The sequence below is a fragment of the Vipera ursinii genome (genome assembly GCF_947247035.1).
Source record: "Vipera ursinii genome assembly, chromosome: 2".
Classification (NCBI taxonomy): domain Eukaryota; kingdom Metazoa; phylum Chordata; class Lepidosauria; order Squamata; family Viperidae; genus Vipera; species Vipera ursinii.
Genome location: NC_139513.1, coordinates 233,497,718 through 233,641,896, shown reverse-complemented (window position 1 = coordinate 233,641,896; position 144,179 = coordinate 233,497,718). Strand labels below are relative to the sequence as shown.

General features: G+C 40.1%; 1 protein-coding gene across 2 annotated transcripts; it reads right to left on the bottom strand.

The window, feature by feature from the left end:
* Nucleotides 1–29,245: 29,245 nt before the first annotated feature.
* On the bottom strand, nt 29,246–98,240 carry ERCC6L2 (ERCC excision repair 6 like 2). 2 transcript variants are annotated; one of them, XM_083352883.1, is made up of 20 exons: nt 97,941–98,240; nt 96,310–96,377; nt 94,290–94,714; nt 92,518–92,637; nt 86,694–86,887; nt 85,499–85,660; nt 83,377–83,584; nt 76,764–76,904; nt 71,896–72,009; nt 70,145–70,264; nt 67,179–67,250; nt 65,850–65,995; nt 63,006–63,101; nt 62,811–62,910; nt 58,481–58,633; nt 57,441–57,512; nt 52,321–53,488; nt 50,342–50,496; nt 34,344–34,531; nt 29,246–31,875 (listed from the first exon to the last, which is right to left on the bottom strand). In XM_083352883.1, exons 3-20 carry the CDS (start codon nt 94,641–94,643, stop codon nt 30,945–30,947), a joined length of 4,494 nt encoding a protein of 1,497 aa, XP_083209009.1. In that variant the 5' UTR covers nt 94,644–94,714; nt 96,310–96,377; nt 97,941–98,240; the 3' UTR covers nt 29,246–30,944. The 2 variants fall into 2 exon arrangements, with proteins under 2 accessions (XP_083209009.1, XP_083209008.1); XM_083352882.1 differs by lacking the exons at nt 96,310–96,377; nt 97,941–98,240 and adding an exon at nt 96,091–96,211.
* Nucleotides 98,241–144,179: the final 45,939 nt, after the last annotated feature.

The following is a 144,179-nucleotide window of genomic DNA, read 5'->3' as shown; positions in this document are numbered from 1 at the left end:
ACAACCGAGATTATACCTTTTACTCCAAGTGGCAGATCTTATCGAATATGGAATGTATTGCAACCTTCCATCTAAAATGATGAAAAATCTGCTTCTGTAAATACTTTCCTATTAGTAGTAGCTTCTAGCCTGAAATCCTGAAAGTAGTTGTGGCTGCTTTAATGAGTCACAGAGAGTTGTTACATTAAAGTTTTTGTACATCCAGAAGTGCTCTTCCAAGATAGAATCTAGAGCACTGAACATCCCTGTTTTCTATAGGTGACAATCTAAGATCAGTCAAGCAGATTCAGTGAAGCTCTTCTTATTAAAGGGCCTATACTGACTAGATGCCCTGCTTTAATTGGTTTGAACATCAACAGATTGTATACGCTGGCAAATAATTTCTTTCACTTTGCAAAATCACACTGGTTTCCTGTGTAGGTTTCCCAGATATACTGAAAGTTGTTCCAATGTAGTGAAGGATTTAAGCCCCAGTAGAAAAAGCAATAATTTGAATGCAAATCTGAAAGTGTTAGCTCATCACCTCATCTTAGTTTATGATATCTTGGTTACATTTGGCACATTTTGAGGTCTACAACTGGCACGCATTATGGCAGAAATAGTATACTTTAAAATACCTAACTGAAAGGCACATAAAGCAACTGGTTCAAATGTCTTGCCTGAAATAGGTTTAGAGCCAAAGGCATACATTGGCCTCTGGTTTAATAAAATAATTTAAGGGTGGCTGATATACAACCTTAGACAGTCTTGGCTTTGTATCTTCAATGTGCTTCCAGAACTTTGTAGCAGAAAGAAGTAATCCTATGCATTCGATGAGATAAATTAATTGATCTATTAAATTCTCATTCTCACTTTTTAATTTACAGCTTCATATAGATGCCTTCCAGATGTGTTGGATTGCAACTCCAACTCACAGTTGTGTTTGCTGGGGTTAGTGAGTGTGGTCAGCCAATATATTTAAAGGGCACCAGGAGGAGGAGGGCTGGCATGAAATTATGAAAATGGTTTCTGTGTCCCTGTGTGAACTCAGAAAAACGAACAAAGTGTGGACACAGCACGTTAGGACAAACAGTATGGCTCTGAAGAAAGTTTTTGCCTTGTTCCAGAAAAGAGAGAAATCCTTCTGTTTTTATTTTCCTACCACTGATATCAATGAGAACATGTCAAAAATTATTTATCCTCACTTGCACGCAATGTTCTGTCTTTGACTCTCACAATGTCTCTGATCACATCTTACTTGGTCTTTTGCTCTGTATCAGCCCCATCACTTTTCCCAAGTTTGCATGCTGCTCTGTGTCAGGTCTTTACCTTCTTTAATGATGCTTCTTTAATCCTGTATCTTTGCTGCCTTCATTCTGACTAAGTGGGGGAATTCTGCTTTATTTGCCATAAGTACAATAGCTCATCAGGAATTATTATATTTAAACCTTAAGGTAATTCTCTCTCACATAGACAAAATGTCTGTCCTGATTTGCTTATCCACAAAATGACTGCCATGGCATGCATGCACAGTTAGAAATCACTCATTTACCAGAAGACAAACTACCAACCCATCTTACTTAAAAAAAACAAAAACTTTTTACCGTCATTGGATGCACATTGCATGAAGAGGACCATGTTAGTTTAGGGTAGCCAAAATCTGATAGCACTTTTTTAAGAATAACCAAGATTTGTTACCTTAAAATAAAAATGAATTAGTATAGTTTTAAAAACTTCTATCAGGATCATTCTGATTTACATCATTTGGTACAATAAGCCATAAACTTCAAACCAATTATTTGCAGCTAATTGCTGTCTTTATAGAGCATATTGTGTCATACCAGAAATGCTGAAGGACACAATTCTATGCCAACTGTTATTTAAGCATGAGCAACTATATAACCAAAAGAGCACCATCTATGTCCAGGAAGGAAATATCAGATGTTCATGGTAAAACCAACACTTGCAAATGTAGTAAGATTTCAGGGATCTCAAGGGGAGTAAAATCGAGCACAGTTCAATGAAAAGGGAAAATGCAAGGAAGCATTTCGGTCAAGGGTCTGGCTGAAAGCATCTTGCACACAATCTCATCCTATTACATGTAAGGGCAGTTCTTGCTAAATGTAACAGCTGTAGTTGAGGAAGGTATAAAGCAAACCTTCCTTGAAAATAATTTCAGCCTCCTTAAGAACATACACCCCCAAACAAGACTTGATCCTGATTGGCTAGAGTGCAAATTGAATATAGGGAGTAGTTTTTCAGCAAAAAAAAGTGTACCAGTTGTTCAGAAAGCCTGGAGGACCTTCTCAGCCCCATTCCAGGCCAGCTCAGTCCTGTTTCAGGAAAACCACAGCATGTCATGGACCTCAGCTTTCTGGCAGGAAGGAGGGTGAAGGAAAGGGAGACGATCAGAGGTAGCTGAACACCCCTCCATTCATAGCATATGTTTCATTCCTTGGCAGCTGTGTAAATGATAACACTCACTAATCATTCCACCATTTATTAAACCTTGCAATGAGAACAAAACAGCCACGGAACAGACCAAGAATCTCTTTCAATGAGTGCATTAAACATACAGCAATCAGGCTGAGTATGTAATGCTGAGAGACACCACATCTGGCGCATGACATTTTATACACATTGTCATAATAACACAAGTCTAAGTTCTCTGAAATAAAAACAAGGTAGCCTAACCTTTCCACACTCTTAAGGCCATTAAGAATCAAGGCAGGGGGAAAAAAATGCCGGTGCAGAAAAGCAGGAGGCCAAGGGCATGATGTTTTAAGAGATTAATTAATTAGGGGAGAAAACATCAGAAGCAAAGGCACACATATGAAGATTATTATTATTATTGGAAAGATGGTTTTGCTGAAGAATTTTTCTAAATGGAAACTGCTTCAAGTTCAAGCCATATTTAAAAATACAACCATATGGGATAGTTAAGAGCAGCAGCTGTGCTGAAATACTTTCCAAAGGAAAAACGTTCACGCTCTGCCCATTCTGTATCACACAACATTGTCGCTCACAAAGTTGTTTGCAAGAAGGATGTTTTTTTGCCACTTTAGCTGTGAAATTCTGTTTGGCTACAAGCAAATGCTAAAGACAGTCCATACAACAAATGTTTTTTGATCTCTTGGTTTCCAAACTGAAAAGAAAAAAAATAAAACATTTAAAATTCTTTTTGCTTTTTTTTAAATCAAGAGTTTTAAAAAAAAGCTGTTAAAAGGAAAATGCCCGAGAACAGACATGAGAATGATATTAACTACTACAAAAACATAACACTGAGAGCCATATTGAAATATACCCTTTAAAAGTTGGTATAAATTACAAGAGCCATAAATTAATGTAATACTTTACAAAGAATTACAGTATAAATAAAAGAATGACAGGAACAAAGAAAGAAAAGAATCAGTTCTGCAGAGGCACGCTGGAATAACTGTATTAACAGTGAGAAAGGGAATGGTAGTGTTGAAAATGACATGTAAAATAATCTGGAAAAAGAAGTAGAAAAATAAAGACATGTATTGCTTTGATTAATATGGATTGCAATCCAGTCCAGATAAATCTGTTTCAACACAGAAAAACAAGTTTGTGCGTCATACTGTCCCAAATGATATAGAGCTTGTCTCTTTATTGATATCACTGGTTTCATGCCTTTAAGTCTAATATCCCTTTGCATTTTTGTTATCATTCCTAGACCCATGCTATATGAGCATTTTATGTCTCTACTAAGATGTTTAACTCGTGCAATACACTTCCCATAACATACTTCCCAACCCACTCCCTTAGCATTATTTCTTCGTATAAAATCTATTTTCCACAAGCTCTTTTTCCCATGCTTTTTCAGCGAATGTGACTTCCCAGCAATGCACTGTGTGTAGGCACACTGATCCATTGGTTCCTGTTAACACTGTAGCTCTTACCAATGATTACACTTCAAAGTCTTGTGTGATCACAAGACAGCAAAATCTCATCAATTTTGGTAATTTCACGAACTTGCATAGAATGACTCGGTTTTCATCATAGTTCACATGAGATTAGGGATTTACAATATTTTATTGAGATTTCTAAGATTTTAATCTTAGGTTGTGAGGTATTTCATGGCAATGCCTACAGGTTCAGTGAGATTTTACAAGAAATGCAATCTTCTAAGTTTTCTCTAATGTTTAAATTATGAATGTTATTAACGTCAATTTTGGTGACTGTCAATATGTTTCTCTAGGTGTGTTCAGGTACAAGATTTGTGTCATCAAAAAACTGCTCAAAAGATAAATAACTCCAGGATTGGAAAATCTTCTCTACTCCTTTCTCTGAATCCTGAATAGGACCCTCTCTGGGTTTTCCAAATTGCAACCTTCAGCTGTTTGTCCCTCATGGGTGAACCAAGTGGAAATGAATCCAGTTCTCCACTATGGCCACATTGATGACTAGGTGTTCTATTCAGACCTAGATTAGTATGAGCCTCAACTAGTGAATTCCCTTCTTTCTTCTCCTCCCCTCCCATGCCAGAACAACAAGTGCCAATTCCTTTCCCTTTTGTGAGGATTTTTTTTCCTGAAGTTTGGTGAGGTGGGAAAAGGGCTGAGGGGAATTTTACATTGCTTCCTGTCACTTCACTAGAAAGGAAAAGCTTGACAGAATTCTTGTCAATTTCACCCAGTTAAAAACAAACAAACAAACAAAACAATTTTACACTGGTAGTCTCTGTTCAATGATGCTACTTGGGCCTGGAAACTCCACTGGTAAGCAACATGATCATGTGACTGAACCACTTCTTCTGATGGGCAACAAGAAAACTCAGATGGAGACCATTTCCCAGAAGGAGTGTCCTCCATTCTTGCCAGCCCCAAACGATGGGTAGCCCATCCACAAACTGAGGCAAGCTGGAAGTGTGAATCGGCTTTCTATTTCAGTTCTGCAAACTACATCACAGTGCAATTCCTGGGTGAGTATTATATTTTAGAAAACCTTCATTTTAGAACCTTTATAGCTCATTTCACAAATGGGTTTACTCAAATGCGTATAGCTGACTGGTTCATATTTTGCTACCTGTGTGAAAAGAATGAAAACCAATTTTTCAAGTGCATAAAGACAGAACGAGACAGGCAGGTATCACAAGAGGAAACTAAAATGGACCAGAAGCAGCACAGATTCAGAGGAACATTAGCAGTTGGCAAAGCAGGGTGACATAAAGTGGTAGAGAAGATAACAAATGTTATTGCTAATTCGTTCTGATATAGCCATTGCCCCATCCCCAAAGGCTTATGATGGATAATGGCAATTTCCTCCTTCAACGCCATGAAACGAAAGACAGAAACTTGCTCCATGTTCTGTTAAGGAGAGTTCACAGTGTGTGAAAAGCTGGCCTCCTAGCCAGCACTGATTTTCTTTCCAGCTGCGTTTGAAGGCTGTGCTTATGTTGGACGTTGCTATTAAATATCTAGTGACAAATCCTGAAGAGTTTCCAGGCTATTAATTATTCTTGGCTTTTTAGAGAAGTTGTGCTTGTTGTCATTCAAAGTTTTCTCTCCTAGCTCCTCCTACAATAAGATAGCCAAATGTTGTTGTTAAGACACACGTGTTCTTAGGAATAATATGTCAGGAAACTTACTTCTGCAACCCATTTTTCCTTACCTTTTCTGACGTTGCCATTCCCCTCTCTTTCCCTCTCTGAGATTTCAAAAACACTTGTCTTCAGGAGGGAAAAATCCAGTAGAACTCCCAGGAGCCAAGAAATAGAATGAGATGGATTATGCACATCACTGTGAAACTAAAAGCTGTAGCTCCAGAAAAAAATGCTATCTTTCTTCAAAGCATTTTCTTTGTGGCAACAATTGAGCTGCATGTTGACCAAATTAGCACACAAGGACCTCTGGAAGTTTCACAGCACACTGAGGATACACTGGTGTGGAGTCAATCCCAGTTTGATGCAGCCAGAAATTAAACAGAATCTTCTAGAGAATTTGTGGTGATTCTATCTGATTTCTAATAAAGCTAAAATTCCAGTGGTGGGATTCAAATACCTAATCAACTGGTTCTCTTATTGGATGCAGGCCTGGGCCTCTGAGATCTAGAAAGACTTCCAGAAGTGGTATCCATGCACTTCCGGTGGTCTGTTCTAGGCCTGGGAGGCCTCCTCCAGGCATCCGAGTCCTACAGTGGATTTCCAGAAGCAGTGTGCATTCAGCTAGTTCTCTGAACTCAGCAAAATTTAGCTACCAATTCTGCCGAACTGGTGCAAACCGGCTGAATCCCACCACTGTAAAATTCCGTTTTTAAAGAGATGTAGAGAGCCTGAAATGTCTTTTTCTTGATGCTTCATGTCTTCTTTCTTAGTAATATATTTATTTTAGTTGGCATATTTCTTTTTCCTACAAATTAAGATTGGGCAATAAAAGGAAGCTAATAATTATTTTTCATTTACTAAGTTTACAACACCACTTGACTGAAATCCATTCGTGATCTGGGCCCATTTGTTTACTGTTCATGGAGACTGAAACTGTATCCTGAAAATTAAAGCTTGATCCAAGTTTGATTTCTGTAAGACTGAACTATTAGATGTACTTTTAAGGAAATAGAGTCTCTTGAAACTCTTGAATTTTCGTTTGACAGGTAAGGATAATGGAGATATGTATTAATGCAGTATAATCTTGACTCCTGTAAACTAGGTGAGCAGATCCTGGCTCAAAGATATGGTGGGGGAGGGGAAACTAAGTAAAAGTTGTTAGTAAAAGAAACCATCCTGTGACAATCACCAAAGGCTTTTAGTAACTCAGACTGGTTGCATTGTGAAATATCTATGCATTTAAAATCAGGTATAATTGGGTGAGGGGAAGAGGAATTGAAGCTAAGAGGTGCTTTCTTCCTATTTCTGAAAAATAGAAGACAGAATGCAGAAGGGTAGTGATGACAGATCATCTCTAAAAGCTTTGCTGTTAAGCACTTACAGAAAGGGTTGGGAGATACTTACATGGAAAACACTTGACATACTGTATATTGGGGAAAGTTATGAAAGACAAGAGGAGCTGAACTAATCCTTTTGTGAACAAAGCAAACGCATGTTAACATATACAGGGTTGAACCTTTTATTTGGGATACGATTTTTTTAAAAAATAAAATAAAATAAAAATAAAGCTCCTCTAAAACCACCACTTCAAAATTTTTAGCCTGAGTGATTTAAATTGTGAAAACTGTACTTGAGGTCCATGGCGAATAATTCAAAAGTCTTTGGCGTAGTTGTTAAATAGCGGGTTCTTTGGCGCAGGAATGAAGACGAGGTAACCGAGTACAGGGAAACTCATATTTTATTTCGTGCAGAAACTGTAGTGTCAAATGGCTGCAATTAGCCGCAATATATAGTCTAGCCCCTAGGCGGCAGCCAATAGGTTTGAAGCAACCATTGCCGCCTAGGGATAGCTAATTATAGCGCTGGAGACTTGTAGTCTGGATTGCTGGAGAGCCGTTAGCTGCTCCAGCAACCCACGTGGTATTACTAATGAGCACAGTACATAACACCCCTCCCCTCTTAGATCAGACAATATTAACACAAATTAGTCTCAATGCAATTATCAAGACTCATTATCAAAATACACTAAAATAAAAGTAATAGGAAAAAAACCAACCCATATAGGTTACAACGTTATTAAACAACGTCTGAATGAATAGGCTTCAAGGATAGCACATTTAGACAGTTATAGCATAGCACTAGTTTCTGTAGTATAGTGGCAAACAGCAATACAACAATATTATAGCTCTTTATTTTACAATGTAATCAGCGAGATATCAAGGAGGCTCGTGTGCCCTAGTGGAACGTCTTGGAGTTCCAATCACTTTGTGATCTAGCAGCTTACCCAGTGGGCTGGGTAGACTTGTGTCCCTTTGTGCTCCTGAGTCAAGGGGATTAGATGCTCTCTGGCTGGCCTCTCCAGGTTGGCCCACCCCAGAGTCAGACTGATCAGCAGAGTAGGTGCAGTGGTTGCTGAAGTTCAGATGGCTTGCTCCTTCAGGGGATCCATGTTGCATTCCAGGACTCCCCACTTCTCCCTGTGGTTCCACCTCAGTTATGACAGAAAAGTCCAGAGAGTCCATGTGAGGGCTGGCTTGGCTGCAAGTTTGAGGACCTTGGGAGGAACTTATGATGCAGTCCTCACTTAGTGGCTGTTCTGGAAACCGTTTTCTGAGCTGATCAATGTGTCATCTGACAACTCACCCTCCCTCCAACCCCACTTCATAAGATAGGGGTCCGGATGCTTGGTTATTTATTTATTTATTTATTTGGATTTATATACCGCCCCTCTTTGAAGGGCGGTGTACAGGGCAATTAAAACACTATAAACAACACATAATGTATAAAAATTAAAATGAAATTAAATCAAATAGCCCTAAACAATAAACACATTCTAAAATTTAATTTTTTTTTTAAGATCTAAAATCCCAGTCCCTCAGTCCAGGCCGGCAAGTTCAAATAGCCAAGTCTTCAGGTCGCGGTGAAACGAGCGAAGGTCGGGAGCCATCCGGAGTTCAACCGGAAGCTGATTCCAGAGGGCAGGCGCGCCCACAGAGAATGCTCTCCCCCTGGGGGCCACCAATCAACATTCCCTGACCGACGGCACCCTGAGGAGGCCCTCTCTGTGGGAGCGCACAGAATGATGGGAAGTTAACGCCGGCAAAAGGTGCTCCTGTAAATAACCTGGACCCATGCCATTTAGGGCTTTATAGGTCATCACCAGCACCTTGAATCTCACCCGGAAGACAACTGGAAGCCAATGCAGCTCGCGGAGCAGAGGTGTTACATGGGAGTATCGGGAGACCCCCATCACAGCTCGCGCAGCCACATTCTGCACCAGTTGGAGCCTCCAAGTGGTATTCAAGGGCAGCCCCATGTAGAGAGCGTTGCAGTAGTCTATCTGAGAGGTCACGAGCGCATGAGTGACTGTGCGTAGGGCATCCCGGTCCAAATAGGGCCGCAACTGGTGCACCAGGCGAACCTGGGCAAAAGCCCCCCTGGTCACAGCTCCTATATGATCTTCAAAATTGAGCTGTGAATCAAGGAGGACACCCAAGTTGCGAGCCCTATCTACGGGGGGTAGCACCTCACCCCCTATAGATAAGATGAAGCCTGTTCCTCCCCATCCAGACCCTCACCATCTCCAGGCAACGGGACATCACGGAGAGGGCATCACTGAGTTGATCTGGGGTGGAAATAAAAAGCTGGGTATCATCAGCGTACTGATGATATCCCACCCCAAAACCACGAATGATCTCAACCAGCGGCTTCATATAGATGTTGAACAGGAGAGGCGAGAGGACTGACCCCCGAGGAACTCCACAAACGAGAGGCCTCGAGGCCGACCTCTGTCCCCCTGCCAACACCGACTGCAAATGACCCAGAAGGTAGGAGGAGAACCACTGTAAGACAGTGCCACCCACTCCCAACCCTGTGAGGCGCCACAGTAAGATACCATGGTAAATGGTATCAAAAGCCGCTGAGAGGTCTAATAGGACTAGGACAGAGGAGCAACCCCTGTCCCGAGCCCGCCAGAGATCATTCACCAGTGCGACCAATGCTGTCTCTGTGCTGTACCCTGGCCTAAAGCCCGATTGGTAGGGGTCCAGATAATCCGCTTCCTCCAGGAACAGAGGAAGCTGATGAGCCACCACACTCTCAACAACCTTCACTAAAAAGCGAAGGTTGGAGACCGGACGATAGTTATTCAAAATGGCCGGGTCCAGGGCAGGCTTCTTGAGGAGGGGCCTCACCACCGCCTCCTTCAAGGCGGTGGGGAAGCTGCCCTCTCTCAAAGAAGCAGTTATTACTGCCTGGAGCCAGCCTTGTGTCCCCTCCCGAGCTGCATAAACCAGCCAGGAGGGGCACGAGTCCAGTAAACAAGTGGTGGAACTCAGCTTCCCCATGATCCTGTCCACTTCTTCCAGAGTCACAGGATCGAATTCTTCCCAAGTAATATTCCCAAGACCACTCGATTCCCCATTGTCAGACTCTGCCCAGTTGGAGTCCAAGCCGGTTCGAATCTGAGTGATTTTATCTGCCAGATATTGACTAAATTCCTCAGCACGACCCTGCAGGGGCTCCTCCCTCACCTCCTGATTCAGGAGGGAGCGAGTCACCCCAAACAGGGTGGCCGGGCGATTATCTGCGGACGCGATGAGGGCAGTGAAGTAATTAGACTTCACTGCCTCCATCGCTGCGAGATAAGACCTTGTGAAGGTTCTTAGTCACAATCGATCAGACTCAGACCGGCTGGACCTCCAACAGCTCTCTAGGCTCCGTCTCCGATGCTTCATCTCCCGGAGCTTCACGGAGAACTATGGTGCCCGCCGGGATCTGCGCCGGGTCAGGGGCCGCATGGGAACAACGCGGTTGAGTGCCAGGAACCCACAAATTCCCTTGACCATAGTTCCTGGCCCAAACCCAATCGCCCATGTGCAGCCCCCTCGGGGGTTTTGGTTGAGAGGCTTCTGTTGCCACTCTATCTGGATGCAACCTGTCCAGTTTAGTGATCAATCGTCTCCCCCAGCATAGTTCTGCAGGACTTTTGCCTGTAGCAGTGCAAGGCGTAGAATGCTGGCAGAGTAGAAAATCTGCCAATCCGTGATGCCAGTCACCTGTGACAATGCACTTGAGTGCCTCCTTCATTGTCCTCACCATGCGTTCAGCTTGTCCATTAGAAGATGGATGAAAGGGTGCAGATGTTGCATGTCTAATTTGATTAGCTGTAAGGAAGGCCTGAAATTCAGCAGCAGTGAATTGGGCCCCATTGTCTGAAACTAAGACACCTGGCAACCCATGTGTGGCAAAGAGTTTTCTCAGCACCTGGATGGTCCTAGCAGTAGTCATGTTAGGAACTGGAATTACTTCCAGCCATTTGGAGTGACTATCCACTACTATAAGGAAGAGCTGTCCCTGAAAGGGCCCTGCGTAGTCTATGTGAATTCTAGACCAGGGAGTGTGCATTTCCTCCCACCTGTGAACTGGAGCCTGTAGCATTTCAGGCCTAGATTGCTGGCATGAATAACAACCATGGACTTGTGCCTCAATGTCCTTATCAAGGCCAGGCCACCAAAGGTAGCTTCTAGCTAAAGCTTTCATTCTGACAATGCCTGGTTGGCCTTTATGTAATGACTGTAAAACCTTGTCTCTTAGGGAAATGGTAATTATGATTCTGTTTCCCCATGAAATGGACCCCTTGTGGACAGATAACTCATGCCTTCTGAAAAAATAGTTTTGAAATTCAGAACCTGGGCTTTTATCCAATCAGCCCGTGTATACCCATAACAATACTAAGTATTTTATCTGTGGCAGTTTCAGCAGCAATGTCCCCCGCATGGAGGGGAAATTCAGGTACGTCTTGTATGGACAGTATTCTAGCAGCTGGAGCCGGATCTGGTTCCATTAGTGGCAGTGGTAGTCTGCTGAGGCCATCAGCATGGCTCATTTCTTTGCCCGGTTTGTGAATCAATTTAAAAGTGTATGCAGATAGAAAAATAGACCATCTCAGCATTCTTGGAGAAAGTATGTGGGGGGTTTGTTTGTCTGTTGTGAAAAGTCCCATGGTCTTCATGGTCTGTAAAGACCATGAAGTCCCTGCCATATAAATAGTCATGGAATTTTTTTATTCCAGCAACGATGTCTAGGGCCTCTTTGTCAATCTGAGCATAGTTGCGCTCAGCAGAGGACAATGTCCTTGAGTAAAATGCTATAGGGACCTGTGTTCCATTTTTTTCTACATGGCTTAAAACTGCCCCCACCCCATATGGAGATGCATCCCATACAAGACATACTGGTTTAGACTCTTTGTAGTGAGTTACAGTGGACTTTTCTGACAATAGTGCTTTTAAGTCCTGGAAACTTTTTTCATGTAAGTTAGTCCATTTCCATGGAGCTTTCTTATCTAGAAGCCTGTGGAGGGGCTCTGCTAGTACGGCCTTATGAGTTAGAAATGTGTGATAGAAGTTTAGGAGGCCGAAGAATGCTTGTAGCTCTCCTTTGGATTTGGGCCTAGGAGCCATTTTAATGGCCTTCACTTTAGAATCAGCAGGGTGAATGCCGTTAGCATCAATTCGGAAACCCAGGAATTCTGTTGAAGGAACCCCAATACTACACTTGCTCTTTTTAAATTTGAGGGCTGCTTTGCGAAGCCTTTGCAAAACAGCCCTGAGCCTACTGGCTAACACTTCTGGGGATTCCCCTGCAATAAGAACATCATCAAAATAAGGGCAGACACCCTGAATACCCTTAAGTGTACGCTCCATGATTCCCTGGAAAATGCCCGGTGCAACACTGACTCCAAACTGTAAGCGTTTAACTTTGAAAGCCTCCCTGTGAGTCACGATCGTCTGAGCCACTGCTGTGGCCTCATCAACCAGCAATTGCTGATAGGCCTGTGCTAAATCAAGTTTAGCAAAAATAGTACCCCCTTGTAAGGAGGCTAAAACGTGGTTGACCACTGGGACCGGGTAAGTGTGTTGCTTGAGGGCTTTATTTAGTGTGCATTTATAGTCAGAGCAAATGCAAATTTCCCCATTGGCTTTAAGCGGAGTGACTATAGGAGTTTCCCACTCCCCACCATCAACAGGCTGTAACACACCCTGTTCTACAAGCTTATCGATTTCTGAATCAATTTTATGTTTTAAGGCAAAGGGGACCCTGTGAGGCTTAACCCTGATTGGAACTACATTGGGATCTAGCTTAAATAAGATAGGCGGACCTGTGTATGTTCCTAGGGCTGAATCAAAAACATCTGCATAGTCCTCACATACTGATGCGAGGTTTGCAGTTTTTGTCCGGTTTATGCCAGTAATCTGAATACCTAAGGCATCAAACCAATCGAGTCCAATGAGACTCGTTCTCTGGCCCCCTACTACAATGACATCCAGTTACCCAAAAAAACCCTTAAATTTTACCGCCAAAGTGGCTTCTCCCTTAACTTTAACTTGAGCATTTTGAAAATCGGTTAGGATTATATCTGAGGGCCTTAGTTTGGCCCAATTGTTACTGCGCCTACACATGAAGTTAAAAGTGTCTTGAGAAATAATTGAGACTGCAGAGTCAGAGTCCAATTCCATCTTACATGGAACTCCTTGTAGCTCTACCAAGAGCCTGAGTTTAGGTTTGAGGGGGCGCCGAGCCCCAGTGCGGCACACACTTCTATGGCTTCTGAAAAACCCCACACTAACTGGACCCTGGGCCCCAGTACCTCTCCTAGTCAGTTCTTCCGACAGGTGTTTGGGTGGCTGGTCTCTCTGGCAGGCTCTGCAAACCACTGCGATGTGGCCTGTCCTTCCGCAAGCTCTGCACATGGCTGATCGGAATCTTCAATCATCGTGAAAATGGTTGCCACCACACCTCTTACATCTAGATAACAGAACTGCCTTGTAATTATTCTCTCGCTTCTGGCGAGAGAATGGGTTGGAAATGTCCTGTTATCTTCTTTTTGAGGTCTGCATAGGAGACCGCTTCTATCGGTGTCGGTTCTCGGCCAAGTCAAAGGTTGCTGGGCCGCACACACAGAGTAACTTTGTGGCCTTCAATCCTTCTTCTGCGATCTGATTTGCCCTGAGGTAGTTCTCTACCTGGGACAAATAGGATGGCCATTCTCCAGGTGCTTCACATCAAATTCTCGAAGTTTTCCAACCTTCAGCATTCTTTCTTTCCTGGTTCCTGCGTTTCCTTCCGAATCCTGCTTCCAGGCTCAGGGAATGAGTCCACTGAGCACGAGGTCGCTAGCGTAGCTTGCTAGCCAACCTTGGGAGAGGGGGGAAATGCCTTTTCCCTCTGGCGTGCGCTGCCTTCCCCTCGTAGACTTCAACCCTTTTTTCAGTGAAGCAGGATCCCATCCTCATCACCAATGTTAAATAGCGGGTTCTTTGGCGCAGGAATGAAGACGAGGTAACTGAGTACAGGGAAACTCATATTTTATTTCGTGCAGAATCTGTACTGTCGAATGGCTGCAACTAGCCGCAATATATAGTCTAGCCCCTAGATGGCAGCCAATAGGTTTGACGCAACCATTGCTGCCTAGGGATAGCCAATTATAGCGCTGGAGCAGTGGCGTAGCGTGAGGGGTGCAGGGGGGGCCGGCCGCACCGGGCGCAACATCTGGGGGGGCACGCTCACACTCGGGAGGGATGGAAGACGCGCCGAAGCGCCCTTTGTGCGTCTGGAGTCCCGCGGGGGGGATCCGGGGCTGAGGCGCACTCGGGGAAGCAGCAACTCACAACCAGCTACTCTTGGGGGACGGAGGCACAAAGCCGGCCAGACAGGGCTCGGAGCCATCCCAGACCACAGCTGCACTTCCACCTTTCCCAGGGCGGCCCCCGCAGACGGAGCGCAGTGCAGGGCACCAGCATGCCCCACTGCCAGAGAAGCGCCCGCCAGTGCGGCCCCGACTCCCTCACCCCGCGGCAGGTGGCGGCGGCGTAGCGGGGCTTGCGAAAAGCGGGGCGGTCGGCAGCTGCTGCTCCCGGCGCCGGGCAAGAGCAAGCAGGGCAAGGTCGCTCCTGCTCAAAAGCCAGAGTTCAGCGGCTGGCGAGGCGCTCGCGCGGGGCTCTCCCGGGGCTGGCGGGCCGAACGGGGACCGGCCTCCCCCTCTCCGCGCTAGAGCGGCCCCCGCGGTGGCGGCCTGGCGCATGTGGCTGAGGGGGCGGCGGTGGCGGGAGGGGGGTCAGAGGAGCGAGCCGAGCTCTCCCGGGGCAGCAGGTGCGGGCTGGTGCGGCTCCAGGCTCAGCCGCAGCTCCGGCCAAGGGCTGCCAAGCTTACGGGGCGTCGTGCCGGCCCCCTCCCTTGCTCCCCGCGCCTGGATGCGCCCCCGGCGGAAGCCCCGGCCAGCCGCGGTGCATGCCTGAGCGAGACGGGCAGCTGCGCTGGTGGGTCCCGCTCTCTTCCAGGCATCAGAGGTAAGAAAGGGATGGCGGCGCCCCCAGCCGCCCCCCCTGCCGGCTCCGAAGCGGAGGCTCCGCTGCGCCGCCTGCCTCCTGGCACGGCCTCAGGTCCCGGCGCTTCTGCCGCACGTGAGGGAGGGGATGCCAGACCTTCCCCCTTTTCCCGGGGGAGGCGTGGGTGGGGGGTGCGGCGGACGCCCAGGATGCGGGGCTCCCTGCGGCAGACTCGAGTGCTAAAATCCACGGGTTAGGGGGCGCAAATTACTTGCCTTGCCCCGGGTGCTGACAACCCACGCTACGCCACTGCGCTGGAGATTTGTAGTCTGAGTTGCTGGAGAGCCGTTAGCTGCTCCAGCAACCCACGTGGTATTACTAATGAGCCCAGTACATAACAGTAGTTTTAAAACAAAACCAGGCTGAAGAGATTTTACAGTTAAAAAGTATAAATGGTCATATTTCCCCAAGTTTTGGCTTTTCATCTCTCCCCACATCCCGCCTTCCCCATTGTTTGGCTTAGTGTCTCTTCCCAAATCTGTCTCATTTTTCATGCATTTTCATGTCCATTGCAAGACTGGAAAGAAAAACAAATCGGGCATGCACTATCACTCCATCTCTTTTGTCGTTTTCTGAATGCAAGAGAAGAAGATCTGGATAACAATAATAAAACTGCTAAAACTGCATCCTCACCCCTTTTTTTATCACAGGCCCAATTGGAGAGGTGTTAAGTTATCCATAGCAGGTGGCATTGAGTTTTCACTTCCATATCATGCTTGCCCCAACATGAGGACACCTGTTTCTGGAAGACTGGAAAACATCTCACCTTCCCCTAGCTTGCTGTGAACATGACTTCTGCTTGTCTGTTTTTACTCCATGCCAAAAGCAGCATTTTCCTAACTTTTGCTAGGTTAAGCAAAGCATTGCTTTACAGCTTGTGTATCTGATTATTACAAAGAATTAACTATAGTATTCTCTATTCCAACCTCCCTGGGACATATTTTGCCCTCTATTGTTCAATTTCCATATTAGCCACATCATACAAGCCCTCATTAGAGCCGCAGACCATCTGCCATTTTTAGCTCACAACCTAATTTCTATCTATGTCTACCTGTCTGTCTTGCATTTCTTTGCCCAGCTGAAATCCTGGAAATGAACTCTGCAAAAACTAAGATGGTTTTATTTCCATCTTTCCAAGGTCAATAAAAAGACAACCCAGATTGTTGGAGGCAATATGCTGATTCTACTGCTTAGATAAAGCTGCAAAGCACTGTAAAGCAGCATATAAGTCTAAGTGCTATTGCTATTCCTCATATTAGGACAACCAACAAGGTCCAAACACAGCAAGTAAAGGCCTTCAAATACTTCGGCATCTCTTTTCAATTTCCTGTCTCCTGGAAACCTGAATGCTTAAGCTCCACACACAAACTTTCTTGAAGTCTATCTGTTTGCATTATTTAGACTTCTCTCTTTTCTCTCTCTATTCAGTCATTTTAACAACATGTAATCATGGTTACAGTTACAGGGGAAATTGTCTGTTTGCATAATTGCTGACAATGTTTTCATTTTACTTTTATAATTCTTAGGGGCTTTAAAATAAAATAGACGAATGGCAGCAGCAGCAGCTCTTTTCTTTTCTTTTTTTTCGTTTTGCCATGTAGAAATCAGACAAATGTTTATATGTGGTTGGAGTTGCTAGCAATTTTATTTCCTTTTCGTTTTATTTCCCTCTTGTGTGGAGTGGTGGGAAGGAGATTAGCAGTAACTCAGAGGGCAGGACATGATTAACAGACGATTATTGTCCTCATCCATTGGTTGACTGAGGAAAGCCTTGATTGGCTAATCATCTCCTCTACATTTTGTGGCCAGTAGAGGTGCAGATAGTCATAGGAGAGCCTGAAACATCTTGTGATGCATGGGATGGTTGGTGTGTGTATGTGTCAAGTAGGTAGGCTCAAGCTTGAGAAATGAATATACTAAATCCACTTCCCTTTTCCCCCTCTTCCCAATAGGTAAACATGCTATCTGGAAAATGTTTATATACCTAGGGCTTAAAGCTCATGGACCATCTTCTCCTTCTAGATGATGATATGATGATGATTAGACAGTAGAGAATAGAATAAAGCTGGAAGGGACTTTGAAGGTCTTCTAGCCCAGCCCCCTGCTTAAGCAGGAGAACCTATACCATCTCATACAGGTGAATGTCTAGTCTCTTCTTAAAAATCTCCAGTGATGGAGCGCCCATAATTTCTGGGGGTAAGCTGTTCCACTGTTTGATTGTCCTCACTGTCAAGAAGTTTCTTCTTAATTCCAGATTGCTTCTCTCTTTGATCATTTTCCAAACATTGTTTCTCATCCTTCCCTCTGGTGTTTTGGTGGACAACCTAGCCCCCTCTGCCATATAGCAGCCCCTCACATACTGAAACACTGCTATTGTGTCTTCTTTTCTTTAGACTGGCCAAACCCAAGCCCCGTAGCCATTCTTCATATGTTTTAGTTTCCAGGTCTTTGATCTGGCTCTTGGGAAGACTTCCAAACTTTGAATTACTATAATAATAACCCAGCAGTTATGTTAAAACTTTGCTTAAAAGTAACTTCATGATTATTTGATATTCTTCAAACCTTGCATGGAATTATCTAATTTGGTTGGTTGGCTTTTAGCACATTGTGTTAACTCGGTCAATTGCGATTTATCTAACAAACTATGGCTTCACAAGGTGCACAAACAAGTCTGTATACTAGGAATTCTTTTTAAAACATGCTGAGAGAAGTTTTCATTTGAGTCTTCAATGTCATAAGGAACACTTTTATCCAATAATGGAACCAATATAGGCACCAATAAAGCAGAATCTTTTGCTATTTAAAGCTGCTTTTAAAAACATGCATAGAACAATATAACATACATACCTTTTATTTCAAATGCCTAGTCTTCCAGAACATAGAGACTACAATGGGAATATACATATACATATTCTGAGTAAACGTATCCAGGATTGTTACATTGTTAACAAATAATCATTTTATTTAGATCTTATGTAAAAGGAGATTTTATTTGCAACCATTAAATGGTAATACTGATACAAATAAAGCAGTATAAATCTTACAATTCATTCTTTTTCACAATCCAAACCAGGTTCAAAACATACCATTTTCATTCCATTTTGTAAAAGGGCTTGATAGCCCTTTTCCCTGAGAAGGACAAATCCAGCCTTCTTAATGTGTTGGGTTGTACTGGGATCACAGCTGCCAAAATCTCCAGCCACCATTTATTTGGGGGAAGGTGCCAAGGTAGGCAAGGCTGAAATCACGAAGTTGAACAAAGCCCTTAGTTATTCATCTCTGAAATGCTTTCTGCTTAATGGCCTGAATCGCAGAATTCAGCAATGGGGATCAATAAAATGAACAGGCAATAATGAAGTAACATTTAATCTATCACATTTTCTACAGAATACTTAATGGAGCCTGAGCAACATTTATTCTGTGAATCCAGCCTATTCAGAGGGTCAAAAATCACCATTAGACTGTTGCACATCTGGTGTGTGTGTGTGTGTGTGTGTGTGTGTAAGTACTACCCTGAAGTACTACAGTTCTTACAGTAGATTCTGACTGTGACTACTCCAGTTTTTTTATCCTCAAAAGCTACTGAATTACAGTTCCCAACTTTCCTCATGAAATAAATGATGAGGGATGTTAGGCCTATAGTTCTACCACATCAGAATAGTCATATATTTCTCAACCTTGTTCAGTTTTGGTCCGTTGGGAAAAACATGACCTGAGCTGATGAGAAAACTTGGAGAATGGAACATGTAGTGCTTCCCAATCAAAACAGTTTGAGGGGGAAAAATTCCTATTGACTTGTAGGTCTCTTCCTGTTTCCTATTGGATTTCCCAGAATTACACTTAAACTCTCCATATGCAATATTTCTTATATAAGGACAAAACAGCCTCTTTTTTTATTCTATTAGCAAGAGTTCTGCTTCAGTCTGTATGCTACATATGCCTCTAGAGGCCAGCAAAGTATTAGAAAACAGCTGCATTGAAAGATGAGGTAGCTACTATGCAAACCCTGAGTTCTCCACTCACTTTATTACATTACAAGCTTCTGCCAGCTATCCAAGATTGGCTTGCCTGTTCTTATTTATTTATTTAAAAGTTTTTATTTTAGCATGGCTTGTACAGCACTTACTGCTGCAGTATGAAACCATCCCATTCCTTGCTAGGACCACAGATGTTAGAAATGAAATGCTCTGTTTGAGCCTCCTTCATCGATTCTTGCAGATGGATCTGTTGGGATCTGTCCAGAATGAACAGAAAGTGGAGTGTTGAAGAAGCAATCTGCAAATCAGAAGTACGGGCATGGCTTTTTCAGTGTGCCTCGAGTGCTTGTGTATCAGGTAAAAATCGTTTGCTCCTCTGCCTCCAACACACATTCTGTCTCTCAATTCTGTTCTTCTCACTGGTGCAGCCAAAGAAAGCGTGCAAGTAGTGAGTTCATGAAGAATTATTTTCATCCCAACTGCAGTTTGGACACAGCCAAAGTTTAAGTGGACAGAATCCTACCAGAATGGAATAAGGGCATCAGCTACCTTCTTTGTTCTCCAGGCTTACTCAGGAGAAGCAAGCGCATCATTGGAAAGTGATGTCCTTGCCTGTTTAGAAACAAGCCTCATTACATAGCTTTTTCCATCCTCCCAGAGGATGAAGCAGTGAAATCCATCAAACAAGGGCATTTAGTATCAATGCAACACAACAAACAGACAAATATTTTAGGTGCAATGCCTGGAAGCCAGAATTTCTCCATTTGCCCCTCCATACTGAAGGCGTGCCTTTTCCTGAAAGCCCATGAGAACAACCTGGAGAAAAAGCAGAGTAGTTATAAAGTACCTTGCCAGAGGCTCACAGATCCTTTGGAAAAGGATGTGGCTGGGAAAACTTGCCAGGCAAATTAACACAGCAGCAGGTTCTGCCAGCTTCTTCATTTTCTGCCCAATATAAAACCATCTACAGAAATATTTTTCCCACTGGAATGCTTGGATAAATTGTTATTCGCCACGTGCTATATTGTACAAATCAAATGCAAGTCCAACATAATTTATCAAATATATTTTCAGCCAAGATGTAGCAGTATTGCAGCCTTCTTAAACCCAATTTAATGACAATTTAAAATCAGATACCATTGCTTGCATTTCCCTACTTTGATCTCCTCCTTTGCTTCTGACCACTGGATAATATCTAAACAAAATATCATCCGGGAAAACACATTTATAATTTGTGGTTTAGGTTGCATGCCAAAGTTAGATTGTAAATCTTTTCTGCTCTCCTCTTAATCATTGTTCAAATAAATAATAAAGCACCAGGCTCCTGGTAAGAGAGAGAATAATTAGCATGAAGCTACAATGGTATGTAGCTAGCTCAGGCTATTGTTTTAACTATGGCTACAAGAGGATCATGATTTCAGCAACAGAAATAAAATGAACTTTCCATTGATAAAATGAGCATGAAAGCGCAAGTCCTTGTAAAAAGGGAACTGGGTTTTGATTACATACTTGTGGCTGCCATCTTAATTTTCTTTTCCCTGAAGTCAACCATGAAAGGTCATATTAGTGGAACATATTTATAGTAAACACAGGAAGCTGGATAAGTAAGTTTTTTGATTTTTTTTAAAAAAAATAGGTCATTGGAACTTTGGGAAAACTTGATGATAGCTCTGCTAAAAGTGAAGCTGACAAATATGGTGGAATGAAGAGCCAGCGAGTTGTCCAGCTCTTTGTAATTTCTCTCCAGACAAGAGCTTGTGAAGATCACTCACAAGTGCTCCAGACAATTGCACCTCACAAGGAGATCGCAAGAGAGTGGCCTCCAGTAGGTTTAAGAGTTTTTTGGGGGGCAAGTGAAAGCCATCTCTGCTCAAACCACAGTTGGCATCTAGATGGACACAGAGTTTGCACGCTTCCTCTTCTAATCACTCTCACAAATTGCTATTTAACTGCTCTTCAGCTATTAGGAATCTCTGAATCAACAAGTTTTATAGCACTGGGTGAATATATCCTTAATGAAAGAACTTTAACTAGAAATGTAAGAACTTAACTTTTTTTAACGAACAGCAAAAGGGTGATTAAAAACATTGATTTTGGAAAGTTACAAATGGACCAAGCATCCAGATGGATTTGAAGTAAGATTTTGAAATTCTTCCAATGGGAAGACATTGTTGTTTTGAGTTCTTAAAACAAACAACAAACATAAAATGGAACTTTGAAGGTTGGACCGTAGAGGGAACTAAAAGGCACTAAAGATCAAAATTACAGGAGAAGAACATTTAAATATAGAATGGTGCAAAATGTTTTAATGCTAGATGAATTGAATGATATTTGTGAACGGTGTATTTAGAAATTAATTCTAAGAGTGTCTGCCTCTATAGATATAGTGTGTTTAAAACGTTATTATGGTAGAGGAATACGTTTTAGCAAGACTGAGATTGATCTCAACCCTCATGCCCTAATTTGACTTGCTACCTTATATGGTGGTTGAAGATGGTGTCTCAACTCTACTAAAGAACCAGCTGGTCATCTGGTCAGTTTCTATACATGTATTATTAAAGAGAACACCATCTTCTTCAGCTGCACAAGTGAATGTCAGGACAGATTGTTATGACCGATAAAAAGAGAACCCCAAAGTTGAATAAAATTGTATGTAATTGTAAGTATAAAGTAAGTAAGCATAATACTCACTTAAGCCCAACGAATTGGGGCTTACAATACTGTCTCAAATTATGTATTTAATTAAATTCATGCCAGAAGAAAGAAAACCGAAATTAGGAAGGGCAAGGTATTAAACAGTCCTTTTTGGCAGATCTTTGCATTCATAATTCAGAGATTAAGAATAGAATTTAATCTGTGCGAAACAGCTCCTACTCAACAGGATTCTGTGGTCATTCACACAATCAGCAGGTCCTTAAGAAAATTTCCTACTGCTAACTTTTTATTCATGTAGTTTGGTGACATTAATAAAGATGTTTCCATTTTTAGTTTTTTTTTCTAAATCAGTATTGTTCATACTGATGTGAACAGTACAGTAGCAGGATTCTGGGAAAATATGGATTTTGGACGACTTCATGCAAAAATTTATTTTTTAACTAATCTCACTGATCCAATTCATTAAAACTACCATTTGGAAACCCAAGAAAAACTTGACTAAAGATTCTCAAGATACTAATCCTTGTATTTTTATCCATGAGAGTGGGGCAATGACCCTTATTTCAATTAACAAGTCTCTCTGATTACCTTTAAGTAACATGAAATGTTCCACTTCCGTTTTAATCTTTTTATCTTGATTTTAGTCTTGAGGAATCAGTGTGATTTTGGGGATCTAGAAGGGTTTTTTTCTACTCTATCATCAGAAGGCATTTTTCAAAGAGGCCACAGTCCTGTGGGTGGGCAGAAAGATGGATGGATAGATAGACAGACAGAAAAGGGAGTTTCCTCTATGGGTTTCCAATAATTGTTATGCGGTTTACATTCCATTCATCTGAAGGACTGGGATATTAATCAGAAACAGTCACTGGCTATTTTAATACCTCTAGTATCCACAAACATGTGTCAGTGCATTTTCTCACATGCCTCAGTACCCATTGCCCCTGGAGGAAAGCTGTGGTCATTTACTGCTGTAAGCTCAGCTCTGCAGGTACTATAATAGGATCCTTTTCCAAGGAAAGGTTTTGCTGATTGCTGGTTTCAGAAGTGGAATTATTTTATAGTAAAGGGGACTGCTTTCTCCCTTTCCAACTGGTATAATTTATGTGCAGGAGAAATTGGTGTGGAGTCCAATCCAACTTTGAAAAACCTCATCTGGATGGAACTATGGCTGTCTGGCACCTGGTAGTTGGACATTAAAGAAGGCAGGCAATGAATAAAACCCCTCTGCTTGGCTGGAGGGCCTATTTTGTGGTCCAAAAAAGTACAAATAATCAAGATAAAAGTGCCTCATGGTCACCCAGATAGCTCATTTGAATGTCCTCCTAGAAAGACTAAGGAATATGGCTTCTGCATTCCATGACTAACTGCACTGAGAATAAGCTTACAAAGAAAATTCAGATCCTAAGCTATAATAATAATAATAATAATAATAATAATAATAATAATAATAATAATAATAATAATAATAATAATAATAATAATAAAGTTGGAAGGGACCTTGGAGGTCATCTAGTCCAACCCCCTGCTCAGGCAGGAAACCTTATACCATTTCAGGCAAATGGCTGTCCAGTCTCCTCTTAAAAACCTCCAGTGTTGGAGCATTCACCACCTCTGGAGGCAGGTTGTTCCACTGGTTAATTGTTCTAACTGTCAGGAAGTTTCTCCTTAGTTCTAGGTTGCTTCTCTCCTTGACTAGTTTCCATCCGTTGCTTCTTGTCCTGCTTTCAGGTGCTTTGGAGAATAGCTTGGTAGCCCCTGAGATATTGGAACACTGCTATCATGTCACCCCTCACTCTTCTCTTCATTATTGATGGATGATAACATGCTGGAGAACATAGTTGAAATCCCAAAAAGAACATTAACTTACAAGGCATCCTTTAGTTAAACATTGTTTGCCAGTTCCATTTTCCATTTGTAAAGAAAGGGAGCAATCAACATAATAATATTTTCAGCCATGGCATTCTTTACAAGAGATCACAATTACAGTTGTCCTGAATGGACAACCCCATAAATTTTGACTAACGGTTCCTTGTCATGTACAACTTATCATGGTACATGATAAGGAGCTTAGGAGGATCCCAGTCAGGTCTTTCTTCACTAAAACAGTCCACTGCCTGGATGCGCCATAAAGCCTGTTGATTCCAGAAACAAAATGATTTCCTTAAGCATCCATGTGATGGCATAGCATTGATGTTAAATGCTTAAAAAATATTTTAAACTAATTTTTAAATTTGTTTGCTTTATTTTTTTTAAAGAAAGGTTGCTAACATGGCGCTATATGAAACAATTTACTCCAAAAGGATTTGGGTACAAGGTCTGCTTAAATACACTATTTGGTGGATGTTAGAATTGGTTTGCATTCAATTTGTTCAGGGAAAATTAAATGCTGAGGATGGTTTAGCATCCTAGTGGAGTCATTGATACATATGGCTCATTCCCAACCAACATTACTTTCTTCCTCTGCTTTCCTTTCCAACCATGATTCATAGTCTCCTGTAGACATCAACTCCATGTAATCTAACATTGAAAGCTCAACTGGCCTCTCTGAATGTTTATTCTTTCCTGGCCATTTTTTGCTTACACGTTTATTATATCTAAGCATTTTGGGAGGAGAGGGGGAACACATCCTGAGTCAAATAACTTAGCTTATTCATTTTTGTGAATAGTAGCAGTCCAACATAGAACCCTTGTCTGTATTTTGGAAGGCATTCAGAGACCCAAGTTTTGCTTGAACTGAGAATGAAACCCGCCCTGTAAAACATGAGAAACTGGCCTCAGACCACACACACACACACACACACACACACACACACACACAGACACACCACAGCAATTGCTGAACTCCGGTTCACTCCCTTCTTCATTCTCTCCACTTCCCCTCCTGCTACCACCCCTCCCTTCTTCTCCTCCAAAACAAGATGATGACTGACATTAAATCCTTTAAGCATCGGACTACAATGAATGGCAAAAGGAGGTTTTCAGAGCTTAGGCGGCTGATTGTTAGCAATGAGCTGATGAAAAAATGGATTACTACAGTATGTGCTTGCCATGGTGAAGAGGAAAGTCACTAAAATCCTTTCCCCACCGCATGCCCTTTTTATTTTCCCAAAAAGAAAGGGCAGCTGATCTGAATATTGTTATCTTTTCAAGTATGCATCCAAGCCTAGGGGAGGGGTTGAAGGGGAGTCCTGGACACTTTTGGTTATTTGTAAAGGCAACCTAGAAGAAATAAAAAATGGCTTCACCTGGTACTCTATGACTTTCTTTTGTAGCTTTGTGCCAGGCAACATGCTCTCTAGTTTTTTCCTTTCAAAGTGATGCTACTCATTTGTCATTTCCAGACAATGCTATTTTTTCCTCCTTGAAAAATTGTTACAATTTTGACAGTACAATAAAGAAGACTTGGAGACACGTCTTGTGCTCCTAATCTGTTGTTTACCTTCATCTCATTGCTTCAAAGGATTGACCAAGGCCTAGGCATTACAGAACTCTACCTCTGATTGGGTTACTTTCCTATAGTTACACTAGTCCCAGCACAATTTTGGATTAAAAATTCTTGCCTTGCTCCAGTATCGATTGCATTAACAAGTTCACACAAGCCAATGGAGCCTTAAATGATCATATGCTGAATAGTCTTAATAGTCACAGTCTAAAACCTGAGTGTTGTGTGTGACTGCATGTGTGTTTGTAACATACCATCATTTATCCTGCCTGAACAGCATCAATGATCTCTGACCCTAACTGCAAAGAAAATTGCTACTGAATGGAGGAAATTGTAAATGTGTGTGGATGGATATACAAGCATCATGTTGGAAGGAAAAGAGCATAAGGGCTACGATTGTTATTTCACTGTGAGTGTGCTTGGAGAAACAGTGCCTAATGCTGCTTACACACTGCCTGTGTTTTGCAAGGTGTAGCGTTTTATGAGCAATTGAAGAGAAGTTGATTTTCAGGAAGGAAAGGAAGCAACTATTTCCTTCCTTAAATGACCATTCAACTTTGGTGAATGAGAATTGTTGTTTCGTCCTTCTAATTAACAGTGTCTATTTTACTTGATTATTTCTATTATTGCCATCATACAATCCCATGCAAGGTCCGATTTCCACTTCTTCTGCAGATTTCAGCAATCTGCAAGATCTCATGCAGAGTTGCCTCTAGGGCTGCCAGTTCCTGAAGCAGTTATTTAATTTGATTATTTCACTGTATTTTAATGTACCTTCTCTCAATTTAATTTAATGCAACTTATTTTCCCAAAGGAAATCTACATACTAGTAAAACTCTCGTTCCCCTAAGCTTTAACTTGGTAAAACGGTGCATTATAGGGCAACAATTTTTGAACCAAGGTACCTTAAAATTAAAATTAATTAAAATTAAAATTATTAAAATTTAAATTAATTAAAATTAAAATTATTAAAATTAAAATAATTAAAATTAAAATTAAAAACCCCTCAGTCCAGGCCAGCAAGATCAAACAACCAAGTTTTAAGGTCCCGGCAAAATGAGCGAAGGTCTGGGGCAGTCCGAAGTTCTACTGGCAGTTCATTCCATAGGGCAGGCGCGCCCACAGAGAATGCCCTCCCCCTTGGAACCATCCGGCGGCATTCCCTAACCGGCGGAACCCTAAGGAGGTCCTCCCTGTGGAAGCGCACAGGATGCTGGGAGGCTGATGCTGGCAGCAGGTGCTCCCTGAGATAATCCAGACCCATGCCATTTAGGGCTTTATAGGTCATCACCAGCACCTTGAATCTCACCCGGAGAATTGGAAGCCAATGCAGCTCACGGAGAAGAGGTGTTACATGAGAGTATCGGGAAACTCCCATTACTACTCGCGCAGCTGCATTTTGCACCAGCTGAAGCCTCCGAGTGGTCCTCAAGGGCAGCCCCATGTAGAGAGCGTTGCAGTAGTCTAACCGGGAGGTAACGAGTGCATGAGTGACTGTGAGTAGGGCATCTCGGTCCAAATAGGGTCGCAACTGGCGCACCAGACATATCTGGGCAAAAGCCCCCCTGATCACAGCTCCTATATGATCTTCCAAACTGAGCCGTGAATCCAGAACGCCCAAGTTATGAGCCCTATCAACGGGGGATAACACCTCATCCCCCATTGTTAATGATGGACAAAAATGATTCACCCAAGATGCCGGTATGTACAGACACTCAGTCTTGGCAGGATTGAGCCAAAGCCTGTTTCTTCCCATCCAAACCTGAACCGCCTCCAGGCAACAGGACATCACGATGAGGGCATCACTGGGTTGGTTTGGGGTGGAAAGAAAAAGCTGGGTATCATCAGCATACTGATGATACCCCACCCCGAAACCATGAATGATCTCACCCAGCGGCTTCATATAGATGTTGAACAGGAGGGGAGAGAACCTACCCCTGAGGAACTGCACAAACGAGAGGCCTCGGGGTGGATCTCTGCCCTCCCATCAACACCGATTGCGAACGGCTCAGGAGGTAGGGGGAGAACCACTGTAAAACAGTGCCCCCCACTCCCAGTCCCGTGTTGTCGCAGCAAGATACCATGGTCGATGGTATCAAAAGCCGCTGAGAGGTCTAAGAGGACTAAGAGGAACAATCCCTGTCCCGGGCCCGCCAGAGATCATTTACCAGCGCAACCAATGTCGTCTCCGTGCTGTACCCGGGCCTGAAGCCCGATTGGCAGGGGGTTTCGTCCAGGAACAGAGGGAGCTGATGTGCTACCACACTCTCAACAACTTTAGCCAAAAAGCGAAGGTTGGAGACCGGACGATAGTTGTTCAAAATCGCTGGATCCAGGGCAGGCTTCTTGAGAAGGGGTCTCACCACTGTCTCCTTCAGGGAGGCGGGGAAAATACCCTCCCTCAAAGAAGCAGATATTACTGCCTGGAACCAGCCTCGTGTCTTCTCCCGAGCTGAATAAACCAGCCAGGAGGGGCACGGGTCCAATAAAGAGGTGGTAGAGCTCAGCCTCCTCATAATCCTGTCCACCTCATCAGGGGTCACAGGATCGAACTCAGTCCAGATAACACTCTCAAGACCGTTCGTTTCCTCCACATCAGACTCTGCCCAGCCAGAGTCCAAACCGGCCCGAATCTGAGCGATTTTGTCCACCAGATGATGACTAAACTCCTCAGCCCGCCCGTGTAAGGGCTCCTCCCTCACCTCCTGGTTAAGGAGGGAGCGAGTCACCTTAAACAGGGCGGCCAGGCAATTTTCTGCAGACACAATGAGGGCAGTGAAGTAATTAGACTTCGCCATCCTCACGAGATAAGACCTTATCGCCACGAGATAAGACCTTATGAAGGATCTTAGTCGCAATCGGTCAGATTCAGACTGGCTGGATCTCCAACAGCTCTCTAGACCCCGTCTCCGACACTTCATCTCCCAGAGCTCCACAGTAAACCATGGGGCCCAACAGGATCTGCGCCGGGACAGGGGTTGCAAGGGTACAACACAGTCGAGCGCCTCAGTAGCAGCCCTTTCCCAGGCATCCACCAAGGTGTCGGCCGGGCTGTGAGGGAGATAGGTATAGACCCAAGCACCGTCTGGAACCATTCTGGGTCCATTAGGCGCCTGGGGCGGAACCACCTGGTCGGTTCCACAGCCCAGCAGTGGGGGGTAGCATACTGGAAGACAAGCCATAGGAGATAATGATTGGACCATGACAGGGGAACAATAGTTGGCAAACCCCCTCCCAGATCATCAAACCACTGCCTAGATAGGAAAACCAGGTCAAGAGTGTGACCCCCTCCATGAGTTGGGCCCTGAATTATCTAGGTCAGGTCCATGGCTGTCATGGAGGCCATGAACTCCCGAGCCAACTCTGACGACCTGCCCAGGGAAGGAAGGTTGAAATCACCCAGAACAATAAGTCTGGGGAACTCAACCACCAAACCTGAGAGGGTGTCGAGAAGCACGGGCAGGGCCGTTGCAACATAGCTGGGCACCAGGTATGTCAGCAACAAGCCCAACTGAACCCCAGGGCCACACCTCAGGAGACTCACACCCGCCAATCTGTACAACAGTGGTCTCCCGGGGACATAAGATCTCCCGTATAACCACCGCCACGCCCCCACCCCTACCCTGAGCCCGCAGACGATGCAGCACACAGAAACCTGGGGGGGGGCAGAGCTCGGTCAGAGGAACACCTCCCTCTGGGCCCAACCAGGTTTCCGTAATGCATGCCAGATCCGCGCGTTCCTCCTCGATCAAATCTTGGACGAGGGGAACTTTATTCACAATGGATCTGGCATTAAAATGTGGGACCCATAACTCCTGTGGTATTGAAATTTGGCAAATTTTATAAAACATTTGTTTAAAATGTTTAAAAACATTTTATTAAACATTATTATAAAATGGTTTATGACATAATGCAAACTATCCATAAAACATTTATTGTGTTGGTTATCTGATCAGGTTATACAGTTCAACATATTTTCAAGACACACATTTCTGAATATAACCCAATTTTGCTAGTGAAGGCAATACATTAAAAGGTCTGTCATTGTTGAAGGCACTGAGGAATCTGGTATGGAAATATCTTAAAGGATGGCCCAGGGGGTCACCGGTTTATCTAGTTTATACTTAAATTGTAAGGGATATTTTTTAAACAGTTTTATCATGTAGATTGAAAGAATACCCCTTTAAGAAGAATCAAACATTTTAGAGACTTCATGGGGACACACAATTACACTTTAAGCTCTAAGCAAGAAACATTTTTATTTTCAAATGGATGGTTTACAATAATATTATCCAACTTGAAGTTTCCTAAACATCTTTTAATAATCTGTCACAACCACATAGGTACCGGCTTTGGTAAAATGCAGTTAGGCAATGTTTACAATAATTTAAAGTATATACAAACAGAACTGTTTACAGGTAAAATAGCCAATATCATGGTGTGATTTTTGCTGAACTGTAAATTCTGTACTGAAATGAAACAATACAATCCACTCAGCAAAAGTTGCTGACAGACTTTCATTTATTTCAGTGAGGCACTGAAGCCTATATTACCACAGATTTCAAATAATAAAAAAATAGATGAATAGTAGAACATTATGAAAGATTTGTCTTTTTTAAGATGAGTAAAATTCTAACATCCAGAATTCTTATGGCCCAAGAAGATATCCCACACATAATTATTAATTTCAGACATTAAAATTCTTCCTTTTTTTAAAAAAGGCTTTTAAATTTGAGTAAAATATAATTCATTTTTTAAAATAAAAACTGAAAATGGGATGTTACCATACACTTCATACATTGGTCATTTTAGTTTTAAGTAGGTAAAAATACTAATTCATACACTGCAGTCCTATATTGCAATGAAGGTCATTGCAGTGGAATTTCTCTGTCTTTTCGTGTTGTAGAGTACAACTACCAGTATTTCTTCTAATTCACTGAGTACTTTCAAAACACTTTTGAGTTGCATCCAAATTTAATAATGCTCAGAGAAAGACCTATAGAAAAATTGGAATTTAAATGTCAAGGTCCCATTATTTTGATGAATCTATCCTAAGCAAGACTTAATTGGTACGTAAGCCCCCCATTTCCAAGTTTTTACTGATTACTTTGCTTTTATTCTCGAATCCAAGCCTATGTTGTTTTTCAATGTGGTCCCAATTGATTTTCAACTGCTTCAGAAATGTAATAGAAACCCCTATGATCCAAACACCACCAGAGCATGAACAATTTTAAAAAGTATAGTTTTTCATTACATGACACTATACTATCTGTTGTGCCCTGACCACTCTAAATACATGATAAAAATATATGTAACTTATTTAAGTAGAAAGGGAGGAATGTGGTCAACCTCACAGCTTGCATGCAAAGGAAATGAGAGCCTGCTTAACCTCAAGATGCTGCTTTTTCCCCACAGGGGAAAATACTTTGCAGACAAGGGGAAATTTCGAAGCAAATTGGTAAAATCTCCGCATCGAATAAACTTTTGAAACTGGATTGCCAATTTGAATTTGAAATAAAATTGATTCCCTTCAGACTGATCAAGTGACTCACTTGCCTTTTGCAAATGTGCAGAAAGGCTGTTCAGCTTTTCAAATGTACTTGTTCCAGTCCCCGTTGAAAAAACAGAAAATAGTGAAAAAAAATACCCTCACTCAATGTTTCTGAATTTTTTTCAGTTCTTTTTAAAGACTTGTCCTTTTCTTTCTTCCAAGTTCCTTAAAACAGGTAGAAAACGGCTCAAAATTAAATAAATATGTATCCTTCTGAAAGGAAGGCATCCTTGATTTTTTTTTTTAAAAAAGCTTGAAATGTGTTAAGCTGTTTAATTTAACTTAAATTAATCAAGTGCATTAAGTCAGTTATGGGAATAAAATGTAACACAAGGGTATCTGTGAACACTTTTTTTTATCTTTCCCCCCTCAATATTTAAATTCCACATTAAATGCCAGAAAAAAAATCATCATCTGTGTCAGGTTTCTTATCTATTTTCCATAAGAAATTGTCATTTTCCTTCCAAAGGGATTTCTCACTCTCTTCTTTCTCTTTGAACAAAGAAGGGAAAGATGCTCTTTCACAGAGTTTCTCTATGGCTGTCACATCTGTGAGTCTCTGGAGACACTCCTCATTCTCTTCATTCAGCATGTCCCAGAAATCTTTTTGTCGAGTTGCTGCTTTTTCGGCAGGCCCATTAAGAGGCCTCCTGGGTATCTCGGCTGGACTATTTTCATTACTTGTGAAGAGGTCATTTAAAATGGAGGTGTCTCCTAGCAAGTCTGCAACAGCTTTTTTCTGGCAGATTTCAGCCTGTCTGCTTTCTGAGTCAGACATAAGAAGCTTTTTGGGCGACAGTGTCCCCTTCAAATTTAGCTGTCCTTTAGAACTGCACGCAGACAGCCTCTCAATTATTCTTGATTTACCGGCTAGTGACTCAGATGCCATAAAGTCTTTGGATGCCTGACTGTTTCTCCCATTAATGCTGTCTTCGAGAATATCAGCTGGCAATTGTTTATCTTCCCCATTTTGACCCCCAGGAGCCTGTACAGAAAGCTTATACTGAAGTTGTTTTTCTTCAGCATCAGATCTACCTGGAACTCCCAGATTTATAGGAAGATCAGGCTTCAATTGCCCATGGTTACAAATGGAGGATTTTTTCCTGAACTTGGTTTTATACTTGCTGCCTTCTCCATTTCCTTCTGGAACAGGATCTGGGACATCAACTTTTAAAACATCTTTTAACTCTGGATATTTTGCACTGTAAAATCCTTTTAACATTTTCTGCCTTTCTTCTGATGTAGTTTGAGTGATGTACTTTGCAAATTCTTCCACAGGAGCTTTATAAAAAAGATCTGCCATCTCCTCAAACTGCTTTCTGCAGCAATTGGTAAAAAGAATAGTTAATTCTCTCAAAGAACAGGAAAGCAAATGCCCATTATCAAGGTTAATCAATGACACTTCTTTCAAAACCAGGTTAAGACTAAGTAGTGGAAATATTGTCACAAAGTAAAAAGGTTGATGACTACATTGAGGTCAGTGAGTTATTTCAGAAGAGAAAAAGGTTGAGCTACAGCTAATAGCATGAACTGAATTCCTTGATTTATCATTCACTATTTTTATCATTCTGCTTGTGAGATTATGCAAGTGAAGGACGTTAATATTAAATAGGGAAGAGAAAGACTTTTCCTAACTGGTTCCCTCTGCTCCCCCCCAAATGTTATTACAGTAAGAATTCAGATATATCATTAAATGTTAAGCTAAGGTTTATCAATGACTATTAAATCATTATTTTTTTTAAAAAAATCATGCTCTGAAATCCAGAAACAGCAAGTGTTGGATTGGAATTTTGTTTAAATAAAAACAAAACATGAAATGGGTTGGGACCCTACATAGACTTTGTAGATTGGGGTTTGGAATCTAAAGCAATATTTGTGCAAACTGTTTAAAACAACCCAAAATGAATTTGGCAAATAGGTAAAAAGCTGTCATCTGCTTCGTTTTTAAGCAAAATGCTAGAACTATACTATGAATCATCCAACAAGGAAAATTTTGTGATGTTGTCAGATCACAGAGGTTTGGTGTTGCATCTGAACTGGTGTGGAATTTTTGAAAATAACTTTCTTATGATGAATGGAAATTTTCAGCCCCTGAAAAATAATGATTTTTTGGATCTGCGATTGTCCAAGAGATGAGGGGGGGGGAGTTTTCTTTCCTATTTCAAAACTTTAAAAAGTTTTCAAACAAGAACTGTGAAGAAATGGAGATTTTTTTAAAGAAAATATAAAAATACGTATTGTATTATTAGAGTCTACGATCTGAATAAAAATACCAAGACCTATTTGTTTAAACTTATTTATCCATCTCTTAATATACAATCTTTCTTCTTACTAAGATACATGAAAAAGCTCCCTAACTTTCTGTAAAGAGAACCTGTGGAACTTTTCCCAAGGAAACGCAAGCCAAATTTTTCAAACACAAACCACAAGATATTTGTTTCACAGAGCTTCTGATTGGTAAAATGTCTTTCTCCCTTCCACCTGCCTTCTATCTTTATTATATTACTATTTATATTGATTGTAACTTTAATAATTCTACTTTCACTAAATTAAGTATAGTGAATTTAGCAGTATTTGTGTCCCATATTTATTTTATAGTAAATAAAGTATGATTTGTGCCCTAATTTGCACAAATCAAATTGCTTTTAAAATATAATTGGTCCAAGAGCATCTCCCTCGGTTTTAAAGACTAGCATCAATCTAGTTTTGTGGATATGGTAAGCTAAAGAAAAGTACAAAGCCTCTAAAGGCCACTCCTTATTTGTATTTCTGAAATGACAAAGGCCCCATGTAGGAGGACATTAACCTAAATCTGCCCTGCCCCATATGAAAATCTCCAGAGACTACATCAAAGAAAATATTCCTAAACTATCATTTTTCTTCTTTTTCTATCCTAACCATTTTGAAGATTTTCACGAATCATTCATCTCATGAAAAGATTAGGCTAATAAAATGCAGTGATTCTGAAATGAAACCTGGCACCCTTGGCCAGTGTAGACTTCCGTTATGTATTCAAGATGGACAGTGATTAATATTTATGTTACTTATAAGTAAGGGTGTAGGTCTATACATATGTTGTATATATTATGTTTTAAACGTGTGTTATGTATGTATACACTTTGAGAGCAAGCAACTAAATTTCATTTTTAATGTGTGCCATTGTGCCCACAGGAAAAAATGACGATAAAGGTTATCCAATCTACTCTAATCTAATCCTAAGACATTTCTTACAAATCTACATGAGGTCAACATAAATGAAACAGGGGTTTCATTTCCTAGCTTTCTCTCACAAGTCACTTTCCAATAGTTAAATCAAATAGAAATACTTATGATTAAGTATCTATACTGTGATTTCTCAGTTAGAACACAAGCTTTTCACTCAACTCAGTCTCTGGATTTTTTTCTGTATACTACCGGTAGAAGACTTTGCAACTATTACCAATGGAGAAGAGATACTAAACAATGCCAAAGCCATACAGTCATATTATTAACAGTGTGTGAGGGAATGAAGGAATTCAGTAAAGACAAAATTTTGTTACATTAAACTATGACAGAACAATTTCAACTGCATTCGCATGTTATGCACGATCACCCAAAATTAATTGATACAAATTACTGGCAAGGCATGTATTAATTTGCAAAGTTGTAATGGTGAATATTTTAAACAGTTTTACAAAATATAATAAGTAATAATTCCAAATAAAACTTGAAAGAATAAACTCTTAAATTTAAACAGGATTCAGCCCGAGGTCACTTAAAACTTTACAATCCAACCTTGGAATCTCACCTGCGGATTTCTCTAGGTGTCTTTCCAACCAGGAAGGTAATTGAGCCTATCCGGTGAACCTTCTTCTGCTTCTGGCGCACAGGATGTGTAATATAAAGGAGAGGAGGCCTGCTGGTTTCACTTGTTAAATGATCCCGCTTCACATTTTTTCTTCTTGATGAAATGTCTTCAGGACTCTGTCTGCTTCTCTAAATCAAATTTAAAATAAAGTATTTTAATAGTTGTTAATTTATTTGGCGTTATTTCTGATATCATGTTTGCTTTTTTCTTACAAATTTTGTATCAAAAGGATTTTGACCTTATTATGATGGGATTCGCCAACAACTGCTTGATGTTTCTATTGGGAAACTGATTTTTAATCAGTGCTAACATGTCACCTAAACTTTAACTACTCTGGGGAAAACATTCGCTTTCAATGATGAGCTCTTAATGGTTACTTTGCAGTGAAACTGAACAGAGCTGTTTCCTGCACTCGTATACAAGGAAAAAGAGAAAGAATCAGGTAGCTTTTGAGAAATCAGTTTATGTGTGCTAGTGTTTATATTTCAACTATATCTTTTTTGGCAAGCTGTAAAGCATATAAACAGTAAATAATAGCCAAAATTGAAGACCACTCGGAGGCTCCAACTGGTACAGAATGCGGCCGTGAGAGTTGTCTTGGGAGTTTCCCGGTACTCCCATGTTACACCTTTGCTCCGTGAGCTGCATTGGTTACCAGTTGTCTTCCGGGTGAGGTTCAAGGTCTTGGTTATGATCTTTAAGTCCTTACATGGCATGGGTCCGGGTTACCTCAGGGACCACCTGCTGCCGGCGTCAACTCCCCTCCGCCCTGTGCGTTCCCACAGAGAGGGCCTCCTCAGGGTGCCTCCGGTAAGGGAATGCCGACTGGTGGCCCCCAGGGGGAGGGCCTTCTCTGTGGGCGCTCCGGCACTATGGAATCAACTGCCGGTGGAGCTCCGGATGACATCAGACCTCCGAACCTTCCGTGGCGGCCTGAAGACCCACTTATTCGAATTAGCTGGTCTGGCCCGATGGGGGAATATGGGCTTTTAAAATTGTTGTTTTTATTATTGTATTATTGTTTTTTATTTGGGCATTGGTTTAATCTTATTTTAACTTTTGTATCGTAATTTATATATGCCCTGTGAACCGCCCTGAGTCCCTAGGGAGAAGGGCGGTATACAAATTAAATAAAACTAAACTAAACTAAACTAAAATAGAATGGAACTTAAAATGTAACATCAATAGTAATATCAAGAATTAAACAAAAGAGTAAAATTAAACTAAAATAAACATAAATGAAGACATGTGAAAATAAAACAGAAATGAATGCCAATTTCAAAATATATTAAGAAAACAAATGAAATTAGAGAACAAACAAAAGTATACAGTATCATCAAGAGGGTAAAAAAATGGTAATGGGCTGGTCACATAGCAAGAACTGATGGCAGGTAGACCAAAGCAGTCATAGAATGGATCCCACTTGATAAAAAGCGCCCATGAAAGAGATGGATCGATGACATCAGCAAGTATTGCGGGCCCGAAAGAAAAAGACAACAAGCTCAGGACCGTATTGGTTGGAAACATGCGGAAGAGGCCTTTCAGCCCGCAGTGGATAGACAACGGCTAGAATAATGATGATGGTGATGACGTCAAGAAAAAGACATCCAATTAATCTGTGATCATTTCAGTTTTTTCATTTCTGTTCCTTTTCCTTCCATTATGCTTTCAATGCTAGTAGCACAGTGTTTTAAGAATTGCGCATCTCCATATAAAGAAAGTCCTTTTTTCATATACCATAACTAAGATTTTAAATGGACCAACAGGGTCTATTTTTGTATCAGCTTTATTACTGATCTCTGAAACAAACAAGAAACTGAAGAAACAAAATTGGCAAATATAAAACAATATATATTCTGAAGAAATATTCTTCCTACTACATTTTGGACCAACTGCAGCTTATAAACAATCCTTACAGTAGTTCAGTTTCATCCCCCACCTCCCAACATCAATTGACTCCTGGCCACTGCCTGGATAAAGCCAGGTAGTTTTCTTGGCAAGATGTCAGAAGTGGTTTGCCATTGCCTGCTTCTTAGGGTTGAGACAGATGAGTAACCCAAAGTCATCTAGTTGAATGTTAGAATGGGACTAAAATTTAGTCTCCCAGTTTCTAGCCGCTCACAACTATTTTCAATTAACACTAACCCAATTTAGACTTCAATCCTTGTCTACAACAGACACAGCTGACTGTAAATGTTAAATAGCATTGGATCTGGTTGTTATTTGATGGGAGACCATCTAGGAAATTGGGGGGTCAATTGACCAGACTTCTAAAGTTGAAAAAAGGATCCTAAAAGAAGGCAGTATTAAATCACCTTTTAATAATAATATAAATCTTTATGGAAATAAAACTATGTGGAAGCAAAGGTTGGGCTTGAATTAAGGGCATCTTTATCCTATTTTCTACAAACTGGGGTTTCTAGTTTAGTCTTAACCTAGTCTTAGTTTAGTAATCTTACTTTGCAGTAGGATTTCTGTCTTTTCTCTAAACTTTCCTCTTTTGTTACTTTTGCTTCTTGTGATATTACAATAGCTATCTCCCAACTCATAATTTAATGGAGTCCACTTTTTCTATCTTTTTTATTATCAAATTATATACAGTATGCCATAAGCAGTTACAGAAAAAAAATAGCATCTGCTATTCTTAGTTAGTTGGTTTTATTTACTTTTATCCCAACTTTATTATTTTTACATATAACATGCCTAAGACTCGTTCTTCCTCCTATTTTCCCCACAACAATAACCCTGTGAGGAGAACTGAGTGTGTTGGCCCAAAGTTACCCAGCTGGCTTTCACGCCTAAGGCAGGACTAGAATTCACAGTCTCCTTGCTTTTCCAGATCTTTTCCATACTAGTTTTTGCAATGCACCCAAGTAATATTCCTCATTTAATTCCATTCCCTCCTGTTTGGTCTAATGTAGAAGCGGAAGAAAAAAGTCCTGTACTGATTCAATCTTGGTGCCACCATTTCAAACCACTGTCATTACTTTATTATTATTGAAGTTACAATCCATCTTATTCCACTTTTTGCCCTGGCTTTTAAGATTAGTTTTTTATATTCTCTTTATCTCCTAGAAGAATAATGAAAGCTGCATATCTAAGATTAAGATGTTGTTGTTGTTAGCTGCGAAGTCGTGTCCGACCCATCACGACCCTATGGACAACGTTCCTCCAGGCCTTCCTGTCCTCTACCATCTTCTGGAGTCCATTTAAGCTCCTGCCTAGCTCACACCTACTGCTTCAGTGACTCCATACAGCCACCTCATTCTCTGTCGTCCCCTTCTTCTCTTGCCCTCAATCTTTCCCAGCATTAGGCTCTTCTCCAGTGAGTCCTTCCTTCTCATTAGGTGGCCAAAGTATTTGAGTTTTAGCTTTAGGATCTGGCCTTCTAAAGAGCAGTCAGAGTTGATCACCTCTAGGACTGACCGGTTTGATCGCCTTGCAGTCCAAGGGATTCGCAGGAGTCTTCTCCAGCACCATAGTTCAAAGGCCTCAATTCTTTGGCGCTCAGCCTTTTTTATGGTCCAACTTTCACTGCCATACATTGCAACTGGGAAGACCATAGCCTTGACTATACGCACTTTTGTTGACAGAGTGATGTCTCTGCTTTTTAGTGTGCTGTCTAGATTTGCCATGGCTTTCCTCCCGAGGAGCAAGCATCTTTTAATTTCTTGGCTGCAGTCCCCATCTGCAGTGATCTTGGAGCCCAGGAAAATAAAATCTGTCACTACCTCCATTTCTTCCCCATCTATTTGCCAGCAATTGAGAGGGCCGGATGCCATGATCTTGGTTTTTTTTAATGTTAAGTTTCAACCAAAGTTTTGCACTCTCCTTCTTCACCCGCAACAAGAGGCTCTTTACTTCCTCTTCACTTTCTGCCATTAGAGTGGTATCATCTGCATATCTTAGGTTGTTGATATTTCTTCCGGCAATCTTAATTCCAACTTTTGATTCATCTAGCCCTGCCTTTCTCATGATGTGCTCTGCATATAAGTTAAATAGGCAGGGCGTCAGTATACACAGCCTTGCCAGACTCCTTTCCCAATTTTGAACCAATTAGTAGTTCCGTGTCCAGTTCTCACTGTTGCTTCTTGGCCCACATATAGGTTTCTCAAGAGACAAATAAGATGGTCTGGTACTCCCATCTCTTTAAGAACCTGCCACAGTTTGTTATGATCCACACAATCAAAGGCTTTAGCATAGTCAATGAAGCAGAAGTAGATGTTTTTCTGGAACTCTCTAGCTTTCTCCATGATCCAGCGTATGTTGGCAATTTGATCTCTAGTTCCTCTGCCTCTTCGAAATCCTGCCTGTACTTCTGGTAGTTCTCGATCCACGTACTGCTGGAGTCTAGCTTGTAGGATTTTAAGCATAACTTTACTAGCATGAGAAATGAGTGCAATGGTGCGATAGTTTGAACATTCTTTGGCACTGCCTTTCTTTGGAATTGGAATGTAAACTGATCTTTTCCAATCCTGTGGCCACTGCTGAGTTTTCCAAATTTGCTAGCAAATTGAGTGTAACACTTTTACTGCATCGTCTTTTAAGATTTTGAATAGCTCAGCTGGAATACTGTCACCTCCACTAGCTTTGTTGTTGCTCAGCTTTTCTAAGGCCCACTTCACTTCACATTCTAAGATGCCTGGCTCGAGGTCAGTGACCATTGTGATTATCAGGGACGTTAAGCTCATTCTTGTATAGTTCTTCTGTGTAATTTTGCCACCTCTTCTTAATCTCTTCTGCCTCTGTTAGATCCCTGCCATTTTGGTCCTTTATCATGCCCATTTTTGCATTAAACATTCCCTTCATCTCTCCAATTTTCTTGAAAAGATCTCTGGTCCTCCCTATTCTATTGTTTTCTTCTATTTCTTTGCATTGTTCATTTAAGAAGGCATTCTTATTTCTTCTAGCTATTCTCTGGAATTCTGAATTCAATTGGGAGTATCTTTCTTTTTCTCCCTTGCCTTTCGCTTCCCTCCTTTCCTCAGCTATTTGCAAAGCTTCCTCAGACAACCATTTCGCTTTCTTGCATTTCTATTTCTTTGGGATGGTTTTAGTTGCTACCTCTTGAACAATGTTGCGAACCTCTGTCCATAGTTCTTCAGGCACTCTGTCTATCAGTTCTAATTCCTTAAATCTATTTGTCACTTCTACTGTATATTCAACAGGGATATGATTTAATTCATACCTGAGTGGCCTAGTGCTTTTCCCTACTTTCTTCAGTTTAAGCCTAAACTTTGCAATGAGAAGCTCATGGTCTGAACTACAGTCAGCTCCTGGTCTTGTTTTTACTGACTGTATAGAGCTTCTCCATCTTTGGCTGCAGAGCATATAGTCAATCTGATTTCTGTGTTGACCGTCTGGTGATGTCCATGTGTAGAGCCATCTCTTGGGTTGTTGAAAAAGAGTGTTTGCTATGACCATCGCATTCTCTTGACAAAATTCTATCAGCCTGTGCCTTGCTTCATTTTGCACTCCAAGGCCAAACTTGCCTGTTATTCCAGTTATCTTTTGGCTTCCTACTTTAGCATTCCAATCCCCCATGATGATAAGGACACCATTTTTTGGTGTTAGTTCTATAAGGTGCTGTAGGGCTTCATAGAACCGGTCAATTTCATCCTCTTCAGCACCGGTGGTTGGGGCATAGACTTGGACTACTATGATATTGAATGGTTTCCCTTGCATTCGAACTGAGATCATTCTGTCATTTTGAGGATTGTATCCCAGTATTGCTTTTCCTACTCTTTTATTGACTATGAAGGCTACTCCATTTCTTCTGAGGGATTCTTGCCCGCAGTAGTATACCTGATGGTCATCTGAATTAAATCACCCATTCCTGTCCATTTTAGTTCGCTGATACCTAAGATGTCGATGTTCAGTCTTGTCATCTCTTGTTTGACCACGTCCAGCTTTCCTTGATTCATGGATCTTACATTCCAGGTTCTTATGGAGAAAAAATCTTTACAGCATCGGACTTTCTTTTCACCACCAGACACATCCACAGCTGAGCGTCCTTTCGGCTTTGGCCCAGTCACTTCATTCTTTCTGGCGCTACTAGTACTAGCCCTCTGGTCTTCCCCAGTAGCATATTGGATGCCTTCCGACCTGAGGGGCTTATCTTCCAGCGTCATATTGTATTGCCTTTTGGTACTGTCCATAGGGTTTTCATGGCAAAGATACTGGAGTGGGTTGCCATTTCCTTCTCCGGTGGATCACGTTTTGTCAGAACTCACTGCTATGACCTTTCCATCTTGGGTGGCCCTGCACGGCATAGCTCATAGCTTCATTGAATTACGCAAGCCCCTTCGTCACGACAAGGCAGTAATCCATGAAGGGGAAGATTAAGATAAGAGTCATCAAAACTGCATCTGAATATAAATTGCATAAAAATAGGCATGAAAATTCAACCTAGCCAGACAATATGTATGAGTATACAAAAATAACAACAACAACAAAAATCCCTCACACCATTTAATATGAATAGGGCAACATAACATTCCTATCTCACATACATGTGCTGGGATCACCTCCATCCAGGGAAACAGACAAGTCCCAATAGCTTGGTAGGATGGTAGGAGTCATTCAGATCTGAACAGGAGGTGGGCTATTCCATAGTACAGGCAGATGGGGAGGGGGGGAACTGACAAAATGCTACCATCTCTAGTCCTACTCCCTGATCCAGGATGATTTTTACGTTTATACTTTTACTATATACCTTTATACTTTTTCTGGACAGATGGGAAAAACAAAGCACTGGTTAGTATAATTTTTATTTTTAAACAAAGCAAGTCAGGTCCATTGGGATTTAAAGGCTTTAATAAAAATAAAGATGATGCAGGAAGTTGGAATTCTGCCCAGTAATCCATTAAAAAAAATAATATATTTTTTAAAATCTATCAAAAGTCGGTGGAAGAACAACAATGGTACATGCCCGAGGAAGTTTCTGTGAGTATATTAGAACTCTGATCTCAGTTATTATTGCCCAGATGTTGAAAGTGGCTTATATTATTACAATAATTCATGTGAAACTGTTTTACAACAAATTATTGGTCCATTGGTCCATCCAGGATAGTACACCTTTCCTGAGGTGGAGAAGAAAGATGATAAAAACAGCAAGATGATACAATTGGAAAGCCTAACTAATGTGGTCACTTTAGATGCTGAATACCTACTTGATTCTATAACCTTGATTTTCAATGGATAAAACTGATATTAGTGAGCAATACATATTCCTAGGATAGCAATCTCTCATTCCTATAGTTTTAGATAAGTCACTGAGGAATTTTAAAGTATATTAATATCCCATTGCTGAATTAATGGAAAACAAATATACTAAATAATCATGTCTTTCTTAAAAGAATTTCAAAACCTCAGAATGTTCATTTATTTGCCTTATTCATTAAATAGCACCAACCCGCACATCTGTTAAGCAGAAAAGTAGCATTTTAAATTTTTTTTGGAAAATAACCAAGTTTTGTAAGTAGACTAGAAGCCCACAAACTTTCTTGTCTTTGAGGGAATAGAAATGTTGTTAAAACTAATACAGTTCTTCTTAGTACAAATAAATTATTACAGATGGGATCTGTAATTTGAAAGGGGGGGACATTGCTAAATGTGCTTGCGAAGTTGGTATTTGAAAGACTTTTTTCAAAATTAACTGTTAACTTTCCGCCCAAAGGTTAATAATAAAATTGTAAACAAAATACATTACACACTAATGGCAGAATAAGCTTTAGCATTCATAAATTATCCTTGAAGTAGTATTTAGAGAGAGGGAGGGAGGGAGGGAGGAAAAAAAAACCATGCTAGCTAAACAAATCCACTAGCTGTCTGTTATGCAGGAATACTGAATTCATTTGAATTTGTCAAACATTCAAAGGAAGACAGCCAACGAAGCTAACATCTGCAAAGTTCTCACAAATGATTATCAAGAAATACTGTAAAGCTCAACACATTTTCAAACACTTTCAAATGGTATCATATAAGAATGAAAATGGTTGTTGACATTATTTTTAATCAGGGCTTGAAAATTAGCAAATTTCAGAGCAACACTGATCGTTCAAAATAGAAAAAAAAATTGTGCAAACTGTCTGAATCTGTGCTAAATATAATCATTTGAGATCTTGACATCTTGAATGTCAATGCCTTTCCAAAATTGTATAAATTAATTCCTAGATGTTTATCTTACTGTAGTAAAACAGCTGAGCTCATGTATACAAGGCTGGAGATCTCAAACTAACTCTCCCAACGAGCCTTGGCTCTTGCCTGGGGATTCTGACTTGACTAATTCTGCTGGCATCACGTACTATTCAGGGGCATATTACCCGGCATTTTCCCTCAAATTCCAGTGATGAAGGTAAAAAAATTGGAAGAATTACTACAATGCAACCTCCTGGCTGTTTAGCTTGGTGTTTGTAACTTGATTTTTCAACCAGCCCTGAAGAAATAAATCAAATCTCACAAAACATAAACAAAATCAAAATTTACTTTTAAAAAAGTTGTATGAAATCTACTTTTTAAAAAGAAATACAAAAAATATATGCAGGGATCCAGGTAGACCACAAGATGCTGCTGCTATGCTATCCATGCTTTTACCCTGAAGTAATGGCATATCAAGAAAATTATAAATAGAGTGGTTTTTAAGTTCAGCTTAAAGGCTGGAAAGCAAAGCTGAGTTACAAGTTTAATATTTTAATTTGTAAATAAGAACAAGAGTCAATAAAGCTTAATTAGAACCACACAGAAAAATCAATCAAGATCTAATGCAAAAATTATAGATTTTTATCATTTCTACAGAGTTATTTTTTTCTGAAAGAAAATTACCCTGCTCCGTTTGTCTAGTCCAGGGGTGTCAAACTTGCAACGTCACATGATGTGAAGTATCACAACTTTTTTGCCATTGTCAGTAATGGGGTGGGCGTGGTTTCGCTATGATGCATCTGGCCTGCTGGCCGGCAGTTTCACATCCCTGACTTTCTCCAGTTTCCTGGAAGATCCACCTTAATCAGAGGCTGCTTAATCAGAGGCTGCTAAGGAGATAGTAATTTCTTGCCATGTCCACACGCTTTCTCCTTAGTTCAACTATACTTTTATCTGTTAAAAAAAATTCTATATTTCTGTGACTGAGGTAGCATACAATGTTAAGAAATAAATGAAAATCCAATTCCTTTCTCACATCAGTCTCTGGTTCCCCCCCCCCCCCCCCGCTCCCCAGTTTTCCTATAAATAGATGTCTTTAGTCACCTTCCTGGCCCTCTTTGGAAAAAATGTTACAAATTGAAATTTGTAATTCTTATAAACAGAAACAGTGAACTGATTCAAAACTCTTCTAGCATTACTCTAATAAAGTGTTGAAGCAAAAAAGAAAAAGAAAAAGAAACACATCAAAAAGTTCTGGGAGTTTTGAAAATAAAATCTGAATTGAAAGCACAAATGTTTTTAATAGTAATGATTCCAGAGTAGAAATTAATAGTGTCACTTGGCATAATATTGGCCAACGATACAAAACTGGGAGATCAAAAATGGGGAATATATGGTAATGGAGAAATTGACTGTATATATTTACAAAAGAAGTTTAATCAAACAGGAATGACACAAAGCATATGTATTTGTTTATTTATTGAACAACTTTATATGGCTGCCCAACTCATGTACAGCGACTCTGGATGGCTTACATTAAAAATTCACAATGTAAGAATCCATGTAGACCCTCCATCCCCGGCATGGCAATCATACAATCACATCAGCTGTCAGGCATGAAAAACCAGGTCCACACACAAAAGTTTTAAATTATTAGTTTATTGCTAAAGCCTATGCAACAGAATCTTCTCAGACTAATGGTTTGCATCTGGACAAAATTAGATAAGGGTTGATGATATCCAAGGGGAGGTTGAACTTCATTCTCTTGTGGGTATGTAAGGATTCTAAGCTGATCCCTCATTTAACTCCTCCCCCTGGCTCTGCCAGTCTCCCTTCTACACTAGCCACTTGATTGGCTCCATATCACCCGGAGGTCCCAGGCCCGCTGACAAACCATGTCTTCAGGGTTTTCCAGAAAACTATCATGGTGGAGACCAATCTTATCTTCTGGGAAATAGTATTCCAAAGGGGAAGGGGAGACACTACAGATAAGGCCCTATTTATTTATTTATTTATTTATTTTAATTCCATTTATATCCCGCCCTTCTCCGAAGACTCAGGGCGGCTTACAAGCTTAGCAGTAGCCTTCATTCTATGTATATGCCTGTTCCATCAGATGTGCATCCCTAATAGATGGATCTTGCAACATACTTTGCCTTCCCACTCTGGTGGGCTGAATACATACAATTTTATTCAGCAAGATCTAAACTAAGAGATTTAGATAATTTTTTTGAATAAAAGAAATTAGTTTAAAAATAATTCAAACAATTATTATACCAATTGCTTATACCTAGAAATAAATAATTATTATTTTATTATATACGCCAGAAAAACTCAAGTTTATATAACAAAAAAGAACTTTTGAGAAGTTTGTCTGGTTACTTCCTTTTTGTCATGTTCTCTCTCTTTGAAATCACACTGTTTCATTGTGGTGGGTCAAAAATTCAATGGAAATTGGTGGGTTCTTCTCCCATATTCAGCGTTCTCGCTGAACCCAACTCCAGGAGAATGATCAGTACTCAAACCTAATGCAGCTAACAAAGCCTTTTGTTTATATGACCAATAAAAGGTACTTTTGTAATACAAAACTCAAGAGCCACAATAAGTTCTTAATAACCCTATTTTTTAATGTACAGTATTCTGCAGAGTACTTAAGACCTGCACTAGGCAGAAAAAGGGGAGTTTTTCTCTCATTTATTCCGCATTGCAATAACATAAAGAGGGGTTTACCATTAATCCAGGTTTTACTACAAAGCAGCCTGTTATTTCTCTATCAAACCTTGTCAAGAGTGCCAAGTGTCTGTCATCCAATTCAAGGGATTAAGTCTTCTTTTATAGTGTGATACTTGTACCAATTTATAAAAATACAGATATAGTTTCTTAGCACTGATCACTGTCTATACTTTGGACTGGATTCATGCCACAAAAGTTGAATATGACAGCTGGCAGGAAGCTGAGGGGAAAATACATCCCCTTTTCAGTCACCACATTTTAGTTGCCATAGTGATTAATCCTCAGTTCAATGGGTATCTTTGTATATTTCTTTTCAGTGAAACTTTAAGTAAACTTAAGTTGAAAACAAGCAATTGACAGAAAAAAGCATCTATATAATCATGGGGCAGAGTATACATTTTGTGATGGTGCATTAAAATAACAAATTAACTGTAATGTACAATGCAATGATATGATTTCTCTGTTCGTATCATATTATATTGGGCAAAGTAATTTTTTTCTTTTCTTTTAACCAAGACTATCTCTGTTTGGTATATGCTCATGTTTGAGAGCCTAAATATAGGGTTACTAGATTTCAGCTCCAAAAATCTGGGTAAGATACAGCTTTTCTTTTTGCTGCCATCTACTGCTTTTCCAGATTCCTGGAGTCCCAATCTGGTAGCTACCAAGCAAGGCAAATCTATAACTCCTTATAGTTTTGAATTATGTTACAGACTTTTAAGACTCTGCATCTTATCCTTGTGTACGATTTTTTATTTATCTATGAGAAGCAAGGTATGTCAGAATATCAACTCTCATCTGCAGGAGTCTCCTAACTGGAAAATGAGAATAATACAAATTCAATCAATCAATCAATCAATCAATCAATCAATCAATCAATCAATCAATAAATAAATATCCTTTTTTTTTTTTAGAGAAAGGGACTAATGGCAGGTACGTTTGAACTTGCAGAAATGAAGTGCTGCTTCTCATTCCGAATGTAAAACTAAGCATCCAAAAGCATGAATTTATTTATTTATTTATTTATTCGTTTTATATACCGCCCTTCTCCCGGAGGACTCAGGGCGGTGTACAGAGCAAAGTAAGTATACAATAAACCAACAATAAAACAAATAAAACCCCAGATCTACAAATAAACCCCCAAATCTATCAGGCCAGGCCGGCTTGCTGGAATAGATAGGTTTTTAAATCTCGCCGAAAGGTGCGAAGGTCGGGGGCCATCCGGATTTCGGCTGGTAAGCGGTTCCAGAGGATTGGCGCACCCACCGAGAATGCTCTCCCCCTGGGGGTCACCAGCCGGCATTCTCTGACCGGTGGCACCCTGAGGAGGCCCTCTCTGTGGGAGCGCACAGGACGGAGGGGTGTTGACGCTGGCAGTAGGTGCTCCCGTAGGTAATCCGGACTCATGCCATGTAGGGCTTTGTATGTCATCACTAGCACCTTTGTATGTCATCACTAGCACCTTGAATTTCACCCGGAAGGCAACTGGAAGCCAGTGCAGCTCACGAAGCAGAGGGCTGTGCTTATCTTTCTTATCATTTAACTAACAGACTACATTCTGGGCATTGCTTGGTATTCAGTCTACCACTGCTTCCCTTATGGTTAGTTCCATGATTGGGATATAGTCACTTAAAATCTCTTCACAATTAAACCACTTTGTAAGGGTAGTTTCTGTGTTGTTAATTAAAATTGCATATCCCTACAATCATTTCCCCTCTGGAAGCCTCCCTCATTGCCATATCCATTTCAAAATCACTCATTTTCACCAAGGAGGTAAACAATACAGCAACAAGTAAACAGAGGACATGAAAATTAGCCTTCCACTAAAGATATAGAATTAAAGATTGCAAAAATTATTGGGTTTGCTAAAGTAGAAGGCAAAGATGGTAAATAAAGTCACCAAGCAATTTTTTTCCACCAAGATTGAGGTTTCATTTCCAGTTAAGAACTCCCACTCAATAAGTACAGAAAAACAGAAAGCATGAGGCATGAATCTCCTTCCATAAATGGAAGGGAGTAGGAGACGGATATCCCTTTAACAAAACACCAATCACTGTGATTCTGCAAGCTGCTTTTCATCTAGGTCCAAAATGCTTATAGGCTCATAAACAAGAACCACCAGCATGAAACAACAATTACAAAATGCTACATCACAGATTCAAATATTTCCCATACCAGTGAAGTGACTGAACTAGAATACAAGGGAAGACAGAAAAGTAGGAATCAACACAAAGGGAAATTCTCAAGGCTACAATAAGGATTGTGGGGCCAGAAAAGCAGGTGAGGCTATGAACCCCCCAAAAGAGGCTTCTTGCTTCCTCTGCTTTGTTAGCTTTTGCAAATCTCCATGTATTCTACAGTTTTGATTGTTCTCTATTAGATATTACTATATTTTTTATTTTTATATATTTTATATATTTTAATCTATCCAAATTTGAGGCAGGCCATTCAACATCACCATACTGCAAATCTACACCCCAACTGTAGACTCAAATGATGATGAATTTGAACTTTTTTTACAGTGAGTTTCAATCTGCTCTCAAGCAAATACCAAAAAGGGATCTTTTATGTACCATGGGCAATTTCAATGCAAAGCTAGGACAAGGAGAAGTTCCAAGCATAGTAGGCATGTTTGGACTAGGAGAACAGAAAAAAGCCACTGATCGCCTAGTACAATTTTGCCAGGAAAATCATCTCAACTTATTGAACATGTGGTTTATACAACACAAGCGACGGTTATACATATGGACAACACCAAATGGACAACGTTGAAATCAAATAGGCTTCATTGTATGCCAACGATGCAGGAAAGGTTCAATTGCATCTTTTAAGACACTTCCTGGTGCTGATTGTAGCTCAGACCATTAGCTATCAGTGGTTAAACTGAAGTTCAAACTGTGCAAAGTGAAAAGATATCCCCCCAAAATTCAATGTGAACAATGTCTCTCCTGCGTATGCCACAGAAGTTAAGAATAGGTTTGAGTCACTGAATTTAGAAGGGAAAAACCCAAATGAACAGTGGCGAGAGATCCAAGGGTAACATCATGAAAATTGCTGGAAAGTAGCTGTCATGGCAAAAACCAAAGAGAAAGAACAAGTGGCTATCTGATGATATTATCAAAACAGCTGATCAGCTATTTTGATGATGTCATCAGATGTCATCAGAGATGAAGTTAAAATACTGAATGCAATTTTCCAACCTGAAGCCTGGAAAGACAAAAATAGGCAGTGGGAGGGGAGCAGTGTCAACATCTGGAAGAAGCTAATAGAAAGGGACATACTAAAGTCATGCTTGCTGTAGTGAAAATGATGCAATCCAGCTTTTCAGTATGGCAAGAAACTGTTAAAGACCGCAATGGGACTGCTGGCTGATAACATCAAATCTGATACAAAGTTGAACAACCAGCAACTGAAAGAAGCTGTGCTTGACAGGGTAGCATGCAAAGCCAAAAGGTGGACATAACTAAATAGTTAAAACAACAGTATAACATATAACAATATAACTAAGTGGTATAGATACAACCTGATCTACCTCAGACACTTGATTCAATACAGGTTGATCACAGGCAGTTCATTATTAAAGAGACCTATTTTAAATATTGACCCTTGTTCTCCAATAATCTAATACAGGAAAAGAGAGACTTGTACATTTTTGTTTTCCAACAGAATGGGATGAAAAAGGTAGACACCTCATATAGCTTTATATGGGAACAAAAGGTGCCTCTGCCTAATTCTCCTATGTACAGGAATTGGCTTTGATAGAAGCTCTTGTGGAACACAACATATTCAAATCCTGGAATCACTCACCAATTTAGTATTCTGAGTTTTGCCCGTAGCAGAGGCCTTGAAATCAAATAAAATTCTAATTTGAAGTCAGCACAGGCCACATCAAGAAGACTCTGGATCTTCCACTATTTTGTGCTTCATTTAATACTAATTAGTGCATAGTTTTTCACACTACATTTTTCAAATCTGGATTTTTAAGGTGCCTATAATTTTCTTACTTCAAGGCAGAATGTGATGAAATTCACAGCATTAACAGCCCCTATAGTGGTATACAGTATATATCTATGCTGATTTTTTTTTTTTGCAAAGGTAAAGGAAACACCTAGCTCCCTGTCACTGAAGGACTGATAAATCTTTTCTAGATTATTTCATTCTATCTCAAGACACAAGATTTCACTGGATCTCTCTACTGATTTGCCCTCCTTTCCCCAATAAAGTTTGCCACTTCTCGGGGGGGGGGGGGGAGAGGCTTCAAGAAATTAATTGACAGTACAGTGCTGGTAATGTGGCAATTACCATTACAGCCAGTAGACAAACTCTATATAAAGTCAGAGTGAGACATGAAAGAAGACAGAAGAAAAGGGGTTTTGAAGGAAAGAACTGTAAGCTGTAGACCAACTGCTGGCCCGCGGGCCGGATCCGTCACGCCAAAACCGCACCCACCCCATTGCCGGCAATGGGGAAAAAGTCCCGATACGTCACAAGTTTGACATGCCTGCTGTAGACTAAGGAATCAAATATAAAAGGCTTGTCGAGTTTATGCAATAGGACAACTAACACAAATGTATGAATCACAGAAGACATTCATCCAAAAACCAAAAAAAAAAAAAAGACTTCTGCTGTAACCGTAACCTTTTAACTCACAAGTCCTAAAGTTCTTATGAGGAAGAGATGGAGAGAAGGGGAAATTACAGAAATAAATGTATCAGTTTAAGCTTCTGATTTAACATATGAAATAAACATGAGGAGGGTGTTTGCATACTATGGTTCCTTTCTGGTTGTTGTTGTTTTTAAAAACTACATCAAAAGGATATATGCCACATCCTAGGCATACTTGACATATCCGGTAGGTATTTCTTAGTGAAACTTCTATAATAATCTTCTCACTCCCTTGGTATAGCAATAGCAACATTGACTTTGTTAAGAGTATGCTGTAGGCACCATTTTCCAGTAATTCTGCCTTTGATCACTCACGGTGGTCAACAATGAAAAGCCATGTTTAAAAAGGAAAATAATGGGTTTAAACAACAATAGCAAAGAGAAACACACTTGCTCTTTACCTTGGCTCTGCATACAGCTATGTTTGCTGGGAGCTGGGAAAATTGTTTTAGTTCAAAAACATCTCGGACTGCCCAATGACTCATTTTATTCTCAGCTTTGCTTGGGCCAACCACATCTTGGTTTGAATGAACATATGGAACTTCAGCAACATTATCTGACAATTGAAACAGAAAACAGAAATTATTGGTTTAAGATTGCAATATGATTAACTTGTAGATGGATGTTCAATAAAAATATTTTAAAATCCCAATATAGAAGTGTCTTTTTTCAGGTGTTTTGTTTAATTTCCCACTCTAGTCCTTAGCTCAGGGATTTCAGGGTGGTGTCTCCAACTCTTAGCTTTTCTGAAAGTGAACTAGATAATGCCATCTGATCCAACATAAATTATAATCATTACTAAATATTACATTCTAATTGTTATTTATGAGGCTGATGCATAACACAGTAAAAATACAAGATTACTGAAAACATTTAAAAATTCTTATAATACTCAATTTTAACTTAGCCAGAACCAATTAAAATGATTTCTGCTTCAGCATCAACAATTATAGAAAAGAACAACACATTCTATGCAATCTACAAACACCAAAACCAATCTATATTCAGATTAAACATTTTAGAAGTTATTAATTACATTTATTAAGCACTGAATCCGTAGGGACTCCTGGCAATTTACAACAAAAGAAACATTACAGAATAAAGATTATACGGTATTAACACAACCATTCTACAAGAAAACTAAGGCAGAATGAAGACCCAAACAACCCCCCTGAAGAACTTAATTTTGACCAGTTGCTCAAAAAGCATCTGGGTGCCAGCCAATCAGATGCTAGTGAGAGGCCATTCCAAGGATTTGATGGCAAATGTTCTACTGGCTTTTGCTACTGGTTTAGCAGACATTATGCCGGGCCACATACAATTAGTTCATGAGACCAACACCTAATATGTTTTGCTGACTGTGTATAGAAGGCTTAATACAGGACCTCATGAATGCAGCATGTAAATTTTTACAATAAATATGTTATGTTTAATTGTTGCAAATTCCTAAATGATCTCCTCCAGTAGCTTCTTGTGAAAGTTATATAACATGGGCAACAAGATCAAATCTTGAAGAACAATTTGTTATCAGTGACCAATGGCTCAACATGGCCTTCTGAATCCCTGCTCTCTGAAGAATGGAATCATGCAAAGCTGACCTCTCCTAAGCAACACAGGACACTGTGCTGATGACATTGGGCATCTTAGATTTTAAGCAGTGTAACAGAGCTGTAATCCCTGATTAGGAAGAATTTATCATTCAAGGAGAAAGAAGTCTAAGGAAGAACTGAAGGTGATCATAAATCGACAACAGAGAAGAAGAAAATGGTAATGTTCAAGAAAAAAATGTGAAATTTGTGCGCGGGTAGTGAAGGGAGCACCCCGATACTCCTCCTGCGTGAGCTGCATTGGTTACCGGTTGTCCTCCAGGTGAGATTTAAGGTGCTGGTACTTACCTTTAAAGCCCTACATGGCTTAAGCCCGGGATACTTACAGGACCATCTGCTGCCGGGAACGACTTCCCATCGCCCAGTGCGCTCACACAGAGAAGGCCTCCTCAGGGTACCATCGGCTAGACAATGTCGGCTAGCGACCCCCAGGGGGAGGGCCTTCTCTGTGGGAGCACCAGCCCTATGGAACCAGCTCCCTCCTGAGCTTCGGATGGCCCCAGATCTCCAGTCCTTTCACCGCAGCCTCAAAACACTCCTTTTCCACCAGGCTGACCTGGACTGACAGGGATTTTAATTTATGTTTTTAATTTTTTAACTTTAATTTTTGACTTATTTTAATTTTAATTTATTCTACAGGGCCATTAATTAAATTTTTCTTTTAACTTCTGTATTATTGTATGTTATTGTTGTTAGCCGCCCTGAGTCCTTCGGGAGATAGGGCGGCATATAAATCCCAATAATAAATAAATAATAAATAAATAAATAATTACCAAAAAGCCCATCCAGTGATCCTACTTTTTGTCCTTGGCCTGAGGGCGACTCTTTGCTTACAGAAGACTGCCATCTGCTAGAATTACTGTGTGTTCTCAATGTCACGGAAGGATAATTGAGATATGGTGAGAATCTGGACATAATTTGAATGCCACTCCTATTGTCCTTCAGCGTTAGTTTTTTTTTACTAGCCTTAACCGTCTTAACCGGAAAATGTTCATCTTCTGATGAATATTCCTCTATAATCTGAGAATCAGCATTGCTTTCTTTCCTACTGGGACTGCTTCTATGAACAACAGTTTTAGAAGACTTGTTTCTTTCCTTGTTCTGGAATCGTTTTCGTTTCGCTGTACTGGTTAATTTCTGCTTTCCTGAAGGGGACATCTCAATGTCTTCCGATTCGTCGCTAATATCACTTACTTCTTTCCTAGTTGTTACCTTTTGGATGTCTTCAAATGGTTTTATTTTACTGAAAGGCAGAACCCTTGCATAACTCTCCTCTGAAGTCAAATGTTTTTGCAACGGCGTAAGCAAGTGCATTTTTTCTGCAGCTAAAAGATCACACTCTCTGTCTTTCTCTTGAAATCTTTTAGTAGACTCCTCCTGGCCCTTAGGAAATTGGGAAGGAAAGACAGTATCACTTTCACTTGAGCTGTCTTCAATGTCCACAACTATTCCACCTTTGTTTGAGTTGTACATGTTTTTACATCGATCCTTTTCTTCCTCGGAGCATGGTAAAACAGGATAAGCCCTATGCGCTGTTTCACCATGCTTCTCTTGTCTCTCCATGCTCATGTTTGACAGCAAGCTTTTCTTACATCCTGAAATGTACCTGCCCTGAGTTTTCACAGAACCCTCATTCTGGGCCTTTCCTTTGGATTGCCCTCTCATAAATCTGTGATCCGCATTTTCATCAATAGACATCCCGATGCAACCGCCCTCCTCAGCTCTTCCAGTTTTCTTTTCTAGAAGTTTAGGAAATCCACACTGCAGTAAACTGAGTTGCCCCTCTGCAACTACGGCACGTTTCGCTTTGTAATTTCTCTTTCTTATTGCTTGGACCTCAGATTTGTTCTCATGCTCCTCATCACTGGAGTCACTGAAAGACTCAAGTCCTTCCTTTTCCAATGGTTTTGCATCTTGATCTTCATAATCGCACTCTGTCTCCTGTATAAAAGAAGCCATTGATTTAAAACGTTTCATTAAATATCACTCTTAACAATCAGCCCTTAAAAACTATATTGCTGTCATAAAAGAGCCTTGGTGGAGCAGTGGGCTAATGCCTCCTTAAGTAACACCAGCTGCCTGCAATTAGTGCAGGTTCGAGTCCCATCAGGCTCAAGGTTGACTCAGCCTTCCATCCTTCCAAGGTAGGTAAAATGAGGACCCAGATTGTTGGGGGCAATAAGCTGACTTTGTAAAATGCCGCTTGGGGCCCCCCAAAAGCCCTAACAAGCAGGCATATACATAGAATGAAAGCTATTGCTAAGCACATTTGATTTGTGCTTAGATTGTAAGCCGCCTTGAGTCTTCGGAGAAGGGCAGGATATAAATGGGATTAAAAATAAAAAACTGTCAAATGTTTAAAAGCCATTGTCATGATTTTAACATGACATGCGCCTTGGTGGAGCAGTGGGCTAATGCCTCCTTAAGTAACACCAGCTGCCTGCAATTAGTGCAGGTTCGCATCCCACCAGGCTCAAGGTTGACTCAGCCTTCCATCCTTCCGAGGTAGGTAAAATGAGGACCCAGATTGTTGGGGGCAATAAACTGGCTTTGTAATAATGCCGCTTGGGTGTGTGTGTGAAAGCCCTAACAAGCAGGCATATGCATAGAATGAAGGCTACTGCTAAGCTTGTAAGCCGCCCTGAGTCTTCGGAGAAGGGTGGGATATAAATGTAATAAAAATTAAATAAATAAATAAATAAAAAATACGGTAAGATATACACTGACTATCAGCTCTTGGGTTGGTTTTGCAGATCAGTGATGAAGAGGAGTTATTTTTCTAATTCCTCTTTTCACATGTAGCTCCCTGAAAAAGTGACTTTTGAGAGTTGAGAGATACAGTGAAATATGCTGGCAGTTTCACAGGGAGATGCGAGAGAAAAGTGACAGTATCAAAAACAGACTTCTATTATTCTCTTTGGCAGGATGTCTTGTGTTCATTGGCTATGTCTGCATTCAGCCTGCATTTATATTAAACAGGCATGAACTGTGGTGGGGAAAAAAATCCTTAGAAACTATGTAACAACAAAAAAGCTACCTATTATTTACTTACTAAGGAGAAAATCTTCATCATAACTTCTACTGTCTAATCTTCCCAGATTTTTCTTTTCTTTTTTGTGCAAAACAATTATCCAAATCAAAGATATATAGAGGCATTTCTAGCTCAATAAGAAAGGAAACAAATCCTATTCCATTCAATCAGTGTTGTAAGTAATACATAGATGTGAAACTCAAAAAATTAGAATATCGTGCAAAAGTTTATTTATTTCAGTAATGCAACATACAAGGGGAAACTAATATATGAGATAGACTCATTACATGCAAAGCAAGATAACTTCAAGCCGTGATTTGTCACAATTGTGATGATTATGGCATACAGCTCATGAAAACCCCAAATCCACAATCTCAGAAAATTAGAATATTACATGCAATCAATAAAACAAGGAGTGTACATAGAACAATATCGGACCTCTGAAAAGTATAAGCATGCATATGTACTCAGTACTTGGTTTGGGCCCCTTTTGCAGCAATTACTGCCTCAAAGCGGCCTGGCATGGAAGCTATCAGCCTGTGGCACTGCTGAGATGTTATGGAAGACCAGGATGCTTCAATAGTGACCTTCAGCTCTTCTGCATTGTTCAGTCTCATGTCTCTCATCTTTCTCTTGGCAATGCCCCATAGATTCTCTATGGGGTTCAGGTCAGGCAAGTTTGCTGGCCAATCAAGCACAGTAATCCCACGGTCATTGAACCAGGTTTTGGTGCTTTTGGCAGTGTGGGCAGGTGCCAAGTCCTGCTGGAAAATGAAGTCAGCATCCCCATGAAGCTCGTCTGCGGAAGGAAGCATGAAGTGCTCCAAAATCTCCTGGTAGACGGCTGCGTTGACCCTGGACTTAATGAAGCACACTGGACCAACACCAGCAGATGACATGGCTCCCCAAATCAACACAGACTCCACACTGGACTTCAAGCATCTTGCAGTATGTGCCTCTCCATTCTTCCTCCAGACTCTCAGTCCTTGGTTTCCAAATGAGATGCAAAAGTTGCTCTCATCAGAAAAGAGGACTTTGGATCACTGAGCAACAGACCAGGTCTGTTTTTCTTTCGCGTGGGTAAGACGCTTCTGACGTTGTTTGTTGTTCAGGAGCAGCTTGACAAGAGGAATACGACATTTGAAGCCCATGTCCAGGATCCGTCTGTGGGTGGTGGCTCTTGATGCACTGACTCCATCCTCAGTCCACTCCTTGTGAAAGTCCCCAACACTTTTGAATGGCCTTTTCCTGACAATCCTCTCCAGGCTGCGGTCATCCCTGCTGCTTGTGCACCTTTTTCTTCCACACTTTTCCCTTCCACATAACTTTCTATTAATGTGCTTTGATAAAGCACTTTGGGAACATCCAACTTCTTTTGCAATTACCTTTTGAGGCTTTCCCTCCTTATGGAGGGAGTCAATGATGGCTTTCTGCACAACTGTCAGGTCAGCAGTCTTCCCCATGATTGTGATTCCTACTGAACGAGACTGAGAGATCATTTAAAGGCTCAGGAACCCTTTGCAGGTGTTATGGCTTAATTAGCTGATTAGAGTGGGACACTTTGAGCCTAGAATATTGCACCTTTTCACAATATTCTAATTTACTGAGATTGTGGATTTGGGGTTTTCATGAGCTGTACACCATAATTATCACAATTATGACAAATCACGGCTTGAAGTATCTTGCTTTGCATGTAATGAGTCTATCTCACATATTAGTTTCCCCTTTTAAGTTGCATTACTGAAATAAATGAACTTTTGCACGATATTCTAATTTTTCGAGTTTCACCTGTACAGTATTAGAAGTTTAGTTTAGTTTAATTAATTTTAAGGAAATACATTGCAGAAATTAGTGGAATACTGTATATGGTATAAACATTTAAATGCACTCATTTGGCTAATCTTCACATTCTCTATATTATGGTATATTTTGATGCTATATATATATATATATTTATCATACCTTGTTTATCAGCTGTACTAGACTTCATTTTAGAATGAAGCCTTGGAATGTAACAAAATATAAACTCTAAGTCAAGGGGATTACTTCAGATAAACTTTGCAAATGTTCTCATGGTTCAGCTCTTGAAAGTTACTATTTTCTAATAGAAATCCTGTATCAGACCCTCTATATTTCACTGAACTACATGTGCAACTTGCTGCCAATGTATTATTATGAATTCTCAGTTCTATTACTAGACTGAATATTCTGAATTCTGAATTTTAGTAGTGGGGGAAAATGTTCTTCTACTCTTGAACTGAAGGCAAATAATGATAGTAAAGACAGTAAAAGACAAAAAACCCCCAAATGTACAGTTTATTACACTAGCTCCATAGTTACATCATAAGCTTATTTAATTTTTAAGAACCATCTTCATTGGCTGTATGTTATTCAATGTTTTAGAATATAATAGAGCTGGGAGGGACCTTGGAGGTCTTCTAGTCCAGCTCCCTGCTCAAGCAGGAGGACCTATACCATCTCAGACAGCTAATTGTCCAGTCTCTTTTTTAAAAACTTCCGGCAATGGAGCGCCCACGATTTCTGGGGGTAAGCTGTTCCACTGGTTGACTGTTATGAGTACCACTGAAGCTGTGCTCCGCAGTGCCATGTGCCTAATTATACCTATTCAGCTCTATCTTTTCATGAACCAGATTCAAAACCTGTCAAATGAACTGGAAAATAAACTCTGTATGTTATAATGCAAGCAAAAAGCATTGAGTTCAGAACATCAATGGCCTCACATTCCTAACACTTCTAATTCTTCCTGTTTACCTGAGGTTTTATTTCTAGAAGGAAATATTATACATCACATTTACAAAAACATTATACAACATGTTTCATGATATTATTTATTATTTCTACCTCACGAGGCCGGGATCCCTCTTTCAACCACGTAGCAGCTGTCATGACACCAGCTTCTACTTGGCCTTCTCTCTATAAAAGAGCAAAATACTTTTAAATAAGTCATTCCCTGAGTTGGTCTACAAATTCTATCTATGTCACTAAATTGTATATTAATAGTATAAACATTCTGATTTCTATTTCCTATGTAAGAAATCTGACTTCAATCTGTGCTCAAGGAATGGGAATAGGGAATATCAATTGGCACATTGACTAAGGCCTGAAAAGACCATCAAAGTACCAGCTCAATGTAAGGGAGCTTCCTAGGTTTTCTAATTTCAATGTCTGCTGCAATGTCTCCTTGGTGGAGCAGTGGACTAATGCCTCCTTAAGTAACACCAGCTGCCTGCAATTAGTGCAGGTTCGAGTCCCACCAGGCTCAAGGTTGACTCAGCCTTCCATCCTTCCGAGGTAGGTAAAATGAGGACCCAGATTGTTGGGGGCAATTAAGCTGACTTTGTAATAATGCCGCTTGGGGGGGGGGGCGAAAGCCCTAATAAGCAGGCATATACATAGAATGAAGGCTACTGCTAAGCACATTGATTTGTGCTTAAATTGTAAGCCGCCCTGAGTCTTCGGAGATATAAATGGGATTAAAAAAAAAAGAATAAATTCCCACAGCCCTAAGGATTATAACCCATTCAAAATAGAAATTTGGCAGGAAAAAAACCAAGGCATATGTAATACAATGTCCCAGAAGAGAGGCTGATTGAGTGAATGGCAGACATCTTGAGCAAGAAAATAAATAATAAAGATGAAGATAAACGAAAGAATTATGTAGTCACATTTCCCAGTACAGTAAATATGTACATAGTTAAAATTAAATGAATGGGGGGAAAATGCTATTGTAATAAACTGGGCTATTTTCATGCAATGAGAATTTGTGGTTTTATCATGGTGAATATTCTTTTGAATTTTCTAATGAGCATTATTCAACAACATAAAAAATAATAGGGTGGATAAATCAAAATATCCAGAAAGCCCAAATAAAAGCTCAGCACCTCTAGAATCTCTTTTGTAAGACAGGATCCATGGTCTTGAAGCCTGAAAAGATTACGAATCCCAAAAAGTTCTCCTTGATGCTCTCTGGATCCTTGAACTGCCTTGAAATATCGCTTGGCATTTTTACTTCCAATCGCTACACAATGCAATTGCTGAAACAGAGCAACATGCACATTTCAAAATCACATGCCAATAACATAGCAGAATTTCCAAATATGCACAGTGCCAAAATAGTTTTATTGAAAGCAAGCAGAATGTCCAACAAGGAAATAATATATTTTTATTTTCCCCAACGGATGCTATTATTGTTCTATCACATTAACATACAGCACAGGATAGGCATGTTCTTTCCTATTATTTTGTATAACATAAGAAATTAAGAAATCTATTAAAAACCTGTTACAAAGACATACCGTTCAGTGCATCATTATCATCATCACCATCGTCATCCCTTGCAAAATTTTATTAGCTAGAATAGCAAATGATATTAACATGATCTAAGGTGGTCTGTGGGAGGAATGCCTTTGTAAAGAGAGCATATGAAGCAGGTGAATCGTACATTGCCTGCCTCTGATATAAGACGGCAAAGACAGCATCCCCATCCCTACATTTTACTGAAGTCCAACTTCAACCATTACATCTAAAATATACCGTATTTTCCGGCGTATAAGACTACTTTTTAACCCATGAAAATCGTCTCAAAAGTTGGGGGTCGTCTTATACGCCGGGTCGTCTTATACGCCGGAAAATACTATTCACCTCTCTGATCTGCAGTCCCCGGCAACGCGCTCCGAAGCCGCCTCCCAGCCAGCATGTCGCCGCCAAACCTCCCAGCCCACACCGTGTCTAGGCACTGCAGACCGGATGGGTCCGGTCCCGGTCAAGGACGCCCAAGGCCCGGCAGAATTGTCCTGCGCACGCGCTGGTCAGCTGCCGGGCGTCGGTGTGTCAATCACTCATCGGATCGGGGGAGGGGATGGAACGGCTTGGAGCTGAGCCGCCGCTGTCGCCATCGCCACCGGGGTTCAGACAGGAGGGAGAAGCCTCCTCTTCGCGAGCCTCCCCTGCCTCCGAGCCAGGCCGGCGATCGCTGGAGGGACAGACGCGGCATCAGATGGTCGGAAGAAGCAGCTGACGCGCGGAAGGCAGGCTCTGACGAGTTGAGGTGGGCCTGCGTCTGTGGCATGCAGGGATGGCAGGGGTGGCTCCCGTAGCGAGGGAGGCGCGTCCATGGGGAGACGGGTGAGGCCTGTGCGGCGTGCTGCGAAGAGGGGCCCCACTGAATGTCGCGCCCGTAGGCAGCGACAGACAGTAGGAAGGGAGCACCTTTGCTCCTGCCGAGGCACCGCCTGACCCGCGCCGACCGGAAGAATCGCTTGCCTGGTCACGGAGTGCGGAACATCGGTACTTGGCACCCCTCTTGCCCGCAGACCATGCAGCGGCCCTCGCCAGCCGGCCTCGGCATGGCCGCCCCAAGCCCGGCTCTCTAGCGCGTCTTCCGGGCCCACCTGGCCAACCGTCTCCTGGGCAGGGCTTGGCTCCAGACGCGGCGGCTGCTCTGTCTGCAAATGCTATCTCAAAGCCGAATCGCGCTTGGCTGTGCAGGCTGCCGAAAGGCGGGGACTCAGAGTTCCCGCGGTGGTTGCGGCTTCTGGCGTGCTGTTTGCAGAGTCTGGCCTGGAAGAGCGCGTGGCTTTGCACCATTTGCATCAGACAGGGCTGAATCTGAATCGGGCTTGTGTCGGACACTTGGCAACTGGCATGTAAGTATTTTCCGGCGTATAAGACGAAAAACCTTGAAAATCTTCTCAAAAGTCAGGGGTCGTCTTATACGCCGGGTCGTCTTATACGCCGGAAAATACGGTACTGCATAAATATAGAAATATTTAGATTGGTCCTCGGCCAAAATGTATGTAACATAGCATAATCCTATGCAGTCGAATGTATAACCATGACACAACTTTAAATCTCCCGAATTATTCTCCCTCCACCATGTAAAGTGGGAGCACTGAGGATTACTTAAAAGCTTTATATTTCACAAATTCAGATATTGTGTAGATTCTAGATATATGAACTTCTATGACAGTGATCTTCTTCTCCCAGTTCTGAACCCTAGTGAGCACAATAGCACTCATGTCTATGGTTAGTATAGTGTGGTTAGTATTCTGCAGTTTTCTGTTTTGTGGTCTGCGCTGGAAACTACCCCTAGCAGTCTGTTGTCCTCCAGCTGTGATGGATTATACTACTTGGAGATGATCAGAGTTGAAATCCAGCATAGCTGGAGGATATCAGAAGTCTGATTTAGAAGGATCAAAATTCAGACTGTCTGAATGTTTCACGTTTATGGTTGAGGCATGGCATTTTAGGGTGTCACCTGAGGAGCAAAAAAGGAACTGGAATACAGAATAAGAGAAAGAAGGGACCGATGCCCTTAAATCCTCAATAGTTAACAGTAAATATCCTAGATGAGAGATGTCAGCAGTGAGATCAAGTAAACCCTACTCGCACTTTACAAGAATATTTCAGAAGAAGAAAAATGACTTCTTCCTCTCCCCTTTATTCTACAGATAAATGAAACACTCAGGATGTGCATTGACTGAGCACTATAAAGCACAGCAGGAAAAAAGTCTCTTTGGAGACATGGCAAAAAAGCATCCTTTCCAGTTTCTCTTTCTTGCAATTATAAATTGAATAGCCAGCAGGGATATACTTCAAGATCTGACAACACAGAGGCAATCTGTCAAGGTGCATATTGTAATTCTATATAAGTCAAATGCGTAGACCACATTTGACAACCAGATTCAGAACTTGGGCTTTCTTCCTCCTCTGTTGCTCTCTAAATCCTTGACGGCTTCATGAATTGCTTTTGCATCTGAAAAGCAGTTTGTTATTAGACAATATTTATATTGAAAATGGACAAATTTTCTTTGCCCACTGGCAGCCTTTAGAGACCTTGCACCTTTTTCCTGGCTTTGCAAGATAGCCGTGGTGGATCCAGAGAAAATACATCTGAGCTAAGAAGGCATTACGATGCAGATATACAAGTAGTCCCCGACTTATGACCATAATCGAGCCCAGAATTTATGGTGCCCAAATGAGAAATTTGTTAAAGTGAGTTTTGTCCTATTTGTTAAGTGAACCACTGCAGTTGTTAAATTAGTAACACAGATGTTAAGTGAAATCTGGCTTCCCCATTGACTTTGGTTGTCAGGTCGCAAAATATGATCACGTGACTATAACCTTCATAAATATGAGTCAGTTGCCAAGCATCCAAATTTTGATCACATGACCACCTGGATGCTGCAATGGTTGTTAAGTTTGAAAAATGGTTATTAAATGACATTTTTCTGTGCTGTTGCAACTTTGAACAGTCACTAAATGAACTGTTGTAAGTCGAGGACTACCTGTAATATGGTGACATCAGAAAGACTATTAAATTTCTTAAATTCATGCCAATGGCTGGAAAGAGATTCAGGATTTCAGAACTAGAGAAGAAGAAAGTGCAGAAAGAGATGGGGTAGCCATCATTCTTTGTCCTAAATGCCAATATCTCTCCTTGACTAATGCATTCACAATCTGCAACATGCTACCTAAGAGTGCCTTTAAAACTACAGACCTCAGAGCATGACCATTCCCTGAGTTTTGTGACTTTTGTCTGCTGAAGAATTGTTGAGACTTAAAAGTTTCCATAACTTCTTGTGCCACTTTGGCTGTCCCAACAAATATGTTGTGACACGGTGGCTCAGTGGGTTAGGACGCTGAGTTTGCCGATCAGATGGTCGGCAGTTTGGTGGGTCGAATCCCGAGTGCCATGTAACAGAGTGAGCGCCTGTTACTCGTCCCAGCTTCTGCCAACCTAGCAGTTTGAAAGCACGTAAAAATGGAAGTAGAAAAATAGGGACCACTACGGTGGGAAGGTAACAGCGTTCAGTGCGCCTTTGGCGTCTAGTCATGCCGGCCACATGACCACGGAGACATCCTCGGACAAGCGCTGGCTCTTCGGCTTTGAAACGGAGATGAGCACCAGCCCCTAGAGTTGGAAACGACTAGCACACATGTGCGGGGGAACCTTTACCTAATAAATTAAATTGTGGTTTTTTTCATTAAAATGCATTTGGGTCAATGGCAGAGTTCCTTTTCCTTAATAATATACAGTGTAGGAATGCTTAATTTTATGAATCAGAATTAAATTAATCCAAAAGCTATAAAACCAAGCTGAAGATTACTGAGTTGTATTTGGTTGAATTCCCTTCCCCAACAAACAGGCCAAGTCATAGCAATGTATTATTAAGAAACCAACATGACTGCAAATATAATGAAAAGTTTTACCTGTTTGTAAATCTGTCGTAAGTACATCATCTCTTCCACAGTCCCCAAAGAAATTAGCCGAAATACTTTCACATCCCTACGCTGGCCAATTCTGTATGCTCTGCAAAATCATTATTTTCAAGATCAAAATAAAGATAAGCCTCCCAACAATAGAAAGAAAACTTTTTTAAAACAAATTAACATATTAGAATATACCTGTCAATGGCCTGAAGATCATTAGCTGGATTCCACGTTGGATCAAACAGTATGACAATATTAGCACCAACAAAATTAAGACCCAATCCACCAGCCCTTTATAATAAGGAAAAGAAATGTAAACGGTAAGGAACAAATAAAGGAGTGCAAAACAATTTATACCATGCACTGGTAGTAGTCCTGCTCTAAAAAATTTTTCTCTTTACAAATTAGTGACAATTTCTCAATTATCAGCAATTAAGGCTACAAAACAAAAACAGAAATACAATGTAGATCTTCATTATAGACAAACTCATAGCAGTTCCGTAGTCAATCAAGATTTTCCCAAAAGCATTTGAGTGTGCTAGAGGTGATGCCTAATCACTTCCATAATTCACATCCTGACAGGAAAACTGCAGCCATTTTTACAGCAGCATAATAACTTTAAGATATATAACTTGTCCAACAACATAAAGTTTGCATTCTTCGCCAACTTATGTGGAGAAAAATTAACATTTATACTGAATATATTACTCTATTTTTTTAAAAAAAGTATTTTGCCACATAGTTAACCTACTTTCTTTCATTTGGTACCAGGAGATCCATGTTCATTTTGGTTTCCAATAAAAACTTAAGAAATAAAGTTATCTAAATGTTCTTAATCTTCCAAGTTTTCATACAATGCTTCCTTTCCACCATTTTTAAATTAGGCAAAAATAGACCACATAAATAATTATGGTGTGTTGTAGTTTTATATTAAACTACAAATAAACAATTATGGTGCATTATAAGTTTTCATTAAACTACTTCACAAGGACACAGGGAAGGTATCAGAATGGGTGGCAGTGATGCACTTAAGGAAAATTGACATTTTATATACATACACTTCACAGGTACCTCTGCAACTAAATGTACTCCATGTTGACAAGTCTTACTGACATATTTAGATAACTTACAATCTTTAGAGCAGAGACTGAGAATCAATTTGCATAACATGACCGTGTGATAGGTTTTCCTTTTTTAAAAATCAGAACAGTATACTGAGTATTATTTCTTTACAAATGTTTTGAAGCTATACAATTTCTGAGTAAATCTAGAAGAATATATCCAAAATAGTTTATAAAAAATTTAACACACGACAGTGTTTTTCTACTTTGGCCCATAGGTACAATAACTTTTAGCTGAATAATCTTGTTGTGCCTTAATGGGAAAAAGGGATTACTCTTCTTACTAAAGATTTCCTCTCATCATTTCACGCTTCAAAAAAGTACTATCTGAATTATAAATAGATATCAGCAAAAATTTCTTGCAGACTATTGAATCACTGATGGACTTTGTATGAGCTTTTGCAAAAAGTGGTTACTTTTCCTGATATAATACATTATGTAGCTGCGTTCTAATGTTTGTAAGCTACTAAGCATTTGGCTTAGGAAACGAAAACTAAACTAAACTGAACTCAAATGCAATTTGATTATTTAAATGTGTTGCTTTTCTTGAAGCTAAAATGTCTGTCCTTACTAGAAGATTGAAGCAGAGAGTAAACTGGAGCCACAGATGTAGTTGGTTTCGCACACATAAACCTTGTCGAATATTAATCACCATTAGAACTACAGATCACAGAAAAACAGGGTATAGAGCAGATTTGTCAAACTGCCGGCCCATGGGCCGGTTGCATCATATGGAGGCCGCACCCACCCCAGCTCCGGCAATGCAAAAAAAGTTGTGATATGTTGCAACACATTATGTGACACGGCAAGTTTGACACCCATGGTATAGAGCAGACATATCAAACACAAGGCCCGGGGGCCGGATGCGGCCCACGAAGTGGTTTCATGTGGCCCGCGAAGCCATCCTGGAAACAGTGAGGGAATGGCCCCCACTGCCTTGGCCCTGGCCCAGAGACCCTCCTTCTGCCAGAGACCCTCAGATCTGTCCCACTCCTCCCCAGGCCCCCATAGGCACTCTTGATGCAAACGATGTAGAGCTGGCCACGCCCACCCAGTAGGCCATTTGCACTCTAGCCACGCCCACCCAGTAGGCCACGCCCACTCTGGCCATACCCACCCGGTATGGAAGAGAAAAAGGCTTATGGAGACTGATTATCTATCATACTAACGAAGCATATGCTACATTACAACTTTCAGTATCCCTCATAACTAAGGATCAGGCTAGAACTGTTAGTATATGTAATTCAGCAGTTTCTAGTAGATGCAGGTTCTTTATGTTTAGCTTTTATTTGATACAGAGTAGTTTAAGAAAACTGACGCTCCATATGTTCTGGGTGTGGTATCACAGAAATGTAAATTAGGAATTATATTGCAAGAGATGTACTGTATTATGCAGTAAAAGCAGCTAATTGCCCTACACTAAAATAGTAATATCTATAGTTTGTATTAATTCTTTGAATTTCTGCATCTTGTCTACTGGCTTCATTCAAATGGTCTAAGATAATATATTTCAAAAATTGTGCATTAATTATCTTGATTCTAATTTGTGTATCTGTCTATTGGCTCCATTCAGGCACAGTTTAAGAAAACATCTTTCAAAGTTTATGCATAGTTATTTTGATTCTAAAGTCAATATAAAACTCTTATTTAGTTAACAATATTCATCACTGTTTTCAGATACCAGATTAAAACCAGGAGGGGAGAAGAGTAAATAAAAATGGTAATACATAAGAACATGATTCATTTATATCATCTGCCCTCAGAGTTTTGAGTGATGAAGTCTACTTCCCAGTTTTATAATAGCCAATAGAAATGTTATTGCTTCTTCCCAAGGAGATGACAAATGCAAGCTCAATCAAGAGTGGAATAAATTTGCAATACATTTCTATCTAGACATAAGCAGACATGCCATTCTTACATTGTAGAAACCAGGCAAATGTTAACTTCTTCCATGCTGTTGAACTCTTTTACTATTTTGACCCTGTCCTCCGCCTTTGTACGGCCATCGAGTCTTCTGTAATCTAGCCCAGATGCCATACAATATTGTTCCAGAACATCAAGTAACTAATGGAAAAAGCAGTAATTGAACAGTGTAAAAAACAACTACCAGGCAAATCTAGTTCCCAATAGGCCATTTTTTTCATCATTAATCCAAAGTCACACATACTGGCTGAAAAGAAATATTTCTCATTTCCATTGTTTGTATTTATTATATTAATATTAATATTTAAATTTTCCCACTCTCTAGCATGTTATAATAATGTTGTAATTTAATACAGAAACTTCATATACATTTACATCAGAATCTGTAAAAACCAGACAATTATGTGTGGAATTTCTGCTTTGCAGCATTTGGGGCTATTACTACTTTATCTTGATTGCCATGTCATAAGACCCAAAAACGGCAGAGCAGGAATTCCACGCATCAAAACCAAAGTGTTTGGGCTTAGTTAGAAGCACAATCGTTATATATATGGTTTAGGGGGGAAAATCTCCTGGGGTTCAATAGGGATTATTTCTAACAGATTCAATATTAAATTTTATATTTAACAAATGATTCATATAATATTCATTTTTCTTGTAGAAAAATGTTTAGTGCTGGAAATGTATCATATCTACATGACGATGATCATATTATGATATACACAAATTGATTTTATTGCATGAAGCAAGGAATGTAAGAAGAGCCTTGCTGAATCAAAGCCAAAGTCTTATAAATCCAGCATCTGCACAGGAGCCAACAATATAATATACTGGGGATCTCAAAGCACAAACAGGAGCATAATCTACTTTTAGTACACTCTGGCAGTTGAAGATATTCTGCATGTTATTCAGGGGAAGTATTCAGCCATAGTAAATTTTACTGACTCTATCCTTTACACATCTAAATTGGTGCTCCTTTACATTTGATGATAGTGCATTCCACATTTTTAATACCTACTTCATATTTCCTTTTATTGGTTTTGAATCTGAATTATTTTGCATGAATAATCCTAAATTTTAGTGTTTTGAGAGAAGTAGGGAGAAAACCTCATACGATCATTTGGAGAGCATTTCCCAAAGAATAGATTTGGGGTTATCAGAGTAGAAATGTATGATGTAAAAGGTTTTCTCCTGTAAAGAATTATAGCATTTGAAGATGCTTCATTCTCTATTATTCCATGCATAATCATTTCAAGCTAGAAAGCAGTAATTGGTGAAAGATGCTAATATTTCCTGGGTTTTACATTAAGATCACGTAGCTCACCTTTGTTGAAAAAGAAAAAAGAAGCACTTTATCTTTTTTCTCTCTGAAATGATTTAAAAGCTTCTGAAGGACCTGGAAGTGAACAATGGAAAGTAACATTGATTAAATCTTCACCCCCAAATGTTTTACCAGATCTGTTTTACATAATATGATATCTTTACTTTGGTCTTTAAATAAAAATACAGATATAGCAGAATCAACAAGTATCACAGAGAAACAATCTGTTATCTAAAACATATGAGAACAGGGAGTACAGAGCTAAAGGATGGTTAAATAAAGCCATAAAACCACTATAAAACTGAAAACTACATACAATGAATAAAATATAGTAAGCTGATAGCGTGCTGTATGCAACCTACAAAAAAGAAATGAATTAAAAATTAAGTTGTGGCAACAGAAGCTACACAACCAAAATCTCTGGAAATAAGCACCAGCAGTATAATAGCATATGTCAAGTCTGTTTAGCTCTGGCTGGCTATCAATTCCTGATAACTTTTGTACAATGCTGCCAAGAATTTGGCAATATTATGTGTTGAGTCAGAGATTTGTAGGGAGATCTAGAATTGCTCTAGTGAATAGTTGGAGAAGGGTACTCTGGGCATCTATCTAAAATGAGCAGCACAGGAAGATGTGCTTGACAGTTCCAATTGCCCACCAGCATTCCAGGGGCAAACTTATTGATCTTCCTGTGTCTCTCATCTATCACAGCAGTGATGACACTGCAGCAAGCCAAAATAAAGATCCTTGTGCTATTAGGGCCCTCTAGCTGTTTAAAGTATGCAACTAATATTACTCTGTACCTTAGGTTTTCCGTGGTGGGAAAGTTTAGAGTTTGGCTTAAATCAGTTTGGTAGTGTGTCCCCATTATACCCTGTTCACAGAATAAATTGCGGGGTGGTGGTGGTGGTGGTGGTGGAGAGCGAGAGATTGAGTCCAAGCAATAACGTGTCTAGCCAGATTTATTTTCAGGAGGAATCAGACCTACCTTCAGCATGAGTGAGGCTAAGCCCACAGGGGAAAACACTGTCTTGGCCAAAAAATTAGTATCAACATCCATACTCCATACTGCACTTTCATCTACTTAGAATAGCATTAGGAGATACAGTGAGATATCTGTTTTATGGAATTTGGACAAATGCCAGCGGGGGAAGGGGATTAAGTTGCAAAATGATTAAAGAAGTTTCATCATGACTTTTCTTCAGATAGTGTAAGGATTGCAGGTCTGAAGCTGCATTTTGATTATAATAAATTCTAAGTAGTAATAGTATATTCCTCAGTGTTTTGGGGGATCATTGTTGCTGTGAGCTTCTTGGAGTCAGAAGCATGAAAGATCACAAAAGCAATGAGAGTTACTCAACCTTGTTCTCTTTGTATGTCACAGGTAAATGTCAGAAGTGTGCCTTTGATCTCTTGGCAAAGGCCATAAACTTGGTTTTATGAAAGTTTATTACCAGATGATCCTCTCTTCAATACTGAGCAAAGTCACCACCCCCTATGTTCTTTTGAGTCCTTCAGGGGTCTCAAATCATCACTCCATCTATCCATGTTCTTTGACTGGAGGTGGGGGGAGGATGCAGAGGGAGGGGAATACGAAACCCAGCACAGCATTTATGAGAAATTTAACAGAAGCTCTGTTCAACCTTTGGGTTGCAATAGTGCTTGATTAATGACTTTGGAGTTTGCATCTGACTTTTAGGGACATACCATTGTGGAGATATGAATAAGAGACAGTAAGCACTAATCAATCAAAGAAGCTTCCAGTTTCTCCCACAAATTGGATAAAAAAAGAGAGCAAAATGGAAGTTGAAGTCCACAAGTCATAAAAGGGCCAATGATATAAGGGCCTGATGTAAGTTAACTCTACAGAAGTCAACAATAAATTCTTGAGTTTTGGACTCAAATCTAATTTTAAAAGCTGTCTCTGAAATATTTTCATAACCTTCTTTCAGGTAAAGCTTTATAGATTCATTAAAAATAAAGTAAATCTCCTAAGAGCAATTGTACCTGATTAAAGTTGTCCTGCTAATTTCATATTTTAAAATATGCTTGTAATAGTTCATTCCTTACAAAACTACAGAATACTGACTATATACAACTTAGGCAGAAGTAGGAACCTCCTTTCTGAACAACAATTGTCTGCAAGGTGAAAGCAAACCAGTAAATAACTTGCATTTTTGTTGTGTGGATGTTCAAATGCCTGGCTGTTAATACCTAGAAAATTTCTCCCCTCATTTCACTACTACTCATTCGCTGGTGCTGCTTTTACATCACTATGCACATATACTACAAGATCATTAACAGCCATTCAGAGTTATAGTGGACCTCCTCAAAACCTCTTACAAATCATTTCTCAAATTACAGTGGCTGCACATACACACAGTCACATGATCACATTTTGGGCAACTGGCTAATCTCTACAGTAACTTACAGCATCCCGTGGTCACTGCATTGTGATTTGAAACTCTTTTTATAGGTTACTGGTCTTTACTTCCAGTTTCTGGCAAAAAATGCCAGTTGGGAAAAATGGATTTCTTTAATGACCATGTGTTTGCTTAATGACCACCACAAAAACTATCAAAAAATTTGAACCAATAACACAATGTCTCGATGTATGGTTACAATGTCTTACAACCACTATTCTGGGTTTCGATTATGATCCTAGGTCAAGGACTACCTGTATTGCAAACTCTAGGAAGACAGAAATCGTAGGATACTTTTAGATATTCTGGTTCTTTTCCTTTCCAGGCAGGTAGAAAGAAAGAGATTTGGTATTTGCATTGCCTGATTCCAAACTGCAGAACTCTCAACTAAATTCCTCAGAAAAGTGTCAATGATGATAAGTTTTGTAATAATTATAATTATTATAATCATTATGGGTTTTCCCCCACAAATGCTGTGCTGGATGCAAGCAAAAGAAATATGTACTGGAAAACAGCTCTGCTCCATCTTTCCCCTCTTTTACTTACTTTCATTTTCCCACTGTATTTTGGATCAGAAAGAGTTTCAAAAGCAGCATTTTTGCTAAGGTCCACAAAATCAGGAAACTTGGAAAAAACATGGCTGCAGATCCTTGTGATGTAGGCCTCCTAAAATAAAATACAAATCAGTCAAAAGAAAACGCAGAATTAAAAGAAGTGGAAGAATACACTTAGTGCAAGGAAAAATTGAAAACACGGGAGGTCTATAGAAGATAAGACTGCTACTTGCAGAAGTTTGACAAGGGATTTTCATTTGTGTAACAGTAGCAATAGCAAAAAGACATTCCTTCTACTTTGAATAAGCTAAAAGGAAAAGAAAAAAAAGGGGGGGGAGCTGGAGTGACAAAAGGACAAATCAGAATAAATTCCATGGCTGAAAGTGTCCTTACATCTAGTCCATTTCTTTAGTCTACATCTCCCCATAGTTCAAAAATCTCACATATCCATCTCAGTTTCATTCTACCAATAAATAGATAGATGTCATATCTTGGATTGTTACTTCTCATTCCAGGACACACACACACACACCTTTTTTTTCTCCTCCAGAATATCTTCATGAAATTCCTATTTGTGATCTTAAATATCAATTCTTTACCCTTCCTTCCTTCTCTCTCCAGTTGTGTCTGACTCTAGGGCGTGATGCTCATCTCCATTATTCAAAGACATTTTTCATGGTCATGTGGCCTGCGTGGCTGTATACCAAAGGCGCATTGAACACCATTACTTTTCCACCAAAGTAATACCTATTAATCTACTCGCATTTGCCTTTCTAACTGCTAGGTGGGCAGGACCTGGGGCAAGGTCCTGCCCACCCCTTATTCCAGACTGAAAGCTACAACCATCAAGTTGTGGCTGTAATTTCCTTTCCCTCATCTCTTAAAAGGAAGAGGAGAAAATGGGGATAGCAACTGAGTCCTCTGCTGATTTTTCTAAGCTAAAACTTGTAGTAGATCTGACTGCTTACTATACCGTTCTTATATTTCGAGGCAGAAAGAAGGGAAATTAGAAAGCAGCAGCCTTCCGTAACTCCTTTGGACATTCTGCAGCCATCCCTTTTTCTCTTTCTATTGGAAGGCGAAGGGGAAAAAAAAGAAAAAGAGCAGGCTTTTAGCTTAACGATTGATACCGGCTAGAGAAAACTGCTCTCAGGAAGATTGTTTTGAAATAGATGAATGTAAAACACACAGCAGGTATCAAGGAGATTGCTAGGTTACAGGGAGTGGAATGAGGCCACCGCACTGCCTCTTTACTAATGGGGCAGTTCTCGCTCAGTTCCTTACAACTTTGCGTTCTGTCCCTGTTGCCATAAAAAAGGAAAGGCGAAAAACAGTAGATTCTGGGAAGAGCAATATAGGCAACTCAGTCGTTAAGCAAAGCAGTGGTTAAATGAAATGCACACGATCTTACTTCAGCTTTCCTTTGTTTTACAGATCCATGGAGGTCATAAATGTGTGGACTGATTGTAAAGTTACTTTTTCACCACTGTCATGACTGCGAACATCACTAAACAAGGACTACCTGTACTCAGGCTGAATAGGGACGGCAGACACTAAAATCATGTTTTTGTTACTAGACTCAAACAGTCTATCTATTACAGACTTGGAAGCATAATTCCTTAAAAACAATACAGTTTCAACATAATTTTAACAGAATGAATGTGACATAAAATGAAGAATGGAATTTACCAGAAGATTGCCGTTTCAAATCATTGCTGAAAACAAAGACTTGAGAGAACTGACCTGCTGTTTGCTAGTGTTCTCTGTCTGTAACAGGGCAGCATGATTTGCTATCTTACGAAGGACTGTCAAATAACTGAAATATAATGCATTCATTGTCTCGCCGTGAGCATTTGTCTGTAGAAATATAAACAGTTTAAAAATTCAGAGAACTTAAATAAGGCAGGAAATATGTATTTCACAAAATCCAGTGTTTGGATTTCTTTTCTCTGGGGTTGAGGAGAAAATCTGAATTCTAGAATATTAGAAACGTATTTTGTACTTTACTGAACAGAAAAATACACAATATTCTGCCACTAACGTTTCACGTCAAATTAAAATGTTTTGTTATAATTTATAATGGGAAAATACTGATCTGAAAAAGGCAAAAAAAATTGTCCATTTCCTTTTCACTTTATGAACAGCAAACATCCCAACAGTCTTTCAAACATAAAAAAATACAATGTGTTTTGAAAACATGATCTATTCATTCAAGGTCCTCCTATGTGCAAAAAGAGATAACTTGATGGTGGATCTATATTGTTAGCCTTTCGAGGTAGCCCAAACACCCCCCTGAACAATGAGTATTAATGTTACTCTTATTTGAAGGTTACAGTAACAGAGTCTTGCATGTCTGAAAGCACGTCTCCCCTCCCCTGCCTTTACTTTCCAGAAAACTGGAGCTGGTCCCTTCCCCTTTCTCCACCCTCATCCCTCCTTCAGACTCAGATTTCTCTTACTGGAGCATTATCTAACCTGCAGCTCTTCTTCCTATTTCCCAAGGTTATTTTCACACCCCATTATGTATACTCCGCCCCCAACAAACATTTAAATATGTATTTAAGTGAAATAACTGCCATCTTAACGAGGCTGAAGAATAATGAATTAAATCTGTTAAAGCCACCTCTCTACACAAACGTTAAAATAGGATGGAAAAGGCATAACAAGATCTAGGCTGGTATAATAGATTATAATCAGAAAGTAGATTGTATTTTGTTCAAGATATTTTATGTTGACTAATACAAAAAATAAAATACATACTTTCCTGCATAAAAAGAAGCATAGCGCATCCAAATATGACTACAGTTTAAACCTATGTCTTTCATGCTAGAATTTTTTTTTAAATTTGTAGGAAGTCTTCTATATGGGTGATGAATCAAAATAGCAACTCCAACATGGATGTTATCTTATCTGGAGAAGATAAGAACCCTTTGCTGCCCAATTCAAGTAAAGTAGATCAGACCTTAGTTCAGAGCACAGATAAAGCTACACAGAAGAATTAGAAATGTTCTAATGAATCAGAAATCATTTCTGTAAATATAGCTTGAAAGTCATGGACTGGGAACTTTTTGACTGAGTGATGCATTTAAATTTCATTAGTTCATTTGTTAAACATATTTTGGCTGCTTAATGTTCATTCAAATGTGCTTTTGGCAGTGTGGGCAGGTGCCAAGTCCTGCTGGAAAATGAAGTCAGCATCCCCATAAAGCTCGTCTGCAGAAGGAAGCATGAAGTGCTCCAAAATCTCCTAGTACACGGCTGCGTTGACCCTGGACTTAATGAAGCACACTGGACCAACACCAGCAGATGACATGGCTCCCCAAATCAACACAGACTGGAAACTTCACACTGGATTTCAAGCATCTTGCAGTATGTGCCTCTCCATTCTTCCTCCAGACTCTGGGTCCTTGGTTTCCAAATGAGATGCAAAAGTTGCTCTCATCAGAAAAGAGGACTTTGGACCACTGAGCAACAGACCAGGTCTGTTTTTCTTTCGCGCAGGTAAGACACTTCTGACGTTGTTTGTTGTTCAGGAGCAGCTTGACAAGAGGAATACGACATTTGAAGCCCATGTCCAGGATCCGTCTGTGTGTGGTGGCTCTTGATGCACTGACTCCAGCCTCAGTCCACTCCTTGTGAAAGTCCCCAACACTTTTGAATGGCCTTTTCCTGACAATCCTCTCCAGGCTGCGGTTATCCCTGTGCACCTTTTTCTTCCACACTTTTCCCTTCCACATAACTTTCTATTAATGTGCTTTGATAAAGCAGTTTGGGAACATCCAACTTCTTTTGCAATTACCTTTTGAGGCTTTCCCTCCTTATGGAGGGTGTCAATGATGGCTTTCTGCACAACTGTCAGGTCAGCAGTCTTCCCCATGATTGTGATTCCTACTGAACCAGACCATTTAAAGGCTCAGGAACCCTTTGCAGGTGTTATGGCTTAATTAGCTGATTAGAGTGGGACACTTTGAGCCTAGAATATTGCACCTTTTCACAATATTCTAATTTTCTGAGATTGTGGATTTGGGGTTTCGTGAGCTGTACACCATAATTATCACAATTATGACAAATCACGGCTTGAAGTATCTTGCTTTGCATGTAATGAGTCTATCTCATATATTAGTTTCCCCTTTTAAGTTCCATTACTGAAATACCGTATTTTCCGGCATATAAGACGACCCGGCGTATAAGACGACCCCTGACTTTTGAGAAGATTTTCAAGATTTTTCGTCTTATACGCCAGAAAATACTTAGCCAGTTGCCATGACAAATCACGGCTTGAACTATCTTGCTTTGCAGGTAATGAGTCTATCTCATATATTAGTTTCCCCTTTTAAGTTGCATTACTGAAATAAATGAACTTTTGCACGATATTCTAATTTTTCGAGTTTCTCCTGTACTAAACTATGATGGTTCCCTTTTCCCGAGCATGGGAAATGAAGGAGTATGAGGTTTTATCAATTCACAAAGAGAATGGTCTACAGAATAGTTTATATTACCTTTCTTTAAGTGCTGAAGTGTGAATAGGAATATGACTTTCATGGCTAGAACAAATAACTTAAAGTATAACAGACAATGTATGTGTGTGTGCGCGCAGGGATGCATTCAAGTCAGTGTTAACTTCTGGCAACTGCCTAGATTAAGTCCCTCATTTTTCTTGGCAACATTTTCAGAAGTGGTTTGCCATGGCCTCGTTAGGATTTGTAGAGTCAGGTGCCTCCAGTCAGAGAATGTCGGCTGGTGGCCCCCAGGGGGAGGGCCTTCTCTGTGGGCGCTCCGGCCTTGTGGAATCAGCTGCCGGTTGAGCTCCGGATGGCACCGGATCTCCGCTCCTTCTGGCGCGGGTTAAAGACCCATTTATTTGAACAAGCTGGCCTGGCCTGATGGGGAGTTACTTGGGGTTTTAATATTTATATATATTTTCTATTGTTTTTACTGTGGGCAATAATTTAATTCTTTTTTTAACTTTTGTATTTTTGTAGTTTTATGATATGCCCTGTTCACCGCCCTGAGTCCTTCGGGAGAAGGGCGGTATAAAAATTTAATAAAACCTTTTAATAAACCTAAACCTTGGCTCTTTTATGACTCGTGGAATTCCTGAGCCAGCATGGCTGGCTTAGGAATTCTGGGAGTTGAAGTCCACGAGTCATAAAAGAGCCAAGGTTGCCTACCCCTGGACTAGGCCAAGGACACTCTTAAAGCTTTGTGCCTTAAGCAGGCCTAGAACTCATGGCTTCCTGGTTTTTAGCCCAATGCCCTTAACTACACCAAACTGGCTTTCATAACAGCCAATACAGATGCTTAAATCCAAAAAATATATTCACAAAAAATTTAGAATAACTAGAATAACTTTTTAGCTCTTTTTCCCCTCCATGTTAATGATGGCTGGGCCAAGTCCCCTGAACTTCCAGACACTGGAAAAATATTGCCTCTACCTCTTCTCCATAGGCTACGTTTGAAGCCTATGCAAGTCATCTTCAGTGTATTTTGCCCCATCTTTCACAATTGTTAGCTTTGCTTACTTTGTATAAAGTTAGGATATAAACTTTAAAATACCTGGGAATTTATTCCACAACACATGCTTAAAATTCAAAGTATTCTTCAAGTATCTGAAACATATTTAACCTGAAACATCTAAAAAAAAAATCTCATCCAATAGCTTTCCAGTAGACCAGCAATGATATCAACAACTGTCTCAAATAACTACTTTCCTGGCTATGCCTGGCTGATTTTTAGGTAATGATTCACTGACCATTTATGTTGTGGTAGATCCTGTGAGGTAAACATGACAAAAATTAAGTTTATTCATTTTATGGATCACACGAGATGAGCAATAATAAAACAGTTTCTATTATATCTTAGTAATATAGCTTGGAAAGGTGTACCGCAAAGCCTTTCCTTGATTATTTTTTTCTTTTGAGACAACATTTTCAAATAATTTACATCTGCCTAACCTGAAGTAAATCAATTGCAATCAATGAGGCCATTTCAAAGTAGAGGAATGATTAGACACACATTTGGCATCCAGCTCACAAAACATCTATTTACCAAAAGATGAATTAGTCCCCACCCAGTATATATTTTCTTTCTTCCTTTCAATTGTGTCCAATTCTCAGAGACTGACTGGACAAGTTCCTGCAGTTTTCTTGGCAAGATTTTTCAGAAGCAATTTGCCATTGTCTTCTTCCTAGGGCTTCAAGAAAGTGACTGGTCCAAGGTCACCCAGCTGGCTTTTTGCCTAAGCTTGACCAGAACTCACGATTTCCCAGTTTCTAGCATGACAGACTGGCTCTTAGAGAGACTTTTTAGCATTGTTGTAACTGTAATAATGATTGAACTTCTGTTTTGGTAACTCAGATCAGTCCTATTTTAATTTTTTTAAAAATAAAATTTAGAAGCATTATACACACACCTGGGAATTGCCGCCCCCCACCCATTAGCTTGTTTGTATTTATTTAATCTATAATACAGGATGTCATTATCCATCTACTCTATGACCTCATTAAGATTTATGAGGGGGAAAAACAGAGGCTGGATATGGAGTAGGTCAAAGGACTATTGTGGATGGTCACTGTACTTCAAACATACTCAAGTTTAAAAATAATGCTTACTTTGTAGCAACAATTCTTCCTTTTTTGGCCACTATTACAGCTACATGGTTCACGTGCCCGCAGAACGAGCTGCACATCTTCTGTTTCCAATACAGTCTTATAAATTGTTCTCTGGAACTCTGTCAAATAACAATATACCATCTGGCGAGATAAAATGCAAAACAGGGGGAATAAAATAACAGAAATAATATATCACAAGCTAAAATACGTACTGAGCTTGCAAACTGAAGAGGTGGGCTTTAAGATTCTTTTTCCGAAGGTTATGTTCAACTAGCCCTTTATATGCAAATAAAAAAAAATCTGCTAAGAATGTGAAAGATAAATTGTTGGGATCACTCTCAATCCCTAAGACAACAGATCTTAAATTGCTTAAAAGATCTATTTGCCATTTCCTGGCACTATTGTAAAGACTAATGCAGGCAGCAGGAATAAAAGAAAACGGCCAATTTTTTAAGGCTGACGTTCTGAATGGCTGATATAGGAGAGAGAGAGATTCTTGGACAGTGGTATGACATACTTAATCCTTCCTCTTTAAGACCATGGGTGGCATCTCCATGACATCTTTTGGTCTCAACCAGCAGGATACAGATATTCTAAGACCCCTCCTGCATTTAGGCCACCCACAAAGCAGCAGCACCATGCTGTGCTATAATAATCGAATGGTATCTTGAACATATACTCACATTATCAAGAGAATGGGATAAAATAAAAGCTTCTAGATTAAAGGCAACAGAGTGACATTGCTGTTAATCTTCTCTTTAGAAAACACAGTTTAGACTGCATTATTACAAGCTTTAGCTGAAAGGCAGGTATAAACAAGGAAGAAAGAACAGCAGACAAATGTGTATCTTTATTAAATGTGTGATTGGGTGTTCTCTAAAATGTATTTCTACATTTACCAAAACATTCCAGGCGGGACAACTGAAAGACATATATATCTTTCACAATGGAAACAAAGTCACCCAGTTTTGGATCTATCAATTCACAACAAACTTTTGTACTATAAAAAAGAGGCACAAAATGTATGCAACTTCCAATTAATTCATGAGCTTCTACAGATGCTGAACGTATTATACATGCATGGATCTATGCTTCCTCCATCAACCTATGCATATTGGATAGAAAATGAATGTTTCTGCATGAAAATCATTCATAAGGATATTGCTATGTTCCAGAAATACTTAGTGGAAAAGAGAAGAAAAGCAAGGGGTTTATTTCAAACTCTTTATTTTTCAAGTCACGCTTTTGGTTCTTTCATAAAAATCTACCTGCATAAATTGTATTTGGAATCTTCTTGAAAGGTGAAGAGCCCCACGTCCTTGCCTTTACTTCCACATAATAACACACCTTATACTGAATAATAGAAGGACTGCCACAAAGAGCAAAAACAAAAGAGATATTTCATTTTAAGTGCTCATGACTTTGGACAGTCCACCACTATAGAAATTTAACTACCAAATTCCATCTGGATGCACTCAGGGTAGGTCTCACTCACTGGAAAAGAAGAATTTTAGGTGATCTGATCGATGGGGGGGGGGGAAATCTGAGCACTATTCTATAGCTTATTTCATACGTTATGTCAATAAGTAAACTGAATAGATGGACGAATAGGAATATGATTGTTTTGAAAAGATACTAACATAACTGCAGATCTTATAAAATGTTAGAAGACTGAACTTGGAGGCTTTTTGCATCTCAGAGCAACACTAAACTAGTTTGATCAACCAGACAAAAAAGTCACTAATCTGACACGGATGCTCATACAAATCGAATAAATAAATTTCTGACTTAGGCTATAGTTAGTGTTCATGAGTTCAAAAAGCAAAAGGTATTTTAATTAATTTATTAAATTTATTATAGTCACCCACCTAAAAAAATTACAAAATGTTCTTGCGAGAAACAATCGAAACAATTAAACACAATTCAACAAACATAACCTGGCTCTGTGGCACTGCCCGGGGTAGAGGATGAGGGAATGGGTGCAGAGAGACCTGCATGGCCTAGGCCCGGGATATTTGCAGGACCGTCTGCTGCTGGGGACGACTTCCCATCGCCCAGTGCGCTCACACAGAGAGGGCCTCCTCAGGGTGCCGTCGGCTAGACAATGTCGGCTGGCGACCCCCAGGGGGAGGGCCTTCTCTGTGGGAGCGCCAGCCCTGTGGAACCAACTCCCCCTTGAGCTCCGGATGGCCACGGATCTCCGGTCCTTTCACTGCGACCTCAAAACTTTCCTTTTTCATCAGGCTGACCTGGATTGACAACGGGTTTTTAAAATGTTTTAATTTTTAATTGTTTAGTTAATTTATTTTGGGGCTGTTTATTTAATTTCTTTTAACTTTTGTATTGTTGTTTTTATTGTTGTTAGCCGCCCTGAGTCCTTCGGGAGATAGGGCGGCATATAAGTCCCAAAAATAAATAAATAAATAAATAAATAAATAAATAAATAAATAAATAAATAAATAAATAAATAAATAAATAAATAAATAAATAAATAAATAATGCAACCATGGGCCCGACTAATCCCTTGAGAGCTCCCCGGCTTGTTTTACTCCAATGTCAAATAGACATCACAGGCTTTTTCCCCTTTTGGTGTTTAATTGTCATTATCCTAGAATTGTAAGTTTTTTAACCCTAATTTAATTTTGAATTTTAATTTTTATGCATTTTTATTTATCCGTCATATTATATACCTGCCAGAGCCCCTCTTTGAGGGAAATGGGTGATTTGGAAATATGAAATATAAATAAGTAATCACACATACACAATCGAAACAATAAACCATAGAAATCCTCACTAAAAGTATCATTGGTGCTCATTTCTATTTTGCAAAAAAAGCAGCTGAAACACACTTATAGACTTCTGGAAGGGTGTTTGAAAGTGGGATTTTTCAGGCTCTATGGATGTCATCATTTCTGGTGGAAACCTTATTGTGCACCTCACAATAAGAACCTCATATTAACTCTCAAGCATGGAAGTGTTTGCCAAGGTTGGGGGGTGCTTTGTTGACTCAGGACTCTGGACTACTGAAAAGAACCAAGAAGTCTGCCCTTAATCAGAGCCTCCAGGAAAATATCAGGCTATCCGTCCATTAATTGAGGCTGAACCACCAGGGTGTCATAGAGCAAAAAAAAAAAGTGATTTTAAATATCTAAATCTGAAAAATAATTGTTTCAAAGTCCATAGAAAAGTTATGGTGTGACATGGAATATTCATGTTAAAAAAACCAAACCCTCAGATGTTATAAGTTGAAGTCTTTGATCATGGAGAGATGAACCAAAATTCCTACACAGCGATGTGAAAACCTGATGATCAATTACAGAAAGCATCTGCAGCTAAAGCTGATACAACCAGTTACTGAATCTAAAAGGACAAATACTTTTTCATACCGCCACATTACTAGACCCACATGAAGTGTAAGATTCAGAGACAAAAATATGCAAACATTCAAAAAAAATCCAAAAGAGGGCAAATATATATATATATATATATATATATATATATATATATATATATATATATATATATATATATGGATCTTTGGTTATTCGGGTTTTTCCCCGCGTAGAACTAAAGGTGTAGGGGCGACGTTTCGACGGAATCCCATCCGTCTCCCAGAAGAAGGAAGCAGAAGCCTCCAGCCTGATGATGACGGATGGGATTCCGTCGAAACGTCGCCCCTACACCTTTAGTTCTACGCGGGGAAAAACCCGAATAACCAAAGATCCACATACGAACACCCGCGAAAACCTCAGAAAATATATATATATCTATATATGGATCCTTGGTTTTTCGGGTTTTTCCCCGCGTAGAACTAAAGGTGTAGGCGCAACGTTTCGACGGAATCCCATCCGTCATCATCAGGCTTTAGCTTCCTTCTTCTGGGAGAAGCATATCTATATATATATATATGTATATATATGTATATATATGTATGTATGTATATATATATATATGTATATATATGTATGTATGTGTATGTATATGTATATATATGTATGTATCACATGACATCACCACCACACAACCATTCAAAAAGCAAATCCGAACCCACAACGATAAAGACACACAACCACAAAACAGAAACCTAACTACAGCTGCAACATCAGCCACTTTAAACCCCTCCAAACCACACAATAAGCAAACTGACACCCACTATAAAAACATGGCACCACCACAAACACGAAGCCGAACAAAAGCAGCACAACTCACCAGCTCAGTTCTGGAGCTGGCAGCTGAGACCAGCCCATCCACTCAGAACACACCCCCACCCAATCAGAACACACCCACCATTCAAAACACACTCCCACCCAATCAGAACACACTTGGTCCCCTACCCAATCAGAGCACACCTCCACAGAACACACCCCCTCTGGCAGTTTAAAAAAGAGGAACAAAGAGCAAGAGCCACATGCTTCTCCCAGAAGAAGGAAGCAGAAGCCTGATGATGACGGATGGGATTCCGTCGAAACGTTGCGCCTACACCTTTAATTCTACGCGGGGAAAAACCCGAAAAACCAAGGATCCATATGTATGTATGTGTATATATATGTATGTATGTGTATATATATGTATGTATGTGTATATATATATATATATATATATATATATATATATATATATATATATATATATATATATATATATATATATATATTTCCAAAGAAGTATATAAAGATGAAAGTCCAGGAAAACTCAGAGGCTAGTATTTTCTAAAGAGCTCAGACAATCAAGAATGCATTCCATAGAAGCAGATTTGGAGCTCCCCAATCAATAGCTATTTTAAGACATGAACTTCCATCAAAAAGACAGACAAGTTGATTTTAACGAGCAATGGGAATGGAAGATTCATGCCCCAAGTTGTAAAAGAACCAAAGTAAGTCCAAATCCCTACTTGCTTCAAAGAGGTCATCAAGAGGAGAATAATGCCCTCTGAATTTTCAAGCACAATAACTGTAACAATTACTTGGGTAATTTTCAGAATGCCTGCAGCTGTCAAAGAGTGATTTGCTTTTCACCTAGTTTCTTCCATTCATTATTTTCAATATCGCTATAGAAATTTAATATAACAAAGAAATTGTGTGAACATTGCTGAAAGCTCATGATTACTACTGCAGGGCAAAGGTAGGTGCTAATAATTCACCCAGATTCTGCAAAAAAACAAAGCATTTAATGATATCCCTGTAACACAGACCAAATCCTTGCAAGGTTGAAAATGCACTTATGGAAAAAAGCTTTGATAAGACATTTGTATCAAACGGATAGAATCAGCTAGCCGACCATGAACAATTTTGTAAAACCTAAGCAGAGCTGGATGTGATTAGTACTTTGATGGGAAAATATCAGAAAATCCCAGCACTGCAGATTATATAAGAAGTTGGAAACAAATCTTGGAAGAAGGATATGGCAACCCATCTCCACTGAGTTATCACAGAAATGGATGCACCCATTAATTAATCAAGAATTGAATTCATTACAAAGAAGGCTCCATGTCTCAGACGTTACTCTTTCTGAGTACAAAAGCAAACAAGTGTCTCTCTTTTCCATAAAAATAGTTAGCAATTAGCAAGTACTATCCAGATTTTTTTTAAAAATGGGAGGAAAGTTACACAGCTCTCTATCTCCAGAATATCATATAGCAATATGTCATGTATGCCACAAACATTTCTGTTCCCTTCTCTAGTTTCCCTTAAGAGTTGTGGTGGCGCAGTGGTTTGAATGCAAATACTGCAGGCTGCTTCTGCTCACTGACGGCTGCCAGCAGTTCAGCAGTTTGATCCTGACCTGCTCAATGTTGACTCAGCCTTCCATCCTTCCGAGGTCGGTAAAATGAGGATCCAGGTAGCAATGTGCTGACTCTGTAAACCGCTTAGAGAGGGCTGTAAAGCACTGGGAAACAGTATATAAGTCTAAGTGCTATTGCTACTCAAAGTTTTTACCTTCAGGTATTCAAAAATCTCTGTCTTCCAAATCAAAGAATATTACTGGTAACATCACCAAAATAATAATAATAATAATAATAATAATAATAATAATAATAATAATAATAATAATAATAATAATAATAATAATAATAATGAGTTTTATCTTACATTCACTTGGTACATATGAAGAGCTTAGGAAAATATAACAAAGCCCCACCTGGTGACCTCCAGAATTCTCTGAAAGGGGAAAAAGTCCCTTCCTCCAAATGTTAGAAAGAAATGGCTTGAAAGATAAAAAGTGCAAAAAAAAAGGCACTTAGCAAGAAGATTTTGATTTTTCCCTGTCATTCACAGCTTCCAAAAATTTGTAAAAAGCCTCTCTTGTAGTTTGTTCAGATACGCTCCTAGGTTGCTCATAGCCTTTGAGAGGAAGGATAACCCAGTTTTTCTTGAAGCTAATTATAAACGTCACTATTATTGCTATTAATTACATCAGCAATCAAGGAAAAGGTCCTTTTCTAGTCTGCCCCCTCCCCCCATGTGCTGTTACAGTCTGACACGGATTTCCAGCCCCGCTTGCCCCCAGGGTATAAAGCTACACACGGGCAGTTCCATACATAGGTTACTCTAATATACCTATTGTACAAAATCCACACTAACAGGAACAAGCAAAGTTAATAAATGGTGCTCACTCTGTCTTCTTTCTTGGGCAACTGGTCACTGATGAGAGCCTTTGTACGCCTTAAGAAATAGCCTGTTAGTTTTTGAGCTAGCCTTGCCATTGCCTTTCGACCTGTGGCTAGCTCTCTCTTAGTTGCAGTGTGCCGCTGGCCAAGTTCTACAGGATCAGAAAACTCTGTCTTGAAACTTGCTTCGCTACCCAAGAGCCCAGGAACAGCCCTAAGAGAAAGAAAGAGAAAATTGTTGTTTTCTAGTGCAGGGATCCTCAACCTTGGCAACTTTAAGGCTTGTGGACTTCAACTCTCAGAATTCCTCAGCCAGCAAAGCTGGCTGAGGAATTCTGGGAGTTGAAGTCCACAAGCCTTAAAGTTGCCAAGGTTGAGAACCCCTGTTCTAGTCTATCAAGCACTAATACAGGACATTAATTTTAGCAGGCTTCTAGCGTCAAAGATCTAGAGTTGTTATTAGCTATTAACTTTCACATACCAGCCGTAAGATTTACCAACTTTTAGCTATTTGTTGGACCGATTTTGGGGTTTATTCTTATGCTTTTATCACGTGTATTTTGTGGAAAGCCTTTATAAACGAGGCAAAAATTGCGACTGAATTGAGTTGTGACTGTGGGGCCGAAAAACAAACCATCCCATATATAGGGACAAAGTGCTAAAATGGAGCCTGTAATGGAGACTTTGCTGATTTCCTGGCTGCAACAAATGAAGCAAAAAATTCTATCTGTGATCTAGATATACGTTTATAATCTCTTACATTTTATATTTCATATATCTTTATCTCTCTCTTGTGTTTTGCAATCGAAATTAGATGTGAATGTGCCATTTGATAAAACATGTGGAAAGCCATCATCAGTGTTGGACAGGCAGAAAGACTCTGAACACCAGGTAAGTGCTAGCACTGATGATGTCACCTAGTTTGGCAGATGTTTCTTGCAGAAATGTCTGCAAGAAAAATATTAAACTCAGAGAGTACTAAGGACCCCTCATTTTAACCCTCAGTTACAAATATTCTCCTTTATTGGATTCAAAGTTATGGCTGCTGCAAGTGCTTCTGAAAGGTTGGGGACCCCTGCCTTAAGAAACATATATGCCACATTAACAAAGCTACACTGGTACTCAAAATTATGTTTTCCTGGGATAGCAAGTTACGGTACAATCCCAGGGAAAAAATGCAAGTTTTTCACAAAATTCCTACAGGTGCACTATGTGTGCCTATACTTCCCCTGAAGTACCTTTTCTGTATCACATCTGAAGTGCTGTACACCCTAATACAGACATGTCAAACACAAGGCCCGGGGGCCGGATCTGGCCCGCGAAGTGCTTTCATGTGGCCTGCGAAGCCATACTGGAAACAGTGAGGGAACAGCCCCCACTGCCTTGGCCCTGGCCCAGAGACCCTCCTCCTGCCACAGACCCTCAGATCTGTCCCACTCCTGCCCAGGCCCCCATAGGCACCCTTGATGCGAACGATGTAGAGCTGGCCACGCCCACCCAGTAGGCCATACGCACTCTAGCCACGCCCACCCAGTAGGCCACGCCCACCCTGGCCATACCCACCTGGCTCCCTGAGGGCAACCGCAATGCTGATGCGGCCCTCAATGAAATTGAGTTTGACACCCCTGCCCTAATAGAAAGAAGGCAACATACAACATACAACTTACATACAACATACAACATACAACTTACAAGCTAAGCTTGTAAGCCGCCCTGAGTCTTCAGAGAAGGGCGGGATATAAATGGAATTCAAATAAATATATTTGGGTTTCTAAACCGCTCTTTCCTCGTATTGTTAAGCAGCTCATAAATGCCTAAAACCAGTGACATGAGGCACTGAAGGAATCATCTCACACATTACACAGTAATAAATGCACATTTATTATGGCTTGCATTCTACAGTTCCATGACACACACTCACACAATGGGAAATATGTGTTCTATAAATTCCTGGCACGGACAACTATAGCTGGTTTGCCAAAATTCTCTGCAAAAGACATCTGTAAGACATGTGAATGCCAGGCGTGCGTAATACATGAGAACTCTGATGTGCAGAGAGATAAACAAGGGAAAAAAGGATTATAAACACTCCATCTGTGCTTGTAATATTAAATTTTGTTTCACTTACCAGTCCATAACACACCAAAGCTCTTTCATGTTGTTCTGTAAAATTGTCCCAGTAAGTCCCAACCGAACTTTACACGTTAGAGCCTTCATTGTCTGAGTAATCTGAGATTTTGGATTCTTGATTCTATGTACTTCATCTACAATGACAGCTGACCAGTGTAAGCTATGAAACATAAGGATTGGTAAAAGTTTTTTCTAAAGCCTCTCCCTCAATTCAGTTGTCTTAATGAGCTAGTACAGTACTAATTTTTCTCATCATGAACTCAACGTATTCCTCCATATACATTAATAGTTGGAATTGTTTGCTGAAGATTAGGGACCATAATCTGATACACTGAACCAATGCAGGGTTCAGTTTTCTAGTCTGTGGCTGAATGACTGTCTTAATGTCAGCCATCCAGTTTCTCTATCTAAAGAAAGATTACAAACTGGATCTCTCTGCTGCTAGTATAGCACCTTAATCACTACACCATAGTGGCTCTCATACAAATATTTCATTTCCCTATTTGAAAGAGTACAGCACATTTAAAAGTTTACGCCGATAGGCTTATCTTTGTTTATAATTAAGGCTTAAAGGCCCATAGGTATTCTATAAGCAATTTTTAAGAAGAAAAATAGGGCTTTATCTGCTAAAATGAAAATACAGAGAAACACAGGCCACTAAACGAGGACTGGAAAGCCGACTCTGCCTTCTACTAAAGGGCATTCTTCACTGGCAGCATTTGGCGGATTACCAAAGCCCTCACGTGCAAGATTGCATTGCGAATGGATCCACTGCCTCACAGTATTATTGATCCATGATCTATGAAGGCTTTTGGGGACCATGTGTGTGTGTGTTTTTTTTTACAAGAGTCCGCCCGTGTATTCTGCCTTATTTTAAATCTGTTGACATTTCTAACTTTCAGGTTGAAGAAATCCCATGCTGCAACAGGACAGAATCCACTGTCTGAATCCATTTAAGAAAAACGGAGCTAAGGAGTATGGAGGAGAGAATGAGGAAAGTCTCTGGGACTCATTTTCATTTGTCTGCATGTGTTTTAAGTCACACAGATTTCATCAGACGCATTGTGTGCCCAGGATTATATTCCTTAAATACCTTTTCCTTTATCTCTAGCTATTTCAAGGATTTATAGCCCCAATTTATATTTTTTAAAAATGCTTCATATTCAGTAGCAGTCATTACAGAATGCAGTTACCTGTTAAGCTCATTCAAATAAAGGCGAAGTGCTTCAGAGGTTGTTAGCACAATTTCACATTTTCCCTGCTTGATTCGATTTAACTCATACTCTTTTCTGTTGCCATGCAGAACTATAACCTTGAAGTACCCCCAGACATCTAATTCTTCTTTCCAATTATAGAGCACAGAAAGAGGTGCCACAATCAAGAAAATCTGAAACAGAACATACAGTACCGCTGATGAACAACGCAAAATGTACCCAGAATGCAAAATTTTCAGTTACGATTTTCAAATGAAATAGTTTTCAATTGTTGAAACAAAGAAAGTTGAGAGATAATTTTTTAAAAAAAATAAATAGCGTACAGGTAGTCGTCGGCTTAGTACAGTTCATTTAGTGACCATTCAAAGTTACGACGACACTGGAAAAAGTGACTTATGACCATTTTTTAGTTACAATCTTTGCAGCATCCCCAAGATCATGTGATCAAACTTCAGACGCTTGGCAACTGGTTCATATTTATGACCGTTGCTGTGTCCCAGGGTCATGTGATCACTTTTTGTGACCTTCTGACAAGCCAAGGCAATGGGGTAGCCAGATTCACTTAACAACCAGGTGAGTAACTGATCAACTGCACTGATTCACTTAACAACTGTGGCAAGAAAGGTCATAAAATGGAGCAAAATTCACTTAATAAATGTCTCACTTAATAACAGAAATTTTGGGCTCAGTTGTGGTTGTAAGTAGAGGACTACCTGTATTTTATTAAGATGTAGATATAAGAATATTTTTGAAAATGGAGTCCAGGGTATGTGTTATGGCAGCCCTGAATAATAGAGGACTATCAGGTTACATGCCACCTACCAGCATGAGCTAAACCCAACAAATGCACAATTCATTTTCCTACATTTCTGCAGTCAACATTAGAAAGTGATGATTTACTAAGTTACTTTTGGCCCTACACTGCATCACTGGCAAGTAATGATACTATCAACAGAAAGCAGTTTTCATAATTATAGCTTCTGTAGATGTTTCTGACCATACCTAACCCAGAATTATTCTTTTGGGTCCTATTACTAACAGAAATAAAAATTACAAACAAATAAGTCACAAGGTCACATGTGGACCCTAGAAACTTTGAAAACAATCTCCAAATCTTTCTCCACATTGCTACTGAAATATTATTTTGAATAGGACAACATAGAAATAATGGTTACATAGATATGGAACACCTATACTAATAAAACAATTAACTTAATTTAATATAAAAGAAATAGAACCAAATGCATGTTCTTATGTTGTGCTGCTTAAGTTAAAGAGAGGAACATGCAGAGACCTGGGAAGATCTACCAAGAAAACAATTTCTTGAAGGCACTTTGAAGAGAAAATCAGACATGAATACCAATTGGGATTCCCACCCCCTCAAAAAAAAAAGTTTCAAGCCAGCCCTTGTTACTAGCATCTATATTGAAGTCATTATAAATCCTTGTTAGATCAGTGCCTAAGAATATCTGCCATAATGTCTCAAACAATGCCTCTGTTTGGCACTGAACGCTTTGTAATAATATTTGTATGGAACACAAGACATTTCATTGCTATTTTCTTCTGCCTCTCAAACAAAAGCATCTTGAAATGTTTATAAAATATACAATACCCCAAATCCCCCCTCAATAAATTAAAAACAATGAAGAACCACGTACAGTGCAAGAAAAAGGGAGGAGGGGAGAAAGAAAACAAAAGCAGAAATGAAAACCATTCAACTAGCTTTCACACTGAAAAAGTCTGGGGAGATCAATCCCCAACAGAAACCTTAAAATTTAAGTTAGTGCCTATATAGCACAGAGTTACACAACTCAAGAGTCACACACGGTCCTTGGAAGACTTGGGAACAGCGTCCAGATCCTACCCCAAATTAGTATTGGAATACAATTTTGAATAGGTCAACACAGGAATAATGGTTGATAGGTAAGGAACATCCCTATTAACTTTAATTTTAATTCAACCAAATTTAGCTTTTCTTTTAGCTCCACTTTCCACTGCTGCCTACAGTGGATCCACCCAAAAGTGGCAGAGCTCTGCCACGGTAACTGGTTGAAGTATGAGTAGCCCTTTTTGCATGAACAAGCTCAGATGCATTAAGTCAGGATGGTAATTATTTCCCCAGTTTCAAGAGAAGTAACATGAACAACCAAACAACAGAAAATTCGAATCAAACAAGAGATTGGCCAGAGTTAATGTCAGTCAAACTAATCCTCAGTATATTTATTCTGCATAGAGCCATTGAGCCTAGGGTTGCCAAAACCTTGAGAAAATAATGAAATGCCTTATATTTAAGTCTAATTTCCTAAATTGATGCCCACTCCTGGGACCCACCGCACAGCCTCCATGATGGACTGGCTGCTTCTTCCCAAAAGTGGTCTTTGGGAAAAGTTAAGTGGCTCAAACCGTGAGAGTGGGGAGAAGGGGCAATCAGAGGAGTGGGAAACAGGCCCAAGGCTTGCAGAGACCAGCTGAATGGAAAGTACGCCCAAGGATGATTGATTCAATGGGATTGGAAGCAGGCCCAAGGCCTGCAGGGACACAGTCAGGTGGGAAGTAGGCCCAAGGTGTGGGACTCAGCAGGGTGTGAAGCAGGCCCATTACCTGAAGGGATCTAGGCAAGTGAGAAGTAGGCCCAAGGAATCTAGTGGGGTGGAATGGGGAAGGTTAGGCCAAGGAGCTACTGCAGCATCTCTATGATCAGTTATATGGCCAAGCGCCCTCATTTTGTTTTCATGATCACAAGGGCATTATAGCGGCAATAATTTTGGGTAAAACTTTGATTTTAGAAAGCTACAAATGAAGTAAGGGTCAAGGTAAATATGAAAAAAAGATTTTGCAATTAATTCTAAAGAATCCTTCCTATGGGAAAATGTTTTTGTTTTGAATTCTTTAAAAATAATAATAAATCTTTAAAAATTGGACATTAGAGGAAACTAGAAGGAATAACAATTTCAATTAAAGAAGAACATTCAAACATGACTTACTAATACAGAATGAAGCAAACAAAGAATTGGACTGAATTGGACACTGAATATATTGAAGACCATTTTTGAACAATGGACTCAGAAGTTACTTTTAAGAATGTCGACCTCTGCAGATACATATTGTTTAAAAGATGCTAAGGAAGAGGAAATAAAAATATTAACCGACATGACTGAGACTGACTTGAAAATGGATTTAAAAGAGAGACTACAAGAATGAAATAGGAAAAGATGTTATACTGAGCATACAAAAGAAATGTGTCAATTTCCTAATAATTCAAAGGAATATACAAATAATAAGCCAAGAGTGTGATCTGGATAATTTCCCTATACTAAATTTACAAAAGAAAAGGTACAAAGAAAAATGAAAAATCAAGTTCTAGTACATTATTTGAAGAGACTAACAATCAAGATTATTAGAAGTAAAAGGAAGGAATATAAAACTGATTTATTGGATCAAGATTAAAATAGATATGCTTTTATCTCCGGTAACCATTAGTAGATTTTGGCTGACATCAGGACTGGAATTATGAGGTTTCATGAATTTGTTTATAGATCAGAGATGGGGCATGGGAACTAAAATTGTTTATACATGCTATGATGAAGAAAATCACTTTTTTATATATGTCTTTTATATTATTTTTTATTTAATAATTTTTCTTTCTCTTTTTTTTACTTTTTTCTTTTTCTTTTAATTTTTACTGTTGTAAATTGTAATCTTTAATAGAAATACTATGAAAAAGGAAATCATGAAGATAAATCCTAGGCAGCATTTTATTATACAAAATTGAAGCATATACATTTTTAAAGTTTCCCTATCATGTTGTGTACAGTTGCAAATAGCGGTATTCAAATTTTGGGGGATATTAGCAATGCTTTGAAACATATCGAAAGTATTTTGAACTTGAATTAACTACACTATCTTTCAAGCACAAAACACTTCTAAAATGCTTGAAATAGCTGTTTCATATTTGGGCTTGGGCATGTTATACACAAAATGGGGAAATCCAATTGTCAAAACATTTTGTTTCAAAGGGCTTTACACACTACTACCAGTAGTGGTAAATAATGGGTAGAGATTGACTTCTTGGAAATGCCCAATTAGCCAGGTCTTTGGATGAAAGTTTCTGAAGGAAACAAATCACCAATCTCTTACAGTATATTGACTCCTATTGTTATAACTGTATAAATGTATACATTTATGCAATATAAGATTCAATTCAATTCCTTAGCTACCGGGTTTGGAATAGTAGAAAACTAAAATATCTTTCAGTAGTATGCAAAAATCTGAAACACTGCTTTAGATGAAGAGCTTTAAAAGTTTATAATACTAAATGTATTCAAATTTAGTTGTCATATATTAAATATATTAGCAAAACTTTTCCTAATATATTACATTTATTAATGTAATCTGAAAATAAATATTGAATGTAGATGTTTAGTATTTTTATTTCAACTGCCCATAGTCACTGGGAGTCAGGCAGCGTATGAATTTAGTCAATCAATCAGTCTTACCTTATGTTTGTTTATGCAGGCACACAATGTTTATTTTCTTGTTTTTGTTTCTATCAATGATTAATTTTTTTATAGGGGATGGAGTGGCAGAACCTGGGAGTGGAGTTAAAAGAGGTATACACCTAGAATCCCTACATATTGTTCTGTACCAGCCTGCTACCGGCCCTGCAGAAAAGGCAGGGACAACCCCTTTACAAACGGCAAGAGGCTGGAATTAAGCCTGCCAAATTTATTAACATAAAACAGAGCAAAACAAGACACCAACCATGAAACAGGAGCTATGAAACAGGAACTAATCAAGCGGTTGCCTTCAGCAAACCAGCCCTCCCACGCATTCCCCTTTTATACAGTTCAGGGCGTGGCTTCTCTCTGCCTCTTTCCGAGGTGCCCCATTGCCTTCCTCTGTTTACTCCTGATTGACTGCCTCCTGCGTTGGGCGTCCTTGAACAGGGCCAGCTGTGGGTCATCTTCATCCACGCTGTCAGGCTCACACAGCTGGGTCTCCGTCGTGACCAGGTGGGAGGGGCCTGGCTGAGGGCTCTCATCAGCAAGATCTCCAACCGCCTCAGTAAGCTCTTCAACACCCCCCTCCTCCTCTGAGTCGTCCGACCCAACTGCCGAACCCACAGGCTGACCCTGAATCACAACACATATCCACAAGCCGTTTTAGTCCAAATTTCCTTGAATTAAGCTGTCTCTTATCTAACTCCCAGCAGGTGTTAAATGTTAGTTGAGAAGATTCCCATGAATAAGCTTTTTACCAATAAAATATTTTAACTGAACCTTCATGTGTGGACCATACAGTCTTTCATGCCTGACATTTTTATCTCTTAGTATTTGTCATTTTCTACTGGGAAAAAAAACTTTCAAAGAAGAAAGCATTACATGCAGCCCCTAATCAGTACCCACTCAGCTTAAAAAGGAATTAGGATACAGGTAGGCTAGAAAACAAGAACCTGAAAGTGACATAGCCAATAACTGCCCACCTGAAGTGAAAGCACAGTGCAAGAACATCCATTCAAGCCAACTGGTGAATTCCATTAGATGCTCTACAAGTCTTACTAGAAATATACACTATTTTCCAAGCAAATTTAATCATTCCTACAAAGCCATTTCTATTTCAAGTTATTATAAAGGACAAATCAAACTTTTGCATCTACATCTAGATTGTAGAAGCCCAGTGATTAGAGATTCCTCTCTAGAAATCATCTTTTATTTTGCTCAGCTCATTCATTTTCCAGTTAAAGATTAATTATATTACATTTTCAAGACATTCAAAAATAAATGTATTTAAATTAAAAGCATACTTTCTTTGGAACAGATGACATTTCTTTTCTCATAGTTCGTAGCAAAAAATCAGGCATATTATTTTCGATATCTGCACGTGTTCCCTTTTTCTTTAGCACTGCAGCCAAAAATGAAATAACCTGGGAAAAGCACAGTGGAAATGTTCAAAGAAAACAGAAAGAGGCAATGAAAGTAAGAGGATGTAACTATTTTTAAATCCACAGATATCAAGAATGCAAACTAGTGGGATTTTAATAATGGGCATAACGGTAAAAGGATAAAGGATATAATTGCATCTATCAAATCCAAGATCTGGAACAAATAGCAAAACAATGTTAAGATTGGTCTTCAAAAAAATGAAGATAATCAATATTAATACAGAAGCCAATTGAAGAGAGTTCATTTGCAGGACTGATGTTTATTATGTTAATTTTACTACACAAGTATGTTGGTTTTCATCTCTTGTACCATTTAAAAGGACTATTATTCATAATTGCGTTCATAACATGAAATTGCCTTAAACCAGCCTTTTAACTTTCAATCAGGCGAACACATTTAAAAATGCGCATGTTCAAATAGAAACTCGCACTGCAAATATATGTGTATTTTCTTTCAACTTACAACCAAGTTCAAATTATTTTGAATAAAAGTTATTTGTCACAGGAATTCTGTTTTCTCATTATAAATACAGCTTCTTACAAAATCAGGCAAGAAGCTATTTATAGAAAGTTCAAAGCAAACTGAGAATGATAAATTGTACAATGAAATTGTAAATTAAAATCAATATGCAATTTAATCTCTAAATTTCTCACAGAACAGAACACTATTTCTTTCTTAGACATGAGTTACCATTCTGAGAGGCAATATATTTTCCCTATGTGACAATAGTTACAGCTATTTTCCCCACATACTGGTTTTATGCAATACATACTGAAGACAGATATCCAGAAAAGAATGCAATTATATTTCCAACAGGTAGTATAAAAAGGCATGCAGAAACCACCCTTGATTTTTTTAAAAAAAGACATGGAATTTATATTATATTATATACATTTCCTAGCTTGTGATTAGAAAATTCCACTCTCATCAACTGTTCACTTTCTGGGTTTACTTGGCATCTTAAATAGGATGGAAAAGTCAGCATACATGCAAAAAATAAAAAATACTTCCAACTTTCTCATCATTAGCAAACTAATCAATTCCATAAGGTTTTTTAAAGCCAAAATAGTCAAAGATTCAAAATCCCTAATACTGATCAGTGTGGAAAAAAAGTAAAGTTTTGATTTATAAAAAACTAAGGCATCAACACTTTAACAAAACAGGCATCAAAGCTGCCGCTTATAAACTATACAAGCATCAAGAATCAACTAATATAAGTACTTTTTTTTCTCTGCAAAATGTTCCTGTTAAGTCCCTGAGAAAATTTTAAAATAAGATTGCAATTACTTGATTTAAACAGTGTGGTATTTTTTTGAAAAAGAAAAAAAAACCCTAAAAATTATTTTAAAGGCTGCTCCTAAATTCTATGCCAACTTGTCACTGCTGCGTTTAAATTCATCTCCCATCAAAAAATAATGCAAGAAACAATATACTACCCGAGATAGCAAAAAAACTCAGAAAGAAAAACAAAACTCTACTCGAACTCAACTGCTTCATTTCATGTACCTTCACCTCACTTAGGATTGCACCGTGAAGACCTACAGAATGTAGTTTTCTAAATAGATAATTTGGATGTTTTATTCCATTTTAGAAATATTGTCAGGACTTTTAGAGGAAAAGGAGGCAGAAATACCTGGATCGTTTTCCCAAGCCCCATGTCATCTCCAAGAATGCACCCACTTTTACGAACATAATGTCCATGGAAAAACTGAGCCCCTTCTCTTTGATAATCACGTAGGTATCTATTAATGGTATAAGGGATCTCTTCCCCACTGTTGGACAGCTCAAAGGCAACTGTTGGTGATGGCAGGCTTCGGTCTGGGAAATGAGGCTTTTCCAAATCTTCATCATCGAATATTAAATTATTCTTTGTACTTTTATTTGTTTTGATCTGCGAGAGTTTGGTTGCAGGTATTTTCTCTTCCTCACGTTTCCCAAGGGAAACTGCAGCAAAACACTTCCCATTGCTATTTGTTTCAAAAGACATTACTGTAGCATCTCAAAACTTCCCATGTTCAGGAAAAGGCGCAAGACGTCTATCTCCAACATGCCACTGGTCTGTTAAAAAAACATGCAAAGAAAATAACAAAAAGCAGTGCACTCCAATAAAACTTAGAAAGAAATCCTTGCTGAAAAATAACATGGAATCTAAATTTGTACACCAAATACTGAGCTTTTGTCCTTAACCTTGCTGAGGATCAAGCAAGATATATATTCGAATAAATAAACCACTAAATTAGCCAAATTGTCAATTTGACAAATGCATATTCATCGTTTTGTGTTTACTGCATAATCTTCAACTTATTTTAAGGAATAGTCTAAGGCTAACTTTCAAAGGATAAATGCCACAGAATAAAATCAAAGACAAAGATTGCATGTCATATAACAACAACTCTTATATGTGGAAATTCCCATGAATATGTTTTTGAATAAATACATTAAGAACTGTACCAGATCACCAACCAAAGACTTACCACTATTTTTTCTCTTTACAATACAGATGCTCCTAGCAATTGGTGTGAAAAGGCTGCTGCCTCTGATATTAGAGGTAAGCATTACCACCTTATAATCCCTGAATATATTTAACCTCTTTAAAATTGCCCACAATGATTTACATCTGTAATAAAACTCCAGTTTTTCCACACCATCCATAATAGTATACAGTTCCATCACGTTCCTCTTAACCTTTTTCCAGGTTAGAAAGACCAGATACCAGCAAAGAGCATGGTTGCAGGATTTTTCCCCCCAGCACTTTATAAAGAGCTTCTCTCTTAACCACATCACTGGCAAAGAAGATCGATGAGGAATTAGAATGGAGAAGTCACTATCCAACTCACTCTTCTATGAGGATTTATTGGGGACTTTTTCTGGATTTTTTTTCTCCAATCCCCAGCCCCAACTGTTCTATTTCTAAATTTGAATTCTATTTCCTTTTCTGTTCAGTTTTTAAAGAATTATTTTGTTCAAGAACAGAAAGTCAGCTGGAGAATCCTAACTTTCTCTTGTTTAAGAAATAAAGAAATCAATTAACAACTGCCTTGTTTAGTGACTGTTCAAACTTATGACAGCATTGAAAAAGTGGCTTTACCATCAGTCCTTGAACATATGGCTATCTCATGTGATCACCATTTGGACACTTTACAATCAGCACACATTTATAACTGTCCCAATGGTCAGGCTTCTGATAAGGAAAGTCAATGGAGAGGCTGGTAGGAAAACTTGCAAATGTGATGTCACTCTTAATCACAGGTGATGCACTTAACAAATACAGCAGAACGTTGTAAATCTGGCAGGATCACATGATGTTTCACATAATTAACACATTGCTTACCAAGGGAGTTTCCAGTCTCAATTGCAGGTGTTAAATGAGGAATTAAATAATGCAATAGATTAATAGTAATTAAAATGCAATAGAGCAGACATGTCAAACTCACGATGTCATGTGACATCACGCAATGTATCGGGACTGTTTTGCCATTGCCAGCAATGGGGTGGGCGCAGCTTCCACATGACACGTCTGGCCTGTAGGCCAGCAGTTTGACACCCCTGCAATAGAGGCAATTTTACTTTTGATCTCTTATGTCCTTAAATAAGATTGAAACATTGATTCCAGCATTATTCTCTCCTTTCATGGTAATTTACAAACAACTCACCTGTAAAAGTCACACGTTCCTAATTACATGTAGGAATATATCTCCAAATGCCTATAAAATGGGAAAAACTTAAAGGAACAATCAATAAATGCCATCAAAGAAGAACCCATACCAAAATAAAAAAAAATCCAAAACACGTAGGCAAAGGCATAGCAAATACAATGCAAATCAATCAATAATACTTAAATTTGAGAAAGAAAGGTAACTGCAGACTTTTTGCCATTAAAATCCAGAAAATCCCATATCAGAGGGTTGTTTACACAGAAGATTGTCCTGAAGATTGTTTATAAACATGATTGCAAAATCTGCCAAATTAGAGCCAAATGTTTTGTGTGTTGACAAAATCATTTTACTATTACTTTGTCAATACCCTGCTTCATATCACCAAGACTTCTTAGACAATTATAAATACTTTATTGCTTAATAAATTGAAGACACCCTCAAACCAAACTCAATTCTTAGCAACACCGCCTTCTGTTTACTTGCTAGCAATGTATAAGTACTTAAGAAGTCATTGCTGCCTTCTTAATTTTTTTCTTTCCAATCTTGCCCACAGCCCTGTAATTTCCTAGTGGTCTCCCATCCAATACTAACCAAGCCAATCTCTATTTAATTTGCCACTGCTAGCCAACAGCTAGTAAACTACATGCCATCTATTCAACAATAGCTAATAGAGTATGTAGGGAAAGAATGTGAAATGAAAATAAAACCCCAGCAACTAATGCAATGTTATCGTAATTTGGTCATAACACAGTCATACTGTTTCATCTAGACATAATCCTAAAACATAATTCCTGTTCTCGCACATCATTTACACATACAGCTCACCGTGTTTTTAACTAATGCAATTTTGGGGGTTTCCAAACACCTAAGCAATAAATTCAACATATGAGTAGCTTGCACAAAACACAAAGGTAAAATTGGCTTGTTTCAGGTTTCATGTGTTGCGCAAACCTTTCTAAAGAGTCACAGAAAGCTTTCCTGTTTGGCTTCTTCTTGCTGTCTTAAGAGTACTGTATATAAAACAACACCTCATTATGTCTGTCTTATTAGATTAGTGCTTAAGACGTGTGGACATCAACTCCCAGAATTCCTCAAACAGCATGTTGGCAGAAGAATTCTGGGAGTTGAAGTCCACACATCTTAAAGCCACTAAGGTTAAGAAACAATGCATTAGACAGAGGAAGGCAATTTTAAAAAGCAGTGGGAGCTTATTTGAGCTGCCATCTCCCGCCTGCAATCATCCAAATACAACATTGTGACAAAATGACAAAAAAATTTAACTTCCTGCTGCTATCTACAGGGGTAGGCAACCTTGGCTCTTTTATGACTCATGGACTTCAACTCCCAGAATTCCTGAGCCAGCCAAGCTGGCTCAGGAATTCTGGGAGTTGAAGTCCACGACTCATAAAAGAGCCAAGGTTGCCTACTCCTGCGAGACTTTTGCAGTGAGATATGATAACCTTGCATGTTCCTATGTACCCTTTTCTAGGGTATCTCAGGCATAAATTTTGGGAGGTTAGGAGTCAGGTTGCCTTTCTTTCTGAAAAAAAATCTATCTGAATAAACGTGTTGTATATAAGCTGCGCACTTAGGCGAGGCAGAAACTGCTCTCCAGTCTTTCAACTTACTTCATCGAGGGCTTAAAACGCCGACTTTGTGAACGAAGCCCACTCAGAAGGCAGCGAACTCCACACACAACTATACTTATGCATACAGACTTGTAAGACATTTGCTCAAAAGGTCAGAAGCAAAAGAAGACATTTAAGACATATGTGATAAAACTCATACTGCCAGGATCTCCGCCTTAAAAAGATCAATATTCTGAAATAACCTTCCCCTGGTGTAAGTTTCTACTCTAAAACATCTCTTTAAAGTTTGAGAAAACGCCATGCCCCGACCGCCGCTCGCTTTACTGCCCCAACCACCCTTGCCCACCGCTCTCCTACCACCATCTCGTCGCAGCCGACGAAATCCCGCGAGAATACCTTTCCGTTCGGCATCGGGTCTTTAAGAAAGGCTATTGGTGGCTGAGCTACTCTACTTTCGAAAGGAAATCACCATAGATGTATAATCGTCAAGAGTCACGACTCAGAAGTCGTATCCTACCTAGAAGCCTTTTTTTTTTAACCTTTTCCTGGGGATTGACCGCCCGTGGCTGCACAAACGTGCTCAGAGTATCGAGATGAGACAGAGTAAGGCTGGAGCTCAGTGAAGTTTGTGAATTACATGTAGTCCTCACTTCATGACTGCCTGGCTTAGTAACCATTCGAAGTTGTGGAAAAAGAAACTTTACAATTGCTTCTCATACTTATGACCGCCACAGCATCCTTGCGGTCACATGATCAAGATTCCAGTGCTTTGCAAACAACGCATTTACAACCATTGCAAGCATCCCACGGTCATGCAATTGCCACTTGCATGCCCTTCACAGCTAGCTTCCAACAGTCAATAGAGAAGTGAGCAGTAACATTATAAGTTGTGGAGACATGATGCTTCACTTAATGACCTTGCTTAGCAATGGAGTTGTTGATTCCAGTTGTTGTCATTAAACAAGGAATACCTGTATATTGGAGTGTGTTACTTTTGTGAGAGATCAGAGTTTTTATGCTTTTTACTATTTTTATTGTTATTTATGAACCATCATGGCTTAGGGTCATGGTGCATAAGACTGGCAGTTGTATAACTATAATAAATGAATAAATGAAGTCAAGAGTATCCAACAGTAATGCCTTTAAACAGTCCCAAAGAAAACCTGTAAGGAGAGGACCACTTTCATATAAACAGAGTAGATTGAAGCTCAGCCTTTAACGGAGTAATTACAAATTATACTGATACGCTTTTCTTCATAGTCAAGACCCAAAGGAATCCACAAGATGGCCATGAAGAAGAGGTCTAATCCATATATATAAATATATGCAGATATATAGCTACATACATTCACACATATACATGTCTCTATGTGAAAAACAGCTGAAATAGAGCTGAAAAAACAAGCAACTTGGTTACAGACTCCATTGCTAAGGCTGAGAACCAAAATACATGTCACAATGTCTGACTCTGACCATGTTCAGTAGCCAAATATCTACTGGTCCAGCCCAGCCAATGGGGGGAAGGGCTGTTATACTACCGTACTTATAAAGCCTTTACAGTACCATCCTGCTAAAAAGGCTCATGGGATATTAGGCATTTTCTACTGGGGGAAATTGTTGGGATTGTCTATGCTCAAATCTCCACTTAGTGTGATTGAGTGCTGCAAAACTATTGCAGGGTTCTGCTGCTTGATTAAGTTAGTGGCTGATTGGATTAAGTGTACAGAGCAAATACAAACCTATGTTTCCATAACAATTAGGTAACCAGACATTTGGGGTCAAATGATGGTCATTCTGAAATCAGAGCACCAATATTCCAATAATTTGTTTCAAGATACATTACAGTTTGGTGCTTGGGTAGACTTTTTTTTATTCCACTGATTCATTTTGTTATGCTATCTGTTTAATGGTTGACTTTAAGAAATCGTGTCTTTAGGTTATTTTATTTTATTCTGAGTTTTTTGCAGCATAATTTCTGTTCCTGTTCAACATCTATATAAAGCCGCTGGGAGAGATCATCAGTGGCTTCGGGGTGAAATATCATCAATATGCTGATGATACCCAGCTATTCATCTCCACCCCGAACCAACCCAGTGATGCCCTCGATGTGATGTCCCGTTGCCTGGAAGTGATACAGATTTGGATGGGGAAAAACAGGCTTTGACTCAACCCAGCCAAGACTGAGTGGCTCTACATACCGTCATCTCGTTTAGTCCAAGAGGTTCCATCTTTGACTATAGGAGGAGAGATGTTACCTCCCATTGATAGAGCACGCAATCTGCGCGTCCTCCTAGATTCATGACTCAGTTTTGAAGATCATATTGGAGTCGTGGCTAGGGGGGCATTTGCCCAGATTCGCCTAATATACCAATTATGCCCCTTTCTGGACCGAGATGCCCTACGTACAGTCACCCACGCACTCGTTACCTCCCGTATAGATTACTGTAATGCTCTCTACATGGGGCTGCCCTTGAAGACCACCCAGAGGCTTCAGCTGGTGCAGAGTGCAGCTGCACGGGTTGTGATGGGAGCACCCCAATACTCCCATATTACACCCCTCCTGCGTGAGCTGCATTGGCTACCGGTTGCCCTCCAGGTGAGATTTAAGGTGCTGGTACTTACCTTTAAAGCCCTACATGGCTTAGGCCCGGGATACTTGCAGGACCATCTGCTGCCGGGAACAAATTCCCATCGCCCAGTACGCTCACACAGAGAAGGCCTCCTCAGGGTACCGTCAGCTAGGCAATGTCGGCTGGCGACCCCCAGGGGGAGGGCCTTCTCTGTGGGAGCGCCAGCCCTATGGAATCAGCTCCCCCCTGAGCTTCGGATGGCCCAAAATCTCCAATCCTTTTGCCGCGGCCTCAAAACACTCCTTTTCCACCAGGCTGACCTGGACTGACAGGTATTTTAATTAATTATATTTAGAATTTTTAATTTATTTTTAGTTTTTAATTTTAATATATTGCACAGATGATTTTAATTTTATTTTTATCTTAATTTCTGTACTTATTATATGTTTGGTTGTTAGCCGCCCTGAGTCCTTCGGGAGATAGGGCGGGATATAAATCCCATAAATAAATAAATAAATAAATAAATAAATAAATAAATAAATAAATAAATAAATAAATAAATAAATAATTTCAGTCACAGAATGGGATGTTATATTGGGCATAATATTTTTTAAAATACCTTTAATCAAATCATAAATAAAGTTCAGTGACTCAGATCATTAGTAAATAAAATCTTACCACATAAAGATAGATACCCACAGGTTTGAGTGTCCATTTATGATAATAAATTAGAAATAAATTTAAAAGACAAACTTATAGGTACAATGTATAATTTCTATATTTTCATTGATAATTAATACTTGTTTTAATCTAATGTGATGCAACAAAACAACTTTTCCATCAGGACAAAAATTAAGCATCAATTCTAAGTACAATGTTCTGAGAACAAGCTTTATTTAATACAGTCAAACATTCTTCTGAATAAATGTATTTCTAACATTTTTCCAAAAAGACATGCTGTACAATATGAATACATTTAAAATAGGCCATACCTACATTCTTATATTAATTAAACTTTGTTATAGCCTGCCCAAAGTTTTCTAGAACTGGAGTCTGTTATACATGTTGTTGAATGCAATTAATTAATGAATTAATTAAAGATACATGTCAATTATTGATACAACATGCTGCAATTACTCCACTCCTGAATTCTTATTTTGTAATAACTTCAGGGTGTTTTATATTATTATATAGAAGTTTTATAAAGCATTTCTTCCCTTAGGCTGATGGTGCCCTTTTACTCTATTGTGCATGAAAGCATTGTATAAATTTGCAATTCGAAAAGGCTTGTGTGGGAATAAATCCCATTGAATTCTGTGGGACTTATTTATGAACATCTAGGATTGGTCTGCATATGTTCTAGCAATTTTCTGTTTTCATCCCCTCCTATCTAAAGCAAAAAAATAGCTCAAAGCTATTGTTTTATGACAGTGTTTTTAGAGCCTCTAGGCAAAAAGACTTGCAGCTTGTAGATCTCTTTGTCAAAAACCACAGCTTTTAAAATTTCTGGGTGTTGGCTTTGCAGTTTAAAAATAATGTGTGGGATTTTGAAAGTATATTATTTTCCTGGGTATTCAGACCACACAATCTTTTTGCAAAGTACTATTCTTTGGAGTGGCATTTAGCCAGTATTCAAATTCTGCTAAGCCAGTGAGCTTCAGTATTCTGAGCTTATAAAGAAAACTTGTAATGTATGAAATTAAATAGGAGTGCTCCATCTTGGCCTGTGGAGCAACAATGTGCCAACGAGGGCCTCCCTAGAATATTTTGGATAATTGCTATTGCAGCTTTGCCGTGGGTGGTAAAAAAAAAAAACCAACAAGCTGGAACAGCTTCCAAATTATCTTTAACTACTCATTTTCCTGTCAGAAAGGGTAAAACTGCATGCCAGCCCTGCAGCTATCATACTTGTCCATCTGATTAAAAGTAATAGGAAGAAAACCATATGAAGTGCATTCTGAGGAGAAAAAGGCCTTCTGATTTGAACCTAGAAGACGTTAAGAATTATGAATTCTTTTCTACCAGTTTTCTCCCCTTTCTTGTAATATAAGTGGTGAAATCAGGACCTATTAGCAATTTACAGAACTTGCATCAATTCATCTCCAAGTTATTACTGGTAGCTTTTGAACACAGGATTCAGCAGGCCAAATTTTACCATCTGGACAAGATTGTCAACAAGATTATTTATTTGGTTGATTGACTGTCTGATAACGTATCTTTTGCTTTAGATTGCCATGCCATACATGGTTAGTAACAAAATAAAAACCAAAATGTTAGAAACATATTTTAAAAACCTAATACTATAAAATACTTAGTGAAAAGTCTTTACCATTTTTTTCCTAAATGGCACAAAAACAGAGGCAATTGTACCCCACGATGAGATGTGGTTAATGGATTCCAAAAAACCATCAACAAACCCATCTTTCAAAAACTAATTTAGCATGATATCTGAATCCAGTCAATGATGGTTTATTAACAACAAAATAATAGTGGAATTTGCATATTTGGATAATTCTGCCCAGTGATTTTTTTCCCTTCAAGCTTGAGATAACTGGTTATAAGAAATGTCACAGGAAGCAAAGTAATACAAGACAGCTCCTCCCAGATTATATTCCAATGGGGAGTATATACTTAGTGCCAGGAATGGCAAGGATTGATAGTTTATGAAGATGTTGCAATATTAAGGGACAACCCAAGTTATTTAATAAATATGATTCAATTCCTAGTTCGAATGTGCTGTTCTGAACTTTCTCAAGTTCCACCTAGTCACATTAACTCGGATAAAACAGAAAACAAAACAGTTCCAAAGCGGAAAAGAGTTGAGTGATACATAGCCAATACATCTTTTGAAGATATCCCTGGCTGACCGTAATAGTATTATGCTTTTGAAGAAAAATAGTACATGAGGCTCCACAACAATGAGGTATGGGACATGATATAGCTTCTCTCTTCCCAGGTCCTTCTTCTTCAATTGAGGTTCTTGTAACATATTTGGGACAATGAGTTCACCCAAAGAAACAAAACAGCTGAAGCATTCAAAATCACAAAACATAGCTTAGTGTGTGTGGTCCTATGCAGTACAGCACACTGGGCATCAAACCTTTTTACAAAGATTTGATCAGCTGCAATTGTGTGACTTCATTTCTCCAAGTATTTTCCAAGTCCTGTTTTTCACCACATCCTGAAGAATATGCCTCTTCCTTCCAGGTGATATCCATGTGACAGTGTTTGAGTGGATGCCTGAGTGGGATCTGGCAGTTGTAAACTATATTAAACAAAATGTATCCTGAGCACCTCACGGTGTCTTATAACTAGTGCTTTGTAGAATCTTATCAGAAATATGGTCATCAAAAATATCACCAAGGTTTCTTCATAGACAATACTGATGGAACACATTAAGCTTGTGTGTGGTGTGTTGCTTTTCCAAACTTTGCTTGCATAGATTGCTGTCAGTGGAATGATGGTATTGTAAAGTCAAATCCTTGTTGCAGTATCAACTATAGATGTGGAAAAAGCATCACTGGAATATTATTGATGCTTTTCCAATTCTGTGTTGCCTCCAAGAATTGCTAATATTCTGCTGAAATATATGGACTCTAGCACAACAAAATAGCATTTTTTAAAGTACCAGGTGCTAGAGAACAACCATGAAAGTAGCCAGATTTTTTTTCTCCAAGTTTCTTACTTTCTTGAAGATTTTAGGCTGGCCAAACTAGATGGGCCATGGACTGATTCATTGTCTAATGCAGACATGTCAAACACAAGGCCCGGGGGCCAGATCCGGCCCGCGAAGTGGTTTCATGTGGCCCGCGAAGCCATCCAGGAAAAAGTGAGGGAATGGCCCCCACTGCCTTGGCCCTGGCCCAGAGACCCTCCTTCTGCCAGAGACCCTCAGATCTGTCCCACTCCTGCCCAGGCCCCCATAGGCACCCTTGATGTGAATGATGTAGAGCTGGCCACGCCCACCTAGTAGGCCATACGCACTCTAGCCACTCCCACCCAGTAGGCCATGCCTACCCAGTAGGCCACACCTACCCAGCCCCCTAAAGGCAACCGCAATGCTGATGCGGCCCTCAGTGAAATTGAGTTTGACACCCCTGGTCTAATGTTAGACAGTGGACAATGAAAAGAAAGAAAGCTTATAAACTGGATACTGTTTAGTGGAAGCAAAATGAACATTCGGAGATCCAAATGTTCGTTGGAAATCCAACAAACCTGGAAGGAAAGATAACACAAATCTTGGAAAATATTGTATTGGATGCTATAAGGGGATTTTCCTTTGGCTGGATTCACACAGTATGTTCTTATATAATGTGATCATTGGTTTAGAATGGGTTAGGCCAGGGGTGTCAAACTGCCAGCCCAGACGCATCATAGGAAAACCGCGCCCACCCCATTGCCGGCAATGGCAAAAAAGTCACAAGAAGTCACGACATATCACATGACATTGTGAGTTTGACACCCCAGGGTTAAGCAGTCCAAGTTCAAGAGACCGCTTGACCACTCACCAAATTTACTCTGGGCCAATTACATCCTCATAGCATAATCAACCTCATGGAGTTGTTGTAGGAAAGTTAGGGGAGACTTTCATATAAGAAGCTTGACCTCTCATAGAAAAGATATAATATAATAGCATAATAAATAAGTAAAATGTCTCAAAATTTTATTCTTTTGTTATTAAATCAGATGGGTTTTTTAAAAAAAATACTCTTTCTTCTTCCAAATGTGTTATGTTGTAAAAGCAACATGATGCTAACTTTTAATTGTTACTTCTTTCCAGGTCTCAGATATAATTCACTTATTTATTTGTAAGCCTTGGGACAGAAAAATAATTGTTAGAATTATTAGATTACCCTTGATCTTTGGTGACATAAGAGAAATTTAAAATTAACTTCCAAATACATTTATGTAAACTGTGTATTCTCCTGCAGACAGAGTAATCCACTATGTTCACATATAAACAGAACCTTTAAATATGCACCAGATGTTCTTTTTTGAAATAGTTCTTGAATTCATTGACAGGCCTTTGGCTACACAGATGAATTAATTTGTTCAGGGCAGATTTCATAAACCCTCTAATAATTCTTACTCACGCACATCTTGACTTGATTTTTCGGATCTACAGCATGTGTTTTAAATGTTTTAACCTTTACTACTTTAATCAGGTAGCATTTACTTCAGGTTTGAAGATGATCAGTCATTGAAAGATACAGTTAACTGGGAAATAAAATCCAATTTGTCAGTTAAATCAGGTCCACAGACCTATATAAGTGTAAGAAATCACTCAATTCTATTGACTTTTTTGAATGATATCACCTGCGCCTTAGCTTACACTAGAAATGTTCTTAAAAATTCTTATGAATGAGTAGCTTTAAAAATGGTATTGAATATTATTGATTTGCCAAACTAAAAGGAGGTTCACACACAAAAAAAATATGGCACAGACTTCTCTAACAGAAACAAAAAAGCTAAAATAAATTTCTCACTACACATTTTCACAGATTTATCAGTTTTAAACTCTGAATAAAAATGGCAATTAAGTGATTTCTTTTAACCATTTCATAGCATTTTCTTTAGTATATAATTTTATTGATACATTATACCTGCTTTCTACTTCTGTAAGTACAATATCACTAATCACCAGAGTACTTCACTTCCCTGAAAAAAGTAGAAGTGAGAGGTCTAATCCCACAGAAAGTGCCCACTGAGCACTTGTCTCTGGCAGCACTGATTGGAACCACACGTCAGGAGGATAAAACAGTTCCATAACAAGGGCAGCATGTTGTCAAATGCCCCCTCAAAAAAACCAGATCCTGATAAAGATATATATTTATATTTATATTTATTAAATTTTTATACCGCCCTTCTCCCGAAGGACTCAGGGCGGTGTACAGGGCAATAAATATTAAAAACAAGTACAAAAGTTAAAAAACAATTAAATATTATGCCCGATATGAACAGTAATTAAAACCATATTAAAAACCTAGCCCTTAACCCATCAAACCAGGCCGGATTGCTCAAATAAATAAGATTTTAGATCCCGCCGGAAGGAGCGAAGGTCAGGGGCCATCTGGAGCTTGACCGGCAAGCAGTTCCACAGGTCTGGCGTGCCCACAGAGAACGCCCTCCCCTAGGGGCCACCAATCGACATTCTTTGATCGGAGGCACCCTGAGGAGGCCCTCTCTGTGGGAGCGCATTGGACGGAGGGAGGTTAACGCCGGCCGCAGGTGTTGCCATAGGTAATCCGGACCCATGCCATGTAGGGCTTTGTAAGTCATTACCAACACCTTGAATCTCACCCGGAGGACAACCGGCAGCCAATGCAGCTCGCAGAGCACAGGTGTAACATGGGAGTATCGGGAGACTCCCAACACAACTCACGCGGCTGCATTCTGCACCAGTTGGAGCCTCCGAGTGGTCTTCAAGGGCAGCCCCATGTAGAGAGCATTACAGTAGTCCAGACGAGAGGTCACGAGCGCATAAGTGACTGTACGCAAGGCATCCCGGTCTAGATAGGGCCGCAACTGGCGCACCAGGCAAATCTGGGCAAAGTCCCCCCTAGTCACAGCTACAATATGCTCTTCTAAAGAGAGCTGTGAGTCTAGGAGGACCCCCAAGTTGTGCGCCCTATCTACGGGGGGTAATAGCTCACCCCCCATGGCAAGAGATGGAGTAATCTGAATTTCCCAGGATGCCGGCACGAACAGCCACTCAGTCTTGTCAGGGTTGAGCCGAAGCCTGTTCCTCCCCATCCAGACCCGGACCGCCTCCAGGCAATGGGACATCACGTCGAGGGCATCACTGGGGTGGTTTGGGGGTCGAAATAAAAAGCTGGGTATCATCATCAGTATGCTGATGATACCCAACTCCAAAGCCACGAATGATCTCACCCAGCGGCTTCATATAGATGTTGAACAGGAGAGGCGAGAGGACCGATCCCTGAGGAACTCCACAAATGAGAGGCCTCAAGGTCGACCTCTGCCCCCCTGCCAACACCGACTGCGAACGTCCCAGAAGGTAGGAGGAGAACCACTGAAAAACTGTGCCTCCCACTCCCAACCCCCTGAGATGTTGCAGCAAGATACCATGGTCGATGGTATCAAAAGCCGCTGAGAGATCTAAAAGGACTAGGACAGAGGAGCAACCCCTGTCCCGAGCCCACCAGAGATCATTCACCAGCGCGACCAATGCCGTCTCCGTGCTGTACCCGGGCCTGAAGCCCGATTAGTACGGGTCTAGATAATCAGCTTCATGCAAGAACAAAGGGAGCTGCTGCGCCACCACGCTCTCAACAACCTTCGCAAGGAAGTGAAGGTTGGAGACCGGACGAAAATTGTTTAATATTGCTGCGTCCAAGGCAGGCTTCTTGAAGAAGATCATCCATCAGTGCCACCAATGTTCTAACCCATATAATAACTGGGCCTGAATCCTGCTGAAAAAAGGCAAGATAATCAGCTTCTTGTAAGGCATCCTGCAAATGAAGCTCTACCATAACTCAAGGAGATAGTCTTCCTATATCCTTAACAGTGACTGGATCACTGGGTAATAGGCAAGTGTTTACTGAGCATACAGGGTGCTGGCCCTGAGTTTTAAAATCCAGAAGAGATTAAAGACTGACAGTCTGAAGAACTATCTTCCTTGCTATGAATCTGTCCATAGATCAGCAGGAGAGGCATTTTTAAAGAACCTCCACTGCTGTGTGCTTGTCTATCAGCTAGACTAGAGGCAAGAAAGTCTTCTAATACAGGGGTCCTCAACCTTGGCAACTTTAAGACTTGTTGACTTCAACTCCCAGAATTCCTCAGCCAGCAATGCTGGGAGTTGAAGTCCACAACTCTTAAAGTTGACAAGGTTGAGGACCCCTGTTCTAATAGATAGCTCTAGGTTATGGAGCACTCACTGCAGGGAGATACATTTGCCATCCTTCCCATCTCCCAGTATTTAGAAAAATGTCAAAGCCACATCTCATTCCCTGAGCTTTGAGTCATTCATTAATTTAATGGTTAAATGATTAATTTTAGATTTTGTTTTACTTGCTATAAGTGATATTGTACTTACAAGAGTAGAAAGCAGGAATAATTTATAATAAAATTAAATAATTATATTTTATGATAAATAAAAATAAAAGATACACTACAGAGAAGCTTTTTAATGTAAAAAAGTTTCAACATCTCTTCGCTATAGTATATACATTATAATATTTAAACAATAAAGCAATCAAAACTTTCCTTTCAAAATTTAGCACCAATTTTCAATACAATTTCAAGAGCAGATATCAGAGATACGTTCCTTAGCTAGTTAAGTGCCCATGGGTTTCTCATAATTGTTCAGAATAGGAATTTCTACCCGACTTTAGCACAAGATTTCAGTATACTTATATAGGCTTCCATGGCTAGTATCTATTGGGCAGTGTTGAACTTCAGGGCTTGGTAACTGTGATCTAGACCAGGGGTCCCCAGCCCCCTGTCCGTGGACCAGTACCAGGCCGAGGCATGCTAGCAACTGATCTGCACAAAAAAGGCAAAGCCCTGTTTGTGAGATGCAGGCAATACACAAAACCACACATTTTCTGGTCCACGGAAGGACCTCTCTCCATGTAACTGGTCCCTGGTGCCCAAAAGGTTGGGGACCTCTGATCTAGACAACAGATTTCCTGATGTGTCACCAGTAACTAGAGCTAGCATCTTCAGTGGTCTTCAGAGATGAAGTTGGGGGCTGATTCCTGTTTGGTCCTGCTTTTGAGTGGCATCTTGGTGTGGCACAGGGCAGAAAACCAGGCTTTTTTAACCTTCAGACTTTCTTTTTCCTTATTAAAGCTATTGGGGTGTTTGTACAACTCAACAGCCTTTCTGTGCAAGCATACCTAAATAGTCTGGTATTGTTGATAGCACTTGTATGTTCTTGGATTGAATTATGGTCTAAGCAGTTTGGTCCAGTAGTTAAGGCACCAGGCTAGAAACTGGGAGATTGTGAGTTCAAGTCCCATTTTAGCCATGAAAGCCAGTTGGATGACCTTGGGCCAGTCACTCTCTCTCAGCCCAATCCACTTCACAAGGTTGTTGTGGTGGAGAAAAGAGGCGAAGGAAGGAGTATTGTGTGTGTTTGCCACCTTGAGTTATTTGTAAAAATAATATAGATGGGATATAAACAAATTAATAAACAAATGATGGTACAAGGTGTGTTCTACAATGGATGATTTCTTTTCAGGCTGTACTAGTCTTCAGTACCTTTCTTGTTCCTTCATTCAGGCACAAAAACTGTGTTTTGTGGTACCAATATATATTTATCCACAGCTACAGAGGCTGCGAGAGACAGGAGTCCAGTCAGTCCCTGCTCAGTTGCCTGTGGTGTGCATAGCAGACTATCTTGCCTTTGAAAATGCCAGCCACAGTTGCTGGTGAAACATCAGGAAATCTGTTGTCTAGACCACAGTCACTAAACCCTGAAGCTCAACATTGCCCAACAAAGAGTTCAATGTAACTGACTTTTGAATAGCTGGATTTCTTCCTCCCATGACTTTGGCAAGTTACCTGACATTTTGAATATTTTACACAGAAAGAGACAGACAATTATTTAATCCTGAGCAAAAACAGCTGAAAATATTTTGATACCCTGAATGAGAAGATTTACAGCATCATGCTATGCCTAGCCATCTGTTTTATACTTAATGTAAAACTTTATCTTTTGGGGTCGATGTTGTTTTCTTATACTCATTTATAATTTCTTCATCCTGCAATGCTATCCAAATCACTGTAACAAAACATTACAATAGTGCAAAAGCCATTACTCAGCACCAGCATCTGTTTTTAATGTAACTCTAAAAGAATCCTGGGATGCTAGATCTTGGTGTTTTTGGTATGTGGGGAGTCTATATAATGTAGTCACTGTAGCTGTTGACATGTGGGTAGGTGGAGAGAAATCAGGAAGGTCTAACATCCTGATTTATAAGTCTAATTTGTAATTGATTAATTATTTTGCTTTATTAGAACAGATTAAGGATAATTAAGATACCTATATGGCTGAATCAGTCTTACAACCGCCAAAAGAAATCTTATTTGGCCCCAAAGGCAGCTATCATGGATATTAGGGGCCATGGGTAAAAACACACTAGCCCAGCAGGGCATTGTCTGGATTTTAGCACAAGTGCAATAGGAGATATCCTCCCTAACCATGAGGAGGCACCTAGGCCATGTAATTAGGGGAGTTCATGCTTACTCCCACTTCAGTAATTGTCTAAAGCTGTAGTGGTGAACCTATGGCATGCGTGCCACACTGGGCGTGCAGAGCCCTTTCTGTCAGCACGCAGGCCAGAGGGACGCTCCTCCCCCTTTCCACGTGCGCCTGATAGTGGGAACTGGAGAGGGCAGGAAAACTGACTCTAGCAGCCCTCTCATGGGAACAACTGCGAGAGCTGGGCAGAGAGAGGGGAACCAGTATAAAAGCAGATTTTGGCAGGAGTGCAGCGAGAGAGCAAGTGAGTGAGCAGACACCCTTTGGAAGTGATGGAGGGTGTGAGTTTGGAGAAGACAAGTAGGACATAGCGTCCATTTGCATGCTTTGCAGAAGGAGGACACGTAAGTTTGGACTTTGGAAAAAGGAAGAGAGAGAGGGGAAGAAACAAGGGGAGGGAGGGAGAAGGAAGGAAGAAAGGAAGAAAGGCTGGGCCCGCCAGCGCTGCCGGGCAAATGCACAGCCAGGCCTGCCCAGGTGATGCCAAAGCCAGCCAGCCCTTCTGCAGGAGCGTGGAGGAAAGGCAGGAGAGCGGCTACCCCTGAGTGCTGGCCTGCCTCCCTTCAGACTCCCTCAGCTTCTCTCCCCCTCCAGGCCGGGGCTGGTCAGATTCCCCCAGTGGGCAGCGCTGTGCCCGCCACCAGCCTGTCCCCGGCCAGCCCTCCTCCTTCATCCTCCTCAGCGGTGACACATGACCCCTGGCACTGTGACAAGAGTTTCCCTGCTCTGGGGTCTTCTCCTTTTGTGGACTCCACCCGGCGGCCTGCATACCACCCAGCCAAAGCCAGGGACATGGTGCCTGCCACTCCAACACGGCCCTGACTTTCGAAGGGTCCATCTCCACCCCATCCCTTGATATCCGGTACCCTAAATAGTCCAACTGGGTTTGGTGGAATTTGCACTTGGACAGCTTCACATACAGGTGTGCTGCCAGTAGTTTTTCTAGCACCTGTCGGACATGTTCCATCATGTTAGAGGTGTAGATCAAAATATCATCCAGATACACAAGAACCCCACAGTATAAGTGCTTATGCAACACTTCATTGATGAGCTGCATGAACACTGCAGGGGCTCCCTGCAAGCCGAACGGCATCACCCAGAACTGGTAACTTCCTAGTGGGCATTTAAACACCATCTTCCACTCGTTCTCCCGTTTGACTCAGACCATATAATACACTTCCCGGAGGTTGAGTTTAGTGAACACCCTACCCTTTGCCAAATGGGCCAATAAATCCTTCATAAGTGGAGGGGTGTACATGTTCTCAATACAAACCCCATTGATGTCGCGAAAGTCCACACACAAACGCAGGGATCTGTCCTTTTTCTCCTTAAAGAGCACCATAGCCATGACCCATGACCATACCGGCTGGATGAACCCCTTGCCAGGTTCTTGTCAATGTACTGATGCAGCTCTTCCATTTCTTTGGGCGTCATCACATACATCCTGGGCTTCGGAAGTTTGGCACCTGGTAGGATGTCAATTGCACAGTCAGTCGGCCAGTGGGGAGGTAGCACATCGCATTCGTGCTCACTGAACACCTTGGCAAGGTCAGCATAAACCATCAGGAAGGGGGCTTCCCCCCTGCACTCCCCTGCTCCACTACTTCCTCCCTTATTTCTCTCTATGCCCTTTTTTACTTGTTCATAAGGAGGCAATCGAGGGCCAACCCCAATCCGTAACTTTCTATATCCCCCCTCCCACCAGATCATAGGGCCCCACTTATCCAGCCATGCCAGCCCCAAGATAACGGCCTCTGTCATGGAGGGGACCACTATAAATTGGAGGACCTCCCAATGGGCCCACATCTCCACCTGAACTGGCTGTGTTATGAGGGTGGCCAGAGCCTCACCCAGAAGGGAGCCATCTACCTGCTCAAACCATACTGGGCTGGCCATCTGCCTCACTCTGATTCCCACCTCAGCCACTACGGCCTTACTGATCAGACAACGGGTGCAGCCAGAATCAATTAAGGCCCTGTACTTCCCACTGTGGCCTGTCTGTGGATCTGTCAAAATGATAGGGATGACAAATGGCCATACGGGTTCACTTATCATTGGATCTTCCGCTGCCTCATCCTTGCTGTCGTAGGCCACCAGCTGATATCTTGTGGTGGCTGTTGCCTCCTCCGGGACCCCCCTTCAAGAGGTGGGACTCTGCCTGGTGCACAGCCCTCAACTCCTCTGGGGTCTTCTCAGGTGTGCCTCTGGTTGTCCCAGCTGGTTGCAGTGGCAGCATCTAAACAACAGGCGAGGAGTACCTGCAGAGGAACCTGGACCAGGGCCCTGGGTTATCTGCCCTTCGCCCCTTGGTTTCTCCACAGCTCTGTATTGCCCTGATGGGCCATCCCCCTTTGACTGGAATTCCTACAGTCCTGCATCCAGGTCTACCACCACGGGAAACCAGTGTTGTAACTGACTTGGGATGCCATCCCATCCATCATTGGGTGGGCTGAAACACCCGGTGTGTGTACTTGACCGACTGCCATGGTGGTGACAGCTGAACTATGCCACCACTCTCCTGAGGCCCCTGCCTCCTGCGTCGTCCCCGGAACCACCTGTGTGTTGCTCACTGGACCTGCAGGTTGGGACTCATGCACTTTGGGCCACACCACCGGCTGGGCTGTTGTGATTCAGGGTCAGCCTGTGGGTTCGGCAGTTGGGTCGGACGACTCAGAGGAGGAAGAGGGGGGTGTTGAAGAGCTTGCTGATGATGGCTTTGAGGCTCCGCAGAGCCCTCAGCCAGGCCCCTCCCACCTGGTCACGACGGAGACCCAGCTGTGTGAGCCTGACAGCATGGATGAAGATGACCCACAGCTGGCCCTGTTCAAGGACGCCCGACGCAGGAGGCAGTCAATCAGGAGTAAACAGAGGAAGGCAATGGGGCACCTCGGAAGGAGGCAGAGAGAGGCCACACCCTGAACTGTATTTAAGGGGAATGTGTGGGAGGGCTGGTTTGCTGAAGGCAACCACTTGGATAGTTCCTGTTTCATAGCTCCTGTTTCATGGTTGGTGTCTTGTCTTGCTCTGTTTTATGTTAATAAATTTGGCAGGCTTTATTCCAGCCTCTTGCCGTTTGTAAAGGGGTTGTCCCTGCTTTTGCTGCAGGGCCGGTAGCAGGCTGGTACAGAACATGGGCCTCTTCATCTCCAGCATCCGGAGTAGGTGCTGCCACCCCAGCCTCAGCTGGCTCTCCCCCTTCTCTCACAGGCGCCATCTCTCTTGTGTACCCTCAGCAATTCCCTGGTCCCTGAACAGAGCACTGTCAGCCCACCAAGGGTAATGAGTAGGGACAAATAAAAAGGGAGCTCTTTCTGTCAGAGTCCTTACCAACCCCTGGTTCTAGAACAGAAAACAAGTTGTAGAATTCACAGGAGGCTGGCTTCAGAAAAGTAATGTTCTGGCATGCGTTTAATCACACAATTGCAAACTAAATTAGTGCTGGGAGCAATCCCCTCCCAGCGCCTTACATGCTTTTCCCACCTGGCTCCACCCCCCACCTAACCAGCATCCGGTGGCTGACGTGATAAGAGCAGGCCTCCGGCTTTCTGCTCTGTTTGGCCATTCAGAACACGCTGCCAGAGCCTGGCCTCCCAGTGATGTCCCAATGCCGATCAGCTGCTTGTCAGATGCGTGGCATGCTTTCAGGTCCCTGATGCCTCCCCACACCGAACAGCTGTCCGGAGGGCAAGCCATGGAACTACTCAGCTTTTCGGCGTCAAACAGGTAAGACCCTTCTCCCAGGCATCATCTTCATCTCTTTCAGGTCCCTGATGCCTCCCCGTGCTGAACAGCTGTCTGGAGGGCCGGCCGTGGAACCGCTCAGCTGTTCAGCGGTGAATGGGTAAGATCCTTCTCCCAGGTGTCGTCTTCATCTGTTCATCTCTTCCAGGTCCCTGATGCCTCCCTGCGCCAAAAAGCTGTCTAGCAGGCTGGCCATGGAACCGCTCAGCTGTTTGGCAGCGAATGCATACGACCTTCCTCCCAGGCATCATCTTCATCTCCCCGCCTTCCCTTCAATGTTGAGCCCATGGGGCTTGACACAATATTTCCTCAAAGATGTGGTTGATAATGTAGTTAGAGGCTGGAATTTTCTTACTTACTCACTGTTTTGGATTGGTCTGAGCAGTGGTGGGAATTAAATATGTGAACAACCAGTTCGCTGTGTGGATGCAATTTCCAGAAGTCCATTCTGGGCCTGGGCATCAAAAAATTAGCTACCGGTTGTGCCGAAGTGGTGCGAACTGGCTGAATCCCACCACTGGGTCTGAGGGATCCCCACATCCCTCCAGTTATCTTTGTCTACAAGTGAATTATCTATCAGCATAATGCCCAATCAATGCTTTCTGAAGTCAGGCATTTTATACATGGCTTTAACCCTCTTTTGAAACAGCACTAAAACTATTTTTAAATATAAGGTTAAAGAATGCTAGTCCTGAAGTCAGCCTTTTGAAGTAGCCTAGATTAGGAAATAGATGTCAAATGACATATAGTAAAAGAAATTTGTAAACATGACAGAGATTCTCTCTCCAACTGTACACTAAAAAGAATCAATACAGAGCAACCTTGAGGTTTTTTCTCACCCTCCTTTCTATTCAGGCTGAACTGATGTTTACATTAGTTGTTGAATTCCTTCTTCAAGGCTCCCTCCGTAATCTTCCACACCTGGTTGCTCTAGGAAAAGAGCCATGTTTTGCTGCTATGCCTTCCTGCTTCTTTCCCAAAGGTCGTTAGAAGTTTTCCACTGTTTATACCAAAAATGTGTTTTGCATAGTCATACTTTTTGCGGTTTTTATTGCTCTGAGGAGGCCAGCACCATTTTGCTTATTCCAACAGCATTGCTAGGGCAGAACTAGATTCCTTGATCTGTTAGGACTGTCACTTGCTGTAAATCATAGGTTAAGCAGAGATGATGAATTATACCTTCAATTAAATATACACATTGCTATTTGTGTGTGTAGTGGTGGTGGTGATAGTATTTGTCACATATGGTTACAGAATCCTTTTTCCCCCCCAAATTGTGCTTGCCAAGTTCTTACAGCAAAGCTATCAATGAATGGTGCAACATGGATGTTTTTTTATCATCCAGCTTCTCACAGAATATGACACTGGTAAAAGCTGACAGAAAGAACTGGCCCATGTCACTAGACTGACATCCATAGCTAAAGGAGGACCAGAATCTAGGTTTTTCTGCTCCTAGATCAGGACTCTCCTAATAGCTCTCACTAATAGCTCTTTCCTATTAGTGTAAACAACTCCTGGATTTCCATCAGAAATCTTCTCTCTTCATGACCTATTGCTCAGATATTCAGTTACTCAAATACTCCATCTCAGATTTGCACTATCCCTGCCCAATCCCATCTCACCACAAATTAGGAATGGTGGTTGTTCTTCTCATTTGTTGGAAGGGAAGGGAAGTAGGGGGAGATTGCCAATCACTTGCCTTAATATTTCCCACATTAATAAAACTTTTGAGGCAGCATTACATGCCAACCTCACTACTGAGGCACCGTTAGTATACCATTAGGGAAGCAGAATTTATGTCAGTATGTTTTTTCAGCAGATGAAGAAATAGAAAAATGCACACTAAGCCCACAGTCCATTCATTACCTATTTTTCAGACTTTTAATGGTTTGGTTGGACCTGGAAACAAATGGATCATTATTTATTTGTGAACATTAAAGAGGAATTCAACAGCATTCAAACTGAAATGTAAAATAAAAAATGCGTACAAGTCTATAGAACTATTTACTCAATCTTTCTTTCCTCCAACTACCACAGCATTCAGATTTATCAACGTGAGAAGATACAAATAGCTTCCCACTTCACACACTGCAAGAAAGCATGACTTTTCTCCTGTTGCACTATCAGCTGTTGGCTATAGACACCAAAAAAGAGTGGCAGTGAATTATGAGAATATTTGTAACCTATTTACTGCAGTCTGTAATTTACAGAATCCAAATTAAATCAAGTACAAGCTAACTGTGGTCTGATTGCTCCTGTTCATCTACTGCTGTCACACATTTGGAAAAGATTCAAGTATTTTCCCCTACAGTGCTAGTAAACCAAGAAGAGCATAACAAATCAAGGTTAAAGCAATCTTGATTTCATTCATATTATGGGGTAGGGGAGGAAGAGGGCATGGAAATCCATTATCAAATGGATTTTCCTGGCTGATAGAAATTGTGTTTTCTGAATTTGGCACACCGTTTCTTCTCATGATATATCTATTGATACAGGATATCCCAGTTATTTCTGGTTATTTAAGAAAAGATGTTGCTGAAATATACATGGAAGAATCATTTCAATTCAATGCCTTTAAAACTAATGCAATAAAGTACTAATAAAAAGACTATTATAAAGTTCTTGCTTAATATGTCAAAAAGCATATCTTATCTATATATCACATTATTATCTGTCTCTCTGTGTGTTTCAACAAATAAATTCCAGCTTGAAATGCTTTACTGGGATGATATATATTGGTATTTAGTCTACAAAATCTGTGATTGCATCATAATCCTTGCATTTCCCGAATAATCTCACCTTCCATTCGTGCAACATGTAAGAGGTTCCAAGGAATTAGTCCTCATTGCCAGCAAAAAAGTAAACTTTGAAGCCTTTGCTTCAAAAGGAATCACAGATGTTTCAGTAAACATATGAGTGAGTCTTGTGGAAAATTATGAAAAGGAGCCTTTATAGTTTTACTTTTGAAGTTTTCCTTTTTCCGTAAACCTTGCAGTAATGAAACTCTGTCTTACCTTTGGTATTCTGGTCTGATTAGGCAAACAGACTTTCATCATTTACAAGGGAAACTTTACAAAATATAGCGAAAACTGAAATGATACAAATGTGAAAAACTTTTGCAAAGTTTTTTCACATTTATATCATAAGGTAGAGCTTCCATAATTAAAATCTACCTCCTTGGTAGGCGTCACAATGCCCAACTGATCTTGGCTGATAAGCCAAGTCTATCTTGATTACTACTTAGATAGGAGACCACCAGAGAATCCTCAAACTATGGACTAGATAGTGAAATCTGAAAAGACCACCCTAGAAGAAAGCAATGCCAAACTACTTCCTTGTTATTTTAGAGGACATTTGTACATAGCCATGTGGGTTTTAGGAGTTTAGCTGAACTTAAAGGAGACTCTATTAATAGATCATTATTTGGAACAAATGCCCTTTAAAGGGCCAAATCCCCCAAATTCTTTAAAAGAAGAAGATCCAATTAAACAGTGCTTAGCTTGAATCGTTGAAACTTAATATACCTACCTTGGAATCACCTTTTTTCTGCTGGCTCTGATTCTGAAGAAAAACATCCAAAGTAATGTACCTATTTCAAATACTATGTGCAAAAGCAAAAATGAAACTGCAGTGAAGCTGCATGCCCTGCCTTAAGAAGATTAAAGGCGGCAATGATAACATTATTAGTATCAAGCTATAGCCCAAAACTTGTCTTCTGTGAAATGGGGATGCTTAATGAACAACATAAGGGACACTGTGACAACATTATTTTTTTCTCATTAAATGAAGATGTTACATGACCTGAACTGAGACAGAAGAACAAGACCAACTACTCATATATAAATGAACAAAGACTCATTATGCAATGGTCTTCCAGAGAGCTACTGTTTGCCACAAGCCCAAAATGAACTAACTATTCATTTTATCTGCTTTGAGTGTCTCTTGATTATGGCTAAACTGCTGCAGTAGAAATTGGAGAAGATTCTATTTAAATGCATGAATTTCTGGATAAGAATGTAACATGCTATATGCAACATATTAAGAAGAGATTATGCAAATTATTATGAAATCTTTCTCCAAAACTTTTATCTGTCTTATCTTCATACTACTTCCGCCATAACTACCTACTTTTATATTTTTACTGATGCAAGAAAGTCAACAGTAATACTTAATTTTTTTAATGCTCTTTATAATGTCTCTTAATTTAATGTGTAAGTCCTTAATGGAACTTTTTACAGGAAAGAACATGGAAAATTACAATGAGATCTTTTGCTCTTAAATAACTTTTTTAAGGTTACTCATTTAAACTGATTAACCTCTTATGCATAACAGGCTGTGTGCTTCTAAATCTGCACCTATGTTAGGTGCATATTATTAGGATTTATTAAAATAGCTAGAAATGATTCTGATTAAATTTAGACCTGGGCCATTAAGGAAAAGTCTGTGATGTTATGAGTTGTCACAATTATTTGTCTGATTTGATCTGATACATTTTATTTTCTTGCAAAATCTATTCAAAAAAGTGAAGCAATTTGGAGCTGGTCTTTGGTGGAAATCCACCAGCAGATATGATTGGAAGATGAACCTTTATTCTCATCCCTGGAAAATAATTAGCAGATTCTTCCCCCATGGCAAGTTTCTTCAGTACAAAAATTGACATTAATAGAAAGCCTTTGAATCATCTCTGCATTTTTCTCTTACATTATAGTTGAATATTATTATTGGGTGGGTTCCTTTCTGCTGTGTTGAGGGCAGATCTAATAAAATAAGTCAGAGTCAATCCTTTTCTGCATTCTGGCAGACACTGGACAACTGCAATTAATGTGGAGGAGAAATGTTATATAAATCTGCCATTGTTCAAAGTGAATAACATTTGGAAATAATGCTATCAAGCTGAAACTGGCATTGTGTCTCTTGAGTTATCATATGTTATTGGGCTTGGCTTTGTACATTATGTTTTTAGACATACTGCTTCCTTGCCTCCCCTCTCTTTATTGCATTGGGGCCCGTGCACACAATCCAAAAAAAATTCAACACAAGGATTTAGTTCACATAAACTTGCATTTAGACTGACAGAAAAGTAAACCAAGGCTGGATTCCTAATTTGTATTTGTTTAACAAAGCTAGAATGTTGACTATAAACTGTCTTCACAATGCCAGTGGTTTGTCTACATATTTCTCTGGAAAAACAAAAAGTTCTTAAAAAAGTTTCTGGACCATATGTTTGATAGAAAGGGGCCATAGAAACAACTTTAACCTTTACTCTTGGTTCAGGGATTTAAAGCTGCCAATAAACACATGATTCACTCCAGTGAGAGAAACTCTATGGATCTACCAAGCAAATTCAGCTTTGCAAAAATGGGTGTCTACAGGAGAACCCAAAGAATGGAAAATAGTATATCATGTGACTTCACTGTGACAACTGTGGCTTTTATGAGATGCCTATGTTACCAACCAGATATGGCAATACAGATAGTCCTTGACTTACAACAGTTGGCTTAGTGACTTTTCTAAGTTACAATGGCACTGTTTTACACAACCATTGTGGCATCACCATAGTCATGTGATCAACATTCAGATGCTTGGCAACTGACTCATATTTATAACTGTTGCAGTGTCCTGGAGTCATATGATCACCTTTTGCGACCTGACAATATGGAAATCAGATTCACTTAACAACCATGTTACTAACTTAACAACTGCAGTGATTCACTTAACAACTGTGGAAAGAAAGGTCGTGAAATGGGGCAAAACTCACTTAACAAATGTTTCACTTAGCAACAGAAATTTTGGGGTCAATTGTGGTCATAGGTTGACGGCTACTGTAAACCACTTAGAGAAGGCTGTAAAGCACTGTGAAGCGGTATATAAGTCTAAGTGCTCTTGCTAATGCCATAGATCCCAAGTGTTATGTACTGTGCTTGTGGTGATACACCACGTGGGTTGCTGGAGCAGCTAACAGCTCTCCAGCAACCCAGACTAACTGTCTCCTGTCCTGCAATTGGCTAGCCCCAGGTGGCAAGAGTGGGTTCAAACCTATTGGCTGCCGCCTAGGGGCTAGACTATATATTGCGGCTGGTTGCAGCCCATGCTTCAGTACAGTTCTAGCAAGAATAAAGTATGAGTTATCCTGTACTCAGCCTCGTGTCTTCCTTCCTGCACCAAAGAGCCCACTACTTAACACCAAGTATCCTTTGTCTGGAGCCCATTCAAATTTGTAATGTAATTGGAATTTCTAAGATAAATACCACAATGCCATTTGTGGGTTAAGATTATTAAATAACGGTCAAAGAATCTTCTATCTCAGAGGCAGCATATTTTTAATCCTGTTTGCCAGGATTGAGCATCAGGTTATAGTCCCCTAATGTCCTGCTTGAGTTATGTCCCAGAAGCATCTTGATTTGACACCATGGGAACAAAAAGATTCCTACAGAGTGCTTAATCTGATCCAGCAGAGCTGTTCTTGCTTACTCCATCATCAAGATACCGGCAAAGACCCAAATTTACAGCTAACGGTGTTTCCAACACTGGTAGTTGATCAGAAGCTCTGAACAAGGTATTTTAGCATCAGAATGAGAAGTAATTCTGAAATAGCTTGGAGCCTGCCCTCCTGAAGACCCTAATAAAGATAGTTCTTGACTTACAACCATTCATTTAGTAACCATTCAAAGTTACAACACAACTGAAACTAGTGACTTATGACCAGTTTTCACACATTTGACCATCACAGTATCCCCATGGTCGTGTGATCAAAATTGGCGCTTGGCAACTGGCATGTATTTATGATTGTTGTGCTGTCCTGGGCTCGTGATCACCATTTGTAAACTTCCCAGCTGGTTTCCGAGAAGCAAAGCCAATGGGGAAAACCAGATTCTGTTAACAACCATATGATTCACTTCACAACTGCAGCGATTCGGTTAACTGTGCCAAAAAAAGTTGTAAAATAGGGCAAAACTCAGTTAACAACTGCCTTGCTTAGCAATGGAAATTATGGGTTCAGATGTGTTTGTAAGTCAAGGACTTCCTGTATTGGGATTTTCAAATTTTCTTACATTGGACCTGGCACCAAGTTTATCTCAAGTAAGCTTGAACAATGTAGCATAAATTGTAAACTTAGCCAAATAAATTGGTTATATGAGCTTTCAGGGGAAGGGTGGACAATCCCTCAGGCTGCATGTTTCCCCCAGATTAATTTTTGTGCTCCCAGATCATATCACTGAGATTTTATGATAAACTTTCAGTGTGCAATGGCAGGAATTCGCCCACGTTTAACTTTTTCCCAATTTACATCTTATCCCCCCTTCCATAAAGGAACTGCAAAATCCCTTTCCCCATGAATATCATCACATCATTTCTAAGCTCCTGGGAATCCTTTGAGAATCAAAAACAAAGGCGGTGCCCCTCCTGAGATCTTTAAAATGACCCACGTTTTGTAACCAGCATGCCATATTGAAACGTACCAACGGCCAACTACCACCCCTTTTCCTGAATAGACCCTCAAAGAAGGACCTCTACAAGACACTAATAAAACCATGATATAACTCATAGAGGCATGTGAATTTTTGTCATTGAGGGAACCACATCAGACAAGGTTTTGCATCAGAGTTTTTCCTGAGGCTTCAAGCCGGCTTCCGTGGGAGATAGGGGTGCCTGCAGCAGTCCCAGGAGGTGAGTGGAACAAGGGAAGCATGGCAGGCTGATAGCCATGCTGGTGCTCTATGATCAAAAAGTAACTCAAGCCTAAATTTGCTACATCCAATGCCTTAATCCCCACACCCATAATCCACTGATATTCATGGAAGTCTAGCATAGAAGGTAGCTAGCTGCTGATGGTATTTGGTAAGATGCCTGGAGAACAATAGCAAGACAAAAGAGCACTGCTGTATTTACAGATGGGCAAACCTTGCTTTGAGGACCTGCGGTGAAAGGCATGCCCCGACAGCCAGCCGGGAGGATGTTTACAGAGTCTCCAAATGGGAATATACAGAAGACACAATTACCAAATAACTGTCTTGGCCTGTGTGTTCCTTTACTTACAGAGCAATGTTTCCTGCTAGCATTCAGGGTGGCTTGGAAAGCCTTCAAGGCAAATGGCACTTTTTGTTGACAGACTGTTAGCCCACACACAGAGTTCCTACTGACATACATACACAAGCTTGCGAATGCACAGCTTGCAAAAACACATCTTTCAGTGCACATCTCTGAGAGCCTGCCTTTTCCCCATGTGCCTTTCGAACCTTTGTGATTAACTATTTGGACAGAACAATTTGGAAGAAAGGAAGATGACATTTCTCAAACTGTTATGACCAATCAAAAGATGTCATCTAATCTCCCAGTAGAAAGGACTCAATGACACAACTAGGTGGTCTTAGAGTCGTTCTGGAAATGGGAGAGCTCAGGTGTCTTAAAACCTCTGTTTATTGCCCCCCCCTGCACCCAAAGGAAGGAAATTTCAAAGGACATTAAAACATCTGTTGAATACAAGTTGCAGTGGAAGGGCTGAGCTTATCCTAGGAATACGTGTCTTGTTTACTCTATGCACATCTAGTTGGTAATGCATTCCATAAAGAGGAGAATGTCCAAGACCCAGCTGAACAAACTTTTAGATTACTTGAAACTGTGCTCTTTTCTAATCTCAGTCATTGCAAGTTCAATTTATCTCAAAGGAAGGAATAAAGAAAGCTTTGGTTCCAGAAGGCTGGGATGCAGCACCCAAGTAGATAACATGAGGCTTAAGGCTGCCTGTGGCCCCCCAAAACTAGGGGTATCACTTCCAGGGAACCATCTAAAAGTTGCCAGCAAATTTTAACTTTAAATCAGGTAGATGAAGAAATGGTTGATTGGGACTAAACAAAATAAATTTAAACAAATTTAATGGAACTAAACAAGAACTAAATAAATTTAATTTGTATTATGATCTCATTTGCTTCTTTGATCAAGCCAGCTTTGGGAAGGATAATCTTGATGTTACTCATCAAATTTGCAGATAACACTAAGCTGCCAGGAATAACCAACACACCAGAAGACAAGCTCAGGATCCAAAATATCTTGACAGACTTGAACAATGGGCCCTATCCAAAAAAATGATATTTAATGTGGAGAACAGCAAGATATTACACTTAGGCAGGAAAAACCAAAGGTACAAGTACAGATTAGGTGAACCTGGCTCAAAAACAGTAACTGTGAGAGGGACCTTGGAGCCCTAGTGCAGGGCTTTTCAACCAGTGGTACGGGTACCACCTGTGGTACATTGGCACCTGGCAGGTGGTATGAGACCATCCTAGAAAAGTGGTAGTGGGGGAGGCGAATGAGCTGAACTGGAGACAGCACCGCACAAGCCTGAGCAAGAGATGGCTGGAGCTACAGGGCTGTCAGGGCTCAGCGGAAGCGCCAGGATCAGCACTTCTTCAGGGCTGTCAGGACTCAGTGGAAGTGCCAGGATCAGTGGAAGTGCTGATCCTGGCGCTTCTGAGCCCAGAAGAAGCACCAATCAGCTGGAATGTTGCAGCATCTCCAGGGTATTGTGATTTACGTTCAGATGCTTGGCAACTGATTAATATTTATGACGGTCACAGTGTCCCAGGGTCATGTGAAGTGACCAAAACCTGCTGCAACCACCCAGCAGACAGGGGGAATAAAAACCAAACACCACCCCACCCTACCCCCGCTGCCAATCCTCAACAGAAATGCACACAACAATGAAAACCTCGGACAGGAGGAAGAGCACCGCCGGGCGGGAAGGCAGGTGTCTTGCTCGGCTGTGGTTTGGGGGGCACTTTTTTCAGTGCCATTGTAACTTCAAAGTCACTAAGCAAACTATTGTAAGTCGAGGACTACCTGTACTTCATCACTTTTTTCCTTTTTGGGGGGGGGGGGGTCATCAAGTTTTTGACACCTTGCTAGGCGACTGGTGATACTCGGATGTTGCCATATCCTAAAAGTGGTACAATGGGTGAAAAGGTTGAAAAGCCCTGTCCTAGTGGACGATCACTTGACCATGAGTCAGCACTGTGCAGCAGCCCAAAAATGCTAATACAATCCTTGGTTGTATAAATAGAGGCATAGAATCAAAATCAAATGAAGTATTAGTACTGCTTTATAAAGCCTTAGTAAGGACACACCTGGAGTACTGCATCCAGTTTTGGTCACCGCATTGCAAAAAAGATGCTGAGACTTTGGGAAAAGTGCAAAGAAGAGCAACTAAGATGATTAAAGGCCTGGAAACTAAAACATATGAGGAACGGTTGCAGGATTTAGGTTTGGTTAGTCTAGAGAAAAAAAGGACTAGGAGGGACATGATAGCAGTATTCCAGTATTTGAGAGGTTGCCACAAAGAGGAGGGTGTCAACTTATTTTCCAAAGTACCAGAGGGCAAGACAGGAAACAATTGATGGAAACTACTGAAGGAGAGAATCAACCTGGAATTAAGGAGAAACTTCCTAACAGTTAGGACAACTAACCAGTGGAAAAGCTTGCCATCAGAAGTTGTGGGTGCTTCATCACTGGAGGTTTATAAGAAGAGACTGGACAGTCAGTTGTCTGAAATGCTAAAGGGTCTCCTGCTTGAGCAGAGGGTTGGACTAGAAGACCTCCAAGGTCCCTTCCAGTTCTATTCTGATTGATTGAGATCCCTTTCAAAGCCACATAGAGTCCTTGACCCCAAAAAAGTCTGACTTCTCGCTGGACACCACCTTGTCCATCTCCCTCTGTAGCTCCTTTGTTGGGATCAGTTGGAAGAAATTGCTTCCTGCTGGCACAAGGAGATTTCTTCCAACTGAATACTTCTCTAAGAAGAATTTATCTCTACCATATTTTCAACCCTCCCAGGCAGCTCTCTTAGAGTTAAGCTTGCAAGCCTGGTTTCATCTTCAAACAACCCATGTTTTTCTTTCCCTTCCTTTTTGGTGAAAATGAGAAATTGCACTCTTTTTGTATCCATATGTTGATTACTCTCTTGCTTGGAAAGGAACTGCTAAATTAGGAAAGGATCTTATCCCATTTAGATTATTTTCCATTATTATGAGTCCCTAAGTAGGGACAGATGACCAAAGGAAGAATAAAGAACCCAAAGTTCTGAACAGTGCATCTAGATAAGTTTTGTGTACAATTTATAAACAATTATAAGTATCATCGAGATTTAATTTTCTGCAGCTTTGTTGTTAGTGAGGCATACATTTAAATGAAGTATAACCTGAATAGCATATTTTACAATCAGATAAAGGCTTTGGCAGACCATTTAATTACCCAAAGTAGGAATAAATATAATGTTTGTTTGGTTTCTTTATTTTATCCTCAGGGAAGTTTAGAAGCCTTCCTGCTGGATGATATTTTTTTAAAAAAATATTGGGTTACAATTTTATTGGTTTAAAAAAAGGTGATGGATGTTGGAAAATTCCTATATATCTTAATATATAACTAAACTGGCTGTAGCATATTTTCCATAATGAGTATGTGCATTATGGAGAAATATTTTCCTAAGATTCAAGCTGTAATTAACTTGGGAACTGAGATGCAACTTCCACTCTCTATAAAATATTTCTTGGAATATATTTGTTGGAATGTCTTCTCAAGCTGCTATTGGTTAGACATCCATGTAATATCAGTGTTTCTCAACCTTGGCAACTTTAAGAAGCGTGGAATTGAAGTCCAGTCCTCTTAAAATTGCCAAGGTAGAGAAGCACTGTCATAACTCAATGTGATATCCATGATCATTTCTCTTCCAGAGGTGGTAATATGTCAAAATATTTTCAAAGAATTTTGATTTTTCAAAATAAATCAGCCCTGTTACCAGTTGTCCTTTCTCGTTTTATGGATTTTGTTCTCTCTTTGGTTTTTGATTGTTCATTGCAAATAAAATTTCAGTGAAATGATGCCCATGCTGAAAACTTTTCCAGATTCCATTTTTTGATGAAAGCTTCTCTATCAAATTTGACATTTCTCCTTGAAGAGGCTTTCGGTGAGCAGTTCCTTGTGCTAATAATCAAAGGATTTTGTGTAGAAATTCCTTATTTTCCTATTTTAACCATTCAGGGTATTAATGAACTTTTTTTTTTCCTGGCAAGAAGAAAAAGCAGAAATGATACAAAAATATTGGAGGGTTATAGTGGAAGATCACAATAACTGGATCCCTCATAATTTTCTGAAAATGCAGCAAAGTGTTTGTGTAATAACATCTTGTCTGGAAGAATGCTTTATCGCTGCACGTGCCCTCTGGAACAACATTGCCTCCAAAATCTGCAAGCAGCAACCTAAAGAACATGCTGAAGATCTGATCGTTTCCACAGGCACTGTACTAAGATGTATGTTGTAGTAGTATATGGTGATCTGTATATAGTTCTGGGGAGCATCAGGAGAGTTATTATATATACATCTAATTTAGGATGATAAGGAAACCAGCAGAGGGAGCATGTGAGTGAAAGATGAGATTTCCCCCCCCCCCCCCACACACACACTGATATGTTAAGGTACTGAACTGTGTGAACCCGTGATAGAAAGAGTAAAATGTGTCGGTCCAAAATCATATAAATCAAACACTGGGCTCAAACATCCAAAAAACAAAACCAGGGGGGGGGGGAAATCTGCATCTTTGTATAGCCGTGTTCTGAGGGTAAAATCAGGTACATCCAGCAGAGAGGATTAAGGCTTGTTTACATCCGAGATAAAATAGATTAAGACTCCCATTAAGTTTCAGATGATGGTTGTACCTAAAGATTTATCATACCGTTCTAGGTTGTGGAAGCATAGTTTACTATGCATATAGAAAAGGGAAACAAAATCCCAACACATAAGTTAACACTTCTAGACAAGTCTGATTGAGGCAGCTGGGGTTTCTTTTCTGAAATTTTAGGCTATTCTGATAAGGCAAGAATAATTACGTTATGGTTATGAGTAGTGTTTTCTGTATGATTTGTACTACAGTGTCTATCATCCCTTGCTTTGGCCTTTCTAGCCGAGGTTGATGAAAATTGAAGTACAAATTTACTTACAGGTGCTCCTCATTTAATGACCACCCATTCATCACCCATTCAAACATAATAATGGTACTGAATATTATGACCACACCTTGTATTTACAGCTGTCACAGTATCCTGCCAGACACATTTCACAGTTTGCAATCTTTCCTGTCATTTTCTCACAAATAATGGGGAAGCTGAAAAGAATTTGGAAATTATAGTCATGTAAATCCTTACTTAGTGACCTACAGTATGCAGTCCTTCCTTAACAATGGCACCAGGTTTGCTCTAATTGCCATCATTGAGTGGCATGGTCAGGTTTTTTTTACTTACAACCTCATTGCTTAACATTGAGTTCCAACTAGCATTGTTAAACAGGGATTACCTGTACTTATTTATTGATTGTTAAAGCCATCCAACTCCAAAAAGATCCTGGGTAACTTACAGTATGTCCAATACATAAATAAAAGACAAATCCACCGCAGTAACTTAAGTTCACCCTTTAGATTATAAAAACTGAAAAATGTTTCATGTAGCCAGACACCAGAGAGTTTCACATTTGCAAGCAAATGCATACCATGCAAAGGAAGACAGTAGAGTCCCATAGGATTGCAAACCCTCTAGAAAGTGCCTTTTTCATATAAATAGAATTTTTCTTCCACTACCCACCACCTTTCCTTCTATTCCATGGTTTCATGTCACAGTAGCTCCTGTGGTGAAGGTGAAGCAGCAAGTGTAATGCAAAGGCATCGTTAACTCTGAAAGGATTAGATAACCATGAAATATTGGCTATGTGAGCCCCCTTCTTAACACATACCCCCCAGAACAGTAATTATGCTATCCTGTAATGTGAAACCAAAGCTTTAGGGCAGATGAGTGCATTGTAAATTACAGGCTCTGCTAAACAAATACTTTGAACTGAAATGTTTATCAAGTCCTGATGTAGCTGCTTCCATTTATGAACTATTGTTATTGAAAGTTCCTCATTGCCCCTCTCTCTCCAGCATCTGATAACACAACTTCAAAACAAGTCATGAAAATGTTGGGCAATTATAGGATCCTCCACTCGCCTGCGCATGGGTGGTCTTTTCCTGGAGGCAAGCCAGTGCCCACACGTGAGGATGTGAAAGAGTTTCCATTGAACTTATCAATGTGAGAGGTCTGACACACGATCCCAGTGGAGCCCTTCTTCTGGAATACAACCAGAATCAAGAAGCAAAGTTCTAATCCTGAACATAGATCAGCTTTCTTACACTTGGCGTGTTTCTGATGCATTGAATTCAACACATAAGCCAATTTCCAAGCCAGAGCCAAAAGCCCTGCTCGTTAGAGACTGGGGAATTGAAAGACCAACATCCAGAGGATTAACAACACAGCAGGATCCCTACTAGAGACTTGAAACCTAGAGTCAATCCAGCTATCCTTGTGCTCTTAGAAGAAAGAGTAAGGAGAACAAGCTATATTTTGCCTCACTAGAGGATACTGTATTGTAAATCGCAAAAGAAAAATAGTCCTAAGAAGAACAGCCTGCATACGTTTCGCCAATTGTGAAGAAAATGGTGGTCTCAAACCATTCATGAGTTATGAATTACTTTGGTAAGTTTGCCCACTTGAAGATGAACAAACAATTGGCTATGTGTTAGTACTTAAGGGTATTAAGTGGATAATAACATAATCATTAGTGTCAAAGACATTTTTTCACTTTGTATGCTCATATTCCTTGGATATCTAGCTTTGTCATCTCTGGATATAGCATCTCTCTCTCTCTCCCTCCCTCCCTCCCTCCCTCCCTCCCCCCGCCCCTCTCTTTCTCTCCTTCTCCCTCTATCATAGACATACACAAATATACAGACACACACTTTGAAATCTCTCTAATAGAGATTTCCAACCAATAAATCTAGGAATTCTAGTTCTTTATTGGGCCTTTCACTGTGATCATTTACTCTTTCTTTCATTCATTTGCTCATACTGTAATTCTCAACAAAAAAAACACCATAATTTTTTAAAATGTGTTGAATGGATGATGGGTAGTAAAAATACACTATATTATCTAATTGTTGGTGACAAATGTGACATTCCCTCAAAAACATTGGCGCAATATTCTTAGTCCATAAAAAAAGAGCAGCCATCCAAACATATGCCCTATGGCAGAGTAGCCCCAAAGCTGACCTCAGTCTGCCCGGAGAACTTGTAGATCATATCCTATTTGCTTTAACATGGTATTCCATAAAATATCTTTCCCCCATTTGCATTAGAAATGAAGCAGAATGAAATGAAGCAGAATCCTTTATCAGTAGATGTGAATAAACCTTGATGGAGGAACATAGGACCAAGAAAATCTAATAGAATTATTTTATATATGAAATAATTGCACGCTCAGTTTTCATACTGGAAGAATGCCATAATCCTTCATTCTAGTATATGTGGCCACTGGGAGCTGGGTTTCTTTAAAAAAAACAATTAGCTTTAATTGATGAACCTTCATATTTTAATATACAGATTGTTATGAACTGCTCACCATTGGCCATTCTTATTGTTGTAAACTGCCTTCAGTGGTTATGTGTGTAGAAAGGCAAGGTATACATTTAATGATAATTCAGCAAAAATAAAGTAGGGGGAATTAATTCTGTCACATCAGGCAGGCTGATTTCCCATTCCTTTTTGAATGATAAAATAGATTGTCCACCCAATCCTGTCCTGATGGAATAAAGCATTCCCACAAAACCTCAAAGAAACAGATGCTCTAGTATCAAGAATCAGCTGGTCAGGATTGATATTAATGAAATATCTTCTAGTGCAGGGGTAGGCAACCTTGGCTCTTTTATGACTCGTGGACTTCAACTCCCAGAATTCCTCAGCCACCCATGCTGAGGGGAAAGGGAGAGGTTTCCAAGCTGAGCCATGCTGGCTCAGGAATTCTGGGAGTTGAAGTCCACGAGTCATAAAAGAGCCAAGGTTGCCTACCCCTGTTCTAGTGTATAAGAAGGTCCCAGCTTAAAATTGTCATGCACCTCACCATGAGGAAACCAGGAAACTACCCAAATCAATCCTTCCCCTAAATTTTTGGTAGTTCAATCTTAGACTCATGTGAGGGAGAAAGACTATGTTTCTCCTAAAGCTGATGATTAAGGACATGTCAAATTTCACTTCAGAAAATACTTAAATAAACTAGTTGTTATAAACAATACTGGAAGGCAAGATTTGATCAGAATCTAAGAGACAATGAAAGTTGCTTCAGCAAATTTATTTCAGCAAGTCCGATTCAGTGCTAGATTGTGATCTTTATTTGATACTTCATTCCCCCCCAAAAATATCAATTTCTCTGTGCCAGATCTATATGTCCACGTGTGCTCTTACGGACTGGGATTAAACAGGCCTGGGCATGTCAAACATTTGCTTAATACTTTGTACATGATTTCCAATGAAATTTTCCAATCTTCCAGTAGCCTAACTATCTAAATAGACATTACCGTATATACATTTCTACATGCATGCCTTTCCTAACCACTGAAACATTCTTTTGTATGGATTCCTTAAAGCAACAAACAACTGTGCAAGATACAATGCAAATACGTGGTATGGCCATGAACTGTGACAGTGGGTCTTTGTGTGAAAGAACATCTTGGTGGAATACTCCATCCATCCATCCCCTGCAGATATATTTTTTCGATCTACATTTAAATACTTTAATTTGTTGTGTACTTACAATACTCAGATTGGCTGCCTGCATTTTCTACTCCCCCAGTGTCAGCTGCAAGCAGCCTGAGGTGCAAATGAAATATATTTCAAGACATCAAAGATCATTCAGAGTTCCTGTTTATTATTCCTGTGTTTTAAAACTGCAGGTGAAGGAAGGAAACAGCTAGATAATGTCTCATGCCAGAAGAAACCATGTAAGGCTAGATTCTGAGGGCTCACATTTTAATGTTTACAGTAAATGTCAGCAAAAGGTTATTTGGGTGGAAATACAGTCCCCCAAATTAGGTCTCACTGGTAAGGATGGTATTTTATGTCCAAATATATTCTTTTGACTTTTCTGATTTTCATTTTCTTTCAATTTTGTAAAGAGGAAGAAAAAAGAACTTTTGGATTATTTGCCAAATGGAGGAGGGGAAGAAAAGGCAACTATATCTTAGCACAATCCAAAACTGAAGCGCAGCCTGATGTTAAGTTGGCAGATAAAAGAATAGCAATGACACAACCCTATCTACTGCACCTATTTGATTATTTATAGCCTACCTTTTCTCTACACCTCGGAGTCCTTAACAGTAGGCATTCTTTCATTTTATATTCCAAGAAAAAGGAAGGTTAAATTAAGAGAGAGATTGCCCCAAAGTCATCTGTGAGTTTCCATTTGTGACAGAGGATTTAAATATGGTATTCTAGGCCTAATCAACAAAGGTAAAAGGTAAAGGTTCCCCCACACATGCGTGCTAGTCGTTTCCAACTCTAGGGGCCGGTGCTCATCTCCGTTTCAAAGCCGAAGAGCCAGCGCTTGTCCGAGGACGTCTCCATGGTCATCTGGCCAGCATAACTAGACACCAAAGGCGCATGGAACGCTGTTAGCTTCCCACCGTAGTGGTCCCTATTTTTCTACTTGCATTTTTTTACGTGCTTTCGAACTGCTAGGTTGGCAGAAGCTGGGACGAGTAACAGGCGCTCACTCTGTTATGCGGCACTCGGGATTCAACCCGCCAAACTGCCGACCATTTGATCGACAAGCTCAGCGTCCTAACTCACTGAGCCACCACGTCAACAAAAGAGAATAACAAAGTTGGAAGACACCTTGGAGATCTTTTAGTCCAACCCCCTGCTCTATACCTATATCATTTCAGACAAATGGTTGTCCAATCTCTTCTTTAAAACTTCCAATGTTGGAGCATTTACAACTTCTGAAGGCAAGCTGCTCCACCAATTAATTGTTCTGTCAGGAAGTTTCTCCTCAGTTCTAGGTTGCTTCTCTCTTTGGTTAGTTTCCATCCATTGCTTCTTGTCCTGCCTTCAAGTGCTTTGGAGAATAGCTTGATTCTCTTCTTTGTGGCAGCCCCTGAGATATCAGAACACTGCTATCATGTCACCCCTCGTCCTTCTCCTCATTAAACTAGACATACCCAATTTCTGTAACCATCCTTTATATGTTTAATCATTACAGCAACGTGTTTTCTTCTGACTAAAGACAAACTTTTTTTAAAAAAAATATTATTTTGGGAAAATTTGTCACAGATTGAGCATTTCTTTTCTCCCTCCTCCTACTCTTTATAGTAAATGTGAGATATCATTTTCGAAGCCTGGAATCTCTCTCAAGCACTAGATTCTTGGATGAAATTAAAGCTTTAAAATGAATGTATTAGTGTATTAGGTTTCTGATTGCTGTTTCCTTTAGCTAAATACACACTCACAGCTTGCCCCAGGGTTGCTTGTTTCAGCTCATGAATCAGTATTGCTGTAGGTGCCAAATTAAACACTGCCATGGGAATAAAAATGTATTGCTAAATCCAAGAGCTAATATCAGCTGGCATGCAAATATTCTGATCCTCTTTAAAAAGCTCCATCTGGTCTCTCAGCAGGATGACAAATGAAAATGGCAACAATGGTTAATGGGTCCCTTTATGCAAGAGAACCAGTTTGGCGTAGCCTCTCTCCACCTAGAGTCCTAGATTGATAATACAGTTAGTCCCCAACTTACAACAGCTCACTTAGTGACCATGCAAAGTTATAACGCCACTGAAAAAAGTGACTTATGACCGTTTTTCACACTTACAAGCGTTGCAACATCCTCATGGTCATATGATCAAAATTCAGACACTTGGCAACTGACTCATATTTATGACGGGTCCTGGCTTCATTTTGCGATCTTCTGACAAGCAATGGGGAAGCCAGATTCACCTAACGACTGTGCTACTAATTTAAGAACTGCAGTGATTCATTTAACAACTGTAGCAAGAAAGGCCTTAAAGCAGGGCAAGGTTAACTTAATGAAATATCCCACTTAGCAACAGAAATCTTGGGCTCAGTTGTGGTCATAAGTCGAGGACTACCTGTACTGCTGCATCTCTTTCACAAATCCTTTTGATTTCAGAGGCTAAAAAATAGGGAAAAGAGCAAAACAGTGCTATTGCTTCAGTTCCTACCACACATACTGTACCTGAAAGAATCAGCACCCTAAATGTGAATATGATGTCTCATAGTCACTAGGTTTAAAGACAGCAGAGCTTTTTTTTTTACATTTTCATTCTCAATTAAATACGTCCACATTGTAGTCTTTTTCATGCAGTCTTTTGGATATGTATTTGCAGCTTCCCTATCCACAGACCAGCATAGATGTTATAGCTTCAATAATTTCACTTACATAGCATCCATATGACTTCTAGCAACCTTCCCAAGAAATGTTGATTGATGCCCAAAGAACTGTATTACAGTAATCAAGATTCGGCCCAAGTGAACAGATCCATTCTGCATTCTGCAGCAACTGAACCTTCCAAACTAGTTCGAAACAGAGTTGAACAGAGTTTATATTGCAATATATTGCAATTGGGGGCAGTGGGAGGTAAGAATGAATTCAAAAAGTTTAAATACCTTTAGATGCGAATATATTCTATAACTTAACAAATAGTGTTTCATTTCTGTATTTCTGACAGTGCACTAAATTATAGCAGTTTCCACACTTAAGAAACATCACATTTTTTGTATTTTGTATTTTTATGTGCCCTGTTCACCGCCCTGAGTCCCTCGGGAGAAGGGCGGTATATAAATATAATAAAGATAAAGATAAAGATTATATATAAATATAAATATAAATATAATCATAATCAGATTGAGCCAGTACTATATTTCATTCATTAGTCTATTATCCAAGAAAAGTGTTTTGATTTCTCTTTGATGTGACACTCCATCACATCAGGAGGAGCAGTAATAGTTAAGATAGCTCTAAAATGCAGGTCCTTATATTTAAAAATGAGCTGATGTTCACTTCATCTCTGGGGAATGTGCTTTGAAGCACTCTTGCAGTAGATTTACCATATTTAGGATGACTTTGCTACATGAAAAATGAGTGCAAATGGCTACAAACCATGACATTTATGTTAAATATTGACTGCAGTAACATTAGTGGCACTGACTTCTGCCCCCCAGGAAACCTTTCAAAATACCATTAAAATTTTGTGGCTTTCAGAAGGTTCATGGCACAAGAGGGGAGGGGGGTAAACCTTGAACAGTGTTGCTTTTCCTAATCCCCTTGTATCTTCAGAGTTATTTAAGAATTGCAGTAGAAAGAAATATTTCTGGAGCATGTTGTCTGATCTCTGAATTCATGCTCAGCCGATTAGGTGCTGATTGATTTACAAGGAAATGATAGATACTGGAGTGTTTGTGTCTGAGGCATTTTTTCAGAATGGCAAGCTTCAACTAGTTAAATAAAGCACTGTGGAGTTATTACAAATACATTGAAATTGTATAGAGGAGTTCTTTTCCATGCTTTGCCAGTTATCTCTTCTTTACCTATCTTCTCCTCCTCACTGGTATATGTTCTTTTAGTATTAATGGGCAAGAAGGCTTGAGTCTATACCAAGATGTCTTCATTAGTACTTACCTGAAGGCTGTCATATGTTGCCATCCTTCTTTCTGGGAATAGCACACTCTGCTGTCTGATAGCATTAGTGGAAAAATGTGTTCAGAGTGTCCTTTTCAACAACCATCAATGTATTCTGTGCTTTTTTAAAAAAAAAAGATTGCATAAACTGCAATTCTTCACCAAATTATTTTCAACTTACAAGTAGTCCTCAGTTTACGATGACAGGTGGGAAAAGAATTTTCATGTCTAAGCCAGACAGTTAAGGGAGTCATGTCTGATTTCATGACTTTTTTTGCCACAGTTCTTAAGTGAATCACTGCAGTTGTTAAATGAATCACATGGTCATTAAGAAAATCCAGCTTCCTCCATTGACTTTGCTTGTCAGAGGCCAGCTGGGAAAGTTGCAAATGGCAAAGTCATGAATCTCAGATGCTTCAGTCTCCATAAATACGTGCCAGTTGCCAAGTCCCTGAATTTTAATCATGTTGAAAGGAAAATCATCAGGTCCCATTCCAAGCTAAGAGTAAACAAAATGGAGACTAAGACATTGCAATTAAAAATGGAAGCTGTTTGGAAAGAAGGTTCTTTAGTTGTCAGAAACTTCAGTGACACAGCTGACAAAATGGAGCTGGGAGTTGGTGGATTTTTATACCTTCTTGGGGTTTTGTGTTTGAGGTTGTTCCTGTTTCTGTGCAATGTACTTTGACCTGAGCTTGAGTGTGCCCTTTTTGGTATTCTAATGGTAGTGGGTTAATCCTAGGTCATGTTTCTATCCTTGGAGTCTTTGTTTTTCTAATCCCATCAGATCAAACTTTCTCTGGGGCTGGGGCTAAAGGCATTTTGCTTATGAATAGCTGGCCCAGTCTTTCTGATTTCTAAAGAGCTGACCTGCTCAGTTTGTGCTTGGCAGAAAGCATATATTCATCAAACAAGAAAAAGCTTCCAAAGACAGAAAAGACAAGCCATTGAGGGAAGTAGCTTAAAAGGTGCATTCCCCTTTAAAAATTAGCTACTGGCTAGAAAGGAAAGTAAGAAAAAAAATGTAGTAACTACAGCTGCCAGCTAAGGCAGCTTCCCCAAAGGGCTCCATTTGTAAGTAAAGGAATGCTACAGACAAAATCCAGGAGAAAAATACTTCAAAATCCCTTGCAGCAAAACTTACATCTAACAATAGCAGAGCAATAGAAGCTAACACGAGACATCAGCCATCAACCAAATAGAAATTGCCAAACACTCCTTAAGAACACAAAGCCCACATTGCACAAATCCCAGAACTTCAAAGTCACAAAAGCACATAAGAATCCTTCCACTCTCCATCTCCCTCCCTCCCTCCCTCCCTCCATGCCTCACCTCCAGCCGATGCTGCCTTTCTTCATTGCTGCCTTTCTTCATTCCTCTTGGAGGGCAACCCCTCCCCCACTACATTCCTTGCCTCTTGGTTGCTGCCAGCACAGGTGGCTGCCAGAGAAGTTGTAGATCGGCTCATGGCCAGCTTGCTTGATCTCCCCTCCTTTCCCCCCACCCTCCTCCTCCTTCTTTCCCTTCAGTGCAGCTAGAGCTGACTCCGCCTCCTCCAAAGGCTGCTTCTTTTTTTTCTCTCTCCCTCTTCCACCCAAACTGCCTCCTTTTATAGCCTCTCCTATATCTGCCTCCCCCCTTCATGGATTACTGCCTTGTCATGGCAAAGGGGCTTGCGTAATTCAATGAAGCTATGAGCTATACCATGCAGGGCCACCCCCCCAAGACGGAAAGGTCATAGCAGAGAGTTCTGACAAAACGTGATCCACTGGAGAAGGAAATGGCAACCCACTCCAGTATCTTTGCCATGAAAACCCAATGGACAGTACCAAAAGGCAAAACAATATGACGCTGGAAGATGAGCCCCTCAGGTTGGAAGGTGTCCTATATGCTACTGGGGAAGACCAGAGGGCTAGTACTAGTAGCACCAGAAAGAATGTAGCGACTGGGCCAAAGCCGAAAGGATGCTCAGCTGTGGATGTGTCTGGTGGTGAAAAGAAAGTCCGATGCTGTAAAGATTTTTTCTCCATAAGAACCTGGAATGTAAGATCCATGAATCAAGGAAAGCTGGACGTGGTCAAACAAGAGATGACAAGACTGAACATTGACATCTTAGGTATCAGCGAACTAAAATGGACAGGAATGGGTGAATTTAATTCAGATGACCATCAGGTATACTACTGTGGGCAAGAATCCCTCAGAAGAAATGGAGTAGTCTTCATAGTCAAGAGTAGGAAAAGCAATACTGGGATACAATCCTCAAATGACAGAATTATCTCAGTTTGAATCCAAGGCAAACCATTCAATATCACAGTAGTCCAAGTCTATGCCCCAACCACCAGTGCTGAAGAGAATGAAATTGACCAGTTCTATAAAGCCCTACAGCACCTTATAGAATTAACACCAAAAAATGATGTCCTTATCATCATGGGGGATTGGAATGCTAAAGTAGAAAGCCAAAAGATAACCGGAATAACAGGCAGGTTTGGCCTTGGACTACAAAATGAAGCAGGGTACAGGCTGATAGAATTTTGCCAAGAGAATACGATGGTCATAGCAAACACTCTTTTCCAACAACCCAAGAGACGGCTCTACACATGGACATCACCAGACGGTCAACACAGAAATCAGATTGACTATATGCTCTGCAGCCAAAGATGGAGAAGCTCTATACAGTCAGTAAAAACAAGACCAGGAGCTGACTGTGGCTCAGACCATGAGCTTCTCATTGCAAAGTTTAGGCTTAAACTGAAGAAAGTAGGGAAAAGCACTAGGTCACACAGGTATGAATTAAATCATATCCCTGTTGAATATACAGTAGAGGTGACAAATAGATTTAAGGAATTAGATCTGATAGACAGAGTGTCTGAAGAACTATGGACAGAGGTTCGCAACATTGTACAACAGGTAGCAACCAAAACCATCCCAAAGAAAAAGAAATTCAAGAAAGCAAAATGGCTGTCTGAGGAAGCTTTGCAAATAGCTGAGGAAAGGAGGGAAGTGAAAGGCAAGGGAGAAAAAGAAAGATACTCCCAATTGAATGCAGAATTCCAGAGAATAGCTAGAAGAAATAAGAATGCCTTCTTAAATGAACAGTGCAAAGAAATAGAAGAAAACAATAGAATAGGGAGGACCAGAGATCTTTTCAAGAAAATTGGAGAGATGAAAAGAACGTTTCATGCAAAAATGGGCATGATAAAGGACCAAAATGGCAGGGACCTAACAGAGGCAGAAGAGATTAAGAAGAGGTGGCACAATTACACAGAAGAACTATACAGGAATGAGCTTAACGTCCCTGATAATCACAATGAGGTGGTCACTGACCTCGAGCCAGACATCCTAGAATGTGAAGTGAAGTGGGCCTTAGAAAAGCTGAGCAACAACAAAGCTAGTGGAGGTGACAGTATTCCAGCTGAGCTATTCAAAATCTTAAAAGACGATGCAGTAAAAGTGCTACACTCAATTTGCCAGCAAATTTGGAAAACTCAACAGTGGCCACAGGATTGGAAAAGATCAGTTTACATTCCAATTCCAAAGAAAGGCAGTGCCAAAGAATGTTCAAACTATCGTACCATTGCACTCATTTCTCATGCTAGTAAAGTATGCTTAAAATCCTACAAACTAGACTCCAGCAGTACGTGGATCGAGAACTACCAAAATTAAGGAGAAATTTTCTGACAGTGAGAACAGTTAATCAATGGAATAGCTTGCTTCCCAGAATTTTGGGTGCTCCATTACCAGAGTTTTCAAAACTAGACTGAACAACAATTTGATTAGGATGGCATAAGATCTCCTGCCTTGGGCAGGGGTTGGACTAGAACAGGGCTTTTCAACTGGTGTACGCACATACCACCTATGGTACATTAGCACATAGCAAATGGTACGCAGCCCTGGTCAGCCAAGTGTAGTGGGGGAGGGAATGAGCCAGCGCAAGCAAGGACATACTGTGAGTCCTGTGGCTAGAGCGAGGCAAAGGCCCCGGGCTCACTTCCGGCTCACCCCTCTCCCCCATGAGAAAGGAGGAGGAAGAGGCAGATATTTGTTGTTGTTGTTGTTGTTAGCTGTGAAGTCGTGTCCAACCCATCGCGACCCTATGGACAACGTTCCTCCAGGCCTTCCTGTCCTCTACCATCTCCTGGAGTCCATTTAAGTTCACGCCTACTGCTTCAGTGACTCCATCCAGCCACCTCATTCTCTGTCGTCTCCTTCTTCTATTGCCCTCAATCTTTCCCAGCATTAGGCTCTTCTCCAGTGAGTCCTTCCTTCTCATTAGGTGGCCAAAGTATTTGAGTTTTAGCTTCAGGATCTGGCCTTCGAAAGAGCAGTCAGGGTTGATCTCCTCTAGGACTGACCGGTTTGATTACCTTGCAGACCAAGGGACTCGCAGGAGTCTTCTCCAGCACCATAGTTCAAAGGCTTCAATTCTTTGGCGCTCAGCCTTTCTTATAGTCCAACTTTCACTGCCATACATTGCAACTGGGAAGACCATAGCCTTGACTATACGCACTTTTGTTGACAGGGTGATGTCTCTACTTTTTAGTGTGCTGTCTAGATTTCCCATGGATTTCCTCCCCAGGAGCAAGCGTCTTTTAATTTCTTGGCTACAGTCCCCATCTGCAGTGATCTTGGAGCCCAGGAAAATAAAATCTGTCACTACCTCCATTTCTTCCCCATCTATTTGCCAGGAATTGAGAGGGCCGGATGCCATGATCTTGGTTTTCTTAATGTTAAGTTTCAACCAAAGTTTTGCACTCTCCTTCTTCACCCGCAACAAGAGACTCTTTAGTTCTTCTTCACTTTCTGCCATTAGAGTGGTATCATTTGCGTATCTTAGGTTGTTGATATTTCTTCCGGCAATCTTAATTCCAACTTTTGATTCATCTAGCCCTGCCTTTCTCATGATGTGCTCTGCATATAAGTTAAATAGGCAGGGCAACAGAATACAGCCTTGCCAGACTCCTTTCCCAATTTTGAACCAATCAGTGGTTCCATGTCCAGTTCTCACTGTTGCTTCTTGGCCCACATATAGGTTTCTCAAGAGACAAATAAGATGGTCTGGTATGCCCATCTCTTTAAGAACTTGCCACAGTTTGTTATGATCCACACAATCAAAGGCTTTAGCATAGCCAATGAAGCTTATTCTTCGATAAGCTTCCATCCTTCTCTTCTGTCCTCTGGTGCTTTGGAGAATAAGTCAATTGCCTCTTCTTTGTGACATATCTTACTTACAGGAGCACCTGCTGCCAGTGTCATCTTCCCTTTGTCCTGTGCGCTCCCACAGAGAAGGCCTCCTCAGGGTACCGTCGGTCAGAGAGTGTCGGCTTGCGGCCCCCAGGGGGAGATCATTCTCTGTGGGCGCGCCAGCCCTTTGGAATCAATTACCGGTTGAGCTCCGGATGGCTCCCAACCTTCACTCTTTCCGCCGTGATCTGAAAACCTATTTATTTGAACAGGCCGGCCTGGTTTAAGGGTTTGGGGTATTTTTAATTTTTTATTGTTAGGGCTTAATTAATTTAATTTTACTTTTAACTTTTGTATGTACTGTTTTTATTGCCCTGTACACCACCCTGAGTCCTTCGGGAAAAGGGCGTATAGAAATTCAATTAAATAAATAAATAAAATAAATATCAATGATCCAGACACATCGAAAATATCCAAAGACTTCATATGTGTGAAACAGCATAAAATGCCAGTTACAGTTTTTAAATCATAAACATTTCTACAGCTGAGGATTACCAAGATTTTTAAAATATTCAAGATAAAATTGCAACCAGTATGCATATATTTCTTTTTTTATTATTGAAAAGTTTTATCATACATTTTATCTTTAACAATCCCCCCTACCCCTCCCCTATCCCTCCCTCCCTACCCCTCCCCCCCTCCCCTCCCCCCCCCGACTTCCCAGAGCTAAGTACAAGGTATAAAAAACAAAAAAAAATCATAAACATCCATATGCTAACAACCATAAACTCTAAAATCTATCTCTCTCTAGCTCATATAGGATAACTACAAACACTATTAATATAAAATATATAAAAAAAGAGAAAAGAAAGAGAAAAGAAAGGAAGACTTATTCAAATGCTACATAAAACTTTTTAGTCCCATATTTATTCTGGATATACTCGATCCATTTTCTCCACTCCATAATATAGCGTTCTTGCGAGTGATCTTTCAAATAAGCCAATATCATTGCCATCTCTGCCAGGTCAGAAACCTTTCAGATCCATTCTTCTATAGTCGGCAGTTCCTCCTTCTTCCAATACTGACCTATTAAGAGTCTTGCTGCCGTAATTAAATTCAGCATCAACTTAGTGTCCACAACTGTAACATCTGTAATTATTCCCAACAAAAAAAGTTGCGGACAAAACTTTATCCTTTGCTTAAAAATCTTCTGCATATTCCACCAAATTTTTATCCAAAAAGCCTTAACCTTTTTACAAGTCCACCATATATGAAAATATGTTGCATCTTCTTCACCACACCTCCAGCATTTAGGCTGATAGTTCGGATACATACTTGCAAGCTTTTTCGGATCTAAATGCCATCTGTAAAACATTTTATAAAAGTTCTCTCTTAAATTTTGAGCTTGTGTGAATTTTACGTTCCTCACCCAAATCCTTTCCCACGTGTCCATTGTAATAACTTCTTGGATGTTTTGGGCCCATTTAATCATACAATCTTTAACAAGTTCTGTTTCTGAGTCAATTTCTATCAAAGCAAGATATATCCGTTTAATATGTGCTGGACCCTGATTTCTGATTTGCTTTATCAGATTTTCATCAGTCATTGTAAAACCATTTTTCTGATCTTCTTTCCACCTAGCCCGTAGCTGAGTATATTGAAACCAAGTTTGGACAATCTTCTCATCTCGCAAGAGGCTGTATGCATATATTTCTGATAAACCCAATATTTATGTTTCAGTGATGTCAGGGTGGGTGGGAGAGAGAATCCGTCCAGTGGAGTCTTTGCTGAACTAAACAAAAGCAGCAGAATTAAGTTAGCTTGCTACATAGGAAACTGACCATTAACTGTTTTATAAAAAGGCCATTTGCCTGACAGGGGTTAAAGTGATAAATTGCAGTTAAAAAAAGAAAACAAAAAGGTCAGTACTTCAAGGCTAATGATTACAAGAAAAACACTCCCTTCTCCCCAATTCTTTCAATATTTTATTTTAACAAAAGGCTGAACTACATGTTGTGATAAAAATATAAACATTCCTACACCTTTATTTTCTTGTTACCTTACTTTGAGGATGAGGTGAGAATTGGGAGAGGGTGGGATTGACAGGCTGGAGAGACAAGTTGAAATTTTCCCCTTATGACAAAATTTCACCTCTGGAAAGATGTCCCCATTTTGTTCCTGAATCTGTGTGGGTTTTTCCTCCTCTTCAACTTTCAAGAAAGAAAAGTCAACAAAATCAGCAGGGACACTGGTATTAACCTTCTCCCAGGCCCCAATTGGCATCTTTTTATCTGGAAATTGATATTTAGTAGAGGTTTAGCTTATGCTGGGGCCCGATGACTATGTTCACATGATACTCTACACCAGGGATCTGTAAACATGGCTGGGGAATTCTGTAAGCTGAAGTCTACAAGTCTTAAAGTTACAAAGTTTGGTGGAGTCCCCTGCGCTATGCTACAAACTAACAATCATTTTTTAGCCTAGCACTCTGATAGCAAACCTATGATATGTGTGTCAAAGGAGACCTCCTACAATATTTTGGGTGAGAAGCCAGTGTTCACCAACACTTGACAACAATTATTCTTGAAACCATGCCACATTCTTGCGTAATTTTCAGAGGCTGCTGGTGCCGCGCAAAAATGGGGTGTGTTCTGGCATGGCTTCCAGACCCTCTGGAACTTGTGTGCTGTGCTGTCACACAGGCTCTAAGAGTTTGTCTGAAAATCACACAAGAATGGGACATGCTTTGAGCCATGGAGATGCAGTGGTCAGAATGCAGTATTGCAGGCTATTTCTACTGACTGCCAGCTGCCAGCATTTTGGCAATTTGATTCTTGCCGGCTCAAGGTTGATTCAGCCTTTCATCCTTCCAAAGTCGGTAAAATGAGAACCCAGATTGTTGGGGGCAATATGCCAACTCTGTAAACTGCTAAGAGAGGGCTGTAAAGTACTGTGAAGCAGTATATAAGTCTAACCACTATTGCTATTGGTATTTTCCAAAGTTTTTGTAGAAGCCATGGAAGAGCATTCTCTGAAGCTGTTTTACAATGAAGGCCTTGTGCAACATGGAGCAGCCTCGATCTGGTCATGGGATCTATCAACAGAAAGAGGACACCACCTCGAGGTAACTAGTGAATTTATTTTAGCCATACCCATTCCAATGTTTTTCCCTTGCAATTTTTTTAAACTTTTATTCATAATATAATGGTCTTTCAATCCTAAGGTAAAGGTAAAGGTTTCCCCCGCACATGCGTGCTAGTCGTTTCCGACTCTAGGGGCCGGTGCTCATCTCTGTTTCAAAGCTGAAGAGCCAGTGCTTGTCCGAGGACGTCTCCGTGGTCATGTGGCCGGCATGACTAGACGCCAAAGGCGCATGGAACGCTGTTACCTTCGCACCATAGTGGTCCCTATTTTTCTACTTGCATTTTTATGTGCTTTTGAACTGCTAGGTTGGCAGAAGCTGGGACGAGTAACAGGCGCTCACTCTGCTATGCAGCACTCGGGATTTGACCCGCCAAACTGCTGATCTTCTGATCAACAAGCTCAGCGTCCTAACCCACTGAGCCACCGCGTCCCTTTCAATCCTAGATACTCACATATTATTGGATGTTTTAATTCTTATAATGTAACTGGACAGATGACTTTTCCTTATCCAATCAAAATGTTCTTTTGTACTTTTTTAATTGTGCAAACTCTAAAATGGAATGTGTAATTTCTCAATGTGTATATTTGTATATCATATAAGAAAATGGTAATAAAGGCGCCCAAAGAGAAGCTTTATATTGCAGACAGAATCCATTACTCCTTATGGTGAGATGCTTATTCCTTCTCTTGAGAAGAAAGTATGGAGAATAACACATGCAAATTTCAACTATGCAAACTGGGAAGAACCCCTTTGTTCCCCACCTCTTGCTGAAGATAAATAACTAAACATGGCATGATTGAAAACACAGAAAAACATGGGGAACTTTGATTTTCTTTTTCTTTCTTTAAAATATAATAACATCTATTTCC

Coding starts and splice junctions, on each gene's coding strand:
- ERCC6L2 (XM_083352883.1), bottom strand. CDS start 94,643: ATGTCTTTTGAAACAAATAGCAATGGGAAGTGTTTTGCTGCAGTTTCC. Junction 67,251..70,144: donor AATACAGTGGGAAAATGAAA/GTAAGTAAAAGA, acceptor GTTCACTTCCAG/GTCCTTCAGAAGCTTTTAAA. Junction 63,102..65,849: donor ATTTGCCTGGTTTCTACAAT/GTAAGAATGGCA, acceptor CTTATTATAAAG/GGCTGGTGGATTGGGTCTTA.